Source organism: Schistocerca americana, chromosome 2 (assembly GCF_021461395.2).
Source record: "Schistocerca americana isolate TAMUIC-IGC-003095 chromosome 2, iqSchAmer2.1, whole genome shotgun sequence".
Taxonomy (NCBI): domain Eukaryota; kingdom Metazoa; phylum Arthropoda; class Insecta; order Orthoptera; family Acrididae; genus Schistocerca; species Schistocerca americana.
In genome coordinates this window covers 673906595-674025703 of record NC_060120.1, presented here as the reverse complement: position 1 = coordinate 674025703, position 119109 = coordinate 673906595, and the positions used below count along the sequence as shown (strand labels likewise).

Below are 119109 nucleotides of genomic sequence, written 5' to 3'. Positions count from 1 at the left end.
ATTTCTCCTTGGTTTCCTTTATAGCTTGCTCAGTACTCAGTTTAAATAAAATGGAAGATAGGCTACAACCGTGTCTTACACTTTTCTCAGCCACTGCTTCCATCTCATGTCCTGCAAATACTGTAACTGCAGCCTGGTTTCTATATAAGTTGTAAATAACCATTTTCTCCCTCTATTTATCCTATGTGCATTATGCATTCATCACCTTTAAAATTTCAAAGAATGTATTCCTGCCAATGTTGTCAAAGAGTTTTCTCAATCTACAAATGCTAGAAAAGTAGATTTGCCTTTCTTCAATCCACCTTCTAAGACAACATGCAGGGTCAATATTGTTTCACATGGTCCTACATTTCTCCAGAACACTAACTGATTTTCACTGATTTTGTCTTCTACCAGTTTTTCATTCTTTTGTAAATAATTCATGTCAGTATCTTGTAACCATGAATTATTGAACGGATGATTCATTAGCTCCATCTTCCCTTTCTATAACATCATCTTCAATTTCATTTCCCTTGTACAGCCAAGATATATGCTCCTCTCATCTTTCAGATATTCAAACAGCTGCTTTTTTTTTCTTTTCTTTGAAATCCTCTTTAATTTTTCTGCAGGTGGCATCTATCTATCCCAAGGTCATACATGCTTTTATGACCTTTCTTTTCTCCTCTAGCCATTTGTGCTTTGTCATTTTACACTTCCTGTCACTCTCAGTTTTTAGATGTCTGTATTGTATTTTGCCTATTTCATTTTCTGAAATTTTATATTTTCTACTTTTGTCAACTACACTCAGTATCTCATGTGGTAACCAATGATTTCTACTTGCCTTTTCTTTTTGCTTATCTGATGCTCTGCTGCCACGACTATTTCATCTCTCAAAACTATCCACTTGTCTTCTTTCTATACTTTTCCCCAATTTCAGGCAACTGTTGCCTAATACTCCTTCTGAAACTGTTGACAATCTGTGCTTCTTTCACTGTATCTAGGCCGCAGCTCCTTCATCTCCTATCTTCTGACAACTTCTACAGTTTCAAACTGCATTTTATAACCAATAAAACGTCAGAATCTATATCTGCCTCCAGAAATGATTTGCAGTTTAAAAACTATTTTTGAAATTCATGGATAATTGGTTAAAAATGTATTCCAAATGTTGTAGAGACAAATGCAAATTACTTTCTGCATTAATAAAATGAAACAAAATTGAAAGTGTTCAAAACTGATTCCTGTTGCAATAATTTATTTCACTTTTAAAGACTGAAATATTTCAGTTATTTATTTTATAGCAAATAACCTTACATCTTTATTAAGAATTGTTTAGTTTGTGTGTTGTCACTATATGTAACAGCATTGGACAACAAACACATGGCATTACATTAAAACAGTATCCTTTTACACTTGACAAATAATTGATCTGTAAATACATTCCAGCATTTTAAAAAAAAGACTGTTTTGTGTCATTGATAAGAGAATTTATCAATTTAGATTCTGAACATGTAGTGTAAGTGGGTGTCACAGAAGTTCTACTTTATAGTTCCACATCAGTTACTCAAAACAGTAATTTCATGATAGGATTAAATATCAAATGTATGTATCTGAACTCCATTTTCTGTGTTAAATCTCCAAATAACATTCATAATGATTATTACACTGAGGTGTCATATGGAAGAGCAATTGTATTGACAGCTTTCATCATTTTTCTTTCATTACACACAAGACAAATGAGTCTCTTCCAGAGCAACCTGGTTGTTACTGACAATGATACATAACTTTTTTTAATATTTTATATGTACGATAGGATAGATTGCTACTTAAAAACAGAGGAGATACTGTGCAGCTGATAGTAGTGAAGAAAAGAACATTCAGCTTTTGGATCTCTCTCTCTCTCTCTCTCTCTCTCTCTCTCTCTCTCTCTCTCTCTCTCTCTCTGTGTGTGTGTGTGTGTGTGTGTGTGTGTGTGTGTGTGTGTTTGAAATTAAAGCAATTTCCTGTCCTTATGTCTGTCTGCACCTCAGCATCTCCTCTATAGCAATTAGCTCTTTTATACACATTATCTTATATTCTGGATTTTCCATAATTGCTTATCTGAAAAAAAAATAGAAACAGTTGATCATAGTGATTGAGGGATGGACTAAGTCACATATATAACTGTGTAGTGAGTGTACTTAAGTGTAAACGTTTTGGTTCAACAAACCATTGCCGCTGTTCATATTCTTCTTTCTTGCTTTTCTTCTTCTTTGTTTTGTGCTTAGTTTCTTTGGGAGCTGGAGTTGGGGAGTGCCGTTGTTTTTCCTCCCGTAAAGGCGACATTAAGATATTACTGTTACCAAAAACCCATCTGGACACCGGTAACGTGCGGAATGCCCGGCGGAAGCTTTCATTTGTGAATCCGTATATCAGTGGATTGATAGCAGCATTGACATACAGAAAATATTTTGCTGCAAACCAGAACTCGTGAAAACTCTCTGTCACCTGTAAGAACCAGTGATGCACAAACATTTGAAACAAATCTCAAAATTTTTTTTTTCAAGCACACCAGGTCAAGTATGTTATTCATATTAAGCATACATAAAAACTAAAAATTGCAAAATAATAGCTGAGCATTCTACTGAGAAACAAATGAATACTGTAATAGAAGTAATATCTCTGTTCCCCTATAACAAAATTAAAGGCAATGTACAATACAAAAACAGAAAATGAAACAACAACAACAACAGAGATCTGTTGTGAACTGTCATACACTGATGATACAAATATTGTTGTATAGGGAATAACATAAAAGCAGAAGATACAGCAATGATTTTAATTGATTAGTTAATACTTTCATGCTTTGTTGATAAAATTTCATTTCTGTACAATCTAGGCTTTGAATTATAAGTCCATTTCCAGTGCACAACTGATACCAAAGACAGCACCCAAGCAAAGAGTAACATGTGTAAACTTCTCTTATGAACTTAAGCTATAAAAGTTATATCTGATGCTTATTTTAATTGAACTGCTTGTTAACAAACTCCTCAAAAATTGAAAATGCAGGTTTTGTCTGTTCTGGTTTTTTGAGAGATGGATGCATTCTTCAATAATAAAATGGGGCATCACATTGTCTTGCCACTTGTAGAGAGCAGATATAAGTCTGCAATTGTTTCTAATGGGGAACAACTCCAATAGGTGTCACACTTTAGAAAATGATGTGTTGCAGACCTGGAACCATGCTGAAATAATTGGTGATTTTTTTGTAAACTTTTATTAAATATTCCACAGATAATATTAAGACAAGCAGCTCAAAGTTGAAAAATTTCAAACAATGATGAAAAAACAGTAAAATGATCATTTTATAGTATGCCACGTGTTTTTAATATTGAGATATACAACATGAAAAAATGAAGGTATGTTTTGTTGTTATTGCAAGGGCCAAGACAAGAAAGATGCTAATGGAGTGTGCTCTTTGCTGTACCATTACACTGAGGATGCATATGGATGTTGCAACCGCACTCGTACAACTTTAAGAATGCTACTGTTCTGTCTGTGGTCATGGTCTAGGGGTAGCATCTTTAACTAGTAATCAAAATGCCCTGGGTCAAGGGTCCAAACCCTGCCACTGCTTAAATTTTGAATAAAATATCATCAGTAATGGCAGTTGAAGACTTGCAGCATAAGAAGTCACCCTTACTCTGCCAGAAGCCTTGTCAAAGCGTCCAGAGTAGTGGTCAGAGGTTCACTGTCTTGCCATTGGAGTGGGAAATGCCACTAACAGATGGAAGAATCAGCAATTATCAAGGACATGAGAATACAGAAAGCAATGGAAACAACTGCATTAAAGAAATATAATGGGTATCCACTGGACATGTGTCCTGTAATTTAAAAATTATCATGATGATCCCTCCATTGGTGAAAGATTCCAGACTAGTCCCCCATTTGGATCTTCAGGAAGGGAGTGCAAAAGGGGGAGCAGACAATGAGAAAATGATGGAATAACCAACAACAGGATAATAATCTACAAGATGGAGCTTGGAATGTCAGAAGTTTGAACATAGTAGGAAAATTAGAAAATCTGAAGGGGAAACGCAAAGGCTCAGTCTAGTTGTAGTGTAGGTCAGTGAAGTGAAATGAAAAGAAGATAAGTCTTTCTTGTCAGATGAATATAGAGTAATATCAACAGCAGCACAAAATGGTATAATTTGATTAGGATTCATTATGAATACGAAAGTAGGGCAGGGAATGAGCTACTGTGAACAGTTCAGTGATAGGGTTGTTGTCATCACATTTGACAACAAACCAATGCCAACAACAATAGTTCACGTGTACATGCCAATATTGCAAGCAGAAGATGAAGAGATAGCAAAAGTATGAGGATACTGAATGAGTAATTCAGTATGTAAAAGGAGATGAAAATCTAACAACCACAAGGGATTGGAATGCCATTGTATGGGAAGGAATAGAAAAAAAGGTTACAGGAGAATGTGGGCTAGGCAGTAGGAATGAGAGTGAAGGAAGACTAACTGAGTTCTGCAATAAATTTCAGATGGCAGTAATGAATATTCTGTTCTATAATCAAAGGAAAAGGAGGTATACTTGGAAAAGACCTGGAGACACAGGAAGTTCCAGCTGGATTACATCATGATCAAACAGAAAATCTGAAATCAGATACTAGATTCTAAGGCATAGCCAGGAGCATGTATAGACTCTGATCACAATTTAGTAATTATGCAGAGTAGACATAAGTTTAAGAGAATCATCCAGAAGAATCAGTGTGGAATGCACTGAGATACTGAAGTACTTAGGAATGACGAGATACATTTGAACTTCAGTAAGGATGTGGATACTACGGTAAGGAACACCAGAGAATGTCTTTCAGTTGTAGAGGGGTGTACATCTCTAAAAAGGGCAATCACATATGCTGAATGGTCAAACAAAGATACAAGGAAGGTAACTGTGAAGAAACCTTGACTAACAGAAAAATACTTCATTTGGTTGACACATGAAGGAAGTATAAAATTGTTCAGGGAAAGAGAGGGATAAAGCAATATAAAGAATTAAATAAACGGAAGTGCAGGGATTTAAGGTGATATGGCTGGAGTAAAGATATGAAGAAATCAAAAAATAAATGACTGTATGGAGGACTGACTCGGCATATAGAAAAATCTACACACTCCTCAATGAAATTAGAAGCAATTGTGGTAAAATTAAGAGCACAATGGGAATTCCACTGTTAAACATGAAGGAGATAACAAAATAGTAGAATGAGTACACTGAATGCCTCTGTGAGGAGGAGGCATTGTCTGACAACATGAAAGAAGATCACTGATGTCAATATGGAAGACATAAAGGATTGAGTACTAGAGTCTGAATTTAAAAGGGTTCTGGAAGACTTGAGATCAAGTAAGGCAGACGTAGTAGACAATATTCCATCAGAATTTGTAAAATCATTGGGGAAACTGGCAACCAAACGTCTATTCAGTCTTGTGTGTAGAATGTATGAGATTGGCGACATATTATCAGACTTTGGAAAAATGTCATCCACACAATTCTGAAGAGGTCAAAGACAGATAAGTTGAGAACTATCACACAATCAGCTTAACAGTTCAAGCATCAAAGCTACTGACAAGAAAAATAGAAAAGAAAACTGAGAGTCTGTTAGATGATCAGTTATGGGTTAGCAGAGGTAAAGGCACCGGATCAGCTGTTCTGACATTACACTTGATAATGACAGCAAGACTCAAGAAAAATCAATATGTGTTCATTGGATATGCAGAGCTAGCAGAAGCACTCATCTGTATAAAATGCCATAAGATGTTGAAACTGTGAGAAAAATGGGAGTATGATATAGGGAGAGATGTGTAATATACAATATGTAATGAACAAAGAGAGAACAATAAGATTGGAAGACCAAGAATGAAGTGCTCAAATTGCAGTCTTTTTCCCTTACTGTTCAAGCTGTACATTGAAGAAGCAATGACAGAAAGAAAAGAAAGGTCCAAGAATGAGATTAAAACTCCTGGTGACAGGATATGACTGACAACTTTTGCCAATGGCATTGCTATCCTCAGTGAATATGAAGAAAAGTTACAGGATATGTTGGATGGAAATAAGTCTAATGAGGACAGAATATAGATTCAGAATAAAGTGGAAAAAGACAAAAGTAATGAGAAGCAGCATAAATGAGAATAACAAGAACCTTAACATCAAAATTGGTGGTCACAAAGTCGACAAAGTTAAGGAATTCTGCTGCCTTGTAAGCAAAACGAAGCAAGTGAACATAAAAAGCAGACTAGCACACCAAGTACGGCATTCCTGGCCAAGAAAAGTTTTATCAAACATAGGCCTTAATTTGAGAAATAAATTTCTGAAAATGTGAATCATGTGCAGCATTGTATGGCAGTGAATCACAGATAGTGGTAAAGCAGGAACAGAGGAGAACAGAATCAGTGGAGAAAGGAACATTTGGAAAACATAGATAAGAAGAAGGCACAGGCTGATATGACACATGTTATGATATCAGGGAATAATCTCCATGGCAGTAGAGGAAGCTGTGTAGGGTAAAAGGTGTGGAAGAACACAAAGATTGTAATACATCTAGTATGCATGCATCTCCAAAGGAACATTGCATCATATTTCTGAACAACACAGACACTGCAATATCATATTTATCCATCAACACCAGGCAAGCAACTTTCAATTAAAATGTCTCCCCCGTATGAGAATATACATAATGGATGCACAAGTGCAGGTTGTAGACACACATAGTTGATGAGATATGAAAGTTTGAGTCTGGCTGTGATGCATGCTCAGATAGCCTAATGATGAGGAAGCCACTACCAATAAGTGGGAAATCTAGGTTTGAGTCCCAGTATGCCACAAATTTTCACTGTCATTAATCTGTTACATAGCTGATTGTTCTCCATATTTGCAAATGCAAATACATTTCATGTAACAAATAATTTAGGTTGTATGGGGCAAGTGCTACTTTGAGTTGAGGTCAGCTTGGGATAGGAATTCATCCAGACATGTCAAACTATTCAGAAGACTGAAACTTCCTGGCAGATTAAAACTGTGTGCCCGACCGAGACTCGAACTCGGGACCTTTGCCTTTCGCGGGCAAGTGCTCCACCAACTGAGCTACCGAAGCACGACTCACGCCCGGTACTCACAGCTTTACTTCTGCCAGTACCTCGTCTCCTACCTTCCAAACTTTACAGAAGCTCTCCTGCGAACCTTGCAGAACTAGCACTCCTGAGAGTTCCGAGTTCGAGTCTCGGTCGGGCACACAGTTTTAATCTGCCAGGAAGTTTCATATCAGCGCACACTCCGCTGCAGAGTGAAAATCTCATTCTATTCAGAAGACTGATGACTCAAAAAAAAAAAAAAAAAAAAAAAAAGCATACAGCAGCATATTTTACAAAATCTACAACCATTTCCCCATTAATGTGGACTCTTATCTGACTGTAGCTTAGATGTTACAAAAGTGGGCAATATGGGTGAAAGGCAAAGGTCCTAATTTTAAGTCTCAGTCCAGTACACAGTTTTAACAAGTTAGGAAGTTTCATATCAGTGCAGACTCTGCTGCAGAGTGAAAAATATGTTCTGGAAACATCCTTCAGGCTATAGCTAAGCCACATCTCCACAATATCCTTTCTTCCAGGAGGGCTAGTCTTACAACTTTCACAGGAGAACTTCTGTGAAATTTCGAAGGTAGGAGATCAGGTACTGGTGGAAGTAAACCTGTGAGGATGGTTCACGAGTCATGCTTGGCTTGCTCATTTATAAAACACCTGCACATGAAAGGCCATGGTCCCACCAGCTTCAAGTCTTGGTTTGGCGCAGAGTTTTAATCTGCCGGGAAGTTTCAGAAAATGAACTTTTTTACATAATAGAAAAAAAATTGTCATTAAATTATTAGTAAACAAGACTGTGAAATGTTTTTCTTCCTCCTGAATAATTTGTCATTCATGAGTTGACACCCTTTAGAAATAAGCAATTCAGTTACAAAGCAGTTACATCTGTATTGTACACTCCAGAACATTCATTATGATAAAATTTATGTGTTACATATTTAAAATAGTCAACAAAGAAACATTTTATATTATGAGGCTTGGCTCTAACATATTAAGGGTAATTTGAGTAGCATCTGCTACACCAGTTTTTGATACCCAAACACCTCTTTCAGGCAACTACAGTCGCAATACTTCAGCAGAACAGTGCCTGGTTACATAAGGTGTTGAACGTGCAAGTCATCTCTGAAGAACAGTTGGTACCTCCTGGTCTGTAAATTTACCTCACATATCACCTATAAGAAACGTCTGGGAAATAGTTAATCAAAATCCTCCAGTAATCACTGATGACACTTTTCGGACTTGCATGTAAACCATAGGATAGATGATTATTCAGTAACATTCTGAGCTGACTTTGACACCGAACCACAATATTTAGAGGCACTGATTGCAACATAAGGCAGTTTCTACTACATTCAGCCCTAAAAATGAGACACCATGTACAGTTGTATATTAATAATTATTTCAATGATATGAATATAATAGAGGGAAACATTCCATATGGGAAAAATATATCTAAAAACAAAGATGATGTAACTTACCAAACGAAAGCTTTGGTACGTCGATAGAGACACTAACAAACAGAAACACACACACAAAATTCAAGCTTTCGCAACCCATGGTTGTTTCATCAGGAAAGAGGGAAGGAGAGGGAAAGACAAAAGGATGTGGGTTTTAAGGGAGAGGGTAAGGAGTCATTCCACACCCGGGAGCGGAAAGACTTACCTTAGGGGGAAAAAGGGACAGGTATACACTCGCACACACACACATATCCATCTACACATATACAGACACAAGCAGACATACGTAAAGGATGTGCAGATGGATATGTGTGTGTGTGTGAGTGTATACCTGTCCCTTTTTCCCCCTAAGGTAAGTCTTTCCACTCCCAGGATTGGAATGACTCCTTACCCTCACCCTTAAAATCCACATCCTTTCGTCTTCCCCTCTCCTTCCCTCTTTCCTGATGAAGCAACCGTGGGTTGCGAAAGCTTGAATTTTGAGTGTGTGTTTGTGTTTGTTAGTGTCTCCATCGATGTACCAAAGCTTTCGTTTGGTAAGTTACATCATCTTTGTTTTTAGATGTATTAATAATTATTTCTTTATATTCCTGTACCTAATCTGTGGTGTAAAATTAATTTCATTCATAGGTATCCTCCTTGGTGTTGGATTTTTGACAGATATTAGTATATACAGAGGTATGTAACACAATTTAAAAAAGTTCAGTTAAAAGAGGGCCAATTGCTTGAGATCAGCAAATATTATTTAATGGATGTAAATAACAAATAAATATGACAATATCTGAGAACAGAAGATGTGGTACATAAGAAGGATAAGGTACAATGATTATATAATTATCGATCACATTCAACAAACTTAGATGGAATACCCATGTGTACATAATAGTAACAGAAGCAATCTCCAGATGGTGACCACCATCAAAATCCACAAAAGGCATGGTTCACTTACAAAAGAAATTACTTATGTAAGTCCACTCAAGACATTCTCAAATACTTTCAATGTTCTGGGATCATTACCAAGGATAATTAGCCTCAAAGAACTTTGTGGTTTCTCAAAAGTTTTATTAAGCAGGAGAGCATCATACAGCTGATTGATAAACTACTGGAATACAGAGCAAGGAAGCAACAGTAGAATCAGTTGGATCTATGTCTTCATGGAGAAGCTGAACAATATATTTTACCCCATACACCCATTATGTATGTTCACAAATGAAAGTGTACACACAATCTTCTTTTCTACTGCAGTTTGGAACAGGGGGTGGGAAAATGTTTAGTATTGGGCATCATGTACCTTCCCCGTTTTGCCTGTGTGTGATGAAGTGCATGACTGGAACCGAAAAGGTCACAGTATTCAATCCCAGCCCATACCACAAAATAGTTCAGTCTCCCTTTAATATAGCCTTCACCTCTCAGTGATGTGAAGATTCACCAGGAGTGACAATCAATTTGAATTCCACATTAAACTGATGATTCCCTTAACCCAGTAGTATTACTGGGGTACGTTAGGGACACACAAATCACCAAAGTGGCATCCAACTGAAAGACTTGCACCAGGCTACTGAGCAACATGGAATTATTATTATTATTAATCATTATTATCATTATTATTATGTTACCTTCCACCATATTTCTGCTGACAGTTTGTGAAATATTAATGTTAACAGTAAAGGCACATATTGCTTGTAACACTACCTGTAATTTATCTGCAGTTAGATTGGAATTTTTAATTACTGCTTCTTTCTTACTACTCCTTCAAACTGATATTGTCCTTCATTCCTTCTTCATATTATTCTTACATATACTCAAAAGCTGGAATATGTACACAAATGCTGCAGCTTTTCATTAACAGTGGGTTTAATCAAAAATGATAATTTGTGTTTTACTACCATTTACTGCATATATCCTTGTTTATGGCAATGCATCATCACAGATAATCACTCTTTAGTATAGTATTTATTATAGAGCCTCACATGCACATTAATACATATTATGTACATGTGAGACTCTATGAATGTAGATGTAGATATAGATGCAGATGTAGATGAATACTATGTACTATATTCTGACTACTTACTATTGCTCCATGCCACTATGGCAAATACAACCAAGTGCTACTTAATTTCCATGTTAGAAGAATAACTTCATTTTGTAGCTGTCTCACTCAAACCATGTTGATCTTTGACGCATTTCACACATTGAACATTACTCTTCAAGTTGAAATGCATAAAATGGTAACAGCACTAAATTTAAGTAAAGCTGCCATCAACCCAAAGATTGGTTTGATGAGCACAGCACTTTACTAGGCATGGTCCTATTAGAGGTGGTACACCTTGTCTGCCTCCAACTGGTTATAGGAGAACCTACAGTTTAATATGGATTCTGAGCCATTGGGTAAATCAGTATTTTTCATGTTAACATTGCTACAGATGAAAGAAGTGATAAGTGACAGATTAAAACACAGGACTGAGCAGGGATTAAACCTGAGACCTATGATGCCATAGTCTAACATTCATTAATTGTTTCTAAAAGTTCCCACTAATCGTATAATAATGAAAGCAGTACTTTACTCCTAAAAATCTGGAAGCTTGGTACTACTTCTACCAAAAAATTAGAAAAAAACCATTCAAATTCATACTTACTTGATTCATTTGACTTAGTGCTTGCCAGACATATCTTTCAAATATAAGAGCAGTGTAAGGACCTCTGCATATCACAAAGACTACTAAAATAATGAACATAGTTCGAGCTACTTTTGTTTTGTAGCTGACAAATACTTTTTGATGTGTTCTCTGCAGTTTTTTCTCATAGTAATCAAGCTGTAAAAGAGAACAAATGTTAACTATTCCATTCAAAAACTTTACAATGCAAATAATTTGTTTGTTCATACAGTGCATCAAAACTGATCATGCTTAACAAATGTAGTAGAGTGAGGAAGAACTGGTATAAGATTCCGCTGTTCTCCCTGGGTAGCTTTTCAACATTTTTCTGAGAACAGTTTCACAGAAATCTCACTTGATTCTGCCACCACTCCTCCCAACACTATTCATCATATGGCTTTTTGATCCATAAAAAAAATGACTTAGAATGTGTAGTATAACACACACTCCTGGAAATTGAAATAAGAACACCGTGAATTCATTGTCCCAGGAAGGGGAAACTTTATTGCACATTCCTGGGGTCAGATACATCACATGATCACACTGACAGAACCACAGGCACATAGACACAGGCAACAGAGCATGCACAATGTCGGCACTAGTACAGTGTATATCCACCTTTCGCAGCAATGCAGGCTGATATTCTCCCATGGAGACGATCGTAGATATGCTGGATGTAGTCCTGTGGAATGGCTTGCCATGCCATTTCCACCTGGCGCCTCAGTTGGACCAGCGTTCGTGCTGGACGTGCAGACCGCGTGAGACGACGCTTCATCCAGTCCCAAACATGCTCAATGGGGGACAGATCCGGAGATCTAGCTGGCCAGGGTAGTTGACTTACACCTTCTAGAGCACGTTGGGTGGCACGGGATACATGCGGACGCGCATTGTCCTGTTGGAACAGCAAGTTCCCTTGCCGGTCTAGGAATGGTAGAACGATGGGTTCGATGACGGTTTGGATGTACCGTGCACTATTCAGTGTCCCCTCGACGATCACCAATGGTGTACGGCCAGTGTAGGAGATCGCTCCCCACACCATGATGCCGGGTGTTGGCCCTGTGTGCCTCGGTCGTATGCAGTCCTGATTGTGGCGCTCACCTGCACGGCGCCAAACACGCATACGACCATCATTGGCACCAAGGCAGAAGCGACTCTCATCGCTGAAGACGACACGTCTCCATTCGTCCCTCCATTCACGCCTGTCGCGACACCACTGGAGGCGGGCTGCACGATGTTGGGGCGTGAGCGGAAGACGGCCTAACGGTGTGCGGGACCGTAGCCCAGCTTCATGGAGACGGTTGCGAATGTTCCTCGCCGATACCCCAGGAGCAACAGTGTCCCTAATTTGCTGGGAAGTGGCGGTGCGGTCCCCTACGGCACTGCGTAGGATCCTACGGTCTTGGCGTGCATCCGTGCGTCGCTGCGGTCCGGTCCCAGGTCGACGGGCACGTGCACCTTCCGCCGACCACTGGCGACAACATCGATGTACTGTGGAGACCTCACGCCCCACGTGTTGAGCAATTCGGCGGTACGTCCACCCGGCCTCCCGCATGCCCACTATACGCCCTCGCTCAAAGTCCGTCAACTGCACATACGGTTCACGTCCATGCTGTCGCGGCATGCTACCAGTGTTAAAGACTGCGATGGAGCTCCGTATGCCACGGCAAACTGGCTGACACTGACGGCGGCGGTGCACAAATGCTGCGCAGCTAGCGCCATTCGACGGCCAACACCGCGGTTCCTGGTGTGTCCGCTGTGCCGTGCGTGTGATCATTGCTTGTACAGCCCTCTCGCAGTGTCCGGAGCAAGTATGGTGGGTCTGACACACCGGTGTCAATGTGTTCTTTTTTCCATTTCCAGGAGTGTATAATCTGTCAACTATGGAGTTGCCAGCAGGAAGTCTTCCTGCCTACTGTCACATAATCCTGTGGTACATTCTTTTCTGCTGTGCCTGGTGGGCTACGGATATTCACAATCACAAGTGGGAATTGATGCTTACTCCATTTTTGGGGGGAAAAAGGAAAAAAAAGAAAAATGAAAAAAAGAAAAAAGGCACAGCTGCCATGTTTGGTTCTAGTTTTGTTTATGACTATGGTTTGCAAGACAAGTCAAATGCTTGCAATTTTTGGGTGACATATGGTGTATTATTATTTTGTTGTCTGGTCCATTCTTGAGTCCATGCATTTGTAAGATTGAACACGTCTTCCACAATGACCTCTGATATTTTGGTTGGTAGTTACATACAGCACAGTCAGTTAGTGTTTGCGTCACCAATATCTTCATGGACTGGTAGATTTATATTATCAACGAGCTTTTTACACTCATTGTGAGAACATCTGTATGTCATAGTTGAGATGGGTGCAATGTGGCATAGTACGGGTAGCTACTGTATAAGAGTTGATTTGATAACACCAGCAATCATTCTCTGGATGTTATTTAGCTGGACGTCACGACAAGACCTACAGCAGAAGAGTGCAGGGTGGGTGCTAATACTCCCCAGGTTCTATAACATAGTTTTAGATGAAGTTGTTTCTTGTTTTCAACTATTTAGCTGTTTTCGTTACATGCTCTGTAAAAGATACAGTCATATCAATGGTTACACTGAGGTATTTTGGTGTTTTATTGTTAGTAAGTGTAATGTTTCTGAACTATATATTGATGTTCCTTCAATGAGTCCATTATTTAGGTGGAAGCAGGAAACCTCCAATTGGGTGCCATTTGACTGGTTTACATTAGCAAAAGTACTTTCCCACTATGTCTACATCCACTATAGGGATTTCTTCTGATGATTCTATTGAGCTACACCTTGTTGCAAGTACTCACTCATCAGTATAAGCAAACTTCTTTGATTTTGTTTTTGGCATCTGTGCAGTATACAGACTGAAGAGTAGTGGGCCAAGGAATGATTCCTGCAGTAGACTATTCTGTAATTTTCTTGGGGAAATGAAGTTGGGTCACATGCTATTTGGAACACTCAATGAATTAGTGTATGTTGATTAGCTGAGCTGTTGGTTTGCAGGGAATTATGTGAAGAAGCTCGTGTATCGCATCTTCTCTCCACACTATATCATAAACCTCAGGGAGGTCAATGAACAGAACTGCAGTTTTAAGTTTTCTTTGAAATATTGCTTCAGTGTAGGTAGTAACTGACATAACTTGATGTGTGCAGCACTGCTCTGGCCAGAAGCCTGTTTTTTCAACTGATATTACATCTATATCTACATCTACATACATCCTATCTATCCAATTAAATAATTTATGATATGAATATAATAGAGGGAAACATTCCACGAGGGGAAATATATCTAAAAACAAAGATTTTGAGACTTACCAAACAAAAGCGCTAGCAGGTCGATAGACACACAAACAAACACAAACATACACACAAAATTCAAGCTTTTGCAACAAACAGTTGCTTCACCAGGAAAGAGGGAAGGAGAGGGAAAGACGAAAGGATGTGGGTTTTAAGGGAGAGGGTAAGGAGTCATTCCAATCCCGGGAGCGGAAAGACTTACCTCAGGGGGGAAAAAGGACAGGTATACACTCGCACACACACATATCCATCCGCACATACGCAGACACAAGCAGACATTTGTAAAGGCAAAGAGTTTGGGCAGAGATGTCAGTTGAGGCGGAAGTAAAGAGGCAAAGATGTTGTTGAAAGACAGGTGAGGTATGAGTGGTGGCAACTTGAAATTAGCGGAGGTTGAGGCCTGGTGGATAATGGGAAGAGAGGATATACTGAAGGGCAAGTTCCCATCTCCGGAGTTCTGACAGGTTGGTGTTAGTGGGAAGTATCCAGATAACCTGGACGGTGTAACACTGTGCCAAGATGTGCTGGCCGTGCACCAAGGCATGTTTAGCCACAGGGTGATCCTCATTACCAACAAACACTGTCTGCCTGTGTCCATTCATGCGAATGGACAGTTTGTTGCTGGTCATTCCCACATAGAAAGCTTCACAGTGTAGGCAGGTCAGTTGGTAAATTACGTGGGTGCTTTCACGTGTGGCTCTGCCTTTGATAGTGTACACCTTCTGGGTTACAGGACTGGAGTAGGTGGTTGTGGGAGGGTGCATGGGACAGGTTTTACACCGGGGGCGGATGCAAGGGTAGGAGCCAGAGGGTAGGGAAGGTGGTTTGGGGATTTCATAGGGATGAACTAAGAGGTTATGAAGGTTAGGTGGATGGCAGAAAGACACTCTTGGTCGAGTGGGGAGGATTTCATGAAGGATGGATCTCATTTCAGGGCAGGATTTGAGGAAGCCGTATCCCTGCTGGAGAGCCACATTCAGAGTCTGATCCAGTCCCGGAAAGTATCTTGTCACAATTGGGGCACTTTTGGGGTTCTTCTGTGGGAGGTTCTGGGTTTGAAGGGATGAGGAAGTGGCTCTAGTTATTTGCTTCTGTACCAGGTCGGGAGGGTAGTTGCGGGATGCGAAAGCTGTTTTCAGGTTGTTGGTGTAATGGTTCAGGGATTCCAGACTGGAGCAGATTCATTTGCCACAAAGACCTAGGCTGTAGGGAAGGGACTGCTTGATGTGGAATGTGTGGCAGCTGTCATAATGGAGGTACTGTTGCTTGTTGGTGGGTTTGATGTGGACGGACGTGTGAAGCTGGCCATTGGACAGATGGAGGTCAACGTCAAGGAAAGTGGCATGGGATTTAGAGTAGGACCAGGTGAATCTGATGGAACCAAAGCAGTTGAGGTTGGAGTGGAAATTTTGGAGTTCTTCTTCACTGTGAGTCCAGATCATGAAGATGTCATCAATAAATCTGTACCAAACTTTGGGTTTGCAGGCCTGGGTAACCAAGAAGGCTTCCTCTAAGTGACCATGAATAGGTTGACGTACGAGGGGGCCATCCTGGTAACCATGGCTGTTCCCTTTAATTGTTGGTATGTCTGGCCTTCAAAAGTGAAGAAGTGGTGGGTCAGGATGAAGCTGGCTAAGGTAATGAGGAAAGAGGTTTTAGGTAGGGCGGCAGGTGATTGGCGTGAAAGGAAGTGCTCCATCACAGCAAGACCCTGGACATGCGGAATATTTGTGTATAAGGAAGTGGCATCAATGGTTACAAGGATGGCTTCCGGGGGTAACAAACTGGGTAAGGATTCCAGGCATTTGAGAAAGTGGTTGGTGTCCTTGATGAAGGACGGGAGACTGCATGTAATGGGTTGAAGGTGTTGATCTACGTAGGCAGAGATACGTTCTGTGGGGGCTTGGTAACCAGCTACAATGGGGCGGCCAGGGTGATTGGGTTTGTGAATTTTAGGAAGAAGGTAGAAGGTAGGGGTGCAGGGTGTTGGTGGGGTCAGGAGGTTGATGGAGTCAGGTGAAAGGTTTTGTAGGGGGCCTATGGTTCTGAGGATTCCTTGAAGCTCCGCCTGGACATCAGGAATGGGATTACCTTGGCAAACTTTGTATGTGGTGTTGTCTGAAAGCTGACACAGACCCTCAGCCACATACTCCCGACGATCAAGTACCACTGTCGTGGAACCCTTGTCCGCCGGAAGAATGACGATGGAACGCTCAGCCTTCAGATCACGGATAACTTGGGCTTCAGCAGTGGTGATGTTGGGAGTAGGATTAAGGTTTTTTATGAAGGATTGAGAGGCAAGGATGGAAGTCAGAAATTCCTGGAAGGTTTGGAGGGGGTGATTTTGAGGAAGAGGAGGTGGGTCCCGCTGTGACGGAGGACGGAACTGTTACAGGCAGGGTTCAATTTGGATAGTGTCTTGGGGAGTTGGATCATTAGGAGTAGGATTAGGATCATTTTTCTTCGTGGCAAAGTGATATTTCCAGCAGAGAGTACGAGTGTAGGACAGTAAATATTTGACAAAGGCTGTTTGGTTGAATCTGGGAGTGGGGCTGAAGGTGAGGCCTTTGGATAGGACTGAGGTTTCAGATTGGGAGAGAGGTTTGGAGGAAAGGTTAACTACTGAATTAGGGTGTTGTAGTTCCAGATTGTGTTGATTGGAATTTTGAGGTTTTGGAGGGAGTGGAGCTGGAAGTGGGACGTTGACCTCCATCTGTCCAATGGCCAGCTTCACACGTCCGTCCACATCAAACCTACCAACAAGCAACAGTACCTCCATTATGACAGCTGCCACACATTCCACATCAAACGGTCCTTTCCCTACAGCCTAGGTCTTCGTGGCAAATGAATCTGCTAGACTCCGGAATCCCTGAACCATTACACCAACAACCTGAAAATAGCTTTCTCATCCCGCAACTACCCTCCCGACCTGGTACAGAAGCAAATAACCAGACCCACTTCCTCATCCCTTCAAACCCAGAACCTCCCACAGAAGAACCCCAAAAGTGCCCCAATTGTGACAGGATACTTTCCAGGACTGAATCAGACTCTGAATGTGGCTCTCCAGCAGGGATACGACTTTCTCAAATCCTGCCTTGAAATGAGATCCATCCTTCATGAAATCCTCCCCACTCGACCAAGAGTGTCTTTCTGTCATCCACCTAACCTTCATAACCTCTTAGTTCATCCCTATGAAATCCCCAAACCACCTTCCCTACCCTCTGGCTCCTACCCTTGCATCCGCCCCCGGTGTAAAACCTGTCCCATGCACCCTCCCACAACCACCTACTCCAGTCCTGTAACCCGGAAGGTGTACACTATCAAAGGCAGAGCCACACGTGAAAGCACCCACGTAATTTACCAACTGACCTGCCTACACTGTGAAGCTTTCTATGTGGGAATGACCAGCAACAAACTGTCCATTCACATGAATGGACACAGGCAGACAGTGTTTGTTGGTAATGAGGATCACCCTGTGGCTAAACATGCCTTGGTGCACGGCCAGCACATCTTGGCACAGTGTTACACCGTCCGGGTTATCTGGATACTTCCCACTAACACCAACCTGTCAGAACTCCGGAGATGGGAACTTGCCCTTCAGTATATCCTCTCTTCCCGTTATCCACCAGGCCTCAACCTCCGCTAATTTCAAGTTGCCACCACTCATACCTCACCTGTCTTTCAACAACATCTTTGCCTCTTTACTTCCGCCTCAACTGACATCTCTGCCCAAACTCTTTGCCTTTACAAATGTCTGCTTGTGTCTGTGTGTGTGCGGATGGATATGTATGCGTGTGCAAGTGTATACCTGTCCTTTTTCCCCCCTGAGGTAAGTCTTTCCACTCCCGGGATTGGAATGACTCCTTACCCTCTCCCTTAAAACCCACATCCTTTCGTCTTTCCCTCTCCTTCCCTCTTTCCTGATGAAGCAACTGTTTGTTGCGAAAGCTTGTATTTTGTGTGTATGTTTGTGTTTGTTTGTGTGTCTATCGACCTACCAGCGCTTTTGTTTGGTAAGTCTCAAAATCTTTGTTTTTAGATATACAATTAAAGAATTTTACATACATACTCTGTAAGCCACAACACAAGTAATTGTTTCTTCTCTTGCTCCACTTGCAAACAAAGTGAGGGAAAAATGACTGTCTATATGCCTCCATTTGAGCCCTAATTTCTCATATATTATGTTCATGGTCCTTATGTAAAATGTATATTGGTCGGAGTAGAATTGTTCAGCAGTCAGCTTCAAAAGTTGGTTCTCCAAATTTTCTCAATAGTGGTCCTCATAAAGAACATCTCCTTCTCTTCAGGGAATACCATTTGAGTTCCCAAAGCATTTCCATAATATCTGCATGTTGTTTGAATCTGTCAGTGACAAATCTAGCAGCCCACTTCTGAATTGCTTTACATCTTCTTTTAATCTAACCTGGTATGGATTCCAAACACTCAAGTAATAATCAAAAGTAGGTTGTACCAGTGTCCTATATGTGGTCTGCTTTACAGATTAACCACACTTTCCAAAAATTTTCCCAATAAATCAAAGTCAACCATTTGCCTTCCCTACCTTAATCCTCACATGATCATTCCATTTTGTACTGCTTTGCAGCATCATACTCAGATATTTAAATGATTTGCCTGTGTCAAGCAGGCTGCATTCAAACACTAAGGGTTTGTTTTTCCCACTCACCTACATTAACTTACATTCTTCTACATTTATAGCTAGCTGTCATTCATCACACCAACTAGAATTTTTGTCTAAATCACCTTGTAGCCTCCTGCAGCCGCTCAACGTTGACACCTTCCTGTACATCACAACATCATTAGCAAAAAAACTGCAGATTGCTGCCCACCAGGCCTGCCAGATCATTTATGTGTATAGAAAATAACAGCAGTCATGTCAGGCTTCTCAGGGGAACTCCAGATGATACCCAAGCCTCTGATGTAGACACATTATCGAGGGCAACAACGGGCTCTATTACTTAAGAAGCATCTGAGCCACTCTATATCTGGGCACCTATTCCGTATACTCATACCTTCATTAACAGTTTGCAGTAAGGCATTGTGTGAAATGCTATTCAGAAATCTAGAAATTTGGACTCTGCCTATTGCCCTTTGTCCATAGTTTACAATGTATTATCTGAGAAAGGAGCAGAGTTTTGCAAGACTGATGCTTTCTAAAACAGTGCTGATTTATGGATATAAGCTTCTGAGTCTCTACAAAATTTATTATATATGAACTCAAAATATATTCAAGAATTCTGAAGCAAACTGATGTTAAGGATATAGGTCTGTAACTCTGTGGGTCTGCTCTTTTAACCTTTTTATATACTGGAATCGCCTGTGCTTTTATCCAGTCACTTAGACTCTTTGCTGAGTGAGAGAGTCATGATAAATGCAAACTAAGTAAGAGGCCAATGCCATTGAGTACTACGCGTAAAAGCAAATTGAGATTCTATCCTTACCAGATGACTTATTTGTCTTCAACTCTTTCAGCTGTTCCTCTACACCAGGGATGCTTATTACTATGTCATCCATAAGGGAGTCTGCATGACTGTCAAATGACAGTATGTTTATATGATTCTCCCATATAAATTATTTCTTAAACACAACATTTAACTCTCTTGCTTTCATTTCACTGTCTTCAACCACCACTCCAGATGGGGCATCAGTGTATGGATGGAAGCCTTAAACATGCTTAGTGCTTTTACATAAGACCAGAATTTTCTTTGGTTCTTGGCCAGATCTTTTGCTAAGGTATGATGGTGGCAATTTTTGTAAGTTTGCCAAGATACACAAATCTCTAGTAACCTCTGCCTGTCATCATTTGTGCATTCTCTTTTGAGCCAAGAGTGTGACAGCCTTTGCTTCCACAGCATATTCTGAAATTTGTTGTTAAACTGTGGTGGTTCTTTCTGCTTTTAAGCCACTTACTAACTATACACTTGTTCGGAGCATGATTTACAATCTGTTTAAACTTCACCCATAACCTCAGTGCCCATCTTACTGGAACTGATCCTATTATTGATATGTTGCTCTAGTAGCTTTAGGTCACAGATAGCAGGGCTATTAGTTTATGAGGGGGGGGGGGGTTGCTCAGATTTAGCATAGCAGTTACCTCTGAATGTTTAAATTCTTGTGGTATATTGTCATTTTGCATAATGTCCATGGAGAAATGAGACATCCATACTTTTGTGTATTTGCCACACTTTATTATGAACGCACGATGGATATCATCAAAACCTGCAGCTCTTACTGGCTTGACATGTTTAAGCATTGTTGAAACTTGTGAGGGAAAGAATTTTTTCAGTTTCAGTGGCTTTCGCTTTTACAGTTCTGACAAGTCAAGCTACCCAAGGCATACAATTTGATTTTGATTGGCTTTGAATATGTTGTAGAGTAGACCAAAATAAAACACACACATTTTTTTTATATGTGCCCATACGGCCATTAAGGATGTGATGCGCCCCCTTGCTAAAAACTGAGTTTAATATTTCTGAATGAATATCATTAAATGGAAACAGATACAAAAAAAGCTTCAAATAAAAGTTCTGTGGTTTTTAATGTACTTTATAATGGTGCACCCAAATTTGTCAAAAGCCATTATTTTTGCAATCCCTTGCCCTCCCCCCTACACTATTTTGTTTTTCATTTCAACATTTGAGTAGTAGCAAAATGTAAAGCATTGTTAATACTAAAGGATGCAGTGGCATTCCAAAGATGCATTTGTCAAAAATAGGCTAAAATATCTCTATATTGGTGTGCACACACGTGATAAGTCTTCCCTTCAATTCCACATGCCATGTTGGGTTGTTTAATAGGTCATTCCCAGATGAATAAGTGTATGTTATACATATACTGTTCTATATATTTTACAAAATATAAAATATGTTGTTTTATATTTCTTTTTACATTTGGTGTACTCCTTTTTCCAAGTTGTAACCCTTTCAGATTTAACTTAGGTTCATTTGAAATTGTTTGTGCATTATTGATGTAATATTATTGTAAAACTGTACAGTAACGAGGAAAATGAGTAAATGCAGAATTGTCTGACTAAAAAAAAAAAAAAAATGCTGAATGCTCTTTGATTTTATGCACTAAGCACTCAGACAAATGTGATTTCATGACAGAAGTGGGACGGCAGAGATGATTTCCATCTCTTTCTCTTGGCCAATCAATCTTACACAGGTGCATGGGCAGTGGAATAACAAACAAGTGGTGTGAGGGAAGCTCTGCAGGCTGGGATGCTTAGTTCTCAATACTCATTGTACTGCCGGTGTGACAAGTGTTGGACATACAGTCTATTCACACACACACACAATTATGTATTGTAATGTAATAAAATAAAAAATTTTATTTGTTTTGTGACTATTAGTGTAATGTAATAAAATAAAATATGAGCCATGGCTTATACAAAAAAGAAACACACATTAATGCAATGGCTCAGCATAAAACTAACTAATGTAGGAATATTATTAACAGTGTAATATGTTGTTTAATTTAGCCCGACTTGTATAAGCACTCAGTAACTAGCTCAGTTCTCAGGGTGGTTACATAATCATCGATAATTAATTGTCCTTTTCTTATTTCCCAACACTACGGATGTGCCTATTGCACCAGAGAACATTTGCCAAGTCTGTTCAATGAACACTACTGTAATATGTAACTTATCGTGGTTTCATGTCGATTCCCCAATATAAGATAACAAGAGTAGCATCTACAAATGAAATCCTATAATGGAACTGGAATCCTGTGACCAGACCTTTTCTGCCTGGGATGTTATCTCATTATATAAAGAAAAATCTGTAAATAAAATTGTCAAATTATTAGTAGCTGCCTCTGGTCTCGTGGGATCTGAAGTAAAGTTAATTGTCCTAACCAACGGCACGTCTCGTAGTTGAGCTAAAAGAAAAATGTTAAAGATTTTTCTAAGATGGCGCCTAACAATGAAAATTCTTTGTTAAGGACCATATCTACTTAAGACAATAAAGGTATCAGACTATCAATTGATTGACAACCGACACAAATTCTTTTGACAAAATAACCATTATATTTTTCGGGTTTTAAGTACAACTTACATTATAACCTGGTACAGCAAGATGAGCTTTACACAAGAACGTCCTCTTAGGTCCAAATCCAAGCAGATAAGATAAGTGACAGACAAAGGAAAAATAGTTCATGCATAGAAGCGCAAGAGTCCATGGAATAACATGTCCATTGTAGTTCTATCTCTTCTTCTTTGGCATGCTTGTCGATTATTTATAAAATTTATCACAATATTTAGTTGCAATTTTTTTTTAAACCCACGTCCATACAGGAGAAACAGTACAGTATATAGGGAAAATGTCTGTGAACCCAAAAAATATTTTGCATTTGTTATGTACAAAGGTTGATCAGCCACAATATAATGTGGAAACTATTATCGCTAAAGGAGAAATTACTTTTCCATCACAGAAAATTTGATTGAAGCTGCTATTGACACTGATATATTTATGGGAAGTCATACTAGTTTATGTTTTGAAGCTGAAAGTGTAATTTCAGATCCTAACCTAATTGAAGAACATTATGAAGAAACAGTAAAAGATGATAAAAAAGCAAAACATGACATTTATCTTGATTATAAACAAAAAGCCATTACATTTTGGCACTCTGGTAAAAACAAATATGAAACTATAAAACATAGATACATAAAAGTCAAAAAGAGAAAAGATCTTTGTAAATGGCAAGCACAAATTGCTGCAGGTGGGATGACAAATGAAAAATTATTACATACGAGGGCGGCTCAGAAAGTAACCTCCGATTGGTCACAGTGCGGGTTGTGGGGGGAGTAGCGACGCCATCTGTGCGTTCATGCACTCAACAGGTCAGTCGGCATCAAGCCGTGGTCGAGTGAACGTTGTACCTGCACTAGTTTAGTTTTTGTGGCAGTTTGAAATGTGTGCTGCAAGAGAAAACCCCGCCAAATGTGAAGTGCGTGCTGTCATAAGGTTTTTTACAGCCAAAGGATATTCTGCAGCAGCTATTCATCGTGAGCTTTGTGCCGTGTACGGACCAAGAGTTATGAGTGAAGGAGTTGTCCGTGAATGGGTACGTTCATTTAAAAGTGGACGAGAAAACGTTCATGATGAAGAGAGGAGTGGTAGACCATCATTGGTGACTGACGAACTTGTTCAGACAGTTGATGCAAAAGTTCGTGAAAATCGACGTTTCTCAATGTCGGTTTTCCACAGATTTATAAGACTCTCTTGTACGAGATAGTGACAGCAAGATTGGGTTACCGTAAGTTCTGTGCATGATGGGTGCCCAAAATTCTTACCGACCACCACAAAACTCAAAGAATGGCCTCTGCATTAGACTTTCTGTCACGTTATGAGGACGAAGGAGAACCATTGTTAAATAGAATTGTGACCGGTGACGAAACCTGGATTAAGTACGTGAACCCTGAGACAAAAGAACAATCAAAGATGTGGGCACATTCAAATTCGCCTACCAAACCAAGAAAAGCCTCGCAAGATTTTTCTGCCAGAAAACTGATGGCAACGGTGTTTTGGGATGCCAAAGGGGTGTTGTTGGTTGAATTCATGGAACGTGGTACGACCATTAATCAAGATGTGTACTGTGAAACAATAAAAAAGTTACGACGGGCTATACAGAACAAACGCCGTGGTATGCTGACTTCCGGTATCGTTTTTTTGCACGATAACGCCCGTCCTCACTCTGCTCGCAGAACAACGGCCCTTCTTGAGTCCTTCAAATGGGACGTTATCAACCATCCACCTTACAGCCCAGACCTGGCGCCAAGTGATTAACACCTCTTCATGCATTTGAAGAAATGGCTCGGGTCACAGCGGTTTGATGACGACGAAGAGCTCAAAGATGCAGTCACAGGCTGGCTCCAGGCACAAGCGGGTGATTTTTATGCAGAAGGAATTTCAAAGCTTGTGAAGAGATATGATAAGTGCCTCAATCGCTATGGAGACTATGTAGAAAAATAGTGCAAAGATGTAGTTGTAAGATGTATATATTAAAATATTTTTATTTAACTTGGTGTATTTTTTTAAATCAACCGGAGGTTACTTTCTGAATGGCCCTCATATTTCCAGGCATTTGTTAGATAAATTTCAAATTGCCATGCATAAATCAGTACCAACACATGATGTGGAGCTTATCAAGTTGTGGAGACTGTGAAATGGAAAACTATTGATTGGAGAGGTCAATATGTATAATTCTGACCAGTAAGGTTTCAATTTGGAAATGCATGTAGTGTGAACATTATCCTATAGGGGAGCATCCAAAGTTGAAATTCTTGCAAAATCCCTGAATACTTAACACAAAGGAATACAATACAGGTGCAAGCAGAAATTTAATGTCCCCTTTGCTCTTGGTTCTGAAAGAAAAATATGGCAAGTTCAGACCAAAAGTTGAAAAAGATATATACAACACAGATAATATCCTTGTGTTGACTTCTATGTATGGTAAATGGAGAATGGAGCTTCTAAGGAAATGGTTTGAAGAGATTTATATACCTACTACAAATGAAAAATCTCTAGTATTTAGATTCATGGACCAGGCAAAACAAAATAAATATTTTTAGCACAATTGATAAACATGGCAAAGAGGTTAATATTTAAAAAATTCCTCTCAGAATGACTGGTATACTCACTCTATATCCACACAAGATGTCACAGCACCAAATAAAAATAAATAAATAAATAAGATTCAGCCACTGGACATAAATAAATTTTGCCCGTGGGAAATTTTCTTGAAAATATTTTCAGATGAAATTATATAATTACAATGTTAACTTGCAATTAAGAAACAATATTCTAAAAATTCAAACTTTCATTCACAATCAGTTTTCTTCTTCCAGGTTTGCCAACCTTTTTAAATATAAACGGTACATGAATAGTTACGTAGAACAGACACCACCTAAATGTGAGTCACCTGTTCACTATTGCTGTAAAAACTGTGATCCTATTTGTAACTCCTGTCACAAAATTGCAATTCTCCAATGTGCTTGGTGTACAAAATCAAAGTGCATCCAGCACTGGTTTGACCCATACAATTCTGCACTTCCTCATTACTGTACAGATTTACAATAATGATACAAGAACCATGTACAATCAACTTCAAACTAAACATAAGTAAATCTGAAAATGTTATAACTGGGAAAAAATAAAATAAAAGATACACCACATTTAAAAAGAATGCCATTGAAGCAGATGCATATCAGGTGCATGTACAGCAATATAGCGATATTTTAGCTTATTTCTGACAAATGTGCCTTTGAAATACCACTTCATCATATGAGGCTGAATTTGGTATTAATGATGCTACACTTTTTGGTATTAGCCAAATGTTGAAATGAAAGTAGTGGGGAGTGGAGAGGATCTTTTTTTAAAGAATACTTTTTTAACAGATCTGGGTGCACCATTGTAACATACCTTAAAAACTATAGGATGTTTATTCAAAGTTTTTTAAAAAAATATCTGTTACCATTTCAACAGTATTAATTCAGAACAATACTAAACTCAACTTTTTTAACTTTTTTGAGGATGTGTTTCACTTTCAAAGATGATCTAAATCAAAGTGTATCACTTGGGTAGGTTTACTTGTGAGTTCTCGTTTCACATTAATTGTACACACTTTGTCTTTTGGTTCTCTTGATGTCGCTACTAGATGTGAAGCAACAGCATTTAAATTAAATGTTGTCTTATTCCTTTATGTGTGGGAGCCCTGCTTCCAAGTTTCTTTACTGTTAATGCTTACCAACTTTATGTCTGAAAATCAGGCTTTCTACTGTACCATTCATATTTGTCATCAAACCACACCAAGTGTGAGGCTACTGTTTCTTAATAACCATTTTCGAGGAAGTTTTGGCACAATTCCTCACTGTTTTGGGATTAGCCAAGGATGTATTCCTTCTGCAGCATTTTGGTAGGGGGTATCCAGGCTATGGTGGCTGTTACACTCACCCATGTTTATTACAGGATGATGGTGTTTTCATATAACATGGACTGGCCAGGATATAGCTAGTTGCTTGTAAATGTTGGAAATGGTGATGCTTCCAATTTTATCGCAACATTATGGATTTCGATCTTGTGCAATGTATGTTGCTACACCATATGATCAATGATACATAGCACCTAGCAATACATAGCCAAAGACGATGTAACTTACCAAACGAAAGCGTTGGTATGTTGATAGACACACTAATAAACACAAACACACACACACAAAATTCAAGCTTTTGCAACCCACGGTTGCTTCATCAGGAAAGAGGGAAGGAGAGGGAAAGACGAAAGGATGTGGGTTTTAAGGGAGAGGGTAAGGAGTCATTCCAATCCCGGGAGTGGGAAGACTTACCTTAGGGGGAAAAAAGGACAGGTATACACTCGTGCACACACACACACACACACACACACACACACACACACACACACACACATATCCATCCGCACATGTACAGACACAAGCAGACATATGTCTGCTCTTTCTAGCAGACAAGTGGCTGTTGGCATCTCACTCAGATGATGAATTAACATCACTTAGTTCTAGTAAGATGGATATAGAGGAATTATGGAAAAGATTAAAAAGACTGTAAATTGTTGTCTGAAAACTAAGTGCATAGTAAGTGGATTAAGGACAGAAAAGAGCCACTTTGATTTAACAGTGAAATTCAGAAAATGATGAGAAAGCAAAGGCTGCAATACTCTTGATTCAAAAGAGAATGCACAAATGATGACATGGAAAGGTTAATAGAGATTCATGCATCTGTGAAAAGAACTATGTGCAAAAAATACAATTGCTACCACCATCATACCTCAGCCAGAGGTCTGGCCAAGAATCCAAAAAAATTTCGGTCCTATGTAAAACCACTAAGCGGTTTTAAGGCTTCAATCCAGTAACTTGTTTCCAGTCTGGTGCTGTGGCTGATGACAGTGAAATAAAAGTAAAAGAGTTAAATTTCACATTTAAGAATCATTCTTGCAGGAGAATCATACAAACATACTGTCATTTGACCATCGCACAGACTCTCTTGTGCATGACATGATAATAAGCATCCCTGGTGTAGAGAAACAACTGAAAGATTTGGAAAAAAAAAGAAGAAAAAAAAAAAGAAATAAGTCAAAAGGTCTGGTTGGAATCCAAATTGAGTTTTACAAAGAGTACTCTTTGGCACTGGTCTCTTACTTAGCTGGCCTTTCTAGCAAGTCTCTAACCCAGAGCAAAGTCCCAAGTGACTGGCAAAAACGGTAGGTGATACTTGTATACAAGAAAGGTAAGAGACAGATCCAGGAAATTACAAACCAAGGTCCTGAACATCACTTTGCTGCAGAATTCTTGAATATATTCTGAGTCTGAATATCATAAATTTCCTAGACACCAAAAAGCTTATGTCCACAAATCAGCAAGGTTTTAAATGGCTTTGGTTGGGCAAAACTCGCCTTGCCCTTTTCTCACATGATACAGTGTACAGTATGGATGTAGGGAAACAGGCAGGTTCCATATTTATAGATTTCTGAAAAGCATTTGATGTGGTGTCCCATTGCAGACTGTTAACAAAGCTATGAGCATATGGAATTGGCTTCAAGATATGTTAGTGGCTCAAAGACTTCTATAGTAATACAACCCAGCTTGTTGTCCTCAATGATGAGCATTCATCACAGACGAGGGTATCATCCAGAGTGCCACAGAAAAGTGTGATAGGACTGCTGTTATCTTCTATACACATAAATGATCTGGCTGACAGGGTGGGCAGCAATCTTCGATTGATTACTGTGGTGTCTGGGAAGGTGCTGAAGTTGAGTGATTGTACAAGGACACATGATGACTTCTAGTTGGTGTCAGGAATGACAACTAGCTCTAAACGTAAGTTAATGCAGATAAGAAAGACAAATAAACTCATAATGTTCGAATACAGCATTAGTAGTGACCTGCTTGACACAGTTGTGGTATTTAAATATCTGGGCATGATGTTGCAAAGCGATATGAAATGGAACAAGCATGTGAGGACTGTGGTAAGGAAGGTGAATGGTTGACTTCGGTTTATTAGGAGAATTTTGGGAAGCTGTGATTCATCTGTAATGGAGACCACATATATGGCACTAATGTGACCTGTTCTTGAGTACTGCTTAAGTATTTGGGCTCCACACTACGTCTGACTGAAGGAAGACATTGACACAATTCAGAGGCGGGCTGCTAGATGTGTTACCGGTGGGTTCAAACAACATGCAGATATTATTGAGATTCTTTTGGAACTCAAATGGGGATCCCTACAGGAAAGGCAACATTCTTTTTCAGGAAAACTATTGAGAAAATTTAGAGAACTGGCATTTGAAGCTGACAGCAGAGCGATTCTACTCTTACCAACATACATTTTTCGTAAAGGCCATGAAGATAAGATATGATAAATTAGGGTGCATATGGAGGCATAGAGATGGTCATTTTCTTTCCCTTCTTCTGTTTGTGTGTGGAACAAGAAAGTAAATGATTAGTAGTAGTAGTGGTACCCTCCACCTTGCAGAGTATGTAGATGTAGAAGTATTTTCATGAACAATTAGTGATTAATAATGAACCATGTAAAATTGAAACACTGGAATCCCAAAAGAATAATCAGTTTTCAGGAGTTATGGCACAAAAGAGTGTGAAATAGCCAAAACTGAAACTTTTTAACCAGAAGAGAAGAAAATAACTTTTGGAATTCATGGTAGAATTCAGAGAATTAAAGAATTAGTGTTGAAAGCAGTTTAAAAAATTTTGATATTTGGGTGGATGAGGTATAAAACAGAATCAGTGTTTTCAAGAAAGAATTTCCAAAAGAGTCTAATAAAAACAAATTTTGGAGGTGTGCAGAAGCTATTTGGAAGTGAGGATTATAGTTTAAGCATGGGATTAAATGAAGTAAAAGATAGTTTGCAATATCAATTAGATTTTTCTCAGCTGTAACGATAAATAAAATACATCTCAAATAGATGTAAAGTTAAATGGCAGAAAAGGTAGCGAAAACAGATGTAGATGTTCATAAAAATAATCTTTAGGTGTTCTGTTTATATCGTTCAAATGGTTCACAGCAACACTACGAGCGGTCACCACCACAAAGGTACATAACTTCACATCATGCCAAGCACCTTCTCATTTCAGAGCAGCTGCCTCCAGATGACTCTCATTCATCAGGAATATTTGCTTGTTTCACACCACATCACTGACAAATCATATCCGTCAGCTGATACTGTTGCCGGCTGCAACAGGTAGCACTGTTAACCTTGGACTACTTTGCTTCCACAACTAATGAGCGTAGATGGAGAGCATTCTGCCAAAAGGTACAAAAGATGACACCCTGCTGATACTCCCTCAGTCCCAACATAGCTCTGCCACAGTTCCTGCAATTACACAACAGAGCACAATTCCAAGAGGTCCATTCAGAAGCAATTACAGTTCCACCTCTTCTACAAACAGTTACGAAGTTCTGCAGCGACTACAGTTCTGAAACAGCAATTGGTATTTATGGAGCAACACTACAGCTAAACACAAGAGTCTAAAAAGGATTTTCAGTCATAATGACTAAATCATAGAATGCCAAGAGACAGCAAAGTTATTTACACTCAAATGCATCAGAAATAACACCCCAGTGCAATGCATCACTTAGAAAGTTAAGTACATTTATTGTAAATAGTCAATGTTAATAAATTATGTATGCTTTTACCTTATGTTGCCATATTTCTATTCTTGTGCTGTCTTGCCACAGCAGTGTATGTTTAGATATTGATAGCATGCACGTAGTGCTGCCTTGAAGTGAATATACTAGGAAGTATGTTTTCTGATATCGTGGATGTTTGAGCTGAATAGATAGTAACATTCAGTTACAACATCCCAACAGCATGCTAGAAGGAAACTTTGCTGATGTGCCAAAGAAATTGGTAGAATTACAGTAAGGGGTGGTACTAAAAAATTTCTTTAGTAATAGTGGTGGCATGTGGGCAGATTAACCAGTGTAAAGTTTTTCAGTGTCTAGTAATTTACATCCAATATATTTTATTCAGCATCGTAGAGACAGTTTTGTACCAGATGATTGAGGTAGTCTGAAAACTGTTTGTTAAAAAGTTTTTGGAAGAAGGAGCACTATCCTGAGAAAATGAAAATTCTAGTCAAGAACTGTCTTATGTAGAATTTGAAATGTGCTTTTGGATAAATTTTGGTCAGAATCTGAATAGGTAATGATTAAAAGTGAATTTTTGACTGAGCCAAAATACAGAGAAAGCTTTGAGAGCATGAGAGATTATTGTAAGAATTAACTACTAACATTAGTGCACTTGGAAGAGGCATGTGATGAATTAACACAAATCATTGCATTGAAGAGAGAGTACTAGGAAGATTGCAATGGGGATTAGTTTATGGCCCACATGATTCTATTGAACAGTGTCTTAAATATGTGGATAAAATGAATAGGGTGTAACTCTTCAAGCTTTCTCGGTGGATGTGTTGTAAATAGTTTTCACGGGTTTGCCACCGGATAATGTTGTCGGACAGTTGTTCCCTGGAAATATTGTGGAATTTGCACAATGTGATCTAGCGGCAAACCTGTGAAGGTTATTTACAAAATGAATAGAGCTTTGGAAAGAAACGGCAGACAATATTGTAGAGCACTAAATTATCAACATGAAGATAAAATTAGAACTGGAGTAGAATGAATCTGGGAAGAAGAGTTTTTGGTAATTATAGAAATTATTTTCAAGAGGAGGGAGGGGTAGGGGTGGAGTGAGAAGGTATTTTAGTAGCAGTGGGAGAGATAGGAATGAAAATATTGATAGGAAATTTGTTTACAAAAACAGACACTAGGAGGTATCAATGCAAAATCAAGGGAGAATAGAAACCAAGAAGAATCATTTGGGAAACTAATGTTCACCCTGTTACCAGTTCTCAATTTTGGGGTGAGGAACGTGAAAAGAAAATGAGCCAAGAAAGATGATGAATGTTTCAGTAATGGGGGTTACAGTTACAAACCAGGTAAGAGTCAAGGGAGATGAAAGGGAAACGGTGGTCAAGAGGGAAGTGAGCCTATTCAGTCTTTACATTCAGTAAGCACTAAAGGAAAATTTGGAGAGGGAATTAAAGTGTAGGATATAAGATGACCACCAACAAAAACAAATAAAGGGTAATGGGATGTAGCCAAATTAAATCAGGTGAAGCTCAGGTAATTAGATTAGGAAATCAGGCCCTACAATAGTAAATGATTTTTGCTATTTGGGCAGTAAAATAACTAATGATGGATAAAGCGGGGCAGATATAAAACATAGACTGGCAATGGGAAGAAAAGCATTTCTGAAGAAGAGAAATTTGTTGTTAACATCAAATAGAGATTTAAGTGTTAGGAAATCTTCCCTGAATGCATTTTTCTGGTCTGTGGCATTAGAGAATAGAGGCTTTTGAAGTGTGATGCTGCAGAAGAATGCCATAGAATAGGTGTGTAGATCATGTAACTAATGAGAAGGAACTGGACAGAATTCTGGAGAAAAGAAATTTGTGGTATAACATGACTAAAAGAAGGAATTGGCTGATAGGACACATTATGATACATCAAGGGATCACTAATTTAGTACTGGGGGGAAGTGTGTGTGTGTGGGACGGGGGGAGGGGGGGGGGGAGGGAATTGCAGAGGGATACCAAGACATGACTGCAGTATGCAGATTCAAAAGGATGTATTAGGTTGATGCATAAGTTCATATAATTTTTGTTTTGTATGTTGGTATTCCAGTTGCTAGCAGTTTCTTTATTGGTTACCATTTTTTATTTGTAGTTCACTGTTTCTATTTGAATTTACATATTGTGATTTTGTCAGTTGGAGATACTGTAGAGTGCCAAGTGGAGAAAATGGATTATTTCTGACATATTCTTCTGTTGGAGTTCAATAGAGGGGTGACAGCAGTGGAGGCAGCCACATACCCATACAAGCCATTACACTGGTGTGGATCATTGTGATTAATGTGTTTAAATGCTCTTCATCAAACCTCAAACATCTTGCTGAACGTGGAGAGTCACTATGAATGTGTAGAGTCACTAATGCAAAAATGATCCTTCTTAAAATAAGAAAACCATTTTCTTGCCAGGCTCTGTCCAATGGCACTATCCCCATACAAGGCACACTTCAGAAAAACTAGTATTGGTAGGAAGGATCCAGATGGCACAGGCTGTGAAACAGTTATTGAGAGAAGAATGTTGTGTTGGGCAGCATGCTCAACAACTGAATGATCCAGCTGTTTCTTGGTCTCTGTTATTGGTGATTCATGTGAACAGACAGCTTGTTGGTTGTCATGCCCATGTAGAAATCAGCACTGTGGTTGCGGCTTAGCTTGTAATTCACATAACTGCTTTCACAGGTAGTCCAGTTTGGTCACAAGGATCATCTATCCCATCAAAGAAGCAGGCTTGTGGTCTACAAGCTAAGCTGCAACCTCTGTACTGCATTCTATATGGGCAGGAAAACCAACAAGTTGTCTGTCCATATGAATGGCCAAACTGTGGCCAAGAAACGGCTAAACCACCCAGCTGATGAGTGCGCTGCCTGACACAGTGTTCCTCACTTCAATTACCTAGTCATTTTTTATCCACATATTTTAACATAACAGATTTCATATCTTCCAATCTGACAATGTCAAATAACAACATAGAAATTTTTTTTCTTGATACACATTCTATGTGCTCATCTTTCACTTTTAGAGAGTTACTGTTGGGTTTTCTGCTGATGTGGAAAGTAGGTAATAGTGTTACCTTCTTTTTTTTAAAGTGTTAATTTGTTCTTTTATAACCATATCCATACATGCATGAGTGTTTGTTTGGTTATTTTTTTTTAGTAAACTTGGTAACTCATCACTGATTAGAATGTTACTTTCATCAGCAAAAAATATTATTTCACTGTGTTTCACACTCTGGGGAATACTTTTGATAGATATCAAGGAGAATATTGGCCCAGTACACATCCTTGGAGGACTGGGTTAGAAAAATTTTTTATAGTTTGACTGGAGTTTGTATAAGAGTTCTCCACCCATTGCACTCTGTTTTATTCTGTATTGCTGAGACTACTTATTTGTTACGCCCCTTATTCCCCACACAACCAGTATATTTAGAATTGTCTGGCCTGTTGTATCAAAGGCTTTGGTAAAGTTTAAGAAGATGCCTGTTACTTGACGTTCTTTGTCTAGTGCTTCCTTAACAAATTGTAGTTGTAGCTGACCTTATGCTTTTACCACACCTGAAACTAAACTGTTCTTTGCTCAGAAGATTGTACTTCGTGAAGTACCTCATCAGTCTATTTTTCATGGTGGTTTCTATTACTTTTGAAAACAATGACAGTAATGAAATGGTCCCATGTCTTGCTATATTTTCTGGATTGCCTTTCTTGTAGAAAGACATGACTGCTGCATGCTTTGATGTCCCTAGAAAGCTACTGGTGGTGTGTATTTATTTATGCCTGTGCGCAATAATTGTTAGCATTTCTGCAGTGAGGGTCACAGCATCATTGTGCTTGGAACATAGGTCAGTGTTTGTACAGATTTCATTTTGTCAAAATTCTGTTGTCTCTTGGTAAATATGTTGCTGAAGTACTGATCCGCAAAGCTTGCTAGTTTTTTTGGGATCACATATTGTGGTAACATTGCACTGAATTTATATGTTAACTTTTATGTAATGTTCCAGGCCACTTTAATGTTGTATTCTCCTTTTTCTGTAATTTTATCATTTTGGGACGTTTTCAGTGCTAATAATACTTTTCTATATATCTTTCTGTATGAGTAGTATTTGTTTTGAAATGCAGGATCATTTTGGTTATTTTTAGATGGCTGAGTTGCCTGAAGGTTGCACAGGATTTTCTTATCTCATTGGTCATACAGTTATTTTTGTTTTCTGCTTTAACAATTCTTAGTACTTTTGCAAACATTTCTGCAAATTTGAATTTAAATATTGATAGAAACTCTCAAAGCTTACCATTGGTGCTAGTCTCCTTGTGCATGTCTTCCCATGTTTCATAGTTCAAACTCTTTTTAGCTTAGAGAAAACCCTTCTGTATTTGAGTATTTTAGTTTTGTGTTTTACAGCTATGGAATGCTCGGAAAGACCATGGTTATCTATAGGAGCATTATCACTTTTTTTCTCTATGCCACTTAGTATATGATCAATAATTGATACTGAATGCTTAGTTACCTTTGTGGCAGTGCTAACAGTGATATTCTGTAGCTGTATCTAATTTTCAAGAATGTGTTGCAGAAGCCATCTTGGTTCATTTCATTGATGTTTAATCATCACAAACTATCATTTTGCCCTTAGGAATGGAAACCATGTACAATACTTAGATTGGTTTTTTCAACGAATATGTCGAGCTCACCACTGGGAGAACAGCAAATGCATAGCATAATTATCCTTTAGAACATGTCTGGATTTCTTATCTTTACAGCTAGCATTTTTACAAATTTTCCTTCACTTAATGTAATAATATCATTTCCAGCTTTATACAGAATCCCTTCCTTTACATACATGCAAGATCCACCAACTCTCATGGTGGCTCTGCTGTAATGGTATAATTGAATGTTAGGTTATATAAGTTTAGAGCTACATTTCTTATTTCAGATCTCTTACATCAATGTTCTGTTATGCAAACAAATGAGCTATCAATAGTCTGCAGTTCCACTTCTGGCCATTCACTTTATTTCTTATGGACTGTAAACTCCTATTTTATTTAAATACACTTAAGGATAAGCAAGAAAAGGAACATACCTTCAAAAATATAGTTGTGTATGACATTGTAGTTACACTCAGTGGAAACCATACCAGTAATATTAGTATGATATACCAATATACAGGAAGCACTGTAGTGTCTTCAGTGCAGTACTGCTCACGGAAGTTCTTCCATTGGCGTTCCTGAAAAACAACAAGTCTCACAGGAAAGAAGGTTAACATTCATACATATTTTAGGGAGAAAATACATTTCTCCTTCAACAGGAGTAACAATGAAGGGACATCTTACCAAAAGAGTTATACAAGAATCAATAGGTGAATTTACTGAGAAAAATATGTAAATGGTCACTTATTTCTATGCTGCTTACACTGGCCTTACAGAGTTGTGTGCATCAAATTGTTACTTGTAAATCAGTTTTGAGTGATGCAGCGTGACTTGGCACAAAAGATGCCAACGACTTATCAATGAAGCCAAAATTTCTTCATTAGCTGTAATCGAATGAAAGGACTTCTTATTGAATTTGCAGCATTTCATAAGTTACAGATGGCCCTTAAGTAATGCAAAAACAGTGGAGGTAGTTGACTTAGCAGTTGTTGAATTAGTCACCACAAGTACAACATTGCTATAATCAGCTCTGTGCACATTTCAACAATAACCATTAGGCACAATAATGGAAAACTGCATAAAATGTGTTCTTAGCTCAGCCAAACAGATCACAAGAATGATAGTAAACATTGTTTCAGAATAGTAGCTGGTACAGAATTCAGGTAGTTACAGTAGCTTCTTTAATGTAGGTAAAACTCATTATGAAAAGAAATTAAATATTTACTGTAATGGTAAGTATGTTCCATGACATATTATTGTGAAATTACAACAATAAAAAAGTTCAAAATAAAGCCAAATTCATATGAGTTGCACCTACATCACTGTCCAATCAGCAATGTGCTGTACAATGTCTGACATATAGCAATACCTGATACTCTAATAAGGGAGCAGGAAATGATATTAAGTGTATGGAACACAAGACTGTTAAGCATTACAGATGTGCACATGGCAGTCTGAGATAAATGTACATTTTTGTCTCAATTGGTGATTCAGTACAGCCACTGAATGCACAGGTGGAAGATATTGATGTACTGATGTGCATAACATCACCCATGTCTTGTGAGGGCACTTCTCAGTTTTCCCTTCAGTTGCTTTGATTATACAATTCTTCCTCTTTGATGTGAATCGTGACTTCTGCTGTTTACTTTGAATGTATTGTCTTGTATTGGGATAGTGACTGCTGTGCTTTCCCATTTACTTTTTGATTAGAGTAAGGGGCCTGTTATCTGCACTGCACGAAATTGTATAACATTTCTATATAGTGCTTCTATTTGATGACCATGTGGTTTCCACCATTATAAGACTTATTTGGAACTGTGCTTAATATTATAATCATAGTTTGCAACCTCAATGAAGTACACTGGTGTCCAGAATTAAAACAACGAACCGCTATTTTCCATCTTGTGTCTAAGTCACAATATAATCATACCAACTCTCAACAGATGTCTGTAAGACCACGTTCTGCATGGAAGATGGCATTCTGGCCAGCAGATGACCAATACAGTGATGACATCAGGGCACCCATCAAATGGTGTAGTATTTGTCAGATAGTCCCACATCCACATTTGATGTGTACACAGCCACAGACAGTGCAGTATGGCACAGAGAAGATGCCTACCAGACTCTTTGCATAGGAAGAATGGAAGCAGGATAGTCGCAAACTGATATGGCTTAATGTGAATCACTTTGTTGTTTCTCAGATGTGGTGACAGTTTTTAGAGACCAAAAATGTATCCCAAAGACTGGGGCAGGGTCAACCATGTGTGACTTCAGAAATAGAGGGCCATTATTTGGCTGTAAGGGCATGATGGTGCCACCTTAGTACTGTAAGAACTGCACTGCAACTGGCATCTGATCTCGCAGTGTCCACTGGACATCATGTATCAAGGCAAACAGCATAGAGAATGTTTCAGCAGAGTGGCCTGTATTTTGGAGACTTGCTGCAAGTGTACCTCTGATGCGTCTTCTCACAAGGGAACGTTTAGAGTGGAGTCGCCAATATGCCACCTGGACAGGCAGACAGTGGGTCAATGTTCTTTTCACAGATGAGTCCCAATTTGGTCTGGAGAGTGTTTCTCAATAGATTCATATCTGGAGGGAATGGGGAACATGGTTTCAGGACCCAGACATTGTGGAAAGATACCAAATTGAGGAGGATCCCTAATGGTGTGGGCAGGGATTATGTTGATCACTCAAACAGCTCTTCATGAAATTGCAAATTTTAACTGCTGTGCAGTTGTTGTGAGATGCTGTGGACCCAGACTTTGTACTGATGGACAATAATTGCCGGCCGCAGTGGCTAAGCGGTTCTAGGCACTGCAGTCTGGAACCGCGCTGCTGCTACGGTTGCAGGTTCGAATCCTGCCTCGGGCATGGATGTGTCTGATGTCCTTAGGTTTAAGTAGTTCTAAGTCTAGGGGACTGATGACCTAAGATGTTGAGTCCCATAGTGCTCAGAGCCATTTGAACCATTTGACAATAATCCTTGACGTCATAGATCACAGGTGATCGATGTTTTCTTAGAAATTGAAGATGTTGTATGCATGGCTTGGCCTGCTCACTCTTCTGATTTGAATCCCACAGAGCATGTCTGTGATGCACTATGGATATGGGTTACATCACGCCAATCCCCAAGAATTGTGAACAGCTCTGCAGGAAAAATGGGTGTTATTTATGGGTATTATTGATGACATCATTCAATGAATGTCCCACCACTGTCAGGCCTGTGTTACTGCCAGAGGTGGTCACACCCCATACTGAGCTCATTAAGCAGTTGTTGGAATGTGTGTGTAAATCCATCAAGTTGGAAAAAATGAAGAACATTTTTGTCTACCATTATGCTTGTTGCAGCTGTTTACGTTCTGTATTCTTTACTTTATTTATACTTTACTATCACCTGTTTGTACTTTTCTGTGGCAAAATAATGCAGCCTTACAAAAATTCCATTTGTTGCTTTAATTTTGGATACTAATGTAGTTGTGCTTGGACTTAAAAAATTTCAATCAGAAACTATTATTGATTGGTTTTTGTGGACTAATGCTATTTTTGTGTTCACTGAATGTTTGTTGGCCTTAAAGTGAGGTTTCCAAGATGTGTGATGATGAATTAGTAAAAAACTGAATGTCACATAATGTGAAATTGAAGCAATAACCAAGTTTTGGAAAAGAGGCTACAACACCGCATGCATGGAAATAGAAGACATGTGGTCAGGAAATATTCTTTGGATGGATGAGGCACATTTTACTTTATAGGGTGCCATGAATGTTCAGAACTATCACATATGGGGTTCTACTCTGCCACATGTCGTGCAGGAACACCCACTGCACTCAGCTTATTTGACTGTGCCATGTGGATTCACGAATTCCGTCATTCTCAGTCCATTTTTCTTTAGGGAGATGAGACCTCACGGGACTCTTAGGTCTGTAGTGACATCTGCACATTATAAGGATCTCCTTGTGCAACACTTGATTCTAGATTTGCAAAAATGCAACTGTGTCCACACCACTATTTTCATGGAGGGTAGAGTGACACTACATGTTGCTTTCCAGGTGAAAGATTTGCTCTGAGAAACCTTTGGTGATGACTGCTTCATTTCTAAGCAATTTTGAGATCCAGATCCCCCAACCTAAAACCACGTGATTTCTGGTTGCACAGATTTCTGAAAGACTGTGTGCACCATGGATGTATCTGAACTCTTCCTGATACGAAGGCTAGCATATGATGACATATCACTCTAGTTGCACTGGATATGCTGTGAGCAACTGTTGACCATGATATGTTATGGATGCAGCATGTGGCGCTGAATTAGGAGACCATACTGAACACGTGTTGCAACTTGTGACACAACCTAATAAATGTGACCAGGACCATTCTTAAAATGTGTTTCATCATTCCTCCTCTTTTTCTGGATCCAAACCACATTCTGGCTGCTTACAGCGCCATATTTTCATCTGGTGACATTAAATGGAGCTATTATTTTTTTCAACATACTCCACAAAAGCACCAGTTAATGAACATACCTATGCAGCACTCAAGAACACTTTCAGTTTAATTATAACTACGTGGTATAATGGAAGCAACCATTAAAACTACAAGCAAGTCTTCATCTATGAAAGACACTTAGTATAAAAATTCAATAGACAGAGAGCAAAGCTGTAAGAACTGCTCTGAAGAAAGGAAAAAAGTACTAATTTTTTTTCGTTCAAGGGGGACCACAGTCATGTAGAATTTTTTGAAAGAAGTTTCTGCCATTTGAGTGTAAATTATTCTTCATTCATTTCACAAAATCATGATTTTGGCTCTATAGCCATACTCAAGTGCATGTTAAAATATATCTGACCTGTTTACGTTACATGTCATCATCATTTCTGATCTTATAGACCAGTTGTCATACTACAGAATATAAGTATATATTGAAGATACATAATATGGCTGACATTGCACACAATGAGTAACCATTAACTCACAGTATGTTGTATTTAACTGCTAACGTATTGCTGTGACACGCATTCATCACCTGCAATTTGATGTACAGATATGATGAATCCAGGTCACAGCATTGTGTTGACTGTTAAATATAAGCAGTTACAAATATTTCAGCTAAAAAATGTCTGATAATTCTGCCTCATAATTTTAAATGACCAAATGGAATGACTATGAACAGGCAACAAGTTACTGCAGAACAAATATAAAACATATTGGTGTAGTTATTTTTGTTAACATACAGAGGATATTAAATATAACCAACAAAGAGAGATTGTGCATATTGTCTTGCCACAAACATAATAAGTAATAAACTGGTCTGTTTATTCTTCAGAAATAATGTATATTAAACAATTAAAGATTACTTAGAGGACTCAGAGTAGTGAATAGTAGTGAAAGGGATAAATACAGCATCTTGTATTTCAGTACATAATTACAGTTTATTGTTTTCAAATGGAAATCATGTGTCAAGGTGAAAAATGTAAAATGTGTGCTAGTAATGTCTGTTGTTTTAGTTTTCCAGGTGTACAGTGGCACATAGTTGAATATGGAGTCTCGAGATGGTGCAGTGGGCACAGCAGCATCTTCACAGTCCAGGTGTAATCAGTGGGAGTCCTTAGTGTGTGCAGCAGTGGAGATTGGAACTGTTTTAGATTGCAAGTAACTGGAAACAGTCCATGAGCCATCAGTGGGTGTCTTCAGTGAATGTGGCAATGAAGAATGAAACTATGTTTTATTTGCAAGTTGCATGAGTTAAATCTGAATGCCTATTTTGATGTGTTTAAGAATTTACTAATCTGAATGGCACCACACACTGCAGCAACTTGGTGTGTGACCAAGTACACTGGCCAGTGGTGGCATTACAGTCACCACCACAGGAAAACAAAACATTTCACAGAGGTCACAAGCTGGCACCAGTGGATTGCCTTCTGATGTGCTATAGACCATTGGGAATTTTAGTTAAGTAAGTACTCTTTAACTATCCTTCACATAATGTTGTGTTTTATTTACTTTTTGTTATAAAAGGTTTTCTTTTAATAGATTCTATAACATTTTTTATACATTTAATTCTGACTTTAAGCGAAATTTTTATTTCTAATGGGAATTTTATTTTTTGTTTTATAGTTAGACACACATTTTGCCAAATGGTATGATTTTAGTTCATGACTATGCTCGTTCTGTTTTAAGCTATTGAATGTATGACACTGATCACTCATGTACCTCAGCACTAGCACCTCTACTGGCAAGACTTGTGTTCGTACAAGAATAGGATGCCCTCAGACCATCACTAGCACTTGTTATGTACCTGTATGCACAGATTCTTTGCCTTGGTACTGACCTCCATCTCAAGAATGGCTGCATCAGCACTTCCACCACATCAAACCTACTGACCATCAACAATACCTCCTCTTCGGCAGCTGCCACCCATTCCACACCCTGACGTCACATCCAAGCACCTAGGCACCCATGGTCATCACATCTGTAGTGATGAGCAGTCCCTCACAAAATGTGCCAAAGGTCTCACTGAGGCCTTCACAAACCAAAATTACTCTCTCAACCATTTTTAGAAACAGATCTTGCATGCCTTGTCTCATTATTAACCTACCAACCTTCACATACTCTCTTTTTGGCCATAAAGAATCACTCCTGCTGTGACGTACTATGACCCAGAACTGATGCAAATGAATCACACTCTCTGCCAGGGTTTTGACTACCTCTCATTGTGCCTCAGAATGAGAAATATTCTCCCCAATCCTCCACACCCATCCCACTGTGGTATTTAACAGTCCAACCAATCTTGAAATGTCCTTGGCCATCCCTACTCCAACCCTGTTCCCAACTGCTTGCCTCATGGCTTACATTCCTGCAACAGATCTAGATGCAATACCTGTTACATACATGCCTTCCACTACCTCTTACTCCAATCCTGTCACAGACATCTCCAATCCCATCAAAAGAAGAGCACCCATTAAAGTAGCCATATGACATGAACCATCTCAGCTGCAACCACCGTGAACATTCTGTGTTGGCATGAGAATTAACAAACTACCTGTCCATGTGAATGGCCTATGCCAAACTGCGGCCAAAACACAGCTGGACTACCTAGTTGTTGAACATGCCACCCAACATGATGTGCTTCAATTTAATGACTGCTTCATAGCCTGTGCCATCCGGATTTTTCCCACCAGTGCCAGGTTTTCTGAACTGTGCAGGTGGGAATTCTCCATACAAAATATCCTTCGTTCCTGTAACTCCTCTGGCCTCAACCTTCACTATTCCCTGTCCCCCACCTGCCTATTCCCTTCTCTGCTCCCACTCCAGCACTACACATGTCTTCTGTCCCACCAGCACACCTAGATAGTCCTTTCCTCATCTCTTCTTCTCTCCTATTGCTTTCTCCCTCCAATTTCTGCCCCCCCCCCCTTTCTCCCACCCAACATTTTCCTGATGCTGCACCTGACAGCCCTATCCTGTCCCCCACCATGACACGGCACACACCCCACACCCATAGGTAGCATTAGCATCTTCTCCCACCCTTAGCCAGATACCCCCCCCCCCCCCCCCCACCTCTTTTCCCCTCACTCCTTCCTTACTCCATTATCCATCCTAGTTAGATTACTGCTCATGTCAGATACTGTCACAGTTAGGCCTTAGTGCCTGGAGACAGTGACCATGTACGTATGATTTGTGTTTGTATGAATATGTGTGAGTTTTTTACTTCTAAAGAAGACTTGGTTGGGAAACTGAAATACTTCTAGCATTCTTTTTTGTTGTGACTGTCTGCAACTTTGTATATGGAGAGTAGCAATATATCCTTCCATATTATTATAACTTTATTAGTATATGTGTAAAAGTATTGCTTACTTTTCTTGTATTTTATAAAGTTATTAAATAAATATTTAGCTGTATTTTAACATTTTATAAAAACTGACCCATTTAAATCTTTAAATAGGCATCTAGGACAATGCTGTGGTTAGTCAACAGTAGATACAGTTGAGCAGTCAACATGAGTGTCTGTGAAACCATCATCAAAAACAATATTGCTTCCGTTTTAGTAACAATTACTCACAGCAACAACAACAAATAGAAGGCTGTTGGACAGAAGAAATGCTGAGCCTCCTTCTCATCTCAACGATTTTTTATGTGTGGGCCTGAAGAAAAAGAAGGGACAACAGTAGGTAGCGTCAGGTGTCTCCTCTCTCCTGTCTCAAGGCAGACTCCAATGGATTCTCAGTCAGGTAACAGCACTAATAGAATGAAAAAGCAAGAGGAAGGCATCTCTTTCTTTCATCAAAATATAAGGGGCCTCTTAAACAAAATAGATCAACTCCTTATTAACATTAGTGAAAAGGACAGTATAAATAATGCCCAGATTTTATGCTTAACTGAGCACCATGTTACTGATAAATGTGCCTTGCCATCTATAGCAAGTTATACTTTAGTAACATACTACTGTAGGGAAAGTAAAGATAAAGGTGGAGTAGCAATTTATGTTAAGGATAGTGTAGCATACAGAGCTATAGATATTAAGAAATATTGTGTGGAACAACAATTTGAGGCATGTGCCACAGAAATAACAACTAAATTCTATCCAATAATAGTGTTGGCTGTCTACAGGGCTCCTTCAGGTGACATAAAAACTTTTCTGCATTCAATGGAACTCCTTCTGTCATGGTTACTTTCAAAAGCGAAGGATATTGTAGTATTAGGTGATTTTAATATAAACTTTTTGACAGAAAATAAGAATAAAATAGACTTTGAGATTGTGATGAACTTACTCAATCTGACTTCAGTAATAAATTTCCCAACAAGAATTACATCCGAGTGCCAAACTATGATAGATAACGTTTTTTTAGATGTAAATAGACATCAGAACTATATTGTCAGGCAGGTTATAAGTGGGCTTTCAGATCATGATGGACAAATTCTCACTATTTATGACGTTAATCTGTTCAAAAAAGAATTTCCTCGATGGAAAGTCATAAGAGTAATTAATGAAAAGGCGAAAGGAACTTTCAACCACAGGTTGCAGCAAATGGATTGGTCTTTAGTATATAGCCATGATGATGTTGATACTAAATTTAACTGTTTTATAAATGAATTCTGTGCTCTTTTTGAAGAAATATTTCCCAAGAAATGGGTCAGAAACAGTGCTTCCAATTCTGTAAGCAAGCCTTGGATTACAAAAGGTATAAAACAGTCATGTAAAACCAAAAGGGAAACTTATGCTGCAATAAGATTCTGTAAAGATGTAGAAAAATGGGAACACTATAGAATATACTGTAAAATTTTGAAGAAACTAATACAGAAATCAAAAGCCCTTTATTATGAGAAGAAAATAGATAATTCTAATAATAAAATAAAAGCAATTTGGAGCATTGTAAAAAAAGAAACTGGAAGAGATGCAACAAGTAAAGAAGATATAAATAATATCAGATATGAAGGTATCCTAATAGATAACCCCAAAAGGGTGGCTGAGATTTTTAATAAACACTTCCTATCAGTATCTCAACAGATTGGTTGCAAGCCCGATGTTGATGAAGCTGTAACTCTTTGTCAAGCTGTATATTCTAACACAATTTCAGAAATGCACCTTAATCCTGTCACTGTAGAAGAAATTCAAAAAATCATCATGTCTCTAAAAAGTACGAATTCTGCAGGGGTTGATAATATATCTAGTAACTTATTGAAATATTCTTGTGTGTGGATAAGGGACATTCTCTGTCATATTTTCAATGCTTCCCTTCAGAAAGGTGTTGTTCCCAGTAGACTTAAGTATGCCATTGTGAAGCCCCTGTACAAAAAGGAGGATAAAGCTGAACTAACTAACTATCGACCTATCTCTTTGCTGACAGCTTTCTCCAAAATTCTAGAAAAGCTAATACATGTAAGAATTACTGATCATCTCATGAAGAATGGAGTTCTCAGCAAAAGCCAGTTTGGCTTTCAAAAGGGCCGTTCAACAGAAGACGCAGTCTACGCACTTGCAAATGAAGTTCTAGAAACCCTTAATGAAAAAATGCTAGCACTTGGTGTCTTCTGCGATTTATCCAAAGCGTTTGACTGTGTTGATCACCAGATTCTCTTGCAAAAAGCAAAATTAGTAGGAATAAGTGGTGTTGCAGGCAATTGGCTACAGTCGTACCTCCAAGACAGAAAACAAAAAGTTGTGTTGAATAGCTCGGGTGGAGTATATGACACTTCCTCAGATTCTGAATGGAGTTCCATTACATGTGGAGTGCCCCAGGGCTCAATTCTTGGGCCACTATTATTCCTGATTTTTATAAATGATCTACCATCATGTACAAGCCTGCCGTGTAAATTTACATTATTTGCTGATGATACCACAATTTTTATGAGCAGTAGAACAGTCAACAATCTTGAGGAACTCAGTAATCACATACTCTCAGATATGGTTAATTGGTTCAAGGTGAATGGTCTCTCATTAAATTCCAGTAAGACCAGCTTTATTCAATTCTGTACAAAAACAGAAAAAGAGAGAGAGATAAGTGTGACATGTGGTAATCAACCAATAGTCAGAATGGAAACAACAAAATTTCTTGAGTGCACATTGACAAGAAAATGAACTGGTCTTCACATATTATTGATCTCTGTAAGAGGCTTAGCTCTGCTACCTATGCTTTACGGGTTGTCACTACATGTGTTGAACCTAACACTGCAAAAGTGGCCTATTATGGCTATTTTCATTGTCTCATTGAGTACGGAATTATTTTTTGGGGCAACCAGCCATTAGCAAGGAAAGTGTTCATTGCACAGAAGCGAGCTTTAAGAATTATATGTAGATTGCGCCCAAGAGACTCTTGTAGAAATAGTTTTCGTAATCTTAAAATATACACAACTACATGCCAATATATTTTTTCTCTCATGTGTTTTGTTTGTAAAAATATAGATATATTTCAACCAAATAGTAATTATCATGAGCATAACACACGGAGGAAGAATGACATACACAGTGAACTCAGAAATTTGAGCTTGGCACAAAAGGGTGTCCATTACACTGGAGCAAAACTCTTCAATGCTCTTCCTCCCGAAATAAAGACAAAGATTCATAACAATAGCGAGTTTAAGAAAGCACTAAAAATATTTCTGCTAGAAAAAGCTTTTTACAGTCTAGATGAATTTTTAACTAAATAAATTGTAATATTTTAATATTATATAATACAAGTTGACATAATGCCACTACGAATTTTATTTAACCTGAGATCTGTATCTGTGTGTGCTCCGTATCTGTTTTCTGTAGTGTTTTAATAATTCTAAGAAAATATGTATTTTCTTTTTCTATATTGCTGCCCAAAGAATTTACTGTATAAGTTTTTATATAATTATGTACTCAAATTTCTGTATATGCTATAAGATTATCAGACTGTATTTGTAAAAAACTGACTCGTTCCACGTCCTTGTGTATTCAACACAGTTGACCTATGGAACACGAAATAAATCAAATCAAATCAAATCAAACAGTCAGTGATGTACTGCTTTTTTTCATTATATAAGAGTAAACCATAGTGGAATGAGTGAAAATCTTACAAAAATGAAAAAGCTAGTTATCAGTCAAATAGAAAGTGAGAGGAAATCCAAAAACCTTTAATGATAAGATGTTTTTCCCCATGACAAAAATCAATTTATGTTTCTATGATTTGATGTGGACTTTTAAAACTCTCCCAGCATATAGATAGTTTCATTAAATTGTGGCTGAACTGCTGGTGTCTGTAACTTGCTGCGATGATATTTTGGCACAGCCTTCTGGACCACTTCAGGTTAATACTAATGAAATACATTGAGCTTCCTTATTGAAGACTCCCTCCCCCCCCCCCCCCCCCCCTCCCCCAGGCATATGTGTGATGTATCCAGCAGTCACTGCACATGTGCTGCTCGAGTGGATGCAGTTCTCCTGCAAGTCACTACACTATGCCACACTCCCTCTGTGGTGAAATAACACCATATATCATATCAACCATCTTCACAGTCAAATTGCAGTGTAGAGCAGACAGATTTTTGTGACAGGATTCCGTCCAGAATCTAACTGGATGTCACAATCCCAAATGATAAGGGAGTTGTATTGGGGTGGTGGTGGTGGCAGTGTTGGTGGTGTGTATATGGTTCTCAACAGCAGGTCATCAGCACCTGTATTCAACTAACGGAACACAAGTGTAGTTCTGAGTTGTTACAAGCATGCAACAACAGATAGTTTATTTCCACTTATTCATCAACAACAGAACTTCAAAAGATTGACTCATGGGCTACAGTTTTTGTTTCAGTGTATTTCATTCAATAACCAGTAGAAATACAATGGTCGGTCATAGCGGGCTTGCTGGGATGCAGGAGGAAAGTAGGCCACTGTTGTTCCCCAGTGCAATCTTGAACAGTTCACATTTTTTGCCCAGGATGGTCAGAAACAATATGAAAAGCTTAAAACAGTGTTGCTGGGTAGGTTGCGCTGAAAAATAATATCCAAGAAAGAAAACTGATGTGTTCTGTTGTTCCTAAGTTAATTAGCATTGAAGTTCGCCAGTCAGGGCATTGTGCATACAAATTCAAGCAGCCTACCAGAAATGATGTTGCCAAACTTCATTTGGTTTCTTAAAACAAGAGAACAATACAAAAATTGGAGATGGCACTATAGTAATGATCAAACATGAACCAAAGGCTGAACACTCTTTTGCACTATCATCTACACTATGAGAACAACTGACACTTATTGCATCTAGCGGGCACTTGAATTTGCATTTGCAGTGACCTGATTGACTAACTTCAATGGTAATTAACTCAGAAATGGTACAACATACTGAATTTTTTCTTAACAATTGCTTCTCAGCATAACCTTTCCTGCAATACCCTTACAAGCTTTTCAGACTGTTTCTGACCATCCCGTATAATATGTGTTATTCTTGCACAGAATCTTATAAATATTTGCCTTATGGAACTTGATATCTTTTATAGATCCCAAATGCTCTGAGGTTTTTGATAGAGAATGGAAACTCACTTAAATCTCATGTCTTCTTAATATTCTGCCTATTTTTGTGAAACATTTCGAGTATGAGGTAGATAAGCTGTCATTTGGAGATCTCATCGTCTTTGTTGTTTTGTTCTGTTTTATGCTTGTAGGACACTTTGCACTTGCTGAGACAAATATCTGTGGTTCGGGAACACAGTCTTTAGGTGCTCCAGATTCGTTTGCAGATTATTGTCATCTGAGATGGTATGGCCTCTGTGGACCAAGATCTACAGAAAGCCTGTTTTTTGTGCTGAATGGTGACAACTAGCAGCCTTCAATACAGGTCTGTATAAGTGTGCTCTGAAATGTCCAAGTCTATCATCACTCTTACCAAGCCATCAAAAATGGCAAACAACCTTTCTTCTCCATCTCTACAGTATATTTTATATTTTTGTGTGTGAAGTTCAGATGTTGAAGTAACTTTAAGAGACTGTCAAAACCTTGAGGGCAAACTATAAAAATATCATCAACATATCACTAAAATACTGTTTTAAAACAGCTGAGTTGAGTGCTGGCCCCTCAGAATCTTCCATAAAAAGATTGGCAACCAGAGGAGACAAAAGACTACCCACAGCAACACCATCAAATTGTTCAAAAAACTCATTTTTAAATAAAAAGTATGTCAAGGAGAGAGTGTGCCTGAACAGAGCTGTAAAATCAGCCTCAAACCTTTTGCCAATGGGAAGTGGGCCCACCAGAGGCACATTTGTAAAAAGTGAAACAACATTAAAACTTATCAATAAGTTATTGCTTTCCGGCTTGAGTGAGCTGAGTCTGTCGATAAAATTAGTTGATTTTGTTGTATGATGTGGACGCTTGCCTACAATGGGTCTAAGTAAAGATACCAAGTACTTGGAAAAATCATTTTCAAATGCACCTCTAGTGGACTTGCTACATCTCACTGGCAAAAGGTATGAGGTTGATATTACAGTATTGTTCAAGCACACTCCCTTCTAAACATACTTGTTATTTAACAGTGGACTTTTTTAACAGCTTGATAGAGTTGCCCTGGGGCATCTTTTGTCTCCCCTGTTTGTCAACCTTTTTATGGAAGATTTTGAGGAGTGAGCAATCAACTCAACTGTTTTAAAACTGTATTTGGGAGATATGTTTATGATACTCATGGTTTAGACAGTCTCTGAGAATTACTTCAACATCTGAACCCCATACATTTTTGAATGGCTTGGTGCAACATAAGAGTAATGACAGAACTGACATTCAGTATTTCAAAAGTACACTCATAAAGATCACAGGCAACTAGTTGCCACCATCTGGCACAAACAATGGGCTTTCTGAAAACCTTGATCCACCAAGGCCATACCGTGTCAGATCATGATAACTTGCAAGCAGAATTGAAACACCCACAAATTATGTTCCTGAACAGTCAACACTCATCTCAACAAGTACAGAGAGCACTAAAGATCAACAAACGGAAGAACAGGGAAGAGTTTGTTGTTTTCATGAAAACATGCAGAATATTAAGAAGAAATAAGATTAAAGTGATCTTTCATCCTCCACAGAAAATCTCAGTGCTTTTGGGATCCATCAAAGAAGACTTAAGAGTTGCACAAGAAAGGTGTTTATAGGATTCCATGTGAGTGTAGCAAATATTATACAGGGCAAATGACATGCATTGCTCATGATAACGATGTGGAACACCAGTGGCATACTTGCTTCCTTCAAAATTAGCAAGCCTGCTTTCCCTGAGCGCTGCATTTCTGCTGGTCACTTGATGAAATACAACGAAATAAAAATTGTAGTTCATAAGTAAAACTTTTCAAGCTCCACCATCAATTAATCAGTGGAAATACAGCTGTCAATTGGGACAGTGGTTTCCAGTTAGATTCTCTATGGAATTCTGTCATAGAAAAATTTTGTGCTCTAAATCAGTTTGCAGTTTTACTATGTGAAGATGGTTGATCTGATACCAGTGGGACAATCTTTTGCCACAGAGGGAGCATGGTATAGTGCATTGATTTGCAGGAGTATTGCACTCACTCAAGCAGTACATGCACAGTGACTACTGGGTGCATCTCGTTGGTGGTGTTTTGAATAGGGGAGCTCAGTGTACATCATCAGTATTCACATGAAAATGACCTGAAGACTCTGTGCTGAAATATTGTGGCAGTAAATTACAGGTATCCAGGAGTTCATATGAAATTTCGTAGAAGATACTAATGTTTGTTTCCTCTTGTGTTATAAAGAAACCACACGGTGGCCTGCTCATAACTACTGATGCCACTTCCCTTTTACTAACATTCCTAATACCCATGGCCTTATCACTATTGAACTCTACCTTTCCCAACGCCCATCTGATTTCAGACCAACAATCTCCTTCCTAGTCATCATGGAAAAATTTATCCTCCCCCACAATTATTTCTCCTTTGAAGGCATTACCTACAAACAAATCCGAGGTACGGCTATGGGCACCTGCATGGCACCGTCCCAACCTATTCATGGGCCATCTGGAGGAATCCTTCCAAAAACCCAGAATCCTAAACCCCTCACCTGGTTCAGATTTGTTGATGAGGGCAAGAACACCCTATCCACATTCCTCCAGAACCTCAACAACTTCTCCCCCATTTGCTTCACCTGGTCCTACTCAACCCAACAAGCCACCTTCCTAGACGTTGACCTCCACCTCAAAGATGGCTACATCAGTACCTTCGTCCATATCAAACCTACAAACAACCAGCAATACCTGCACCTCGACAGCTGCCACCCGTTCCATACTAGGAAGTCCTTTCCATACAGCCTAGCCACTCACGGTCGTCACATCTGCAGTGATGAGCTGTCCCTCTCAAAATATACCAATGTTCTCATTGAAGCCTTCACAGACTGTAATTATCCTCCCAACCATGTACAAAAACAAAACTCCCATGCCTTCTGTTGTGTTGGCAGAAGAGCCAACACTATGTTACGAGAGGAGACAGAAATGCACGCGTTTTAGCTCACGCAGGCTGGCGTGAGGTGGGAAGGACTATACTGACATGAGGTCTGGAACTTGACAAGGAATTAGAATTCAGAAAGCGGATATAATTAGTTTGATACTTAACTTTAATCTATTAATGATGAACATCACTCTTGACAGTACATGATTCACAATATTATCTGTTCAGGATACATAGTAACTGAATATGGCGCCTTGCTAGGTCGTAGCAAATGATGTAGCTGAAGGCTATGCTAAACGGCCGTCTCTGCAAATGAGAGAGTATGTAGACAGTGAACAATAGCTAGCAAAGTCAGCTGTACAACTGGGGCGAGTGCTAGGGAGTCTCTCTAGACCTGCCGTGTGGCGGCACTCGGTCTGCAATCACTGATAGTGGCGACACGCAGGTCCGACGTATACTAACAGACCACGGGTGATTTAAAGGCTACCACCTAGCAAGTGTGGTGTCTGGCGGTGACACCACACCTTCTCTTCCTAGTCTCCCACTACCTCCCAAAGTCCCACCATCCAGCCACAGAGGAGCATTCTCCTCGTAACTCAGTACCACCCAGAACTGGAGCAACTGAATTACTTTCTCTGCCAAGGTTTTGACTACCTCTCATTGTGCCCTGAAATGAGAAATGTCCTGCCCACTACCCTTCCCATCCTCCCCCCACAGTGGTATTCCACCACCCACTGAACCTACACAATATATTCATCCATCCTTACACAACCCCTGCTCCCAACTCCTTACCTCATGGCCCATACCCCTGTAATAGACCTAGATACAATACCTGTCCCATACGCCCTCCCACCACCACCTACTACAGTCCAGTCACTAACATCACCTATCCCATCAAAGGCAGGTCTACCTGTGAAACCAGTCATGTGATCTACAAGCTAAGCTGCAACCACTGTATTGCATTCTATATGGGCATGACAACCAACAAGCTGTCTGTCTGCATCAATGGCCTCCAAAAAACTGTGGCCAAGAAACAAATGGATCACCCTGTTGCTGAACTCGCTGCCAAACATGAAATCCTTCTTTTCAATGACTGCTTCACAGCCTGTGCCATATGGATCCTTCCCACCAACACCAGCATTTCTGGATTGTACAGGTGGGAACTTTCCCTGCAATACATCCTATGCTCCTGTAGCCCTCCTGGCATCAACCTTCACTAGTTACTGTCCTCACCAATTCAGCCCTTCCTTGTTCTCATTCCAGCATTACACAGCCATCATTCCACCGTCACACCCAGTCTTTTCACTTCTCTGCCCCCCCCCTCCCCACTTCCCCCCTGCCCACCATCTAACAGCACTTCACTGTCCACCACCCCCATCATACTATCCCTCCGCCTCAATGCCCCAGCCTCCTCGTTACCCCCACCCAATCGCCACTCCCATCATGCCTTGGTGTTGTTGCTTGCAATGTGGTTTTAATTGCCTGAGACTGCAGTCGTGTGTGTGAGTTGCATTTGTGTGTGTGTGTGTGTCTATTGTTGACAAAGGCCTTAATGGCTGAAAGCTTGTGACAGTCTTTTTGTTGTGCCTATCTGCAACTCAGCATCTCCACTATATGGTGAGTAGCAACTTTTCATAATATTGTTACATTCCATCCTGGATTTTCCATTGTTTGATTATAAAGAAAGATGATAACAGAGGACCTGCTAAGATAGCAAATAGGAAATCAGGCTAGATAAAACCCTCCCAAGCAAAGAAGATGCTCTGGTAATTGAGTAACCGAGACTAACAAAGGTGATTATTTGCTAACAGTGTAACTGAAGGCCTTGGTCTTATTCATAATATGATAGCTAAGAAAAAATCAGCTCTCATACAAATAAAAAATGACAGATAAACTAAAAAGAAAGGACACAATCATAAATGTTCATATGAAGTAATCATACATGCTCAAAGGAAAGAACATGGGTAAAAGGAAGGAAGGCAGTGGTTTGAAGTGGCAATAGCAGTAAGGTTATTACAGATGGAGAGCAACCTATACTAGGAAAGGAATGGGACAGGAAACTGACTGAGGCTGTTTTATCCTGTGCTTCACATTAATGATTGATCTAATGATGCCACAACCTAAAAATAATGAAAACATATTATTAATTTCACAGAGTGAGTTGGCGCAGTTGTTAGCACACTGCACTTGCTTTCAGGAGGATGATGGTTCAAACTTGTGTTCAGCCATCCTGATTTAGGTTTTCCATGATTTCCCTAAATTGCTTCAGACAAATGCCGGGATGGTTCCTTTGAAGGGCATGTCCAACTTCCTTCCCGATCCTTCCCTAATCCGATGGGACCAATGGCCCCACTGTTTGGTCCCCTCCCTCAAATCATTCAACCAACCAGCTGTTAATTTCATATCATTTCATATTTATGAGTACTGACATTAAACAAAGATGTAAGTTAAGGACTTTCAGAGTTACTATGTTCCTTAAATGCATCACACATTAATATGAAAATACTACAAAAGCAAGATCTCCTTATTGTTGCAGAACTTGCATTATTATTTTGAAAAGCGTCTCTTACCTTATAGTTTCTGAAAATTATGAGAGGTAGTGCTATCAAGAATCCAGATGCCCAGGTGACTGCCATGATAACTTTTGTTGCATTGTGAGTTAATTTTGCTTCTGGTGGCAATGTAATTGCTGTGAGGCGGTCATAACTCACAATACAAAGATTCAAAACAGCTGTTAGTAGGAATGCACCTGTATTTGCATATAAATTGCTCATAAATCAAGTGTTTACAAGTCAAACTGTTATAATAAGTGTCATAATTATTTCTTAAACTGCATAATAGTGTGATATTACTAAAAATTATTAATGTGGCTTATATAATCTCAAGCAGTATAAGGATTTTTTGCCACAGTGAAATACCAAACCCATTATTAATTGCCATTGTCAAGTATTAGAGTTACTTGGAACCTGACAAAAATATCTTCAGAGGCCATAGAATGAACTATCAAAAAAGTTCTGAGAGGTATCTGAGGAGTTTCAAAACAAATGATTGGTTTACATGAAGAGATACTGTATTCCATTGCTCCAGAAGAGCTCAGGTATGGACAGTAAGAATTTATAATTTCATTTCAAATGGAATTAAAATGCCCAATTTGAGTCCTCAGAACCGGTCCACATTCTACAGTTGTGTTGCTAACATTGTGATTACAATATTAGTGATGTTTCTTATCAGAAAATGGGTTCAACATTGAAAAAATATGACAATTAAGTCTGAGAAGCCAAAGAATAAAAGTAATGAAAATATATTTCACTAAAACGTATATTTTAAGAAAATGTTACAGAGATACTCACATGAAAAGAAGCCTTCAGTTTTACAGCCACCTTTACCAAGAACATAGTTTTGGAATAAATCTGACACAAGGAACATAGGTGGGCAAATAAGAAGTGTAAGAGCATCTGCAGCAGCCATGTTTGCCAATAACATGTTAGTTGGTGAGCGCAGAAATGTATTTCTCATAACAATGTTAATGATTGCAACATTCCCTATAATGCCAAAAATCACTATTGGGATGACAAAAAGAATCTTCACTGCAATTTCCCAGTTCTCTCGTACTATCCAAATTTCATTTGGAAAGTTATGTGCGCTGTAATTAAACTGAAAAGAGGACATATAATTAATTTCTTGTTATACATTTGTTGCTTGTATTTTATATGTAGTCTGGGTCAAAATTATTCAATATGAAAGTCACGTGACAGAACTACCATTGTCATATCATGATTTAATAAAGACAAGCTTAAATCAAATAAACCCAGAGAAGAAAAAAAGTTGTGAAACACATACTTTAAATAAACAGCTCCTGACACTCTTAGAATTAAACTTAGAAATGAAATATGGAAAAAATGGGGAAAAATTTTGTGGTGCATTAAGTAATATTTTTGTACATGTCTTTTATTGCAGTCTTCATATGATATGCCCAATAGCTAACACAAAGTGTGAAAGAAAACGTAATACAAGGCTGGGATAGCAAACGGCATTTTAGTCCCTAGAAACAAGATTAGAAACTTGCATAGTTTATCTGAAACTAGGAATGTCAAGGATGGAATAACAATAATAGGTATAGGTGTGTGAGTGTGTGTGTGTGTGTGTGTGTGTGTGTGTGTGTGTGTGCATGTGAATCATGCTTTTGTGACTCTCTCTCTCTCTCTCTTTCTCTCTCTCTCTCTCTCTCTCTCTCTGTGTGTGTGTGTGTGTGTGTGTGTGTGTGTGTGTGTATTATTCTAGCTCAAAAAAGGGTGTGCATACTGATGACTCAGCACTTCTGATTTTCAGTGACTGGTCTCCTCTAATTGAAAAATAGTCAATCAGGTCTTGATAAGATTTCAAAATGGTGTAAAGAGTGGCAGCTGTCTGTAAATATTCAGAAATGTAAAACTGTGCACTTCACAAAACAAAAACATGTAGTATACTATTATTATAATATCAGTGAGTCACAGTTGGAATCAGTCCACTCATACAAATAATTCGGTGTAAAACTTTGTAGAGATGTAAATGGAATGATCACATAGGCTCAGTCATAGGTGTAAGGTGGGTGTCAGACTTCAATTTATTTGTTAATTACTGAGGAAGTGCTTTGTCTACAAAGGAGACTGCTTAAACATCACTCATGCAACCCATCCTAGAATATTGTTCAAATTTATAGGACCCATAGCAAATAGGACTAACAAGGGACATTAAATGTATACCGAGAAGAACAGCACAAACAGTCACAGGTTTGTGTAACCCCTGGGAAAGTGTTAATAGATGCTGCAGAAATGGAACTGGCAGATGCATGAAGATAGCCATAGACTACCCAAAGAAATATTCATAGAGACTGAAGTAACAAATGAAAATTCACACTGAGTATGGGACTGAAACCCGGACCTCCTGCTCAGTAGGGTGATGTGCTAACCATTATGCCACCTCGGCACAGTGGCTTTGTGCAACTGCACAGCCTACCCCAGTATGCCTCTTATCCAGATTCCAATTCATGCTTCAGCCCATTTGCCATTCCACCTAAACTCAAACAGTACTGCAGAGGTTCTTCAATTATACTGGAATAGTAGCTCAGCATCAAATGAAACCCAGGCATAAGTGCTTTAATAAAATGGAATTATATGGTTCCACAGACCTTTACAACTCTCAAACATCTATGATGTATACATGCAGACTGAAGTGATGAATCAAAATTCATGCCAAGGCTGAGACTCAAATATAGATCTCCTGCTCACCAGGTGAATGAGCTAACCACTCTGCCACCCTGGCACAGTCACTTTGCACTACTGCATGGACTACCCTAGCATATCTCCCTCCTCAATCCAAAATCCCATTCATGCCGCATTTGGGTTAAGGGCGCAGGAATGTTAGGGTAGTCTGTGTAGTTGTTTGAAGCTCCTGTGCCAGGGTGGCAGATGGTTAGCTCATTCGCCTGGTGAACAGGAGATCCAGATTTGAATCCCAGCCTTGGTGCAAATTTCCATTCATCACTTCAGTCTGCATAACTACATCATAGATGTTTGAGATCTGGAAACTTCTCTAGAACTATACAGTTTCATTTGATACTCCAAGAAAGCCTACTTACAAAGTTTCAAGAAGCAACTTTAAGTGGCGACTGTAGGAATATGTTACAACTTAGGTATGGACCCAGTAGGGATCTTGAGGACAAGATTGTATTGATTATAGCTTACATGGAGGCTTTCAAACAATCATTCCTCCCATGTTCCATAAGTGAATGGATCATGAAAAGCACTAATAATGGTACAGTAGGATGTACCCTCTGCCACGTGCTCCACAGTGATTTGCAGAGTACAGACATTGATGTAGATGTGGATTATCAGATTCTACTGTCAAAGCCTGTAAAGTATCATATTTGATGACTAGTTGAATCTGTTCGTGCTTGAGTAACAGTAATCATGCTGTGAGCATCGAACACACTAATGTTGCCATCAAAATGAATGTTTAGCAGAGTACAAGCAAATTAAATACTGTGCACCTCAAGGATCAGTAATGAAATCACTTCTGTTCCTTTTGTGTATCAATGATCTAAGCTTAAATATGGGTGCCAATAAAGTACTATTTCTGCAGATAACACCACAATTTTACTATAAGGGGAAAGGAAGAAAGAATTAGATAAATCAATAAACACTGCCACATAACAACTTACCAACTGGACAAAATAATTAGCTTATACTAAACAGTAAAAGAACTTTCTCACTTAAATTTCGTAATGATCTAAATAATAATATGGTAATGTAGCAGACTAGAGCAATATTTAAAGAAAAGTATGACTCCAAACATATCAGAGAATGAGATACTATCACGCAATGTTTATGCTATATATCTAAAAACAAAGATGATGTGACTTACCAAATGAAAGTGTGGCAGGTCGACAGACACACGAACAAACACAAACACAAACCTGCTTGTGTCTGTATATGTGTGGATGGATATGTGTGTGTGTGCGAGTGTATACCCGTCCTTTTTTTCCCCTAAGGTAAGTCTTTCTGCTCCCGGGATTGGAATGACTCCTTACCCTCTCCCTTAAAACCTACATCCTTTCGTCTTTCCCTCTCCTTCCCTCTTTCCTGATGAGGCAACAGTTTGTTGCGAAAGCTTGAATTTTGTGTGTATGTTTGTGTATGTTCGTGTGTCTGTCGACCTGCCACACTTTCATTTGGTAAGTCACATCATCTTTGTTTTTAGATATATATTTCCTACGTGGAATGTTTCCCTCTATTATAACAATGTTTATGCTAAGTTACACATATGCAAAAGCTTGAATTGTAACATTGTTGGATTACTATATTGATAAGAATAAGTTGACTTAAGGTAAATTTTGAGCATTTAAGATGAATTGTAACTAATTTATAAAGATGTTGCTCTACAAAATAAAAATAAAAATATATAAACAAAAGCCCAGTTTATCAGTTGCAGGATTTATACTTAGAAAAGTGATAGTAATTACAATACAGACACCTGTAAAGACACAGAATTTATTTTAGGAACAAAAGTCACAATGTATTTGTAAAGTAATTAACAAAAGTAACTAAGACATTGTTATAAATATACATTCCATGTAACTTTGGTGTTTTGTGAAAGCAAATTTTAAATTCAGTTAACTTAAGTTTAAACAACATATAATGTAACTTTTTATTGTCAGACTCTATATGAGAACCCACATCAGGCTTATGATGCAATGAACATAGTTAAGAAGTATTGAGAATTTCAGACACATTATTTTTTGATTAACTTGACATAAATTGCTTAACATACATGAAACTATGCCCAGATATTATTTGAGGTGGAGGCATTGCAAGAAACCTAAATTACAAACCTCAGTCAAATCTTCAGTTATCAGCAAAACAGTAATGGAAATGTAGTCACAAATGCTGGTTACATTTTGATATTGTATTTGGAGCTAGGATATGTTGAAAACAGTCATCAAAATTGAGTTAACCTATTTTTAAGGTTCAGGCACCTACTCATCATAAATCAAAATTTCAAACAAAATTCAAAATTATGCATGTGGATGGTGCCAACATCACTGTGGCTCAAAAATAAAACATGTAGATGGCCAAGAAGTGTGACAAATGGAAAGAATGGAAATAATTACTTGAAACACTGACATTGCGGACATCAGGAAAAGATAAGTACTGTAATTCTCAATTTTTTTTCTCTTTGTATGACAGCAGAGGTAAGATCGTGCAAATTGACAATCAATTTTTTTGGTCTGTTATGCAAGATTCAAATACGAAAGTCAAAATGAGGAAATTACTCCATTTTTACACCAGCTTTACAATGGATTTTCTGAATAAGTTACAAAGTTTTTAGTGAAAAAATTGGCAAACTAAGTAACGATTTGAGTAATCAGATGAAAGAGCTGGGGTGGAATTGAGATATGGTAAGACTGAGGCATCAAAAACTGATTTAAGTAGCAGTTGAGGGTTAAACTCAATATTATGACCAATGAAATACAGAATGTGAGAAATGAGATAGCAAACCTTAGGGATCAGGTCGAAGAACTAAAAAAGGAACTTTCAGTAGAACCAGAGCACAAACAATCAGATTCGCAGTTTGGATTTGTTGAAAATAATATTGTAAATGTAGAATTAGATCAGAAAAATGAAACTGAGAGCATCTGTGCAGTAGAAAATCTAATTTTCGCAGAAAAACTAAAAATCTGATTTTCAGTGTTGTTGTCCGCCTCCATTAGCTGAGTGGTCAGCGTAGTGGAATGCCATGCCAAGGGGTCCGAGTTTGATCCCTGACTGGGGCAGGAGATTTTCTCCGCTCATGGACTGGGTGTTGTGTTGTCCTCATCATCATTTCATCCCCATCTCCGAAGCACAAGTTGTCCTATGTGGCATCGAATGCAATAAGTACTTGCCCTCGGCAGTTGAACTTCCCGAATGGGGGACTCCTAGCCCACAATGCCATATGCTCATTTCCATTCAATACTGTCAGGTTGGCAGTAGTGGATGTTGTTTGTCAACAAACTGTTACACATGTCAGAAATGAAATTATTTGGACCAATGTTTCACCCAAAGTTTATGCAAACATTAACAAAAGGAAAAGGAAAAGCACTGAAAATAATTTAAAATGTCAGAAAATTAAAATAAAAGAAAATACTTAAGTCAATGAGAGGTAATAGCAAACATGTATATAACAATCATGAAAATTATTGTTATATACATGGCCACTCATTGTCGTAGACACAGGAATGTAAGTTTTGGTGTCTTTGTGGTTGTGTGTGTGAATGCGTGTACCATTGCTAGAAAAAGATCTAGTGCTCGAAAGCTTGTGTGAATATTGTTTTCCATTATGTGTTTCTGTGGCCCATGTGTTGATTCACTGTAGGGGAATGGTTGCCTTTCCTTAATTTTATGTGAAAATTTATATAAATACTGCTACTACATTATGAAGTGTCACGTAAAATGTAAGTTGCAATGAAAATGATTATCTGTTTAAAAGAGTGGTAAAACAAAGGATATTACAGTGGTGATCTAAAAGCGTTACAGGTTTGCGAAACTGAGTAGTAGATGCAGGGTATGTAGTGTACAGTTATACTAAGAAATAATTAAAGTTAAAAGCATATTGCAACTTTTCCATTTTCCATTGTGTATGCATAACGTCAAGTGAAAACAAGTGCATTCAAACAAATTTATAATTTGGGGGGGGGGGGGGGGGGGGAGACCCCGCCTAAAATAAAAAAATTAAAATAATAATAATAATAGGAAATTCATTGTAACATCTTTATTTCTTAATATTTTTACACAAAATTTTGATCACCTTCAAAGTATTTTCCATTGACCACAATGATCCTTCCATTATTGGTCCTCATAAATGAAGGCATTGATTTTGTCAACGTTTTCATCACTTCTTAACATTGAGTGGCATCCTGAACAGGGTTGGTCTTCAATTGGAATTTCTCCATTTTTTAAAACATGAAAACCACTCATAGACTCTGGTTTTACTTAGGCAGATACCCATAAGCAGTCTTAAGCATTACAGTAGTTTCCGCAACAGGAAACAAAATTTCACAGCCACATGTTGCTCTCGACAATCTGCCATATGCTAATGCATTAATGTGGAATCGATTTACACTGTAAAAAAATTAGTTCCAGTTGTGGGCCCCAGGTGCAAATCTGAGGTGGGGGGATATGTAGTGTTTTGAGAATTTCTGTGTAAATTCTAGAACCACTCAGCCTTCTACCATCTCAAACACACGATATTTTAGATGTGAGTGTGGGATGATAGAATCTTACCTACTGCACATCACTTGTTTGGGTGTGCAGGTTTGAAATTCAGTCGTGAGAAGAATGTAGACACGGCAGTCGAACAGCAATGACAAGTACTTGTCGGGCGATCCATGTATGTTTTAGTGAAAGTTTACGGAAGAACCATGGAGCTTCTATGTTATTCTGTGCTAATTGTGTCAGTGACCATTGTTATAATAACGAGAACAAATGAGAAGATACTCTTGAGAAAAACTTTTGTCTTAGCCTTGTTGAAGGGAAGATGTGTATTACGGCTCGTGTTGAGACTGGACATGGTGTTTAAGCCAACTTTCTCTTATATGTAAATTAGTTTGTTTCTAACATTTGGAGACACAAGAGGCTTATGAAGCAGTATACATTTATATGAAGAGTGAGATTTGTAATATGTCTGAAGTTCAAATATAGGTTGTTAGCTGAAGCAAATGAAACTTTGTATGTCTACTTATTTTTATAAGTAGAAAGATTCTTAAGAGATTCCTGTACCTAGCAACATACTTCAGAGAAGAAGACAGTGAAAGAGAGTTTGCAGCAGCAGGCTAACCAGCAAGGAAAGTTGCTCAACCATGTCAAGTAAGTCATCTCGTAAAAGAAGTGGAAGTTAGTTTATTTACTTCACAGTTAAATTGTCATCCACAGCTGTTAGAACTTTTGACAATAAGCATCGATGTGAGCTGAGTCAAATGCTTTTCAGAAATCAAGAAATACAGCAGCTGCCTGATTGCCTAGATCCAAAGCTTTCAGTATGTCACGTGAGGAAAGTACATGTTGGGTTTCACATGATCAACATTTTTGAAATCCATGCTGTTGGCACTGAGGAGGTCATTACATGCAAGATACCTCATTCGTTTGAGCTCAGAATATGTTCTAAAATTATACAACAAATCGATGTCACGGATTCTGGACTGTAGTTTTGTGGGTCACTTCTACTACCCTTCTCGTAGACAGTAGTGACCTGTGCCTTCTTCCAAGAACTGTGCACAGTTTTTTGTTTGAGGGATCTACAGCAGATTATAGTTAGAAGAGGGGCTAACTCAGCCATAAATTCAGTATAGAATCTTTTGAGAATAATCATAGGTGTTTACAATTGGCATTTTCAACATCTATGGTCAGCATTTGAATACATCTGTTTGAAAGCTTTGGGAAAGGATGTTGCTATAAGAAGATAATACTAAGCTGAAAATTTGAGGCTTTAATAACTCTTGTCTATTAGATTAAGTACATTTCACTGTAAAAGTTGCTTAAAGTGAGGAGATTATTTTTCAGACCACATATGTAATCTTTGAAAGCTATAACAGATGAGAATTACGTTTTACATGAGTAACACTATATGTGAAATGGAATAGTGTTTGAAATATTTTGGAGAAGAGGTTTTCTCATTTCTCAATACATTATTTTCTCAATGATGGATTGTGCATAGAGGGTGTTACCAAGGCATTTACATGCACAAAATGTCTTACACAAAATACCATTATATTTTTATGTGCTTTACTTAGATGATTGATTTTTGGATAATTTCATTATAATATGGAAAAACTATTTATACTATTTTCCATTTATTGTTATACAAGATGAACAGTAATCCGAATGCTACCATGATAAAAAGAACTTCGTCATTTCCTATGCAAACAGCAAACACTCATGTACAGTAGATCAGCTGAAGGATAGAAATGAAATTGTGCTATAAAGGAGTATACTTATAATTACAGAAACAAAACAAATTTATATTGCATTTGACTCATATGCCATTAGAATGTGAATGTTACTTGATGAATTAACAAAACAATTGAATCAGTTACAATCAGTAACGCACTTAATCTTTCCTTCTCATCCTGTCTGATAATTATCCACTTACCCTGGTTTCTGGGTGACTTTTTCAAACTCTACCCCTTTTTCTAAACCTTGCTAGTCCTTTTTCTTCACACCTCTTCCTTCCGCTTCAACCCTCCTGCCAGAAGAAGGAGCCACTGTCTCCAAAAGCTTGCATACCTAATACCATTTATATGTGTGTTCTTCTGCCACTCTTGGTGAGTAGATTTTTTATCTGTCCAGTTACCTTATGTTTTCAAAAATTGATTATTTTTATTAATACATTTAATTCCCATTTTATCTTGTAAATTTTGGCTCTACATACACTACATGCATCCCCAAAGTTAGAACAAGATGCTCTAGTTACTAAGAATCTGCATACGTGATTGAGTTTTGCTATCTGAAACATGAATGATTAAGCTATGAACTTCTACTGTTTAATAGTATAATTACCTGAGACATTTATCTTTTAACTGAGTAATTTTATAAACTGAAAGGTTTAACTGTGATTTGATTGTGGGACTCTGCATATGTTCTGTAATTGTGCTCTGACTGAATTGTTAGTGATTGAATCTAAGTTATTTCAGGGAAAGACAAGATAAACAGCTGATATTATAGATTTATCCATTCTGAAACAATGCTGTGATTGGACTGGTTTAGATTTTTATTGGTCATCTAGTCTACAAAAGCTGTTGTGCATAATATATTAGATGAGTGTGTATATCAGTCCCCAGTCTTGCAGAATGTATTACACAGACTGTAGACAAAAAAGAGTTGTATTTTTAATGTTTCTAGAGCTTTCCAAGTCACTCAGCACTGTCCTATAAAATACACTGCTTGGCAAAAAGAGTAAAACACACAGAAGGGGAGAAAGCAACAAAAGGAAACTTCATGGATTGAGAAGATATGTCTTGTTGTTTCAGTTATTACAATATAGCGTCAAATTTGGCAGTATGAGCCCAGTTATCAATATACCTCCCTCTGTCCTGGATGCACTCACTGATTGATGTCTGTGTATCCTTTCTTAAGGCAAACTGGCTCCTGACTCTATGATGCCTGGAATAACACCAATGTGCCTCTCCAAAACATTGGAAGAATGGGACTTCTACCCAACTCACTACCATATATGCTGAGGATGGTTATCTGCAGCACTGCAAAACAGTAATTCATCAATGACACTATGCGATGCCACTCATCACCAGTTCATGCTACCTGGTCATGGCAACACTCCAAACACAGTTTTTGTGTTATGGCATCAATGGCAGCCTATGCATGGGGCAGTAATTCCCTTGTCTGGCTGAGCTGGTCTCTGACCAATGATACAGGATGACACAGAATGTTACAGGGAGACCATGTTCTCAGGTGACAAGGCACAGATGTGAAGTGGTTGCAATGCACTTGGTGCACAATATGGCAATCATCCCTTGTGGTGGTCAGACAAGGTCAACTAGAATGTTGCCGATAAATGTCCTTGCCCTCAGCTACCCACACAGTCCAACTTCAGGCCACTGTCCAAATGCCCCACAAATCTGGATATTCATGTTATGAGCAGCCAGCCAAATGGAGACTCATAATGAGACTCCTTTCAAACTTTGTCAGGTTCTGATAACACTGTCTAACATGAGTACACTGCATCCCCGTGTCCTTCACAGTGATCACTCAACGTCTACTTCTATTCATGTCCTTCACACACCCTACCAGGGCTAGTAACAACACTAAACACAAACAACACTAATGCATAGTAGTGGCCATTCTAGCTGTCACAGAGAAATGCAGGTCTAATTTTTTACTTACCTGCTGATGTTGTGCACATGTATGAAGTTACATTGACAATTGACCATGTCTTTTGGATTCTTTACATTTTTTGTCAGGCAGCGCATGTATTAAAAAACCTGGAAAACTGCCCTACTCATCAGCAGCATGCATTAGTCAGAAATAAAACAGATACAGAATGTCACAGCATCAGTAATGAGACTATCACTGGTTGATCCTTTTGTAAACAATATGGGCACAGAAGAGAAAGAGAATAAAATGTTGTATGCCATGTCATGCCAGTACTGAATGAAGACAAAAAAAGTTTGCAGGAGAAACACATATTTCTGCAAACATCACAGCACAATGACTCATGGAAAATGAACTGGTTATAAAACTGAAATAGACCATATATGCAGTGTTAAAAGACAAAGAAAAGTCGAGCATGCGGATACAAAGGTGTTTGGAACAAAGCTGGAGGAAGTAGAATCCATTAAATTCTTAGGTATTACTATGGACAGTAAACTGAAATGGAAACAGTATGTTAACCTTGTTTGTCTAAAAATCTCAGCTCTGTCATTATGAAGCAGCTGTCACAATATGTGAACAAATACCTTCCATGCAAAGTTTGCCACGGACTCTTCAAACTGTACCTGCAGTCTGAAGTAACTGTGTGGGAAAACTCAAATAATCATTATGCAAAAAGAAACAGGGAGGCAAAAAAGAGGTCATTTGTAGAAACTACTTCAAAAACCTAGATGGTCAGAGTGGGTAATAAATGCAAATGTACAAACATATGACACAACGGAAATCCACAGATCATGGTCTCTAGTGTTTGCATCAATGCCTCTGGATCCTGGGGTCCCAGGTTGAATTCCTGTTTGGGTCAGAGAGTTTCTTCTCTCAATGACTGGGTGTTTGTGCTATGATAATCATTTCACCTCATCTTCATCACAAAGATGGACACATCACTGAAGTAGCATCAAATAGAAAGATTTCCATCAGGTGCCAAACAACTGCACTTGGTTTCTCCCAGCCACTAATGTCATATGATCATTTCCATTACACAGAAGAAGGACCACAAATTGGTGATCCTTGAAAAAGAACCTTGGTACTCAGGTATCAAGTTACTAGCAAACCTGGCTAAAAACTGGCAGGATGATGTACACAATGGTGCCTTTCTACAGTAGCTTGCAGACTCTCTAGTGGAAAATAAATATTAAAGGATTAAAGATCACCAAATAAATTAATTCTGAAAATTTGTTCCATGTAATCATTAGTGTTTAAGAGCAAAGACTAATTAAAATGGTAACTGATTAAGAAATATGTAATATCAAAGTTTTTATGTTTTTAAAATTCCTATTTCAGAAGTATGCTTGTTATACATCATGCAATCATATGAGTCAAAGAAGAATCAAATTAACTCTTGAGTGGGCATTATGATTTTTGTAACACGAACGGGTGCACAGCACACTTTGTACATATGTAAGGAGTAGGTAATTTTATGTTACCAAGGTACACACCATCTACATCTACATCCATACTCCGCAAGCCACCTGACGGTGTGTAGCGGAGGGTACCTCGAGTACCTCTATTGGTTCTCCCTTCTATTCCAGTCTCATATTGTTCATGGAAAGAAGGATTGTCGGTATGCTACTGTGTGGGCTCTAATCTCTCTGATTTTATCCTCATGGTCTCTTCGTGAGATATACGTAGGAGGGAGCAATATACTGCTTGACTCTTCGGTGAAGGTATGTTCTCGAAACTTTAACAAAAGCCCATACCGAGCTACTGAGCATCTCTCCTGCAGAGTCTTCCACTGGAGTTTATCTATCATCTCTGTAACACTTTCGCGATTACTAAATCATCCTGTAATGAAGAGCACTGCTCTCCTTGGATGTTCTCTATCTCTTCTATCAACCCTATCTGGTATGGATCTCACACTGCTGAGCAGTATTCAAGCAGTGGGCGAACAAGTGTACTGTAACCTACTTCCTTTGTTTTCGGATTGCATTTCCTTAGGATTCTTCCAATGAATCTCAGTCTGGCATCTGCTTTACCGACGATCAACTTTATATGATCATTCCACTTTAAATCACTCTTAATGCGTACTCCCAGATAATTTATGGAATTAACTGCTTCCAGTTACTGACCTGCTATTTTGTAGGTAAATGATAAGGGATCTATCTTTCTATGTATTCGCAGCACATTACACTTGTCTACATGAGATTCAATTGCCATTCCCTGCACCATGCGTCAATTCGCTGCAGATCCTCCTGCATATCAGTACAATTTTCCATTGTTACAACCTCTCAATACACCACAGCATCATCTGCAAAAAGCCTCAGTGAACTTCCGATGTCATTCACAAGGTCATTTTTGTATATTGTGAATAGTAACAGTCCTATGACACTCCCCTGCGGCACACCTGAAATCACTCTTACTTCGGAAGACTTCTCTCCATTGAGAAAGACATGCTGCATACTGTTATCTAGGAACTCTTCAATCCAATCACACAATTGGTCTGATAGTCCATATGCTCTTACTTTGTTCATTAAATGACTGTGGGGAACTGTATTGAAAGCCTTGCGAAAGTCAAGAAACACGGCATCTACCTGTGAACCCGTGTCTATGGCCCTCTGAGTCTCAAGGATGAATAGCACGAGCTGGGTTTCACATGATCGTCTTTTTCGGAACCCATGCTGACATTATACTCGAACATAATACGTGTTACAAAATTCTACGACTGATCGACGTTAGACATATAGGTCTATAGTTCTGCACATGTGTTCGACGTCCCTTCTTGAAAACAGGGATGACCTGTGCCCTTTTCCAATCCTTTGGAATGCTACGCTCTTCTAGAGACCTACGGTACACCGCTGCAAGAAGGGGAGAAGGGGGGCAAGTTCCTTCTCATACTCTGTGTAAAATCGAACTGGTATCCCATCAGGTCCAGCGGCCTTTCCTCTTTTGAGCGATTTTAATTGTTTCTCTATCCCTCTGTCATCTATTTTGATATCTACCATTTTGTCATCTGTGCGACAATCTAGAGAAGGAACTACAGTGCAGTCTTCCTCTGTGAAACAGTTTTGGAAAAAGACATTTAGTATTTCAGCCTTTAGTCTGTCATCCTCTGTTTCAGTGCCATTTTGGTCACAGAGTGTCTGGACATTTTGTTTTGATCCACCTACCACTTTGACATAAGACCAAAATTTCTTAGGATTTTCTGCCAAGTCAATACATAAAACTTTACTTTCGAATTCATTGAATGCCTCTAGCATAGCCCTCCTCACACTATATTTCACTTCGCATAATTTTTGTTTGTCTGCAAGGCTTTGGCTATGTTTATTTTTGCTGTGAAGTTCCCTTTGCTTCCGCAGCAGTTTTCTAACTCAGTTGTTCTACCATGGTGGCTCTTTTCCATCTCTTACGATCTTGCTTGGCACATACTCATCTAACGCATATTGTACGATGGTTTTGAACTTTGTCCACTGATCCTCAACACTATCTGTACTTGAGACAAAACTTTTGTGTTGAGCCGTCAGGTACTCTGTAATCTGCTTTTTATCACTTTTGCTAAACAGAAAAATCTTCATGCCTTTTTTAATTTTTCCTATTTATGGCTGAAATCATAGATGCAGTAACCGCTTTATGATCGCTGATTCCCTGTTCTGCGTTAACTGTTTCAAATAGTTCAGGTCTGTTTGTCACCAGAAGGTCTAATATGTTATTGCCACGAGTCGGTTCTCTGTTTAACTGCTCAAGGTAGTTTTCAGATAAAGCACTTAAAAAACTTTCACTGGATTCTTTGTCCCTGCCACCTGTTATGAACGTTTGAGTCTCCCAGTCTATATCCGGCAAATTAAAATCTCCACCCAGAACTACAACATGGTGGGGAAATGCCACCATATGAGCAGAATCACAGTTTAATCTTAGTTTAATTAAACAATGATAAAGTAAACTTATATTACATGAGCTAAATTACTGTGCAATTAAACAATAATGAAATAAACATTCATTATGTCACTCTGTTGCCATGTACAAGCATTACACTACAGTAATGACTCCCTCAAAGCAGTAGATGGCATAGTTGCATCACAGCCCTGAAAAATGTTTATTCAATTACTAATTATCTCATAGACAACTGCCTCATTGTGGGATTGTGCTGCTATCTTAGAATCTGGGTCATTTTCTTGCACGGATTGCAATTTTATATTACTGCTGCTCACTTGGACATATGATAACACAACTAATCACTGTGTTAGCTGAAGCATTGGTGGAGGAACAGGTATGGGCTTGCAGTTGGGAAACAACAATGGAACCCTACAAGACAATGTTATTTGTGGTTGAAACACTTTATGCATAGGCACACCCACTTAAGGGTCAATACTGCGTCCATTATATTGGAACACCATAAAAGTTCAGCTGCCCCAGTAGAATGATATTATGTACACAAGCAAAGGCCTTAGCAACAGTACAGCATTACCAGCAGGATAGTTTTTCTTGCATGGCTCTGCTAGGGCTTCGTTTACAAGATTACAAGTGATCTTACCACTAAAAAAGCCTTTACATAAGGGAAAATGAGATCAACTCAAAGGGGACAATACCCACAACTAAGTCAGCACAAGATTACAACAGAATTAGTAAGATATGAGACTGTGAGTTTCTATAGCATATCTATTTCCATTTTAATAAAAAGCAGTCCAGATTGCAATATTTTTATTTTTTTTTTATTTTTAATTCTGGTTACCAAATGTGGTTTACGGGACCATTCTCAGGCTAAGGCTCTAAGATACATAATATTTATAATGGGTCATGTATAGCATACACTAAGCCACTTTAGAAACCTAACATAAAAACAACATCAGTTATGATATAAAATGATATGCTACCCAGATGATGTGAGCAGTTAGTGCATGAGGCCATTGTGTAGTACTGACTGGTATCCGTCACAAACTCCTGACTAGCTTTTTATTTAAATATCAAGTATGAATGCTGCGTTCCATAATGAGGTCAAAAATTATTTTCTTTTTGCATGCCAATGTCATTCAATCATGCATACAGCCTTCCTACTGTACAATTCTCCATGTTTAGATTAGATCAATTGATGTGCAGTGAAGAGATACTCAAGGATTTATAACATGTCATAAATTTGATGGTGATACAACAAATGCCAGTAGACAGAGGACAAGTACTGCTTGTAGAAGCAATACAACATTGAGTATGAGATGACAGAAATAATAAATCTGCTCTTCCTCCTTCTGAGACTGTATTACATCACAAGTAATCTAGAACCATCTCTCCAATGATCTCATGAACAAAGACAGTCATTTTTGGATGTTTAAGGTGTGGGACACTAAGCTTGGGCCATTGAAGTATCGTATGTAGCAGAATTTAAGTACAATGACACAGGCCTACAATTGAATATGGATGGTGCATGTTACATGAGAGCACGACTGTATCAGCACATAACCACAATGTGGTGAGAGGCTAGATAAAATTACATTAAAAAGCCCATCTGGAGCTGTTCAACACTCACATGGAGATAGAAATGATGCTCATCCAGGAAATATCACAGGTAACAAATGATATTACCTAACTGCAAAAAAAGTATTATATAAAAATTGGTGCCTTTTCCTTCAAAGATGAATTATAATGAACAGTTCAAGGTTCGCAAAGGAAGCTGAGAAGAAGGATAAAATTTATTACTTCAGTAATTATCTACATAATAATTTAAAATTGGCACAGTTTGTTTATTTATGTATTGGCTTGTACAATATCATTATGAATCAGTGATGAGATGATAAATATATAATGCAATACGTAAAAAATATTATAATAATAAATTTTCTTTCACTGGACAAATGGGTGTATGTATAGTGGCATTTCCTTTATATCTATGGCACCAAAGATTTTTAAACACCAGAGATAGATATAGTGCTTTACAACATTACACTTTTTTAAATTAATTAACTGACTACAAATTCCCTGACATTAGCTATGTTAGGTATAGCTTTACTACACAATAGCAGCATATGAAAACAAGGATTTCCCACTTGTTGTGAGTGACTTCCTTAACCACTTTGGCTATTCATGCATGCACCCTGGACCCATCCAAACTTCTGTATGTCACATTGTCTACATCCTTATATTGTAGTACACTAAATTCGCCAGTCCAGCACACTTGTTACTTTAGTTTTCAGTGACTCATAAAAATGTTCAGTTTTACCACCTTTATTAAATATAAGCTATTTTAGTATTTTGGTGACCTGCAATACACACACACACACACACACACATACACACACACACACACACACAGAGAGAGAGAGAGAGAGAGAGAGAGAGAGAGAGACATATATATATGCAGCCTATAAATTGACCCATTCCATTCTGATTGAAATCATGCAAATTATCTGTAAAAAAAATAACCACCCAAATAACAGTATTGCATGATTGAGAAATTTTTGAATCAATCTGAAAAATCTGAATATGTAACTAATGAAAACTTACTTCTCCTTTATCCACACCCATCTGTCCATTCTCCCAATGTTCCCATGATATATTTGTAGTACATCCTGAGATATTTTTAATCCCTTTGTGAGTACTGCTGTAGTTATCACATTGATCAGAAGGTCGATGATCAATAACAGGTAGACACATTTCTTCTGGAAAATAAGAAGTTGTAAAATATACAAAACAATATACAATACACTACACCACACACTTGCATAAGAGTTACACAATATGTTTAGAAATCAACATCAACTTCAAAATCAGAGCCACTGACAAATCACAAAGTATCAATGGCAATTGTTTCTGTCTCCTGCATTGTTATTGAATAAGTCACAATTCATATAAACGTTTGTCATCTGCTGGTAAGCAAGTATAAGAACTGTAAGATTTTTTTAATCAATGTCAGAAAAATATTTTATTGCTTGCTTTTCTGAAGAAAATAATGTATCAACTTTTGATTGTTGTATGCCAGAAAATATTTCAGTGGGATGGCAAGGGGCAAAATATCGCAAAAAAAATACCAATTTTCCTGTCTTCAGTTCATAAATGTGCTGACCATGTCTCAGTTTGTTCATCCAGTTGGGAACTACAAAACAGGAAATCCATTGTTTTATCAAGTATCTGACCAGCAATGTCAATCTCTGGGCAATACAAATCATTTTTATTTACCTATAACTGTATAATAAGAGTTTTCATAAAATTAAGATTTAAACTATATGCTTTCCAGCATATGTACATCTCTTCATCTGTTGCCTAGGTTGTATCTGGCTTAGTTCACTTTTGACCCTTCTTCAGTATGTTCAAATAATCAACAAACATTATTACTTTTGAGCTGATCTTTAAAGCCTTTGGAAAGTAACGTGTAGTAGGTTAACAGATGTAGAATTAGCTCTTTATGTTGCAGGAGTCAATATACTTTCTTGCCAATAATGGGTTTAGTTTTACTCCTGTAGGGTAGTTTGTCAATAAGAATATGTTTTCTCCTGGTCATTGTCAGGTTTCTTGATATTGCAACAGCTAGTAATCAGTCAAGCAGCTCCTCATTTGACCTCACAGGTGTTAGTGCACCTCCTATAGTCCTCACACCAAGGAAAAACCCCTGGCAGTATGGGGAATTGAACCCTGCTCCTCTGCATGACAGTCAGCCTAGCTGGCCACACAGCTGCAGAGGTGAAATCTGTAAAGTATACTAGCCAATAATTATGATTATTACTAATCTATTACCACATATAACTATGGAAATTATTTCTAGGATTGTTTACATGTGTACATATATGTTAGGACAATAGCAGATATGAAAAGCAAGCCAGTGCTCATTGTCAGCTCTAGTTATTATCTTACTACTTTAGACAGAGAATTTATGTAACTTCATACAGCATTTCTGTACCTTTGTACAGAGCACACTCAGTGGTTCATATACTGGCAAAGTCACAGGTCTATGTGCAAATAGCCAGTAGAGGGCAGGTTTACCCCCACCCCCCACCCCCTGCGCCACCAGTGCCACCAGAAAAAGTTACAATCTTTTAATTTTTGCAAATTGAACTTGCATCCTGCCCTGCCCCACTACAGCACACAGACAAATGTATTGATTCAATATAAATTTGGAGTAGAGTCATAATATGTAATGGATATTGATTAGTAGCAAATGTACCCTGAGCCATTTGTCATCAAATCTCAAACCGGCTTTGCCATTTGCCACTATTCTCCATACAACTTAAAATACAAGATGTCTCTAGATTTTAAAAGTTGTCAGCAGTATTCTACCTTTGATCCACAATGCTGTTCCTCATGTTAACAGCCAGCATAGAAAACTGCTAAAAATATGAGTGTACAAACTATTGTCGCATGTCTGCATTTTACCTGCCTGACAGCAAAATAATATGTGCAAATCTTATATGAACCATACTCTCTCAGTTAAGGACATTATAGATAGCCAATACATTTCATTAAACTGTAACATTAGTATATTTTATTACTGATAAACATAGTGTTTCAAAAATTTTGAGTTTTAATTTGCAAGAACTTGTGTCTCATTTTCATTATCCCTTCACATTCCCACTGTTCATCCAGTAAATTCTCTCTGTATTGCATGAGTGAATCAGCAGTTATCATTGTGTGAAACTGTATCTTTCCCTTCTTAGCCTAACAAGAAAAACAGTGCTGTTTCATTGCTGCCATTTAATAAACATTGTCATATGAACCAATTATCATGGCTCTCACACACATTTCATGAAGACAGTTGGATTCAGCAATAAATTATCAACCTCTATTGTGCTATGTCCTTCCATTCTTGTTGGTAATGTTACTGTGGGAAACAAACTGAAGCTATACATCAGTTACATACAATGCCATCAATCACTTTTGTTTGACACAAAATCAGTATTGAAATCTTGACTTTCTATAGCCTCCCAGTTATTTCAGATAACTCTCATACAAATCCTTGTTATGTGCTAAACAATGTTTAAAATTTTCCTGTTGAAGCCAGTACACAGACAAAATCAGTATCTTGTAAATTTCTAAGTCTATTACCAAACTCAGAGAGCTGTTCAAAGCATTACTCATTTACTTTACAACCTCACAGCTTATTCCAGTTTTAGTGTATATACGCATGCCCCTTCTTCTTATATTAAGCCTATAGTAAGATCCATGTTGATAAATGTGCTGAATTTCTGTGACTTCCTGATGACATTCTGTGATGCTTAACACATTTGTAGAGAAACATTTTAGATCTTAAAATTTCCTGTGGTGAGATGAGAACTTCACCTCTCTTATTTAACAAGCATCATATGTTTGAATGGAAAAGTTTACACTATGATCTGTCCAAACAACATTCCTTGTTTTGCAGTTAATTGCTGCTAATGTCTCTACATTTATTTATTTCATCTTCGATCATTTTGCACACTATTGATGTTAATAGTTTGTACAAACTGAATAACACATAATGGTACATATAATAATAAATAAAATAATGAAATCATATAAATTTGCACACATACAATGAGTATAAGTTAAAATTTTGCATCCTCTTTCGCACTATCAGAAAACTCCTCTGTAGCATAGAAAGCTTTCTTCTTAAGGGAGTTTTGTAGAACATTTCTAAATGTTTGTAATGAGATAGTGTGGCAGTGCATTGAACAGTTTTACTCCAAGGTATATATAGCTATTGTGAGTCTTGCTTAGCCTCATAAAGGGTGGTCAGTCTTTTCTTTGTGATGTGTATTATGACAATGAAATAATTACCTTAATGTGTAGCTCTCTTGATTTTCTTTTGTGCAGACTAAGCAATTGAGTAATAAATAATAATGGGACTGTTATGACACCCAATTTCTTGAAAATCAGCCTACAAGATATATTGTTTTTGAAAGTACCTCCTACACATCTGACAACCTTTTTCTGCCAGATTAAAAACTCTTTTTACCCCAGTGGGGTTCCCGAAAGCGGTATGCAGCGTGTTATGCGGCTACGAAAAATGCATTATAGGAGCTGAGGATCATGTTTTCACTCACTAATGCTCTAAGTTTATGTTAAAGGTGTATGACTCTTGATAATTTAGTGCACACAGAATCTGTGTGGAAATTTCAAGTTAATTTGGAATCCGAGTGCACACCAAGAAGTTTAACTGACATAAAGTCATTGTTAGTATTGCATAAACAAAATATTATATTTTATGTTTTATTTTGGTTTACAGTTCAGTGAATTAAATGCCTTTAAACTAGTTACTAGAAATTCTTAGGTTGGCTTTGCTTTGTTCCTTTAGATCTTCTATGTCATTTCCAGTTTTAATGAAAATGGTGTCATCAGCATACAGAACAGATTTACATGGCATAATAATAGGTAGGTCATTAATATGGATTATAAACAATAAGAGTCACAGTACAAAACCTTGAGAAATGCCTCTTGAAACATCTAGGATTCCAGAGCTCATACCATTTAATTGTATGTTTTGCTTCCTGTTGTCAAGATACAATTCTATAAGGGTTAGTTCTGAATCTCAAATGAGACAGCACCTCAGTCCATCTGTTAGAATCTGATGACTCACAGATTCAAATGTCTTGCTGAGGTCAATCAGTAGGGCAGAAAAAGAATATTTTGCTTCAGAGGCATTGAATACTGTCGAAACAACAAATTCAACAGTTTTCAGTGTAGCTGAATTTTTCCTGATGTCATACTGATAGTTTGTCAGCGTTACATTGCAGGTGAAATGTTTGTAAATTTGCTCAAAAATGTTGGTATAAGAGAAATAGAACAGTAGTTATCAACACATGACTTGTCTCCTTTTTTGTAGAGGGATAACTACTGTTATCTTCAAGCAGGCTGGAAAAGAACAAACTCATAAAAAGTCAGCTTATTAGTAAACAGAGTGTTTGTAGTATAATGTCTGCTATCTTTTTAACAAAATCTGACAGACCATACAAGTATTCTGATTTTGAGTTGCTGAGTTTTGCTATTGCTACTTCAACATCAAAGACAGCAGTTTGTCTGCACTTGAATAAGGATGTTGTAGGTTTGTTGTGCAATATGAATAACTTTGTTTTTTTCTAAATGTTTATCAGTGCCTGATTATAGTAGGCATTTTGTTGAGTTGGATGTCCTTCATTACTAGAATTAATAAATAAATTATTCGCTTCATTGAGTTTGATACTGGTAGTATCACAAGTAGTTCTGTTAGTAGTACCTAGTTCTGCTTTTATAATTCTCCAAGCAGCCTCGTGTTTGTTTTGTGATTACTGAATATATTTATCATTTACCATTCATTTCTGTTTTATAATTTCTGATCTCGGCAAAATCCATTAAGGTAAGTGACTTTGACAAAGGGTATATTATTATTATGCAGAGCCTGTGAATGAATATCTCAAAAGTGGCAAAGGTGGTTGAATATTCATTTGCTACTGTTGAGCATCTACAGAAAGAGGTAGAAGGACAGTGAAACCACCACTAGGAGCTAAGTGGTTGGACATCCACGACTCTCCACAGAATGTTGTGTTCAGAGGCTTGTCTGCTTTGTAAAGTAGGATAGACAGTGACCTGTGTAATCTCTGCCAAAAGAGCACAATGTTGGTAAAAGCCCAAGTGTTTTCAAAGTACATCATTCATTATATGTTGGTGAACATGGAGCTCCACAGCAGACTACCCCAGTGTGTTCACATGTTGATCCAATGACGTCATCAATTAAAACTGCAGTGGGCATGGGACCATTGGGATTTAACTGTCAATCAATGTAAATGTGTTAGCTCTTCAGGTGAGTCACATTTTTTCTACACTACATCGCTGGTCACCTCCATTAACACTGTCATCGAGGTGAACGGTGGCTCGATACGTGCAGCGCCCCATGGATGCAGGCTTGTGGGAACATTATTATGCAATGGGAGACATTCTCCTGTGCTCGCATGGGACCTGTGGTAGTAATCGAAGAAATGCTGACAGCTGCAAACCACTTCCATCCTTTCATGTTGATGTCTTCCCTGATGGTGATGTCCTCTTTCAGCAGTGTAACTGTCTATGTAGCCAGAACTGTACTACAGTGAATCAACTTGGACTTCACAAAGCTGCAAAGCAAGATAACTGGAAACTGTGAGGGCTACTGCAAGCTTCCTAGAAAGCTCGCACTAGATCTGTTGCAGTTGATAATATTAGGAGATTTTAATAGAAAGGGGAAAGAGAGGTTAGCAAACCTTTTCAGCTAAGAGAATAAGGATGGTGGTGGTGGGACAGTGGGGAGGGGTGACCATACACCAGAGGTGGTGGGAGGGTGAGGGGGGGGGGGGGGGTTGCATGATCTTGCATAATAAAATTCCTTTGACTACTTGGTCTAAAGGGTTCCTTTATTTTTCTTAACATCTTTGTCTGGACAGGCAGCACAGAAAGAGACTAAAATTTCAAAAATAAATAAATTGGAGAGTAAATCTAATATCATGCACCAAAATATTAAAGGCTTGAAAAATGCCATTAATAACCTTATGATAATAAAAATCTCCTACATACTGTAAGGATTAGAATCATGGTCCAATAGAACAAAAACCTGCCTTGGTTTCTTAAAAAAATTAAAGGGAAGAACCATGCCACATTCATAGCAGAAGGACAAACAAGAACATAAGAAAAGTGAATTTTTATTTTGTTTTAGATTATAATATGGTAATGAATCAGTATAACTTACCAACCCTTCTTTTATATTAATGTTTTAGTAAACCTGGTGTGGGTTGCACAGTGGAATAGTGTGGAAACCTGCCATGGAGGGCATATGCTACATGTAAGTCAGACAGACCAACTGACAGACATATTTACCTGTGGGTGGCAGTAAACCAATGAGGCAGGTGCTCATGCTGAGTTCAAACTCTGCAGACCTCACCTTCTACTTCATGCCAAGTGTTGTTGCTGAGTGCTCGTCATTAGCCACCCCAACCATGGCATGCTGATTATTCATGTGCATGTCTCTACAAGGTTTTGGACTCTGCTTCCCATAGATTGACTCCAATGGCTAGGTTCAATTCCTCTCATGAGGTTCTGTTCCCAAGTTATTTTTGAATCATCATTGGCACATGAAGTGCCCATGCTGATGATGTAGTGCAACGACATTGCTTTTGTTTCCCTTACCTAGTGTTAATTTTGGGCCACCACAAACCAGGCATTTCTGCAGTGCTGGCAGGAATGGTTGCACCTACAGAAGGAACACCAGCAGCAGCAGAATACAGATCTGCTTCATGCCCTTGCCCTGCTGGCAATGGTCTCTGTACCTTTTTTTGCAGTTTTCTTCTCCACCACCATTATCTGGTTTCATTGAGTCTGTGAAAACATGGGAGAATTACCTGCACTGCTTCTTGGTGCCCTGTCAGGTAAGGTGTATCATCGATCCTGTTGGTTAGGACAGCTTGCTGTTGTTCAGCAGCGTGGGTTTGTGCAAAGTTGTCCAAAATTTGAATACCTTCTTTGAGCCCAAGAAACACCCCTTTGATGAGCTTTGTCAGTTGTTGACACAATATTTCAGACACGAAACTCATGTAGTAGTGGCACAGTTGGTGTTTAGCCAACACCACAAGTGCCTTGGGCAGTCGTATGTGACCTGGATTTGCAGGGCCTCTCATACAAGTGTTATTTTGTGTGCCACACATGTGCTACCTATTATGAAGACTCGCTGACTGGACACAGTTAGCGCCTGATCCTGAGGTTCATAGTCAGGCATTGACATCATCCGACCCTTCCTTAGCAAAAATTGCCTAAACTGCAGAATCACATAGCTGACAGTGGCTGCAAGTAACATCCTCTATGGTAATTGGCAAGTGGCTCAATTAGGTATGCACGGTAACAGTCCTCTATGCTCTGCAGGGTACCCCAGGCAGCCTCGCCTCCCACTGAGTTGCTGTGTGTTGACGCTGTTGATAATTATGGTGCAGTGGTGTTGCAGTGCTTCCTCATTTTCCCAGAAGGGTCATGCCAGTCATAGGGTCATAATGGATTGTAACTCCCACCTGCAATGGTTTTTGAATCCTTGGAGTCATCATCCTTCCACTCATCAGGTGAGCCCCAGTGCCCCTTCCCCAATAGTCATTTGTTGTATTTTTACCTAGATTGTCTGCTCATGGATGCCATGTGTGGGGTATGTCATCAGTTAGACCACTTCGCAACTGTCTGTGACAGTTGTTGGGCCATGAGTCAGTTGTTGGATGCCCCTGTGTATTGTCTGGAGTCTACGGCTGCCTCCGACAACCTGCACATATTGCCCCGGGCTATTTCATTGCATGATTGATTGATTACAAAGGCAGTTCAAGGAACATCATATAATTTAATGATTCTATATTTACTTGTTTATTTTTAAGTCATTTGTTGCTGTAGAGTGTAATTCTTGCACCACTTCAAAGATGAATGTAACGTATTATGTCAGTTGCAAGGGCATATAATTGAAATTGCTGAAGCTTAACAAGGTTCTAAGAACTGCTAGATTTTCTCTCACATTCTATACAGAATTTCTGGCTGAGTTATTCTCTCTTTTAACTATAATATAATACACATTCCAAAAACAAAAGACTTTACCTAATGGTTGGAAGAAAGCAAAAGTCATAACCATCTCCAACAATGGTAGCATAAGTGATCAACAAAACTACCATCCTGTATCACTGACATCTATTTGTTGCCAAGTATCACAAACCTACCATCCTGTATCACTGACATCCATTTGTAGCCGAATCTCACAATACACTGCTAGCTCAACCATAATGAGGTATCTCAAACAGACTTAGCTCATCCACAATAACCAGCATGGATTCTGAAAACAAAAATCATGAGAAATCTAATTCATACTTTTCTCACACGATATTTTGAAAGCCATGGATCAAGGTAATGACATACCACACCAACACTTATTAACAAAAGAAACTGGAAGCCATGGGTGAGAGCTCAGTATTGTGCTTTTGTTGTGGCATCTTGCAGCTGGCATTCAGCAGCCTTCGTCGTTGAAGAACTGTAGTAAATATAAAAGTTGTCTACCTATAGTGATGATGATATCATGGCTCCACAGCCTCTGCAGTTCCATGAATCGCTATCAGAAAAAAAGTCACACCTAGCACACACCCCTCTGGGACAGCATTCGTCTGTATATGGAGCATACTACAGGATGTCCAAACTTGGACACAAAACAACAGGCGGGACAAAAAATTCCAGATAAAAACTGGGAGGGGGCCTCTATGGGTGTTATAATGGAGTGAGGTATCATAAGCCTTCCACAAGTCAAAGAAGACATCATTGAGGTACTGGCAGTGGGCATAAGCTGTCCTTGTAATAGACTACAGACAAATAAAGTGGTCAGCTGTGTATCGGCCCTCCAAAAATCTATACTGGCTGTTGGACAAAATGCCCTTTATCTCAAGGATCCAACATGACCACCAATTCACCATTCATATATGTAACATACACACACTGTTTGAGAGACTGATAGGTCTATGGCAGTCTATTTTATGTGGATTTTACCTGGTTTCAGAATAGGAGCAATTATGCTTTTCTTCACCCTACACCAGATATAATTGAAGATTGCTAGTATGTGTCTTGGTAACCCATGATTGGATGATGTAGCTATGGTAATCAATGTGTTAACACTTGTCTTATACTGGCACCAGTGCTGTGGCTACTACAACATTTTGCCAGCTGCAGTCATAATCCATCGTGATTCAGTTTGCCTGCCTGCACCAGCAGCAGGTGGCACAGGGCCAGCCATCAGGTAGCAGCCCAATCACACATCAGAAGACTGCATTGTCCCATGGCCTTTAGGTGCCACTGATGGCTTGCAACAGACTAACATCATATATTCCCAGAGCAGAGCAGACTCTCTTCATTTGCTACTGTATTTGCTGGTAGTAACTGGACTCCCCTCTCAGGATAAAATGTGGTTTGTATCATAAACTTGGCCTGACTTCTACTCTGTACTTGTGTTCACATTAAAAAATTTAGAACTTTGTGCATGTTCTTATTTGTGAGTGGAATTACAATGTGAATGGTGATGAGTGCGAATGGACTTTTCAAGTGTATTTCTTGGCAGTTTGATAATGATGATCAGCATGTCTTTGGAGACGGTTCTTCAAAGTTTGCTGCAGCAGCAACTGGAAAGCCAGTGTCATTTGGAAATAAACAGCAGGAATACAGTGTCATGTTGCACAGGGTGTTGACCAGACTACTGGCACAGCCCCAACATTTGCCAGCCCATCAACCTCCCTTCCACACCTATGATGAGTGTGCAGAGCACTGGGAGGCATACGAGGTGTGTTTACAGCACCACTTAAATGTCTTCAAGGTAACAGATGCTTAGAACATTAAGGTTCTTCTTCTCTCATGGATTTCACTCCCCCCCTTCCCATTCTTGTATCAGTTGTTAAGAAAGTGGACCTCACTTCAGGAACCCTTTTTCTTCTCATTTGACAAAATGTGTCACCTGTTTCATCATTCAAAGTTTCTTGTATGGCAAGCCACCAGTTGGATTCCTGAGCAGACGTGGCCACTGTCAACTTGGCCAATGGCAGGAACTTGGGTTCAGGCATATCCTTGGAGGCAGAAATTGCAGTGGTACAGCTTGTGTGTAAACCACCTACCACATGAACACATCTATGGTGGGCTGTTGCCCACAAATCACTTCAATCATTCCCCATTTGTTTTGTTGAACATGAGAAGCCCAACTGTCCCAAGCATTGGTCCTCCTACCACCACCATTGGAAGAAAGCATACATTGTGGCCGCATATCAAGCATGTCCACTTGCGTCCCATACTTGGCCCTTCAACTGACGGACATTAATATCTTCAACTCTACATGTGACAACCCTGTGACAGCTTATAACAAATTGATCATCAATGTATGTCTCACTGGGAAGCCACTTCAGTTGCAAGTACATACAGATGCCACAATGTCTCTAATTACTTATCATGTATATCTTCTCTGTAGTGCACCGTCATTGTCTCCAGCTTCACATCATGCTGTAAATTACAACAAACAACAAATCACTAATCTCAGACAATTTACATACAAGGTGATAGTCCACCTGTTAACGTTTCTTGTGATGGATACTGCTTTCATGGAGAACTTGTTTGGCTTGGATGCTTTCACAGCATTTAGAGTCACAGTTGCCGAATCGCTTAACCAGTTCTGACCAAGTACCTTGCAAGGAACTTGGTGAACTTTGCAAGAGTTTTTTGGACATCTTTTCACCTGAGATTGGCTGGGCTAAGCATTTTGCTGCTCTTATTACCATTAAACCAAAGGCGCAGCCTTGTTTTGTTCGGGATAGGCTAGTGCCAATGTCACTTCGTTATCAAGTTAAGAAGGAACTCAACTGGTTGATGGCTTTTGCTGTGATTGGCTGTATTTCATCCAGCAAATGAACTACACCACATTTAATCATCAAGAAACTATCTGGACAGCTCCAGTTTTTTGATAATTTTAAGTTGACGATTAGCGCACAGGCTGTGAACAGCATGTACCCCATCCATCATCTGGATGAATTGATGACAAAACTGGCAGAAGAACAGTACTTTTCCGGGTTGGATTTATCAGAGAAATATAAGCAGCTCCCACTTAATGATGAATATCAGCAGCTGCTTACCGTGAAAGCCCCTTACGGTCTCTACAATTATAAACATTTGGTTTTTGAGATGGCAGGTGCTTCAGCTCTTTATCAGTGTTTCTTGGAGCAACTCACATAACATGTCCCCTGCTGTATGAACTATTTGGACAAAATTATGGTCACAGAGCATCTGCGGCACCCTTTGGCTTCTGTTCCAAACTCCGCAGGACATAGGTCTCAAGTCTAATCTGGATAAATCTCACTTCTTTCAAACTTCTATTGAATACCTCAGGCACATATTTACCAATAGTGATACAGATGTCACTGCCACTGATACTCTTCCTCAATTTACTAAATTGAAGGAGGTTCAGGCTTTCCTGGGCGAAGATGATGAGAGTTTTTTTTTTTTTTCAGAAGCTGATAAATGCAAAAGAGGAAACTTTTGAGGAAATACATATTTGAAATATTATACCAAAATATTAATTACAAAAGGGAATAATTTAAAATTTACATTGATTTTGTAGGCATAATTCTGATTATGTGTTAGAGTTTTCTAAAATTTTCATTTTTTATATCAGAGGAGAGGGACAAAGTTTCCAAGTTTTTCAAAGATCAATAAATGCAAAGATGGAAGTTAAAACCTTCCTTTATATACACTTTAAAAGTGTTTCTTCTGTTTCTTTTTTATCCTTAATATTAATTACAAAGAAAGCTACTTTTTTTGCTCATTTCTCATAGAAATACACCAATTACTATAATATAACACTATAGTATCATACTCTTCCATAAGTATTTGATAAGAAAAAGTGCAAAATAGCAACAAATGTTATTGAAATATAATACAAAATACTGGCTACAACAATACTAAATTGGAAATCTATTGATCACTATCAACAATATCTTTCGAAAACTCTTCTGCTCTTTCTGGTATGTTAAAATGTCTCATAAGTTATGACATATCATCAGTTCTGGCTTTCTGCACCTCTACCTCTACAGAACTTCCATTGTAAGTGTCCAATACTGACAACAGTGCCTTCTTTTTAGACTTTTCATAAGCCATTTCTCACTGAGCAGTGAAGGAATCTTAGATCATTGGGCTTTTAGAGTAGTGGATTTGAGATCCTTTACTACTCGGTCTTTATTATCTTGAAGATGTGATTTTGTTCCAGCATATCATAGTATTCAGTTGGTGAAAGAATATGTTTCATTTTTCAGTAGTCTTTTTTCCATTTTGATTGTCTTCAGCTCAGGTGGAAAATATCCTCTTTTGGACTTTTTCCTCGCAGTGGCTCTCTCTACACTTATAACTTTTGATATGTTTCCACAGCTTGTGTAACTTCCTTATCTTTAGTAAAGCTGCAGTCTCCCCCTGTTGTTTTCAGCTGATAACTTCTCTGTTACATGATATTTAATGGCCAAATTTCACAGTCTGTCTTTGCACACCCCAGATGTTGGTTGAAATGTTGTGCACATGTTGTACTTTACTGTAAAAGTATTATTCCTTTTTCCTTCTTTCTTGATGTTACTGCATTTTGATGATGTGATTACCATGTATTTTGGTAATAATTTACCCTGGTCAATTTTGTTTAAACTATTTACATGATGATGAAAAGTAGGTATCATCACATCTGTGATCAGCTGCTTTGCATTATTTTCTTCGTAAGGCTTTTGAGTTCACTGGTATATCTGGTAGTCCATGTGAACAGGTAATACCTTGCATTTTCTCAGTCTTCTTGGATTTCTTGGTTGCTTCACTTCTGACCTGGACTTCCTACCATTTGAAGACTCAGTTATATGCATACCATTTTCTGAATCACTTGTATTAAGCTCCATTTTATACTCTAACAACCTACTCTTTTATTGCAAACTTCTCCCTCACAAAGCAGGCTTATACTGAGTGACAATCAGTAATTAATGTTATTGTATAAATCACCAATTTCTATTTTGGTTCTGGCAGCAATAGGTTGCCTATAGTAATTCCTTTTTATTTCCTTTTTTCTTTGATTCCAGAAAACACTCTCATATTATCATTGACCGCCTGCCACACAGGGGGCCCGGGTTCAATTCCCAGCAGGGAACTGGATGTTGTGTGTCCTTCATTATCATTTTCATCATCATTGACTTGCAAGTCGCCGATGTGGCATCACCTAAAAAGGACTTGGAATACAGCGGCCGAACTTCCCCAAATGAGGCCTTCTGGCCAACAATGCCATACAATCATTTCATTTCATTGACAGCGACATCCTACAATGCTATTTGCCCTTCAAGTCTCTCAGAAGAAAACTACAGTTTGCATTTATTGACTTGTGGATTAACTGCCTGAGAGCAAATATCAAATTTTTCAGAAACTTTTAGTTTTCAGCCACATATAACAGAAAATATCAAATTTTTACCAGACTCTTTCAGTAGACCATGCATTGCAAATTGATATGTAACCACAAAAATTTGAGTTCCAGAAAAATGAAAATTTATTCACTTTTCAAAAAAATGCTCTTCAGTTGCTTATTACCATAAATTCAACTCACAAGTGGCTACTATACATATTTTTCACCAGCTCCTGCAAAAAGGTGTGCTGATCATATGGATGACAGCACATGACAAAGCATTCTTGACTTTGAAGGACAGTCCCGTTCAGCCCCTTGCCTCGCTACATTCAGCCACATAACCAACTTGTGTTGGCTATTGATGCATCCTGCTTTGGGCTGGGGGCAGCGCTGGCTCATTGCAATTCTGGTGGTTCAGAGTAGTTGATAGTGTCCACCTCAAAGGCATTCGACACAGCACACAAAAATTTCTCCCAAGTTAAGATGGAGGCAGTGGACAGCTTTGCTATTACAAGTTCTTGTGTCACTCAGACTGTCAGCACAGATCCTATTCTCTACCCAGGTGTTGCAGAATATCCAGAGGGAAAGGCATGAATAATCTCTGGCCCAAGCATCAGACTCTGTCCATAATTATTCTGTGCTGGGACACAGACTGACTCATGTCAATGGTGTGATCTTGTTGATGAAGCAACATGTTGTGCCACAGGTGGTCATTCCACCTTCTCTCCAACAGAACATCTTATGGTCTTACATCATGGCCACCGGAGAGTGTCATAGACAAAGATGCTGTTTCACTGCTACGTCTACTGCCCATATGTCAGCCAGAAGATTTAACACTTGATTGCTGTGTGTCCCAAGTGTGTAGCTCACCAGGCCAGCTTGCAGTGATGTTACTCACTGTGGCTGGCACCCACACAGCCAAGGGAATGTATCCACATGGATTTCGAAGCCCCCTTCCTCGACACCTTTTGGCTGCTTGTCATTGATGCATACTCTCATTTTCCATACATTGTCATTTGCTACTCTACAATGGCGCAGTCTGCTGTGGATGCCCTCAACTGGATATTCACCACATCTAAGTTCTCACAGTTCCAGCCCTATTGGTAAGAACAGCATGGCAGAGTTACGTTATGGCCGCCAATCATGTACAGTGTTGCACCTCCTGCTGCCAACGCCTCTGACGGCTCCTGCACCTACATTGCCATGCTATGTACCAGGGTCCCCATCTGAGTTTGTGCTTTTGGCCACTGTTATTGTTGTATTCTGGTTATCATCCACAGTTAGCGCAGTGCAGTGTTCAAATAACTTACAGGTTATGCCCTGAAACTGGCAGGGTGTGATCCTGATGAAATATTCGTGGTTGTTCATGATGTCATCTGGCTGCGTTCACATTACTTATTTGAAGAATACTTACCAGATTATATACCAAATTTGTGATTGAGTTAAACTCTCTTTTAACCATAACACACTGCAGATCTCTTGAACAAAAAACTGTACTCAATAGGTGGAAGAAAGCGTAGGTCACACTTCTCTATATGAAGGGCAGCAGAACTGATCAACAAAACTTGTGTTTTTGTTGTTGTTGTTGTTGTTGTTGAGGTATACAGGCACTCAATGGAAAGGTTATCAGTGGCCAAAACTTGTATTAAAATGTTGGGCTCAAACATAATGAGGTATCTCAAACAGCAAGATCTCACCCATGACAGCCAGCACTAATTCCTAAAAGACTGGTACTTTACTTGCATAATGCTCTGAAAGCTATGGATCAAGGTAATCAGGTAGATTCAGCATTCCTTGACTTCCATAAAGCATTTCACTCTGTAGCCTCTGCCACAAATTTCACAGATGTTTGTAGTGTATGGATATAGACATAGAAGTTGATAATTTGGGAGTATATGTGACAGCTCACTAAGTAATAGAAGCACATACTTGTTGACTGGCACACAAAGAAGGCTGAAAACTTCACTAGCTTTCAGATCAATCCTTTATGGAGCTATCGTACACATACATAAGCATGCCCACACACTTGTGCAGCTACATCGTGCCAGCTGGATACAAATCCCAGGACTGCATATTGGCAGGTAAACTGGGGTGAGGAGTTGTGTAATGTGTAATGGATGAGGGGAAGAAAGAGATGGGGTAACTGATGGTTTGGAGAGAGACTGTCAGTGTACGAGATAGGAATGAGACAGGAGGAGATGGCAGGTACATGGGATAGGAAAGCGACACACAGTCACTGAAACCAGTGAGTTTGTGTAATGCACGATAATGACTTGGGGGAGTGAATTGTAAGGGAGTGACAGAACAGTGGAAGAGAAGAGGAGACTATGGGGAAGAGTGTGTGGGTGCCAGAGGTTAACAGAGACTAGGGCCAGGAGAATCATAGGAATGAAGGATGTGATGCAGGATAACTACCAGCTACATGGAGGATAGGGGTGGTGGGGGAGCTGGAGGATTCTGATGGCACAGGTTATCAAGTGGCCACTGAAATCAAGTATGCTATGCTCAGCATTATTTTCTACCTCTATTGGTCAACACTCTATTAGGCCACAGTTTGAATGTGGCCATTCATTTGAGCACATAGCTACACCCACATGTAATGATATACATACAGAAATTGCAACAAAGCCAGTACATGACATGGGTGCTTTCATAGGTGGCCCTGCCTTTGATGAGACAGGATAAGCCTCTGACAAACTGGAGTAGGCTGTGCTGGCTGGGTGGATGAGGAAGGTCTTGCACCTGGATCTTGCACAGGGATATGATCAATGAGGCAAGGGGTTGGGAGTGGGTAGAGCATAGGGATGGACCAGGATTGCAGGGGAGGGGGAGGGGGCAGAACATCACTTTTGTCATGGTAGAAAAGAGTGTTGGAGGGATGTTCCTCATTTCCGGGCACCATAATACAAGGGGGATTTGTAAAGATCTCGGAATGGTGTAGAAAAAAGAACTTACATCACAAAAAACTTTTTTTATTTTTCAATGTAGTCTCTTTGTAGATTAATGCACTTGGTTCAACGATGTTCCAGTGCCTTGACTCGATCTTGAAAATGAGTTTCCTCCAGGCCTGCAAAACTGTTGTTAACTTTGGCTAACAATACTTCGTTTGAAGTGAATCTTTAACCACCAAGAAAAATTTTCAGTTCTGGGAAGAGATGGGAGTCTGGCAGAGTCATATCAGGTGAATAAGGTGGGTGTGGTAAAAATTCATACATTAGTTTGTTTAATTTCATCATGGCAACGGCACGTGTGCAGGCGCATTGTCTTGATGGAAGATGACTTCCTTCCTTGCAAAACCTGGACTTTTTTCACGTATCTTTTGTTGTAATTTGTCCTGGAGGTTAGCACAGTAGTCTCCAGTAATTGTTTGCCCAGTGGGGAGATAATCTGAAAACAGAATCCCCTTCGCATCCCAGAACACTGATGCCATGACCTTTCCCACCAAAGGAATTGTCTTTTCTTTCTTTGGTGGTGGAGAATCAGCATGTTTCCACTGTTTTGATTGTTGTTTTGTCTCTGGGGTCTAGTAGTGTACCCAAGTTTCATCTGTGGTGTTCATTTCTCTTAAAATGGGCCAAACATTGTTCCAGTATGTCCATTCTCATGCGCTTTTGATCCAGCGTCAAGAGTCAGGGCACCCTTCTTTCAGATAATTTTTTCATTTCTAATTCTTCAGTTATCATGTGATATACCCTTTCAGACGACATCTGGCAAGTGTGAGCAATTCATGTACTTTCAGTCAGTGATCATCCTTAACATTTTATGCACTTTTGCAATTACTTCTGAAGTAGTGACACATCTTGGCTGACCGCTGTGCAGATCATCATCTAACCTCTCCTGACCAGATTTAAATTCATTTGTCCACTTGGCAACTGTTGAATATGAAAGAGCAGAGTCCTCCAGTGTATTCTGGAAATCAGCATGAATGCCCTTTGCTTTCATACCTTTCTTTATGAAGTACTTACTCACTGCTCAAGTCTCGATTTTTTCCATCTTCACAAATCACTGCGTGGGAACAACAACAGAGCCATGTCACCACCACAGCTCTCTTCCAAGAGCACTGATGTGGCATATGTTTACAGGCAACAGTCCAATGAATATCACATGAACAACTCATTGTGCTAGTGCTGACCTCTCGTGGTGATTCTGAGAACTTTTCAAACCACCCTCGTAGACAGCTGAAGCCCTTGTGAAGAATATGGCTAAGTTGTTCTAGTCTGGGATAATAAAGGATGATGAGGAGTTTTCTCCTTTGCTGGTGGTTCTTGTGGGTGATGTGAGGATTAGGAGTGTGTGTGGATATGGCATGGGAAATCTGTTTGTGGAGTAGATTTAGATGAGAGTTCCTGTCTGTAAAAGTTTTAGTGAGACCTTGAGGATACTGGTTAAGGAAATTCTCAGCACTGCAAACATGCTGCCCACAGGTGACCAGATTATATGAGAGTGATTTTTTGGTGTTGAAGAGTTGACAGCTGTCAAAATGTAGTTGCCGTTGACAGTTAGTTGATTTGATATGAACCAAAGTATGGCTAGATTAGAGTAGATTAGATTCACTTTTCATTCCATACCCAAAAATTAGATGATTCTCATGGGTGTGGAGCCATGGGAGAGGTGGAGGTTAACATTCAGGAAGGTGGAATGTTGGGCTGAAGAGGAGCAGGTGAAGCGAATGGGTGAGGTTATGGGAAAATGAGGGTAGGATGTTTTGGCGGTAGGTACAGATGATGAAGATATCATCAACGAACCTGCACAAAATAAGATGTTTGGGGTTTTGGTAGGCTACAAAGGTTTCCTCTTGACGGCCCATAAACAGACAGATGTAGATTAGATATAGATGGATATGTGATCTATATAGCATTATTCCTACTCTCAGCAGTACTCAGTTAATTTCATTTGTGGAATAGATATTTGTTTCTAGTTGTATAATGATACTTTTGCATGTATATATGACACAAGAAACTTTATTTAGAGTGTTGCACATCCTTCTTCTTCTCTGTTTCTGGTCAAAGATGTTACCTGCATATGTTGGAGAATAATACTGAATTCAGTAGATTATCACTTTAATGACATTTATTGCTAAGAATAAACCACTTTCATGTTAACTATGACACAAACACAACCAGACTTAGAAGATGTACAAATAATATCCATGTAGTGTAAGCTTACAACAGAGTACTGTAACCTGGGGTTAACATCTTAAATGACTTATAAATCTCTATTAAGAATAGAAGGGACAATAAGTGGCAATTCTGGTTTAAATACAAAAGAGAATTATCAGCCATTATGATGGTGGATGAATATGACTTTTCCGTTCGTCCAGCTTTTGATCTGACTTCCCTGGCAGTTACAGAGGGACCTACAGTTTAATGTGGTCCATAAATTATGGTGCAGCTTTGCATTTTCCACATATATAAATAACTTTCAAAGATTCAAGAACCAATAAGTGACAGAGACAAGTCCTATGACCAGTCGAAGACTATTCCCCTGCACCTTTGGATTTGTAGTACAGCACTTAGCCAATAAGGCACAAAAATATACAGTATATAATAATAATACATACACAAATTGTTGCAAATGAAATTCTAAATCACAGAAAAGCTGTGTTGAAAAATTTTAATTGTTAACTATAATTTTTAAATGAAAGAACCACTACTCTCCTTGTTTACTGTCATATTTCTGTTGATTTACAGATGTGAAGAACACATCAATAATGTAACCTCAATCCAATGCTATAACAAGGAAAGTTACACATTTTATTGACAAAATTAATTACTCTGTGATTTGAAATTGAACTGTTTTACTGTGGCACTTAAATGGTAGATTTGGAATAATGGTGACAATTATATGTGCCACTTATTAATAACAAAAGTAGATAAATTTTACTGATGGTTATTAATTACTTCAGGTCTTTGGTGAGAGCTCTCTAAATGAGACATATTTATATGTATATCTATATCATTTAAACAATATTGGAAAACAATAGTGAAATTGTTGTGTAAACATCTTTTATACATTCTCCACTCATCAAGAATTTTATTCACCATAGATCATTTTACAACGATATTGGCTCCGTCATACAGGATGTACTAGTACATACAGAATAATAAAATAAACAAGTGTAGGTACATTGTAGAATACATTTCAAGAATGGCAGTGTACCAAATTACACCAGGATAGCTTCTAAAAGTTAATGCGATAAGCTATACCATAATCTAATATAGTATAGTATTATATTGTTTATTGTATACACTATGTAATTACACACAATTAACCACAGCACACAATAATACGTTTAACTACGGACAGCTTTTAAATGCTAATATCCTCCTCAGGCATCTCAAAGAATTCTTTAATGTCATAGAATGGATGATCTGACAGCCAGCTATACCACTTAATTTAAAAAAAAATATATCCATAGACTGAACATGAATTGGCAGTTTACTGAACATTTTAAGTGGGTTTACTTTGTGGGAATTTCCTGTTCTTGCTAATCTGTGGTGCACTACGTCAAAATTACCCTTAGCCGTGGTGTTGTGTTCATGTATTGCCCCTCTGGCAATAAATTCTGAAATATTATTTTTAATATAGAGTACGGGCACATGGATGTATAAATTTATAATTGTGAGTATTCTGAGTCTGGAAAAAAGAGGACGACAGTGCTCCCTATGACCTCTTTTACATAAGACTTTTTTTGTAATTTCAAGATGTTCTTGATGTGGGGGGAGTGCCACCATATAATCAGACCATATGAAATATGTGACTGGAATAGCCCAAAGTATGTCACCCTAAGGTACTCCAAGCTCACTACCTCCCTTAGTTTCAAGATAAGGTATGCCACCCGAGATATTTTTCACATACGTGATTGACATGTTCCTCCCAATACAGTTCTGAGTCAATGTGAATACCTTAGAGTTTTGCTGACTTATTTCCTACTTCATTTTATGTTCCCATTAAAGTTGTTGGGTTTCATCAGGATTGCACAAGAGCTTATTGGCGCCAACCAGCCCAGGGCCTTATCAAGTGTTTCTTTTGTTAGTTTATTCAGATCTGAAATGTTCTGATGTGTGGTAAGTAGTGTTGTACCATCAGCATAACACACGACAGGGTGGGCTATGTTTTTAGGTAAATCAATAATAGCTGCAATGAAGAAAAAGGGTCCAAGGATAGACCCTTGTGGTACACCTGTGCTGATTTCCATTACACAAGAATTTACACTTCTGACTGAAACGAATTGTTTTCGTTTGCTTAAATAAGAATTTATCATAGCTAAAGTGCTCCCTTTCACCCCATAAAACTCTAGTTTCCCCAGTAGTACATCAACAGGAATGCAATTGAAAGCATTGCTTAGGTCACAAAATACCAGTGATACCATGCTGTTGTTGTTGTTTTTGTTGTGGTCTTCAGTCCTGAGACTGGTTTGATGCAGCTCTCCATGTTACTCTATCCTGTGCAAGCTTCTTCATCTCCCAGTACCTACTGCAGCCTACATCCTTCTGAATATGCTTAGTGTATTCATCTCTTGGTCTCCCTCTATGAGTTTTATCCTCCACGCTGCCCTCCAGTACTAAATTGGTGATCCCTTGATACCTCAGAACATGTCCTACCAACCGATCCCTTCTTCTGGTCAAGTTGTGCCACAAACTCCTCTCCTCCCCAATTCTATTCAATACCTCCTCATTAGTTATGTGATCTACCCATCTAATCTTCAGCATTCTTCTGTAGCACCACATTTCAAAATCTTCTATTCTCTTCTTGTCTAAACTATTTATCGTTCATGTTTCACTTCCATACATGGCTACACTCCATACAAATACTTTCAGAAATGACTTCCTGACACTTAAATCTATACTCGATGTTAATAAATTTCTCTTCTTCAGAAACGCTTTCCTTGCCATTGCCAGTCTACATTTTATATCCTCTCTACTTCGACCATCATCAGTTATTTTGCTCCCCAAATAGCAAAACTCCTTTACCACTTTAAGTGTCTCATTTCCTAATCTAATTCCCTCAGCATTACCCGATTTAATTCGACTACATTCCATTATCCTTGTTTTGCTTTTGTTGTTGTTCATCTTATACCCTCTTTTCAAGACACTGTCCATTCCGTTCAACTGCTCTTCCAAGTCCTTTGCTGTCTCTGACAGAATTACAATGTCATTGGCAAACCTCAAAGTTTTTATTTCTTCTCCACGGATTTTAATACCTACACTGAACTTTTCTTTTGTTTCCTTTACTGCTTGCTCAATATATAGATTGAATAGCATCGGGGAGAGGCTACAACCCTGTCTCACTCCCTTCCCAACCACTGCTTCCCTTTCATGTCCCTCGACTCTTATAACTGCCATCTGCTTTCTGTACAAATTGTAAATAGCCTTTCGCTCCCTGTGTTTTACCCCTGCCACCTTCAGAATTTGAAAGAGAGTATTCCAGTCAACATTGTCAAAAGCTTTCTCTAAGTCTACAAATGATAGAAACATAGGTTTGCCTTTCCTTAATCTTTCTTCTAAGATAAGTCGTAGGGTCAGTATTGCCTCACGGGTTCCAATATTTCTACGGAATCCAAAATGATCTTCCCCAGGTCAGCTTCTGACAGTTTTTCCATTCGTCTCTAAAGAATTCGCGTTAGTATTTTGCAGCTGTGACTTATTAAACTGATAGTTCGGTAATTTTCACATCTGTCAACACCTGCTTTCTCTGGGATTGGAATTACTATATTCTTCTTGAAGTCTGAGGGAATTTCGCCTGTCTCATACATCTTGCTCACCAGATGGTAGAGTTTTGTTTGGCCTGGCTCTCCCAAGGCTGTCAGTAGTTCTAATGGAATGTTGTCTACTCTGGGGGCCTTGTTTCGACTTAGGTCTTTCAGTGTTCTGTCAAACTCTTCATGCAGTATCATATCTCCCATTTCATCTTCATCTACATCTACATCCTTTTCCATTTCCATAATATTGTCCTCAAGTACACCGCCCCTGTATAGACCCTCTATATACTCCTTCCACCTTTCCGCTTTCCCTTCTTTGCTTAGAACTGGGTTTCCATCTGAGCTCTTGATATTCATGCAAGTGGTTCTCTTTTCTCCAAAGGTCTCTTTAATTTTCCTGTAGGCAGTATCTATCTTACCCCTAGTGAGATAAGCCTCTACATCCTTACATTTGTCCTCTAGCCATCCCTGCTTAGCCATTTTGAACTTCCTGTCAATCTCGTTTTTGAGACGTTTGTATTCCTTTTTGCCTGCTTCATTTACTGCATTTTTGTATTTTCTCCTCTCATCAATTAAATTCAGTATCTCTTCTGTTACCCAAGGATTTCTACTAGCCCTTGTCTTTTTACCTACTTTATCCTGTGCTGCCTTCTCTATTACATTCCTCAAAGCTACCCATTCTTCTTCTCCTGTATTTCTTCCCCCAATTCCTGTCAATTGTTCCCTTATGCTCTCCCTGAAACTCTGTACAACCTCTGGTTCTTTCAGTTTACCCAGGTTCCATCTCCTTAAATTCCCACCTTTTTGCAGTTTCTTCAGTTTTAATCTACAGTTCATAACCAATAGATTGCGGTCAGAGTCGATATCTGCCCCTGGAAATGTCTTACAATTTAAAATCTGGTTCCTAAACCTCTGTCTTACCATTATATAATCTATCTGAAACCTTTTAGTATCTCCAGGGTTCTTCCATGTATACAACCTACTTTCATGATTCTTGAACCAAGTGTTAGCTATGATTAGGTTGTGCTCTGTGCAAAATTCTAGCCCCAATCCATATTCACCTACTACGTTTCCTTCTCTTCCTTTTCCTACTGTCGAATTCCAGTCACCCATGACTATTAAATTTCTGTCTCCCTTCACTACCTGAATAATTTCTTTTATCTCATCATACATTTCATCAATTTCTTCATCATCTCCAGAGCTAGTTGGCATATAAACTTGTGCTACTGTAGTAGGTGTGGGCTTCGTGTCTATCTTGGCCACAATAACGCATTCACTATGGTGTTTGTAGTAGCTTACCTGCACTCCAATTTTTTTATTCATTATTAAACCTACTTCTGCATTACCCCTATTTGGTTTTGTATTGATAACCCTGTATTCACCTGACCAAAAGTCTTGTTCCTCCTGCCACTGAACTTCACTAATTCCCACTATATCTAACCATGCTATTGTTTTCAAAAGCTGTTAAGGTTTGGTCAATGATTTTCAAGATGGCCCCTGTTGTGTTTTTCCCTTTGCAAAAACCAAACTGATTGCTACATAGGATATTGTGTTTTTCAAAGAAGCTGCTTGTTTGTGTGTGTATCAGTGCCTCAAATACCTTTGAGAATATTGGAACAATGGAGACTGGTCTGTAGCTTTGGAGAAGATGTTTGTACTCTTTTTTAAAAACTGGGACAATTTGTGATACATTAAGTGCATCTCGAAAAACTCCAAATTCTACACATTTATTAAAAATAAAAGCTAATGGTTTGGTAGTTGAATGTATTGTCTTTTAACATCAACAGGTGTGACAGCCCTCCATCGAAGTACTACGTTAACAAGCAGTGGTGTTCCAACAAGGTCCATTGTAGATGAATTTGTTGCTTTAATAATGTTACTTATTTCTTCAACTGAGTTTAAAAATTACTGATTTAATTCCTCAGGTTCAAGCATAGCTGTTTCTGTGCATTTTGGTGTATTCTCTTGTTTCATTATTTGCCATGCTGCCTTGCATTTATTGGGAGCCCTTTCTACATAGTTTTCCACTGCTTGCTTTCTTGCCAGTAGTAGTTTAGCTTTGTAGTATTTTTTGCATTTCAGATATGACCCATGAATGTTCTGCTCCTGGGTTAGTGGCTTGCTTATGCATCTGGTACAGCACATGCATGTTTCCTCTAATTTCTGCTAGCTCTTCTGTAAACCAGTTCAGACTTTCACTTGTATATCTAATTTCTTTTTTTACTGGTGAGCCAGATTACCATAAATCTGTGTACTTTTTAAAGAAGTTATCAAAGGTAATTTCAGGTTCCCTTTTTCCAGATTGACAATTATATATAAAGTCCCAATCTGCACTTCCTAATCTATCAACAAACATACTTATATATTCTTCCTTTTGTCCTCGTACCATTACTACTTTAGATTCTTCAGTTTTAACTGGCTGCCTCTTACAGAGTGTAAGGAGTAGTGGCTCATAATCTGGAAGTCCACTTCATGCAAGTCTGACTGTAAAATCTTCCCTATGGAAAATCACAACAATATTGTCTGTGCAGGCATTCTTATATGTGGCACAATTATTTGTACAATAGAGGTCTAATGACCTTAGCATATTCAGAAATGTCCTAGCAACTGGCCTCTGCATATTCTGATGTGTTCGATGTTGAAATCACCACATAGAGCAATTCTTGTTTTACTCTTCAATTTCTTTTTAACTATTAATTCACATTTTTCAATAAACAAATTTACATCACCATCTGGCGACCTATATCGACCAACTACCACTATATTTTCCTTCATTAGTTTTACACAACTAAACTCCCCATCTAGTTCTGAGGAGTACATATATACATCAATTCTGGAAAACTTTATTCCTCTTTGACAAAAATTCCAGCACCACCATTCCTTCTCTGTTTTCTACATATCACGTCTCCCACAACATACCCTTGGGGAACAAACATATTTACTTGTTCTTGGGTTAACCAGTGCTCAGATGCTCAGATACACATATAACATCTACATGCTCAGTGCTACATAAATGTCTAATTCTAAAATCTTATTTCTAATACAACATATGTTAACTTGTAGAAAAGTAAGTAGTTTGCCACTGTCTGTATTCCTCTGAGAGCAGTTTGACTCTATATTTGAAGTTGTAGGTTCAGTTAATGTCTTTAATCTTGATATACTGTCATCATTTGTGTTATGATAGCCACATACCTGTTCATCCATTTATTTCATGTGACAGTTACTCAACAAAATGAAACAAATAATAGCTCATAAACAAATAGGCCTATGTGAAAAAATAAAAGTTTTAAATACTCAGAAAGCCATGAATGTACAAAACATTTGGATACATGAAAACAAATTATTCATGTCATATACAAGGTGTACAACTTTGCTTCCACCGTTTGGTGATAGGTGGCGTAAACGGAAAGTAACGGTCGAAAGAAACAGATCGCAGCAGCAGGCAGTTAGCTCTGACCTCGGTCAACACAACATCATTCAAACATTAGTCGATTTGTTGATTGAAAATGTCAGTTTATGAGCCTAATTCTCATCATTTGCAGGAGGTGTTACTGTTTTGTTTCAGTATGAAGAAAACAGTAGCTGAGTATCATCGAATACTCTTACGTACTTATGGTAAGGACACTATTAGTGAAAGAACATGTTGTGAGTTGTTTCAATGCTTCAAGAATGGTGATTTTAACTTCGTAGAGCAGCATAGTGGTGGAAGTGAGAATGTTTTCGAAGATGCAGAATTGGACACATTGCTGAGTAAAGACTCACATCAAATTCACGAAGAATTGGGATGATTAGTGGGAGTGACACAGCAAGCCATTTCAAAACGTCTCAAGGCTATGGTCATGATTCAGAAAGAAGGAATTTTGGTCCCGTGTGAGCTGAAACCGAAGATACGTTGAATGGCGTTTGTGTGTTTGTGAACAGTTGCTTCAGAGGCAAAAACAGAAGGGACTTCTGCATCGCATTGTGACCTGGGGGGGGGGGGGGGGGGGGGGGGAAAAAAAGGGTTCATTACGATAACCCTAAACGCAAAAAATCATGGAGATATTCCGGCCATGCTTCCACATCGATGGCTAAACCGAAGATTCACGGCTCCAAGATCATGCTCTGCATTTGGTGGGACCAGCTCAGCGTCGCGTACTGTGAGGTGTTAAAACTAAGTGAGCATGATAAAGTGATTTTGCAGCACAACAATGCTCAACCTCACCTTGCAAAAGAGGTCAAAATGTACTTGGACACAAGTCCTACCCCACCCGCCGTATTCTCCAGACATTGCTCCCTCTGACTATCACATGTTTAGATCAATGGCACATGACCTGACTGACCAACGCTTCCAATCTCATGAAGAAGTGACAAATTATATTGATTTGTGGATCGCTTCAAAAGAGGAACAATTTTTTCGATGCGCGATTCATACACTGCCCGAAAGATGGGAGAAAGTAGTGGCCAGTGATGGAAAATGCTTTGAATGATACATGTGTAACCAATTTGTTTCATTAAAGCCTCAAATGTTGGGGAAAAAACGGCAGAAGCAAAGTTGTAATATTCTTTAAAATGTGTAGTTATTCAACTAAATGAAGAAGTGGGCGTAATACAGATAGTCTGTGTCAAGCAGAAACACTAATCTTAATCCTTTTTTTCGCTGTAAGAAGTATGATTTATGTTATGAGTGAAATATTGGATGGGCTTCAAAAATACCTAAACTATGTACCATAGATAAGGTTTCACAGGATACAACAGGCAGGGGTATGGTGCTGCAACTTACAGAATATACAGTTCATTTTTATGACTCTGTGCAAAATATTAGTCATAAAACATGATTCCCTATTTATACCCCATTCTGTAAATTTGTGGAGACTGTGAGATACATTTTACCACTCATGTATTCTTCATGATTTGCTAATTTTGTCATGAACTAGAACCTTCAATAGTGTAGGATGCATCAAGATATACATCAACAAAGTGAAGCAGTTACCAGAAACTGATAATGTACACAATATTAAAACAAAACAGCACTAAAGCTGTATATTCTATTTGTATTTAAAATGGGTGAATTTTAACATAACAAAATTAACAAGAAAAATACTACTTTGAAGAATGGTTTGGTACTACTTTTCCGGTTATAGTGAGGAGTTTTTATTCATTTTATACTATTACCATCTACATGATAGCACTGATATTTAACTAAGAATAACAGTTATATATGTGCAGAAGAGAGAGAGATTAGTTTACAATGAACATTTCTATGTGACATACAGTTAACAGGGATCTTCAAACCTTGAATTTTAGATAACTGGATAATTTTTAGAAGAAATAGTTTGGTTATTAGAACTCATTTGTTCCATTTTCCAAAAAGTCTAATAAGCCTTAGACAAAATAGCTAATAAAATATGCCGTATTATTACTGAACTGCTTTGGATCGCCAACAGCCTACCTTATGCCATTTAATGGGCACACATTTCAAAGTTGCTTTAGGTAGTTTCAGTTCATGAAAACAAAGAAACTAGCAAATACCAAAAAGAATTTCCAACATTTCATAATATCTACATTTGAAAAGATTAAATATTACATTTTTGAATGATGCTTTACTCTATTCATTTATTTCATATGATATAATTTCTTGAAGTATAAAATTTGCATACAATGTAATATTCACTTTACTTCTTTATTTTCAGTAAATGTGATTTATTTATTTCTTTAGAGTAAATGTGATTTTGAAAACCATTGAGAAATTGGTCTTTTCAACATATCTTATTATCTCAGTATATTACTGACAGCATATTACGTAAAAGTCAAACATTTCAGATGCCCAATACAAACTTGTATCACCAAATCATCTGCATTTATATAAATCTATACCAGTATAGACAGTTATAATTTAGAAAACAAAATAAATTTTGAGATAGTTTCCTCATCATGTTCACTACAAAATTTCTACTTATATATCCTTAACTAATGTCTCACTACTGCTTTCCATTCAACTATATTTATTTTCCATGAATTAACAGTTTATATACATATTTTTATGTATGCCCTATTGTAAATGTTTTATCTTCAATTTGAAAACACTGAAGGTTTTCTTTTGTTGATTGCATTAAATTGAAATACCATATACACAACACATGTTTATGAGTATTTGTGTTTAATTTCATACTAACCTGATTTTCTGAAACAGATGGAGATGATGAAGTTTTTTATATGCACATAACCTAATTTTGAAATATAGAACTGACATCATGAGAATATGGCATTATCTGACCACAAGAGAAGGGGAGATAGTATCACTCCAGCCCCTATCTGACAGTATAGATTATCAGCACTGCCTCAGCATTTGTGCCTCAATTAGCAAGCCATATTTGCTTTGCTCTTCAAGAGCTGGATCAGCAAAGTGCAATCTTTATTACAGACTAAAGGCAGTTGTCCATAAAAGTGGCAGGTGCCATTATCAATGAGGAAATGTGTTCTATAAACAACAGAATTTGTCCAAAAAATTATTAATAACACCATTCTCAAACATTATCCTAAATGATCCATAAGCTTTGCCCTTATCTGTAATTACTACATGAGAACATAAAAGTTGTCATCAATAAATATCTAGAACATTTATGTAAGAATAAAAAATGTGTATCTTTATTGATCCACATTATTGCAGCAAATGAGCTCAACATAAGGCTAAGTATATTTTAGTATTAAATGGGACTGTGTGAACACAAAAAAACTGCTGTTTAACATATCACAGCATTACATGATTACATTTACGTCTGCATTATGGGTTGATTAAATTTTTCAGTACTTTACTTTCAGTAAGTCAATTTGTATAACGTAAGTAACATATTTTACAGACCATAAGACACTACAGACTACAAGATGCATTTTAATTTTTAACCAATTTTTTTAAAAAGTGACATTTTACCATTTTTATCATCATCTTGAAAAGCCAGAATAAAAAAAGAAATTTTAGTTAAAACCTCACTGACCTTCAGAATCCCAAAAATCGTAATCTGAACTTTCTTCTTCTTTCTCTCTTCATTGTCATCATTGTACTCTTCATATATAAGACGGCGTTCACTGCCATCGAGAGCATTACTCATGCCACAATTCTTTAAATATTTAACAGTAACAGCTTCTCTCACTCTAGACCATGATTGTTTTATCCACTTGTTTGATTGTAGGTCGTTTTAAAGCTCCCTTTGGTTTGAATTCATATTGGGTTTCATCCCTCATCCATTTGTTCCATTCCTCACTCATAAACACTAAATGGTTTATTTATCGATACATCAAGAGGTTGCAATTGTGAAGTAAGTCCTTCCAGAATCACAGCAAGATCTGTATTTCCCTGTCTCAGTTTCTCTTTCACGGAATTTTTCAAATGACTACTAAACTGATCTAACATAATAAGAGAACTCTCCTTCTCACTCAAATTCTGTTAATCCATAATTTCATACCAGCTTCATCCATCCAACCCTTGTCATGCATGTGAACAACACCTGGCACTATTTCAGGTTTTGGTATTGTTTTGCACTTGAAATCATCAATGGATTAAGTTTAATACCATCAGCACAACATGAAAGGACAACAGTGTAATGCAGTACATTGAAAAACCAGTACCAAGTTGCAAATTTCACTTTTTTCCACTCAAAGACTAGTTTCTGGTCAAGACCTATTTTCAAGTTACCTGTGTGCACTGTAACCATTCATTTGCAATTTTGACATGGTTTTTACATTTTCAGATATACCATTTTTTTGGTCCAAAACTAGTCATCCAGTGAATAAAAAGAAGTGAAATTTGCAACTTCGGACGGGTTTTTCATTCAACTTAACACAAGTTGCTGACAACATAGCTATTCCAACATACTGGAAATTTGTAAACAATGTAGTGCTGTTTTTCATGTCCACTTGTTTTTATAGTTACAGTTTTAGCACCTTTCAATAGTTCTGTTACTTGGCTCATCAAATGTCAGAGGAGGTTCATCGTATTTGCTATTTGTCTTACTTCCACACTGGTTTTCTTTCGGTGTTGAATAATAAAGCAATGAAAAGATAACATTTTCTCTGCATAGTCTTGTGGCATTTTCTGATATATTTTGGTTTTGGTTTGCATGCTAAGTTCATGACACTTCCTAAACCTGTAGCAACAACCAACTCTTCCCTTAGTCTGTTAAGTTCCATTGTAGCACTAGCTTAAAAGCAAGTATTTGAACCATTTTTGTATTAATTCCAGTGCCATTTTGACAGTGTCCTTGAATCCATTTCAGTATGTCATTATCTAGTTTTAGCCATTTTGCATTCAGTCCTCTGTCTGCATATTTAGTTTTCCTCATTTTTTCAGTTCTTCTTTAATAGCCCATCAGTCGCAGATGGCTTTTTTTGTTTGTGGAGGGCCAAAACGCCGCTCAGCTCCTCTATTTCCATGTTCTTCTGCATATGCTATTACTTTCACGCATCATATGAATACCTTTTATTTTTTTAAAGAATGGAAAATCCATGATGGAATGTAACAATATTATGAAAAGGAAAGTTGCTACTCACAGTATTGTGAAAAGAAAGAGAGAGAGAGAGAGAGAGAGAGAGAGAGAGAGAGAGAGAGAGACAGACAGACAGACAGACAGACACAAACAGAGAGAGAGAGAGAGAGTCATCTGTTTTTGACAAAGGCCTTGCTGGCCGAAACCTTATTTGTGACAGTCTGTTTGTTGTGCCTATCTGCAGCTCAGCATCTCCTTTTATTTTTTTCCATCACAAAACCAGCTACTAACAAAAATATTGTATTGTTATCAACAACACAAATCACTTTCCAATTCAGGTTCACTGGCGGTGTAGACTGCAATGATGCATCATAGGCTAGATAGTGTTCTGGGTTTACGTTGGTGGGGCAGGAGGAGACAGTGTTAGCAAGCTAGTGAATCCCTGCAACTACTGATGTTAGTCATATCAGTGCACTGCTGCTGCCGGTTGAATTCATTGTTACCAGATAGAGATGGTTTCCTGCACCATTGAATATATGGCCTTTTAATGAGTGGCAAGAATTTTAAATCAAACACTAGACATTTTTATAAGATGCACTTGAATTTTGGGGGTAATTTTTTGAACAAAAAAGTGCTTGTTGTAGTCCATAAAATACAGTAATAATGCACATTTTTATTCATCAAGAAAGTATGCAGGATGTTATCTTGGATGAATGACCTGGCAGTCAATATTAATACTAACTCCAGACTTTTTGACAATGAAACACTTGTCTATAAAAGTTTTATCAAATAAAAAATAAGGGTACAAATATCAAGTCATATTTTCATAAGTATTCAGAGTGATGAAAAGAACAGCAACTTGCTTTAAATGTTATGAAATGTAAAACTGAGCTCTTTACAAAACAGAGAAGTCATATTCTATGATTACAATATCAACACATCACAAGTGGAATCAGTCAACTCATACAAATACCTGACTGTAGCAACTTGTGGGAATATCATAAGGAATGAGCACATAGCCTCAGTCACAGTTAAGACAGGTGGCAGACTTCAGTTCAGTGGTGGAAAACTAGGAAAAGGAAGCCACTCTACAAAGGAGTTGGCTTACTAAACACTACTGTAGCCCATTCTAACGTACAGGGCTATTACAAATGATTGAAGCGATTTCATAAATTCACTGTAGCTCCATTCATTGACATATGGTCACGACACACTACAGATATGTAGAAAAACTAATAAAGTTTTGTTCGGCTGAAGCCGCACTTCAGGTTTCTGCCGCCAGAGCGCTCGAGAGCGCAGTGAGACAAAATGGCGACAGGTGCCGAGAAAGCGTATGTCGTGCTTGAAATGCACTCACATCAGTCAGTCATAACAGTGCAACGACACTTCAGGACGAAGTTCAACAAAGATCCACCAACTGCTAACTCCATTCGGCGACGGTATGCGCAGTTTAAAGCTTCTGGATGCCTCTGTAAGGGGAAATCAACGGGTCGGCCTGCAGTGAGCAAAGAAACGGTTGAACGCGTGCGGGCAAGTTTCACGCGTAGCCCACGGAAGTCGACAAATAAAGCAAGCAGGGAGCTAAATGTACCACAACCGACAGTTTGGAAAATCTTACGGAAAAGGCTAAAGCAGAAGCCTTACCGTTTACAATTGCTACAAGCCCTGACACCCGATGACAAAGTCAAACGCTTTGAATTTTCGGCGCGGTTGCAACAGCTCATGGAAGAGGATGCGTTCAGTGCGAAACTTGTTTCCATTGATGAAGCAACATTTTTTCTTAATGGTGAAGTGAACAAACACAATGTGCGAATCTGGGCGGTAGAGAATCCTCGCGCATTTGTGCAGCAAATTTGCAATTCACCAAAAGTTAACGTGTTTTGTGCAATCTCACGATTTAAAGTTTACGGCCCCTTTTTCTTCTGCGAAAAAAACGTTACAGGACACGTGTATCTAGACATGCTGGAAAATTGGCTCATGCCACAACTGGACACCGACAGCGCCAACTTCATCTTTCAACAGGATGGTGCTCCACCACACTTCCATCATGATGTTCGACATTTCTTAAACAGGAGATTGGAAAACCGATGGATCGGTCGTGGTGGAGATCATGATCAGCAATTCATGTCATGGCCTCCACGCTCTCCCAACTTAACCCCATGCGATTTCTTTCTATGGGGTTATGTGAAAGATTCAGTGTTTAAACCTCCTCTACCAAGAAACGTGCCAGAACTGCGAGCTCGCATCAACGATGCTTTCGAACTCATTGATGGGGACATGCTGCACCGAGTGTGGGAGGAACTTGATTATCGGCTTGATGTCTGCCGAATCACCAAAGGGGCACATATCGAACATTTGTGAATGCCTAAAAAAACTTTTTGAGTTTTTGTATGTGTGTGCAAAGCATTGTGAAAATATCTCAAATAATAAAGTTACTGTAGAGCTGTGAAATCGCTTCAATCATTTTTAATAACCGTGTATTGGTCAAATATGCAGGGTCCATAAAACATAAGACTAATGGGGGAAATTGAATGTATATTAAGCAAGCCAGCACAAATAACCACGGGTTTGTTTGATTCATGAGAGTGCATCATGGAAATGCTAAAAATGTTTGAAGATAGATGCCAACCATCCCATGCAGGTCTTCACATAATGGCAGTTATTAACTAGTAAGAGAATTTATGATTATATTACTCTCCCCTACATATTGCTCCCAAGTACACCAAAAAAGCAATATTAGGCTAATTACTGCAGGCACAGATGCATTTGCACAGTCATCCTTCCTGTGCTCCATATGGTAATGGAACAGGAAGAAACACTAATGGTACAATTAGAAGTAGCCTCTAAGCTTACTGGAAGAAAGTTTTTTTTCTGAGGGGGGAGCGGGGGTAGGATAAAGATAACATGAACAATCAGAAAACAGTTCATATAAGAGCACATAATGTGCAGTCAAATGAAAATGAAACAGATGGAAAAAAGTAAGTAAACAGTTTATTATTTCACTGTTAATCACCTTAACTGCTATACATTTATCCCACTGAGAGACAAGATGGTCTGTGCCTTCATGGAAACATATTTTCAGTTACCTACAGAACCACGATTGCACCCATACATGCACTTCTTTGTGCAAAGCAAGCTCACATATTGACAAGTCTGTTCCAAGTACACTGCGTAAGCTTCTCTGGGAAGCCCTTACACATCCTCCATGCCATATTTTTGGAGCCCTGAAGAAAAAATTTTTGGCCGTCGATTTGTTTCGGATGAAGATGTGCACACCTGGGCACCATCATGGTTCTTTAGGCAGCTGCAAACATTTTTCCATGAAGTGTCTTGTCTCACAGTGGCATAAATGTATTAACTATTGCAATGACTTTTGAAATACTAAACAGTTTATTTAATTTATTTCCATCTGCCTTATCTTCATTTGACTACCTCTTATATAACAATATATTGGAGGCTACAGCAAAATTAGTCTAGTGAAGTAACAAGATAGGGGAACAAAGATAAACAAAATAATGTATGAACAGGGCTGGAGGTGATTGTAGGACAGGGATGAGGAAAATTGATGCCGCAAGGTACTGAAGTTGAATGAAGTATTGCTGGGATATTGGCAGGAAAAATTGGTGGCTTGGCAAGAGGGGGGTGGGAGGAAGGAGGCGCTGGAGATGGAGGGGAGGGGGGGGGGGGGGGTATGGGGGAAGAGGGAATGAGAAAATGATCAAGGAAGGTGGCACACATTGCAAAGCAGTCACTGAAATCGATAATATTGCACTGTGACACATTCTCAGCTGCTGGATGGTTAATAATACCTTGGTCATAGTTCCTACTGTCACCGATTTGGGTAGAAATGGCTGACTGTCAATTTTCACCTAACTAGTGATGTAGTAATACCAATGATACTGATGTGTGACTTGGTTGCTTTCACAGATGGCTCTCCATCTCAAGGGATAGGATACACCAGTGACACGATTGGAACGGGATATACTAGTTTTACATGCCAAACCGCACCCATGCTCTGCATATCACTGTGAAATGCATGGCGGAGGGTACTTCCCACTGTTCTAGATAACATTTTTTCCCATTTCATTTACATACGGAGTGCTGGAAGAATGATTGTATAAACACCTCTGTGCATACTGTAATTAGTTTGATTTTGTCCTCACAATCCCCAGGAGAGTAATAAGTAGGAGGTTTTGGTATATTCCTAGAGTTGTCATTAAAATACAGTTCCTGAAATTCTGCAAGCAGGTTTTCTCAGGATAGTTTACCTCAATCTTCAAGTGTCTGCCTGTTCAACTCTTTCAACATGTCTGTGAGACTCTTCCACAGATCAACAAACCTGTGACCATTCATCTTGCTCTTCTTTGCATACAACAAACCCGTGACCATTTGTGCTGTCCTTCTCTGTACACATTTTCTAGTAATCGGAATCTGACATGACTTGTGAGACGCAGGCCGACTGGCTGAGGGCGTCGATGATGAGTTGCTAAAACCACAGAAGGACAGCAATGGACAACAAGGAAGGTGACAACAACAGCCAAGGACGGATATGGCAGCATACAAATCCAAAGAGTAAACCAAATCGAGAGCCTAGACATAGCAAGAGCATGAACCGACAACGATCTGTACGATGAACAACACTAGAGCGCAGTTGGAATACAACTGACTTCTGAGCCCCTGCACTGCCGTCTTTATAGGGCCCCCATGAGCGTCAGTAGGTTGGCATGACAGGCGTGGCTCGCACACAACGCTGTGGTGGTGACAGCAGCACTCACAGGTTATAGAATCACCGCCTAGCAGCCATCGTCCACATCCATGTCTTCTGGTGAACAGTCCAATTGTTGGACCAAGATAACAGATCTCTCCCAACCAAAATGGGCACAAAGGGCCTGAAGCACCCTGACCAATGTTTTGAGAGGTGAACAGGTGTGTGCCATCAGTGGACACTGCCAGCTAGGAGAGAAAACACAGGACGTCAGGGACTGCGCTGGGGATCTGCAGTATGGCGGATGAATGCGGAGCAGACAGAGGCAGTGGTGATGTCTCACCCTCCATACCCGTGCCTACATGAGCTGCCGACAGTATCCTGGAGTGCAAATAGTACTCATGAGGTGGGGGACGTGTGAGGGTGGGGACTTCAACTCAGAGGGATCCACTGCTGGAAGGGTAGGCTGGAGGCAGGGATGGAGTTGGTTCATGTGCTGATGCCCCAAACCTTTCAGTGTATCAATCATCATAAGGCACCACCCATGGGTGGCCACCAGTGCAGCTGGCATCCATGAGGTTTTTGCCCCATAGGAACATGTCCAAACAGATGAACCAGGAGGGTATCATCCAGGGTGTCAAGTCTCGGGTTCCCTGAGTTGGGTGCCAGGAGATGGAGGAGAGTAAGTGGCTATTGACCGTGAAGGAATTCGCCTGGTCTGTAGTCATGAACAGGTGTGGAACTGTAGGTGCTCAGGAACATCGTGAGTGCCACTGCTGTGGTAGATGCAACCATGGCCTTCAACATTTGTTACTTAAATGTGTGCTCCATCCATTCTGCTTTGCATTGGAGGAGGGGTGAAATGGAGGGCTACAAAGGTGTTTGATACCATTAGTGTTGCAGAACTGTTCAAAGCAGGAGCACATTGTAGATGTCAGACAAATGATGCATTGTAGGCGACAGACAAATGATGAGAGAGGTGAGCCCAGAGCTTGCGACAGCTGACTTTGAAAAATAAATGGGCCACCCATGGAGGACAGAGTGCAGGACAGGCCGCAAGATAGGATTGTGGTGCGTGTCCACCGCCACATGAGTAGAGTTAATGGGAAACCCATCCAATGTGTGTTGTCGTTCCATGTCGACATGAGAGCTCCAGTTGGTCAAACTCCAGATCTGGTGCTGAGGGCCACCGCCACATGAGTAGAGGTAATGGGAAACCCCATCCAATGTGTGTTGTCATTCCATGTCGACATGAGAGCTCCAGTTGGTCAAACACCAGATCTGGTGCTGAGGGCATCCACATTTGCTTGTTGTGCTGTAGGCTTGTACTCGATGGTGTAATAGTAGGAGCTAAGGAAAAGAGTCCAATGCTGGAGCTTCTGGGCTGTCTGCTCAGGAAGCCGAGAGTGTGGCCCAAAAAGAGCTATGAGCAGTTTATGGTCTGTAATGAGGGTAACAAATAGGTACCCATGGAATTTCTTCATGGCAAAGATGATCGCCAATGCCTCTTTCTCGATCTGGGAGTAATTGCATTGGGTGGGTGCCAGTGTTTTGGATACATAGGCAATGGGTTGCTCCATGCCATCATCATTATGGTGTGCCAGCACTACACCAATGCGATAGGGTGAAGCGTCCGCAGCCAAAACAAAGGGGTCATGATGGGGAAAAGAGGGTAAGGCAGGGTGGAGAACGTAACATGCGCTTCAGCTGTGTAGGCCTGCTCATAGGCTGTCGACCAATGAAACTGAACGCCTTTCTTCTGCAACTAGTTGAGAGAATGCATAATGTGTGCTGCCTGCAGAAGGAACTTAGAATAATAATTCCTTTCCCCAAAAAAGCCAGCACCTCCTGGAGGTTTTCGGGATGAGAGAGAGAGTCAATAGCAGACATATTATGGTCAGTGGGCTGAATCCTGTCTTTGGTGAGCTAGTGCCACAGTTAGTCTACTTGTTCCTGGAAAAACTGGCACTCGAACCCTGTATCATACAATGTAGTAAGAAGGAAATGTAGGTTACATGGGTAGTCTTGATGCATAGTACCCATAACAATTAAGTCATCCAGGCAATTGGTACAAGCTGGGATGGACGTGGTTAACTGTTCCAGGTAATTCTGGAAGATCACTGGAGCAGAAGAATCCCAAAAGGCAAACGTTTGTATTTGTATAAGACAAATGGCATATTGATGACAACAATGTGTTGCAATTCCTCGTCTCGTGGAATCTGTAAATAAGCATCAGCAAGGTCTACGTTAGAAAAACATTCACCTCCAACAAGCTTTGAGAGGAGGTTCTCTTGATATAGTATGGGATAGGTTTCCACCAGAGCTTGGGCACTGATCATTGACTTGAAGTCTCTACAAAGCTGGAGAAACCCTTTGGCTTCTGGACTACGACCAGGGGTGTTGACCAGCCACTAGTTCACTAGTTTTGATCAGTTCTATGACCGCAGTGTCATGAAGGCGGTTGAGGTCGAGATTAATGGCTGTCCGTAAGGAGACTGGAAAGACATGCATGACAGAAATGGGGCATCCCATCTGGCTGTAATGAAGAATGTGCCTCAAAACCGGTGGCATACCACACCAGGCTCAAACAGAGATGCGAAAGAGGCACAAAGGTCACAAAGTTCCTGGAAGGGGACCGTGTCTGAGACGACCTGAACTTCATCCATGATGAGGAACCCAAACAGTGAGAAAGCATCCAGGTCAAAAATGTTGCCAGTGGAATGTTGACAACATACAGTTTTAGCAGTCATGTAACCACCTTGTATGTGGCCGTAGTGGTGAACTGACCTCTGGGAGGAATAGAACTGTCACCAAATGCAACCAACTTGCGAGAGGGCAGGGCCATTGCCAGGTAACTTAGATGAGAGTGTGTTGGGAGATTGACCAGGGAAACAATTGCTACCGTGTCGACTTGGAAATGAATTTCCTGATGAGTAATCTTGATATCAATAAACAACTGGGGGGTGCAAGGATTGCCCTGGGGAACAATAGCTTGAAAATCATGCACCGTCCCATGATGCAAGTTAGGAGTGGGGTTCGAATGACCTGATGGCTGACAGTTCAGAGATGTCCATCCTTGCCACAACAGGTGCAATGCACCCAATGGTCAAGGCAGTCTGCCCTTTGGTGTCTCACACAACAGTCAGAACAAGAAGGCAGACTCTGCTGGTGCCGACATGGCAGGACTGGCTGCTCACACATCATTGACACATCCAAATGTGACAAATCATGACACTGCCACTGGGAAGAAGGCTGGCAAGAATTCTAACCCTGTGGCGGTGATTGAACCACAGTGATCTTGGGGCGGGCCATAAGACGTTCATTTGCTGCCTATGCGATCTTGAAAGAGTGCACAATTTTCTGTATGTCAACCAAAGAAGGACTGTTGAGCTTGAGGGCTGCAACATGAACTTCTGGATTGGGAGGCAATTGGACCATTATGTTACGCATTGTGGAATCAGCATTCGGGGTTTTGCAAGACTCAGACCTTGCAAATCCATCACCCTTGACCAATAAGATTAAATCGCTTGCTGGTGGTACTGAGGAACTCTGAGTGGGATGAAACCATGTGGAACCATTGTGAATAATAGGTTGACACCAACAAACACAGTTCCTCAAAAGTGAGTGCAACCAGGTTTCAGAGGGGAGCCAAATTCTTAAGCAAGAAAAATGTCTCTAGGGACGCCCAAGAAAGAAAGAGTGACCATTGGAGAGTGTCATCAGAAATCTGAAATGCGGCGAAGTGCTGTTTCAGCCACTGTAAATGTGTGTCCCAATCCTCCTTGGTATCATTAAATGGCGGAAATGTGTGTGGGCAGGACTCTACCTGGGATGTGACCACAGTCGGGGCAGGTCATGAATCTTGCACCTGTAATCAATCTGAAAGTAGCTGAATTTCCTGGCACAAAAGGTCCATTTGCTGTTGGAACTGCAGGAGCAGCTGTTGTTACTGCTGTTCCACTAGCTGCACAAGTTTTGCATCCACAATCCATAATTTTCATCCATAATTGCCTAGTCGCAAATTCTAGTAACCATACTCTGACACGACTCGAAGACACAGGCTGACCAGCTAAGGGCGTCGACGGTGAGTTGCCAAAACAACAGGAGGACAGCTATTGACAATAATGAAGACAACAGCCATGGACAGATACAGCAGAATACAAGCCCGAAGAGTAAACCAAATCAAGAGCCTAGAAGTAGCAAGATCAAGAACCAACAATGATGTGTATGATGAACAACACTAGGGCACAGTCAGAAAACAGCTGAGCCCCTTCGCAGCTGGCTTTATTGTGACCCCATGATGCCGTTAGGCTAGAGGGGCAGGTGTAGCCCACGCAAAGCGCTGTGGCAGACACACCAGCATTTGCACATTATAGGGGTGCCGCCTGGCAGCCATCGTCTATGCTCATGCCTTCTGGCAGCGTATCCAAATTGTCAGACTGGGATACCAGATATTCAATATCCCCCATCAGTCCTATCTGGTATCAATCACTCAAACATGGTCTGCATTCTAGGATGGGTCAAAAGATTGAACTGAAAGCAATCTCCTTTGTAGAGTAATTGCATTTCGTTTTTATTCAGTCAATAAATCAAAGTCTGCTTCCTGCTTTACCTGCAACTGAGTCTATGTGATCATTACATTTCATGTCCCTATAAATGGTTACACCCAGGTATTTGTATCGGTTTATAGATTCCAATTGTGACTCACTGATATTATAGTCATATGTTACTACATTGTTTCATATCGTGAAGTGCACAATTTTACATTTCTGAACATTTAAAGCAAGTTGCCAATCTTTGGACCACTTTGAAATCTTATCAACATCTGATGAATATTTGTGCAGTTTCTTTCAGACTGTACTACATTATAGCTGGAAATGACACTCTTATTAAAATATTCTGTGCTGTTAAGCCTTGATCAACTGAATTTCTTACAGAAACTCAACATTCACTTCATCTGTTGAGAAGGTCTTTAATGAAGTTGTAACTTCTACAAATGTCCAGTTTACTGTGTGTTGTTTCTCTGAGAATATCAATCAACACAATATAATATCTAAGAATATTTTAACAAGTGTGACAGATAAAACTGACATAGTAAAGAGAAATAAAGGATGCATGATTGTAATCTAAGATTATTCAGCAAAATCTATAGAATGTAGCAAGTAAATTGGCAGTTATTAAAGTATTGTTAGCTACTAAGTTGACAGAGAGATTCTTTATGGCAGGACATGAGATGAAAAAAAAAATTACAATGTATGACACCTTGCATTAGCCCCAGATTTCAGTTGGTCTTGACTAAACAGTCTTGTGTGGTGAAATGAACAATGAAAGTAACAAACTACTTAAAGTAGTCTCAATTGTAAATAATTGATATAAAGTTCAATATATATGGACTGCATTCTACATACATACATGCCTTGAGTGCACAGTTACTTACAAGTAGAAGATTTATTTAATTATGCTGAGCATAGTGATACACTGATGATTGTGGATATTGTTCTTTGCAATGTGCTGTGGTACTTTGATCACATGAAGGAGGAAAAGCAGCTACATTTGTTTGTTCAGATCATTATTGCATTCAGCTTTTGTATTGTTCTGTAAGATGCTTGATAAACAGATGCACATATAGTAGAAGAATGATGATGATTAAATTTTGTTTTTAATAGTATGAACTATGTTTATGGTATTAACGCTCAGGAGAGACGTTGGCAATATATTTATGAATTAATCTGCTGCACTTTATGAGATACGTACTCTTATGTGGAAGATAAATAGTAATTTAACAATTGAAGGAGTCACTTAGAAAGTCAAAACTGCAGCTGACTTCCTGATGGATAATGATACAGCACTGCTCACGTCACATTTGGCCTAGTCTAAACTGTACCAGACAACATACTGTTTTACATTTCATTTGTCTAGACAGGTAGTGTAGCTTTAGTACTACTGCTTACCCAAAAGATGAACCCTACTTTCTACATAATTAGAGTGAAGGTCATGCTTCCGCTTTGCAAGATGCAATCTATGCTATAAACACAGGTGACACATTGCAGTTTGTTACTTTCATTGTTTATTTCACCACACAAGACTGGAGATAAACGGGTATAGATATTTTGACATTATTCTTATGATTATGTATTCTATAGTTACTAGTAACTTTTATGAAATGATGCACTACTACCAGAAAAAGGTATATACTTATTTGCTTTTATGAACAGTATTATTGTTTATGTGTAGTACTGAGGGGAAGAGGTATTGATTATGGCGTAGTAAGAAATTTTACATTAGGAGAAAGACATTAGGGTACACAACCAGGTGTATAAGATGGTAGTATTGACACATTCACTGATACAAATGTGACCACTCCTGGCATTCCACTGCTCTGTACTTGACACTGCACTTCATCAATGCATGAACACAGATAGGAAATGTAGGCTCTGTTTACTCTTCACTCATGCTATTTGAAACGTGTTTGAAAGAATGGAGGGAAGGGTAGGTTTACTTTTGGTTTTAAGTCTAAGCTTTTATTGAATATGTAATCATGCAACAACATCACCAAATTTGAATGTAGTCAACATCACCACATTTAGTAGTAAACATCATCACCAAAAGAATTAGATATAAGAGGTATTAATTAGTTATGTATATATTTATATGTCTGGATTTGAGATCTATGACATGAGTTTTCATTTCTGGACACATGAAGTATATACCTACTTTAATGTACATATACACAGGATTTTTATTTAGGTTTAGGCATGTGATTTGTTGAATTCAGATTTATCATTTTTGAAATGTGCACTAGCTAACTGGTATAAACACTGACTTTCATTACTCACTTTGTATGAAAAATTGATAATTGACTTCTTATGATAGTATAAACTAAGGTAACCTTTATTTGATGTATGTTTACTTACATACACTGTATGACTAAGATATGATATACTGAAATCAGTCTAAAAGGAACACACACTACTGATCTGCTACATACTGGAAAGAGAGGATTGATATTTTACTTGAAATGCTCCATTGTACGCAGGAAGGGGAGTTATACTAATATGCTCCATTTGGAAAGAAAAGATGGATTTGGAGGTAAATGATCTACATTGGGAAAATATTGATTGCTTATTGTTATGTGCTTTTAGCAAATGTGGAGATACTTACAGTTCATTGCCTTATATTAGAGAGTGAAATGATATACTGATAATTGACTATGAAAACTTGTATAAGGAGGTCAATGGTGTTATCACTGTGTGTTACGTATGAAGTGAGAGACTTGGAAATGAATTGTTACATTTGTCTGCCTCATTCCGAAACTATTGAAAATGAGCTATGATAATGAAAAGAGATTGGTTCTGTATTATATAAGAAGTTGAGAAAGTTTTGTTCTATTCATGGTATTACTGTTTCACATGACCAATCAGTTCTAGAGGATGTGTTAATTGTATAGTAATTATTGTTAGATGTATGAATGCATACATTATTGAACTTTGTTAGCTATTTTGTGACTGCCTACAAAAGTTTCGTCTAACCTGTATTGCACAATACCTTTTTGGAGGGTACTGAAATGTAACGGCTCACTTTTCATAAGATTTGGATCATCTGATTAATTGTTAAGTTATCATGTACAACCCATATATGTAATTTCACTTTTTAAGCTCTGCACTGTGATTTTCAACAACTTCATGGCAAAGAAATGGCTAATATTTCGTCCATCCATTGGGAGGAACATGTATCACTGATTTTATTAATTGCAATTAGGATTTTTCATTTAGACAATCGGATAACAAAAGAAGCACCAAATAAACTGCATTTTATAATGTTAGAAACCTGTAACAACTCTCTGTACGTCCATCATTTTAGAAATGGTTGCGGGACGCAGCTGTTCAATAGAGGATGTCACATTAAATACCTTTCAGCCATAATTTTTCAACCTTATTTCTATTGGCAACCAGTTTTAGCATTTTATTACACCATATTCAGGCCCCTGACCAATGTATAGGAAGAATCTACCTCAGTTGTGTTCAAAACAGAGGCCAGCAACACTGGTATTAGTAGATATTTGCTACAGTGATGTCTTAAATCATCACCTTCCGACCGATGATGTTGGCAGGTGATGGTTGAAAAGATCACTGTAGCAAATATCTACTAATACCAGTGTTGCTGGCACCTGTTTTGAATACAACTGAGGTAGATTCTTCCTACACATTGGTCAGGGGAATGAAGACGGCGGAATAAAATGCTGAAACTGGTTGCCAATTAAAATAAGGTTGAAAATTGACAGCTGAAAGGTATTTAATTTGACATCCTGAAACAACTCTGTTTGCCGTACTGTCAATCTACTATACTACTGTTTGACATAATGGGATCTAATTACTTCACAATTACAGTAATTCGCAGTACTAAACTAAATCATAATATAAACAAAGTGTATATTTATGTTACTTGATTATAATATTGAAATTATGTCTACACTAACAACTAATGTATTTATATTTGAAGCAGGAAACATGGTAGGAATACTTGGGATAATTTAGTTTCAATGCAATTAACAAAAATATAATCAGCATTATTTATTTGAATCATTTCACTTATTTTTCCTTGAAAATGACAAATATGTGTTTCATTTTGGATCCTGCAAAGTATTTCAATTTTAATCTTTGAATGATAACATTTTCTGTGATTTTGAACATCCTCTGCAATTGTAATTAACAAAATTACTATATACAACAATATCTGAATTTTCACTGAAGGTATATACGACCCACACGAAATCGTGTGAAAGGGCGAGTACAATGTGAGACTTTGAGCTGCATTATGTGACGTAATGTCAGATAAGTTTGCGTACCCCTGAATCTTTCTTTGATTTTTCACATTATTAGGAAACCATGGTGTTCTCTGGCCCATTATAACTTAAGAAATTTATGGGAACATTCAACTGCAGAGGAGAAACGACAAGGAGTTAAGTTCACACCAACATTCTTTTTGAAGAATCTAAGTTACATCCATCCAACTTCAAGATTTACATTTGTATAGACTTTTACTTTGATTTACTTTATTTGACAATTACACTACTGCCCATTAAAATTGCTACACCATGAAGATGATGTGCTACAGACGTGAAATTTAACTGACAGGAAGAAGATTCTGTGATATGCAAATGATTAGCTTTTCAGAGCATTCACACAATGTTGGCTCTGGTGGCGACACCTACAACTTTGTTAGCTATTTCGTGACTGCCTACAAAAGTTCTGTCCAACCTGCGTTGCACAATACCTTTTTGGAGGGTACTGAAATGTAACGGCTCACTTTTCATAAGATTTGGATCATCTGATTAATTGTTAAGTTATCATGTTCAACACATATATGTAATTTCACTTTTTAAGCTCTGTACAACAACTTCATGGCAAAGTAATGGCTAATATTTCGTCCATCCATTGGGAGGAACATGTATCATTGAGTTTATTAATTGCAATTAGGATTTTTCATTTACAGACAATCGGATAACAAAAGCAGCACCAAATAAACTGCATTTTATAATGTTAGAAACCTGTAACAACTCTCTGTATGTCCTCCTGAGGAACGTTTCCAACCGATTTCTCATACACAAACAGCAGTTGACCGGCATTGCCTGGTGAAACATTGTTGTGATGCCTCGTGTAAGAGGAGAAATGTGTACCATCACATTTCTGACTTTGATAAAGGGCGGATTGTAGGCTACCGTGATTGCGGATTATCGTATCGTGACATTGCTGCTCGTGTTGGTCAAGATCCAATGACTGTTAGCAGAATATGGAATTGGTGGATTCAGGAGGGTGATACGGAACACCGTGCTGGATCCCAATGGCCTCGTATCACTAGCAGTCGAGATGACAGGCATATTATCCGCATGGCTGTAACGGATTGTGCAGCCACATCTCGATCCCTGAGTCAACAGATGGAGACGTTTGCAAGACAACAACCACCTACATGAACAGTTCGATGACATTTGCAGCAGCATGGACTATCAGCTCGGAGACCATGGCTGCGGTTACCCTCGATGCTGCATCATAGACAGGAGCGCCTGCGATGGCGTACTCAACGACGAACCTGGGTGCATGAATGACAAAATGTCATTTTTTCGGATGAATCCAGGTTCTCTTTACAGCATCATGATGGTCGCATCCATGTTTGGCAACATCACGGTGAACGCACATTGGAAGCGTGTATTCATCATCGCCATACTGGCGTATCACCCGGCATGATGGTATGGGGTGCCATTGGTTACATGTCTCGGTCACCTCTTGTTCGCATTGACGGCACTTTGAACAGTGGACATTACATTTCAGATGTGTTACGACCCGTGGCTCTACCCTTCATTCGATCCCTGCGAAACCCTACATTTCAGCAGGATAATGCACGACTGCATGTTGCAGGTCCTGTACAGGCCTTCTGGATACAGAAAATGTTCGACTGCTGCCCTGGCCAGCACATTCTCCAGATCTCTCACCAATTGAAAACGTCTGGTCAATGGTGGCCGAGTAACTGGTTCATGACAATACGCCAGTCACTACTCTTGATGAACTGTGGTATCGTGTTGAAGCTGCATGGGCAGCTGTACCTGTACACACCATCCAAGCTCTGTTTGACTCAATGCCGAGGCATATCAAGGCCGTCATTACGGCCAGAGGTGGTTGTTCTGGGTACTGATTTCTCAGGATCTATGCACCCAAATTGCGTGAAAATGTAATCACGTGTCAGTTCTAGTATAATATATTTGTCCAATGAATACCAGTTTATCATCCGCATTTCTTCTTGGTGTAGCAATTTCACTGGCCAGTAGTGTATTATCCTCAGCAAGACGATTACATTGCAGGTACCTTATCCTGCCGTAGAGGCCTGGCAATGAAACACCCATCACTAGATGTGCAGAAGTCAACATGTTAAATGGGCAACAGTGGGATTTCAACAATTAAAAATTATTATAAACACAAAACAAAATATTGTGCAACTGCAAAGTACAGGATAGCATGATCAGTGTTCACTTACTATAATGGAATGCTGTCGCACTGATGGGCATTCAGATGATACTATAAGATCTTCAGATACATTCAACTCAGTCTGAAATAGTGTGTTCCAGAGGGAGCAAACAAAAGTGATATTGGGCAATGAATACAATCCTGCTGCACATTCAAGTAGTGATTCATCAGACAGCAGTGTAGATAATGACCAACCAAGGGTTTCTTCTAACCACAATGATGCTGTAATAGTGGGGATAGATATGGTATTGATTTACGACTTGCAAGTAATGCTATTAGTCATAGAAGGAGATGACAAAGTGGGTAAAATATTACAATTTGTATAACTGTAAAACATAAAACTAATTTATATATTTTTTACGTTGTGTTTTCTCATAATTTCTAAATTTTGCAGTGTTGCTATAATACAAAATGCTGAAAGGAGAGCTGATATTGATTACCAAGAGTTTGAGACTGATGGAATGGCATGGACAGCTACAGCATTGCACCTACAAACTCTGCAGGAAGGCAGCGCCAACAAAATGTTATTCAAGAGACTGCTGGATCTACAGGGCTTGCAAAGTGTCCTGTTTCCACTGTAAGGAAAAACAAGTTTTTGTATCTGCTTTGGATGCAGTAGATATAGAAGAAAGTTTGGACAAAGAGAGCATTATATACTGAATTGGACTGTTCAAATATTAAGAAAGATTACAAAAACATATTGACAGAGTATCTTTACTTTTACATACCACATAGTGTAATTTGCTAACACAAGAAATTGACATGAGCTCTGTTTTCAATGTCTGCAGTAATAACTTGCTCCAAATATGCAACACAGTCTTTTAGTTTTGTGACACAATCATGACCACAACTCTCACTGTACATTTCCACTGTAACATACTTCTGCAGAATGTTCTCTAGCTGTGCTCACCTTGTTACTTTCAAGTATTCTTTGCATATTGTGGGCACTTGCAATACTATTGTTGACACATACTTTGACACACATACACTTATCAGTTTTTGCACTAAATTGAATTTTTGGAATTCCTTCCACTAATAAACAATAGAAACATACTGAATTGCTAGTTACAGTAATGGCATCAAATGTCACTTTGCATAATCCTACCTACATTTTCACTTAGATCTGTGAATATTTTAATCACTTTTTCTGTAAGGCACTTTTCATTTATCTGATGAAGGTCTTTCTGTCACTTCAGTCTTCCTTCATTTGTATCTTTCCTAGTCCTTAAATAATGAGGCACACCTGCAAAAAATCTTGGCATTGTGCCACCTGTTCATTTGAGTCCAGCTCTTTCAGTATTTCAGCTTTTTTTCCAGCATATCTTTAAACATATTGAAGTTTATTATCTCCTGTTCTCCACAGTACTTAGCACAGACCATGTATATCTTGGAAGGTAACCAAGTCTCTTTTTGGAACTGGTTTCAGCCATTCAATGTTGTGTGTCCATATTTGCTGGGAACCAGAACACCTTGATGTAGCTTTTATCGCCACTGGAACATAACTGCTTTAACATCCTGGAATACAGTAATAGTGTGGCATCTGAAAAATATCACGGAATTAACAGTAATACATATTTCCTGCAGATAATGAACTACTCTTTACTACCATTTTGACTACATGGTTTTACTCTCTTACATCAATTTTAAATTTTGTTTCTATAAGAAAATATTAGTCAGAAAACTCACCTTTATAGATAAATCAGCTATCTTTGGATGTCTACATATGCATATCCCTCAGCATACAAAGCTCAAACACTCTCAATCTGTTCATCCTGTAACCAGTAAAGTAGGCCATCTTCACAGTGCTGCTACTTCTCATAACTTCAGTTTGTGTAGAGTAGGCCATAATATTATATCCACTGTCTCAAATAATAGAAATCATTTGCATTAGAAGTTACAATGCTGACGAAGCTAGACGCAAGTTGTCGACCTTCTATTTCTTCCGCTGAGAAGCTACTCATTACAATAAGGTAAGCTGCTGCAAGTGTGAGCGACATTAAAAATGCCACAATGAAAAGTTCATTTCTAGTAAGACCACCTAGTATTGTACTTTATTTGATGAAGTACAGTCTTAGACATAAAACATATTCACTGCTGAGCCGCCCAGACACTGAGTGAGCTCCCTTAAGGTGCCAATAGAAATGGCTGCACCTGAAAATTCTAAGTACAACCATATGCATGACCTGACAACACTGTAGGATGTGGAAGTTTCAGGAGGAAATGTAGTCTTCTACTC

General features: G+C 38.7%; 1 protein-coding gene across 1 annotated transcript; it reads right to left on the bottom strand.

Annotated features, from left to right (window-relative positions):
* Positions 1-2041: 2041 nt before the first annotated feature.
* On the bottom strand, positions 2042-80649 carry LOC124594326 (G-protein coupled receptor 54). Its single transcript, XM_047132688.1, has 8 exons — positions 80544-80649; positions 70628-70782; positions 54095-54398; positions 53315-53493; positions 35288-35431; positions 11197-11373; positions 2319-2463; positions 2042-2076 (listed from the first exon to the last, which is right to left on the bottom strand). The coding sequence occupies exons 1-8, from the start codon at positions 80647-80649 to the stop codon at positions 2042-2044; spliced, it is 1245 nt and encodes a 414-aa protein (XP_046988644.1).
* Positions 80650-119109: the final 38460 nt, after the last annotated feature.

Bases quoted from the DNA above. Each gene is read 5' to 3' on its own strand.
- LOC124594326 (XM_047132688.1), bottom strand. From the start codon at position 80,649: ATGCCTGAACCCAAGTTCCTGCCATTGGCCAAGTTGACAGTGGCCACG. The intron at 53,494-54,094 runs GTGAGTATCTCT...ATGCAAATACAG, and splicing joins AACTGAAGGCTTCTTTTCAT to GTGCATTCCTACTAACAGCT. The intron at 11,374-35,287 runs GTATGTTCCTTT...TCTCTTTTACAG, and splicing joins ACACAACTATATTTTTGAAG to CTTGATTACTATGAGAAAAA.